The sequence below is a fragment of the Arabidopsis lyrata genome (assembly GCF_000004255.2).
Source record: "Arabidopsis lyrata subsp. lyrata unplaced genomic scaffold ARALYscaffold_3, whole genome shotgun sequence".
In the NCBI taxonomy this organism is placed as follows: Eukaryota; Viridiplantae; Streptophyta; class Magnoliopsida; order Brassicales; family Brassicaceae; genus Arabidopsis; species Arabidopsis lyrata.
In genome coordinates, this window is record NW_003302553.1 from 6782887 (window position 1) to 6917750 (window position 134864).

The following is a 134864-nucleotide window of genomic DNA, read 5'->3' on the forward strand; positions in this document are numbered from 1 at the left end:
CGGAGGACTCCATATCTCTGTTGATCTCAACTCTTCGTTTTATTCAACGGCCAGGATTCACGTTCGCTTTCCCTATCCTCATTTTCCTCAACGTTTTTGTTATGAAACATGAAAATTGAAAATTACTAAATTAGGTATATTAGTAATGATTAGAAGTGATAATAATAAGAGATACTACTAATTGCAGGAAACGGTAGAGATAGAGGCAAGAGTGAATGGAAGCAATGGAGGATTAAAATCAGCTGTGATTGAGATTAGAAGAGAAACAAATGGAGAAATCATAGCCACAGGAAGATTGTGGATGGCTCCACTTAGCCTCAAAGTCATGCACAATGTTTCTACTCTTAGTAAGCTTTGATTTTTTCTTAAATTAAATGATTCAATTTTCCAAAGTCAAAAACAACACAAATCCCCATTCTGAAAATTTGATTTTCTTCAATCAAATATCTTACACACATGGCTTTTTCTTTTTTTCTTGTAGTAAATAAACACACCCTTTAATTAACATCATCCTCTACATCCTAAGAAAATCCAAATCCATGATATATAATAATCTAATTACATACAAATATATAGATTTTATAACACACGATTTTGTGATCAACCAATTGATCTAGTTTAATATTTTAATAACTTCCTCTTCTTCTTCTTTCATACCATTAACCTTATCATTCCTCACCTGATCCACCGTAGGACCATACGACCAGCTACACAAAACGTAGTAGATGACATTAACGAAGCTCAAGATCGCTAAAACCCAATAGTAATAGTCGTAGTGACCCTTGTTGATGTTATCTTCAATCCAGCTAACGTTGCCCTTCTTTGAGCTATTCTTGACCGCATTGAGGATCACGCTAGCCAATATATTAGCCACTGCCATTCCTAGACCGAACAGCGAAGCTGCGATGCTCGACATGCTTTTAGGAAACTCAGTATAGAAAAACTCGGTCTGTCCTATCCCGGTTAAGGCCTCTGCTAAACCGTGTAGCACATACTGCGGTACAAGCCACATTGCTGAGATGTTAACTGTTGTGTTGGCATCGTTTGCGAGTCCTTGGCTTATCGCGGTTTTCCTTCTGTAATGCTCAACAGTTGCGGAAACCGCCATTGCTAAGAATGATATGAATAACCCTAATCCCATTCGAATCTTGACATTGACCCTAACCGGCCTGCCTCGGATCTTTGAAGCTAAAGGGAGGATTGCGCGGTCGTACAGAACAACCCATGAGATTAAGGCTATGATTGTGAACATACCGAACGATCCAGCAGGGATTTGGAAGGTCGAATCACTGCTTAAACGTCTGTCCATTGATTTAGCTTGAAGCAACTGAAACGAGTTCTGGCTAACGTTTATCGACATCATTATCCCCGTGGACCATACCGGTATCACTTTGACTAAGGCCTTGAGTTCCTCGACTTGGTCTGTTGTGCAGAGCCTCCATGGGTTTAAGGCCAAACCATCAGAACCAAGGTCTTCCTCGCGGTTGCTTATGGCACAAGCTTTGTTTAGAAACCTAAGAAATTGCAAGAAAGTGTCAATATAAAAAAAAAAAAAAAACTAACCAAGAACTACATATATGAAACAGATTTCAATTTACCTCAATTTTTCACTTGGAGCTTTGAGTTCAGAATCTTTCAAACGATAATAACAATCTCTGGAGTCATGATGATCCGGCAAAGTTAAGTTCCGGTTCACGTAAGCTGCAGCAACCACTTGAGCTAAACCAGTGAACAGACTCTTGCTCACATTGCGTTTAACGTAGAGAGGAGACGCAAAAACAAACAAGAAACCAGCAAACAGCATGAGAATCGCGGGTATTCCAAACCCGATTTTCCATCCTAGATGATCTTGAATGTAAACAATGACAGTGAAAGCAATCAAGACCGCAACCGATGAAGAAGCATAGTACCAACCGAAGAAGCTCTCAAGAACTCTCTCGTTCTTAGGATTCTCTTTGTTGTCCAATTGATCAGCACCAAAGGCTAAAGAACATGGCCTGATTCCGCCTGATCCAATCGATATAAGTGCAAATGCGGAATACAAAAGAGCCAATTGGGAAGATGTCGCGGAACTGCAGCTGGTTCCGGCTGTTGCTACACACGGTGATGGCTTCACTTGCGGTAACATTGCAGTTAGCCATAGAACCACCATGCCCTGAAACGTTTTTGATTCAGACAATTTATTATAACAGTGTAGTAGGTTAGATTTTGTCTTTATATATATATATATATATATATATAATAAAAATGTAGTTTTCAGTTCATTCGTAAAATCTGTAGATGTCTTCCAAAAAAAGTACTTCCAAGAACAAGAATCTAAGTATTTGTTCAGAATCTACACGTACGTCAATTGTCACAATCATACGAAAACATTATTTTCTTACGGAAAGTGATTGATACTCGAGATGAATGATTGATTGCTAGAAGATTTCAAAATCAATAGATGTCACCATGTATATGATAAGATTTTTTTCAAATGGGTGAAATAATAAGTTTGATCAAGAATGGGACAAGTAGTACAAAAACATGGGTCACCCATCGATATTGCTTTCATGTCTAACACTTATATCTTGGCCAAAAACTAATGTCAAATCCTTAAATGGTGGCAAAATGTAGGTCCACGTCAGCTTGACCCATATATTTGGACACATAAATAATGAAACTGTAAGTCTATAACCAACAAAAAGTAATAAGAAATGGGTGATATTTTTTTTATATACATAGAGTGTGGTCACTCACAATCACAAGTTGCCAAAGAAAGCCCACAAGGCCATAACCACAAGGAAAGCAACAAGAGTTTTTTTCATAGAATAAATTAAAATTTTAATAATAATGATATCAAATACTTTATGATTATTTAAGACCTGTTATTATAAATCACATGGACATTTCAGAACACCTGGCTTCGAATTTAATTTTACCGACTTTTATATTTTTATGGACACAAATATTATAAAAATCAAAGGGGTTTAGTTTTCCATTCATTGGACAGCAATTTCAGGGAAGCACATGCAACATGTGAAATTTTGACTCTTAATGGAAAAAGGCTTCTAAAAAGCTTAATCATATCAACTCTTAAATTAGAAATATCACTGTAGATGATTATCATTACATATTATAGTACTTAAAGCAGAAATATACAGCTATCAATGATTCAGCAAACGAACGGAAAAAAATTCTAAAATTTTAGTTAAAAAACCCTTGAAATTTACCAAACCAATTTTTTCTAACTATTTTGAGAATATAAATAATTAAAAAATTACATACGAAAACCTCGTACCATTTAATTCGAGGCCCTTAATTCTATGACTTGGTTAGATTTCATAGAATTCTCTTTTTGTTGTCGACGCAAGTAAAGTCAAGTCCCAATTATCGAAAACTGTCAAACCGGAATTTAACTCCAATTATCAATGCAAGTAAGTAAGGTCCAATGATCGAAAGCCAATTATCGATGCAAGTGAGTAAAATACACACAAATCAGTCTAAACCGATTTCCTATTTTAACAAAAACTCAACCTTTATTGACAGTAAACCAACCATTTCCAAACCAAAGACTAACTGGTTGTTAAACAATGGTAAGTGTCAAAGAACTAGCTGAATTAAAGAGAGTTGAAACTGAACCGGATTAAACCGGGAAAAAGAAGAAGCGTAAACCGGTTTTAAGTGAATTTGAGGGGACGGAAATTACCAGGAGACTGGAGAGAGAAGCAATGGCAATGGTGAGAAAGCGACCCAAATATGAATCTGAGAGAAAAGCTCCAACGAGAGGCATGAAATTAGTAGCAGCAACCCACATGAACAAGACAGTTTGTCCTTTAACAAGTCCCAATCTGTAATCACTCATCAGATAAAGAATCATGTTCTGCAACAATCCATAGCTCGCCACTTTCTCGAACCCCTCGTTTGCTTCACCGAGTAACAACAAGAAGAGAGAAATTAGTATCAAGATTTGGGTTTTTTTTTTGTCTGAGAAGTGAAAGAGAGTGTTTGTTACCAATGATGAAGGGCATAGTGAGAAGACCACCCTTTGTTCTTCTTCTTCTAATGGGTTGTTGTTGAAGAATCTCCTTTGACTCTGTTTGATCCGGAGGGTTCTCCATTGTTGTTACCTTTCTGCTTCCAGAGAGAGAGAGAGAGAGAGAGGAAGAGAGAAGAAGAGAAAATCTTTGTCTTTGTGAGAGTTTTGAGTTAATGCGATCTTATTTTCAGTTCAGACAGCGAGGAATCTCTGTTTTCTGCGACGAGTGAGCAATAATAAATGGGTGCTATTTAAATATACATTTTTTTTTTCTCAAGGCAAAATTTTAAGTTATCAATTTATCATAATGGTTTCTATAGAGTGAAGTTTATCCTATTTGGCACACGACAATTTTCATTCTTAGTTAGAAACTTATTAGAAATTCTTAAAGGATGTATTGAATAATGAATTTAGTGTGATTTGAGTTTTATTGAGTTTTGAGATGTTTTTGGTGAATTAGGAAATTTATTATTAATATTCTCTCAAATCTCACCTAAAACTATGAGATTTGTATTTTTGTATTTTTAAGTGATAAATTTTCTGAAATCTCACCTAAAGTCATTCAAATGATCTCAAATCTACTACTTAAAATGTTTTCAATAACAGTAGATTTGATTATACATTTTAAAATCACTAATTCAATAACACGGTTTTCAAAACTTTCTAAAATTCATGTTTGAATAGTATAAAATTTATCATTTTAATAGAAATCACTCAAGATCATTTATTCAATACATCCCTCTAGTAGTAAGTAGGAAAAAAAAGTTAGATAAAACGTCATCTTCCTAATCTTAGCTAAATACAAGTTGAAACATAAATGCCAGAAATATTTTATTTTCTTAAAAGAAAATATCTATAAATAAATGAAAATTAACTTATATAGATATTTTAAAATTAACAAAACAGTACATTGTACATCAAACTTCCAATGTTCCATCATCCATGTTACTTACGTCAAACATAAAAAGTCTGGTGTTATTAACTTACTAGATGTTTCGCGTGGGTTATTGTATACATTTTTTCTTTATGTAAAACAAACAAAAATATATATATTGTAAGCAAAACAACAATAATAACGCATAAATAAAAATAACAGATGAATGAGATAGTGAACATATCAATATATAGACTTAAGACTTTCACTTAATATTTTTGAGATTACAACTTGGTTCAATATATGTTTCACTTGCCTTCTTCCAAAGCATTACTAAATTTCAACGACCAAAAGATAACCATCTGAAAAATAACATTCATTGTATATAGTAGATTAATTTAATTCGTGAGAATAGTCATTGTATTCGTGAGATAAATGACTATTCTATACAATTCAACGTCTACCTCCACCATCAACTCTCTTGGAATATTGCCCTTCACTTGAGACTTATGTTGTTTATTTAATCTCTCTGCAAGAATATCAAAATTATTTGAGTCAACCCAAATTTAGGTTAATATAAATTGAATATAATGAATGTTTTCGGCAAAAAAAACCTACAATAATGCATTTTCTCTACTCTCTTTTTTTTAAAGACATTTAAAGTAGCACAAACGATTGACCGTGCATAGGATTTCTTGGTTTCATGTCACCTCCTCTTCACAATCTCTTACAAAAGTGACAAAAATATATATATTGAAACAACATTTGTTGAATTAGAGGAAAAAATGTTATACAATTTACCAATAATAGAAAACTTGGAATATCATTGTTTGTGAGATGTGTGTATTAATATTTATAGGGATTTTTTTTTAATAAAATTATAATTACGTTAGATAACTATTTAACTTCCACAATCATGTTTGTTTTTGATAAAACTTTCACAATCATGTTTGAATGTCATTTATGAGTAAATTTAATTGTATTTATATCATAAATTTTTATGTTACATTCCAAAGAATTCATTGTGAAGAAATCATTTTGTAGTAAATGATTTCATCTTCTTTATATTACAAGCTAATTGGAAATGGAATATCAAATTTTTTTTAATATATATAGAAAAATCTTACACTACAAAATTTGAATTAAATAAATTTTTTAATGCTCCTTATGTCATTATATGTTGAATCAATAAAACTAAATATAATGATGAGTATACTAAAAAATTGTATTACAATTTACAATTTTTTTGGAGATAAGAGAGAGTTAAAGAAAATTAATTTGATAATTATATTACAAAAACTTATTTTGTTAAAACAATGCAAACTTTTAAAAATAAAATAAATATACATGAATATGTAAGATATAATCAAACATTCAAAGTAAAAAAAATGAAGATAGTTTCTTTACCTTGATTCTCTTATTGCGCGATGGTCGGAATTAATATTTTCGAATCTCCATCAATAAGGTAATTTTATTATAGCCATCAAAATTATAATATACATATGTAATTTTAAATTAAAAAAATATTATTAAAAAAACAAAGAAAGAAGGAAGAAATACATAAAAACAAAGAAGAAATAAAATTGAAAAAAATGTAAGATATATATCAAACAAAATATATAATCAAACTTTTACAATGATATTTTAATTGAGTTTTCAAATCATGCAAGAACATAAACAAAACAAAGAGAATATTTAGGATTTGAGATATGGTGGAGGAGGATGTGAGAATGGTTATTTATAGGAAAATAAGTGATGGAAGTTACATTTCAAAACTAATTAGATTATAGGAGTTACAATTATAATTATAGTGTGTTTAAATTGTTGACAAAAAAAAGTGTGTTTAAATGACAATGAATAGAGAAAAAAATAGTCAATTCACAATTATGTTATTTCAGTTACAATTGAGTAGTAAAGTGTAGATTTAAATGTATATGACTAAATGTATTAGATTTTAAGTTTAATTGAAAACAAATATTATAATTTTAATAATGCCAAGTGGACCAATCAAGAGAGAGTAAAACCTTACTTTTATATGTATGATTTTTAAAATAAATACAATTTTTATTTATTTCCATTTCAAATTAGTTAAATACATATGTTAAGGATACAATTCTTTAAAATCGGTCACACTCAGAAAGCATAACTATTCTATAAAATTTTCAATGAAATATTTGTTGGAAGTTGATTTTTTTTTTCCAAAACGGACGAAAAAAATGTAACATGTGGAAGAATAGTCGATCATAAGAATTTATTTCACCCAAACAAAGATATTTTTGCGTCGACGCCTCACAAAGACAGTCAAAGATCCCTTCGCCATTGTTCTCCATCAATTGAATCCCTTGAGAGACTCGATATATACATAAATACTTTTCGATATTATATTTTCTACAGATGTCTTCTAATCAGACTTAAAAATTAAAAAGTTTATGATAGCTTCAACTATATCATTATCCTGTAACCAAACATGTAAGTAGCTTTCACAAATCACATCCCATTATCGCAAAGGAACGGATCAAAAATCATAACAAAAGTTTACAAATAATTGAGAATGGAAACATCCCATGAGGTTAACAGCTTTTGTTTTGGCTGTCGTCTCTCTTCCTCTTTTCTTGACAAATTGAAACTTTTTGTAATTAAATTCTTTTATATCGTTTTACAGTAAAAAAAAGGATTCATTAAAGTAAGTGCAATCATATTTAAAGTTTTAGATTCGCTTCTCCATATCACACGAATAATAAGTCAACATCTCCAAAGAGTCGACCCAAAGAATATAATAAAAATATTAGCTTACGACATTTTACCACTACCATGTAACAATTGACTTCACATATAATTTTACGTTTAACTTGTATAATTTTCTCCGTATCTAAGAAGTTTCGGACTTTATGATGTATTGTAACCCTTGTTCAAAAACGCGGCCTCCACGGCCGCATAATCGGCGACTAGGCGCTCGGCGGTCAGGCGCCGCCGCGATTTCGTCAATTCGGCTAACAAATCGGAAAATGTTAGAAATTTTTATTTTTAGTGAAAATAAAGGTATAAATCAGTTTTTAAAGTATTGATCTATCATATTTGGGTAAAAATCACTAAAAAAATATAAGAGAAAACGATAATAATCATGAGAAAAAAAAAACGGCTGAGATTAGGGTTTGAAGTCGCAGAGAATGATGAAGAAGACGAGGGCATTTTTGTCATTTCACTAAACCAGAAGAAAAAAAAAGAGCCAAAACAAACATATACAGGGTTTGAACCAAGGTTCGTTAGGATTCCTACACGCAACAAGCCACTGGACCCAGTCATTCTTTAAGTTATGTGCCAATATTTAGTTTATATACATATATGTCGATAAAAATACTGAAAATTAATCCCCGATTTAATTCTGATTTCCGATTAATCGCTAGGCCTGTACTCACCGCCTGACTAACGCCTAGCGATATTTTGAACAAGGATTGTAACTTTGACTAAATTAGATTTTTTTTCCCCTGTGAATTTCGACTTTAAGACCAAACCCATTTTTCTCCAAATGCTTCTCGAATCTAATCGTTTATACTAAGTAAATCCTAATAATGAATGCAGAAATAACAAACGTTCATCAAAATTGTTATCCACAAAAACAATACTGCTAGATTTGAAATATGAAATAGTGAAATGTTATAGCATACAACTAAAATTAAGCCTTTTAACAAAAAAAAAAAGAGCTACTAAAATAAATACTACAGTATAAAATGATCATTGATATATTTCCAAGAAAATTGATTATTGATATTTTTTACTACAGTATCAGCTAAAAATGTTACAGATTCATTTTCTACAGAAATTAAATTAGATTATTTAATTACCACAAAATGATTGAACTACAGATTATAAGCTAAGTAATTACGTTTCCAAGTTAATTATACTATACAAGTATTTATAACTTCTGCCATACCATACGTACCAAAACTGAGAATGATATATGCAACCAAATTTGCATTAAAAAGTTACGTATAAACTTAAGGACGGTGTCTGATGGCAGAAGACTCGGTAGTAGAAACCAAAAATGAAATTTCATTATCCAAAAATATATTTGTGGTTATTAACAAAAAAAAATAAAAAAATTGTGGTCTTTGTTGCATCCACATGAACCACTTAAATACCAAATACCTGATATTTTTTATATAAAAATCGAAATGAATCAATACTCAACATTAGATTATCATGCTATTAAAAAAAATACAATATAAAAAATCTCGTAAAATACTTCCTTAAATATAAAATTAGAATTATTTAAAAACAAAAAGTGAAGAAAAGCCACAATGATGAGAGTGACATGGTCATTTGCCTTGCACGTGGGTGTTTGGATACTCTGCAATCTCCTTTTTGACAAACTTATTAATCCACTACTCATTATGTCATTTCATTTTTATTTTTCAATTTGTGATCATCACAACTAGTTAGTGTCTGATACTTAAGTTACTTAGCCTCGTCGTAACTTAACCCCTCTTTTTTTTTTTTTTTTTTTTGATTAAATGAAGTTACTTAAACCTCTTTAGAAATACAAACTCAGTCACGAATTAGTTAAACAGAGTTCAAAAAGTCCGAGCAAATCGTGTTAGATCCAATTAAATTGATGGGACACTTTAAAGAAACGAAACTAAAAACCCCATAACACTGTCGATAAAGCAAAAAGCATATGGTAACATATTTTGTTTTTACTATTTACATTTCGGCGTTTATGAAGGAGGCTTGTGAAATAATACTACAGTCGAAAGAAATGGTCACTATGATAACACTATGCATAGAATTTGGTGAGAAACATTACAGAATCTTTTTTTTTTTCTTTTGAATTCGGTTTTCGATAATGGTGTGAAAGAGTGAATGTAGATTGTGGACGAAGATAATTCTGGGACACTTCCAAAAGAAGAAGACTGTAGAAAATGAATTGTCTCTGAAACATTATTATTCAAACATTGCTTGACTTACACGCCACCTCCTCAATTTTCCTCCATTTCTTACTTCAAGAAGGAAAGGTCTATTGAGGTATGTGTCAGGTTTCAGACTTATTTTTTCTTCTCAAATTCAAAAAAATATATTATTTTGTCAGACTCATTTTTCTCACCTACTCTGCTTTCTTATTCAATGTTTTCTCTATTTTTTTTACACACAAGCTACTTACCCTTGTCTTCTTCTTGTTGTGTTTATTAAAAATTTAGAAGTTGGGGCTTTTGTTACTTTGCTATTTTAGTGGTTGTTATGGAAACTGTTGGATATTAAGGTCAAGACTGTAATTTGGAGAAATTAATGTCGAAACTATTTGTTTTTTTTTTTTTTTTTGAAAAGTACTATTTGAGTTTTTTTCACATACTGTAGTTACAAGTATCACGTTTTAATAACTCACTGACCATCAATCCATTATGTCATTTAACACAAAAAGATGCGAGGTTATAAGCTATATACGAAAATGATTTAAACTAATAAGTTGATTAAAAAAAGGAAAAAGGTATATCCTAGTAATCAGTTGAATTCACAAGTGAACGATAAGTATTTTACTAATTATTAAATCATCTTGGGTTCAAATTATTAGATGTTTTAGCAATTTCACACGTATACAAAAAGAGAGAAGTATTTGTTAAAAGAAAGATATATGTATATACAAATCTATATTTATATTAATGTGTATTGAAATAAAGTAATACCTACACCTAAAAGTAGAAAACATAAATCTTTGTTGAATTTGTTTGTTCTTTAAACATCTAAAGAGAATGCTAGATATAGGAAGAAGTTTAGTCATTAGTATAGTTGCATCTAAAATATTACTACTAGATATCAAAATTTGAGACAATGCTAAAATTATGTTTGTTTGCGTATGATTTTTAAATAGATTACAACATAACAGATACTCCTTGCTTTAACCAAAAAATGTTTTAAAAACAATGAAGCCAGCGAGGCGTATTATTTCACTTGCAAATATGCACAAAGAGGAAAATTACGAACATGCCTTTTATCTATCTAAAATCCATGAACATGCCTTTGATATTTCAACTCCCCTTTCTTTTCAAAAGTCAAATCAATCTATTACCCTAAATCTAAAAAATCTTGTCACATTTTTCTGCACCTTCTATTTTATCCTCGGAATCAATAATCGTCAAATCAAACGTTAAATCATCATATAGCTAGAAACAAGAAATATTATTTAAATTGCTCATATAATTTGATTTATCAAACTATTTTGGTGAAAATACATTGCCAATACAAAAAAAAAAAAAAACTATTCAATATAGGTATCTTTTTTAACAACAAATATAAGTCACTTTATGAAGAAAATAATTAAAATGGTAGACTTCCATTTTATCAACTTGAAAGAGGTGCTTGTCTTGTAAAGTCCCCCATTGTTGTAAGGATTACACAAAGGAATGTCCCTCGTAATCATGAAATGAGCTGTGTTACATCACTCTCTGGATTTTCCCTTCTTTTTCTTTAATCATACATACGTCACTTCAAATACTCCATTAATAGTATAACATTTTCTTCGCCTTATTTTCTTCCTAGAACAATAAATCATGCATCATTATTTCAGGTACATGCACTCTGTAAGTAATTGTAAACATGTAATTACAAGAAAGAAAGAAAGAAGATATGTCTAATGAAAATCAATGTGAAGTCTCTCTCAACCAACATAATATGATGATTGCTATTAATTAATGTTGCTCATCATTAAAGATATTACGATGGACTACAACATTTAAAGATATTTATATGGCAAAGCTATGTGTCTAAATTTTGTAGGTTTTGAGTGTTAGAAATTAGGAGGAGTTGGTGGAATGAATTATGGAGTACTATAGGATCAAATTGGAATATTGCTAGATTAGTGAAAATCTTATAGAGGTGGTTTGTTTATTTTGATGAAAAATGAACCAAAATTAGAGGGAACAAAGTGGAGATGGGAAAGCAATAAAGGGAGGGAGAGGACAATGAAGTGAGGATAACCATTACCTTCCATTTCTCTCTTTGCCCACGTTACCTTTCTTATCCCCTTTAATCATCAATAGTGTTTTTTTTTTTTTTCATTTCGCAAATATTATAGTATAATAACACAAAAAAAAATACAACTTTTATAGTATTATTATTGTTTCAAAATCAAATTCATCACTTACCAGATGTTTTAATAAGAAAAGGTTACTCATTTGAATCCAATGAGATTAATTTTCCAAATTGTTTATAGTATTTTATTAAATGTAACAATTTTATTTTTTGGAAGGGAATACAAATAATAAGTGGAGATTTTGTAACTTACAACAAGAAGATTTAATATTTTCTTTATTACATGTACAAACAAGAAAAAGAAGATAGAAGGACTTAGGATGACATTTGTGATGCGAATTCTCAAGCAAGTTCTTCGGACCACTCGTGTAATGTAGGAGTCTTGACTCCTATATTCTTCATGTCAAGAATATTCGCTGATCCAAAGGAAGTTACGACAATGTTAGTTCCCTTTTCGCAGAATGACCAAAGAACAAAACAAATATTCAAGATTCCAACAACGGTTAATAAACCACAAAGACAAACACCAAGAGTAAAAGATGGGTTTTTACCAGTATGGATCTCTGGTGTTGCAGCAGCTGTAGCATCTGTAATAACAGTCACATTTGGATAATCCAGCTCCACTGCATCAAAAACCGTATGCCGGATACAATTTGGCGTTTGAACACCTGAAAAATCAAAGGGTTACAGAATCTGAGAGAACCGTATAGAAACAATAAAGAGTCCAATAAAAGTATAGTCTCAAGACTCTTAACATAACTCACCAGCAATGACTAAATTGGTAACCCCAGAAGTTTGCAAGAAGGAATGAAGATTGGTACTAAAAAAGGCGCTAAAACGAGTTTTCACAATCTTATAATCTTCTTCTTCCTTGATGATCAATCCATCAACTAATTCTGCTCCTACAGTGCCTTTAACAGTTGGTCCGACTTGATCAGAATTGTAGTGATGACGCCTGAATATCTCAACATCTCTTCCTCGAGGATCATGTTCCCTAACAACCTAAATCGATGCAAAAAAAAAAAAAACACATTTTCAATTAAAACTACCACACACTGAATCAAGATTAGTTCCTTCTCATATGATTCAAATATTACCTTCAAAACTCAAGCCAGTAACTTTAGAGAAATAAACTTTGATTTGTACAACACTTGACTTGGAAACTAAAGATCTCACATTTTAGATTCTGAAAACAGAACTTGCAAGATTTACGAGATCAAGTTCGAATTTTTATAACACAACCTATCAATTTCAGATTTCTAAGTTCTTTCAACACAGAAATGCACAAGTCCATCCATATATATATATATATATATACATGAAAAAGGATAAGAGATATAGAGGAGAATTACCCAAATTACGAGAATACCATGCTGCCTCGCGAGTTCAACGACTCTAATAACATTAGGAACTATAGATTTTCCTCCTTTCACTCGAATCATTGAACTTTCCTCTATGAAATCCTTCTGTGAACAAAACGAAAACAAATTCAGACTCTAAAATATCAGAGAACAAACAAAATCAACACAGAGAGAGATAGAGAGAGACCTGCATATCGATAACGAGTAGAGCCGTGTTCCTCCATCTCTCCGCCATGGTTCCGACACAAAGACGATGAAAGATTTTCGAGCACAGATATGCTTCAATAACTAATTTACAGTTATCACTTAGCGAATCTCGGCGGCCCATAGCTTGTAGTCTCCGGCCCAATAATAAAGAAAGTACAATCCGGTTTGCTTAACATTTTGCCGATTTTAAGATAATCTAAACCGACTGGTACTGAAGGAACAAGAGTTACAAAGACAAACGTTGCCTACTTTAACCTCTGCTGAATCACAACCGAACAAGACACATATCGATAAGCCACAGTAGAAAACAATCTCCTGTATTAACAAACTTTAGTTTTAACTTGTAAGAGAAAAGAAGAAAATAAACTAAGGAAAAAAAAAACTCTTCTTTTGCAGGAATCACACAATCTCCTATGACCCGGGCTTGGATATCTCAAGGTATACCATTTGAGTATACCCATTGAACACTGACTTATCAAGCCGACCTAAACCGATTCGTTGGAACAAACGGTGCTTGCCATCGGCTACTATCGGTGGAGTCGCACGTGCAGGGTCATATCTCGATTGATGGGTTAATGAAGGTCCTGCAACTGGAGGTAGCTCCCAATAGACGTCGAGAATCGATTCAACGTAGCGACTGTTTTGAAAATGTTGATTGTATGAGATCGGCGTGTTGGTGTGGTTGAAATCGTCTCTCATTTCTCCTTTAACTCCCCACCATGTTTCACCTGGTCCGCACAGTTCCTCTGTATCAACTGCTTTTTCCCAGAACTTCTTCCTCTTTGATCTCATCCTAGCTTCATCGCTGTCTTTGAAACAGCTGTGTCCACCTCCTGGAGAAAAACAAATCGATCCATATGAGAAACAATCCAATTCCAAACCCATGTAACTATAGTGTGATCTCTTTAGAACTAGCACCTCTTATATATGACTGATCACATATCTGTCTCAGGGAATAGTGATCCCCGGTTCCTGTATCATAATTATCCTCGAAAATGAGATGCCGGAAACCAGCTTTCAGTGCCTGCTTTAGCCTGCTCGTTTAAAAATATGTAAAAGAAAATCAGTAAATTCTTCGCACATTCAATACCAGGAAGGAGATGAGAAATGAAAAACTACCTTTTGAGTTCATTCTGATGGTCATCGAAGAAGACAATAACACGGCTGAGATCTGTTATTCCGTGTTTTCTCAACACACTCTTCCAATCAACACTTCCAAAATCAACAAAATCTTTGCCAGCAAAGTATGTGCAGTTTCCATCTACATAGGCAGGTCCCTTTCTCAAATACTTCTCAGGGTGCCTGGGAGTAAGTGAGATCATAGGTGTATCTGGCATCGCCTGCCGCAGAACCCAAGTGGAGTGTCCCTTAAAAGCACCACTCTCAATCATCAGATCTGGCTTTAGCCAACGGGCCATGAACCATAACCCAAAGCTGTGATCAAAACCCATTCCATACATGTTGTTCTTAATCGGCCGTGTTTCATAAATCGGCACAAACTCTTCTAGACCCTTGAGTAAATCTTTGGATGTCCACTCAACTTCTTTTCCATGTTTCGATCTGCCTTTTGCCAAAGAAAAAAATTAAATACTTCCATAGCACAACAAATCAATTTGTTTATAAACAAGTGCCATAAAACTCATCTTCCTGTTGCTTTAATGGAAAAATTGAGAACAACAACATTGCTATCTCAGAGTATAAAACTCGTAATCAAAGTGAGCTAGAGCAATTTATGGTTCTTATCCATTGATTTGTCTACACACAGCACAACCACTACTATCCAGAGATTAACCAGTGGAAGCTACAAGCCTTGAATTCAATGATACTAAAACCTCATCTGAAACAGATTTATAGAACAATTTCTAAATTGACCTAAATACTATCAACAAAAATGGAAACCTAGATCAAATCTAACCAAAGCATTTGAGTAAAATCCACAAGGAATCACTAGAGATTGTCGAGTGATTACGCCTCTCAAGGATACACAAAAACCAAATCACAATGCTGAACACAAAACAAATAAAGGCTTAAAAGAAAAAGAGTTGTCGAGTGCTTACACCAAGGAACACCTAGGGCACCAAAATCCGATTCAAGCCCATCAAGACCGAAAAACCCGATCCGAGCAGCGGGATCGAAGCGGGAGATACAAACAAAGCTGTGAGAATGGAAAGCAACGGAGATGAGGAAGAGAAGGACGAGGAAGAGGAGAGCGAGAATGAGACAAGGCCACCACTGATGGCCGATCCGAGAAAGGAAATTGGAAGCAAGGAGGTAGATGTGTGGCCGTTTGGTTTTAGATTCGTCGGTTCCGGATTCGCCGGAAGCAGATAGATCGGCGTCGGAGTGAGGACGACGAGAGGAAAGAGCCCGATCTAACATCGTCGTTGGAGTTTTCGGTGACTGAGAGTGCCAGAGTGATTGCCCATTGTTCATTCCTCTCTCCATTAATATCCTTTCTTAATCTTTTTTTCGAGTTTAATCAATTTTTGTAATCTATAAAGTGTTTCCTCACCTGAAAGACAAAAATTATAGAAAACCAAAACCGGCTAGACCAAACCGGTTAGATGAAATTGGTTTGAATTATTGAATTAAAGACCAAACCGGCTTGTGCCTTCGAGAGCAAACAAAAGCCCAACAAATGTTTAGCCTAATGTGTCGTCTTCAACCTTAAAACGCTGGGATCCGTATATTCCCCAAACCCTAAAAGTTATTCCATCTGTATCAATGGAAAGGAAGAGGAAGACAACGAAGAAAAAGAAGAAGAAGTCGCCGACGCAGGAATGGACATTACATCCGTCACTTCCCGATGATTTGCTATTGATCATCGTGGCACGCGTGCCAAGATTATACTTTCCGACTCTCTCACTCGTGTCCAAGAGTTTTCGATCTCTCCTGGCTTCACCAGAGCTTTACAAGGTCAGGTCACTGATATAGGAATTAGAGTATGGAGAAATGAAGAAATGATGTAAGAAGACTGGCACGTGTGGCACGTGAGGAGTAGTGAGCTGCAGTACACGTGGAAAGAAAAGATTGGATCAAGTGGGCTAAAGCCCTTTAAAAGAGACATCGTTCTCTTCTTCTTCATTATGCAAAAACCAGAGAAATTATTTTTAGTTGTAATCTTCTTCTTCTTCTTAGTTTGTGTTGAAACTATGGTGTTGTACTCATCTAGATCGAGATCTCTCCGTTAGATCTTTGTCATTTGAGATATCGGCTCGCGTTTTATGAACGTTAGTCCGATTTGGTTCCGGTTACGATTTGAATTGAAGTATTGGTGTTTTTCTTTATCAAAGGTATCAGAGCTGTGTCATCCTCGGATTCGTATCAATGGCGGCAACACGATCTCCGATGTTTGTCACGGAAATGGTGGTTCGTGAAACCATGGCGAAGACTCGATCGCAAGCAGTGGTTACAGAAGAAACGATTGGATCGAGGATTCAGGCGTTAGAAGATTTGGTGAAGGAACGAAATCAGAAGATTGATAGAAATATTTTGGATATGCTCGAGGCTATGAATCTGTTGACGAACAAGGGATATTCGTCTCATGTACAAGATCTTCGCAATTCGTCTCGTGTATCACCAGCACCTGCCAATTCTCCATCAGATCCAGCACATGGACATCGTTCAGGTATCTCTAATTCTTATGTGAGAGTTACAAGGTTGGCGAAGTTAGATTGTCCTCGATTTGGTGGCGATAGAGTAAAGGAATGGCTCTTTAAGATTGAACAATTTTTCTTGGTTGATCGAACACCGGATGAATTGAAAATAGGTTTAGTATCTGGCCTATTTGATGATCTGGCTGCTACTTGGCATCAATGGCTGGTACAATCAGTTCTGTGGAAGCATGTTATGCACGATTGGATGACATACAAAATGTTGTTGCAAGGTAGATTTAAGGAGCTGGAGGTTGATCCAATTGTTGAGTTGAAACAATTACAGGAAACAGATGGAATTAGAGATTATCATGAAAAATTTGAGCTGATCAAATCTCGTGTGAATCTATCTGAAGCATACTTGGTTAGTATTTACTTAGCAGGGCTCAGAACAGATACTCAAGTGAATGTTAAAATGTTTCAGCCACAAACAGTGAGCCAGTGTTTCATGCTTGGAAGATTGTATGAGCAAGCACATCCTAGAAGCAACACTGATACCAGAGGGATTAGTGAACCGAAAGCAGCGAAGGATACAAAAGTGGTAGAAATTGAGGTTGAGACAAAATCGATTGAAACGATGGCACATGAAGCGATTTTGAAGGAAGACTTGATTCCCCAATTTCAGGTACCGGTTTCTAACTTGGAATCTAGCCTTCGATTTCACAATGCATCACCGGTTGTTTGTGAGGATTCCCACTCTGTTGTTGTTGGCTGTACTGACTTGTTTAATCATCAAGAAACGATATTGCAAGCTTTATACACCACCAAAGCAAGGGATGTGTCGCTTCAGAAATCAACAAGTGTCCCTAACAGTCAAGTTGCACACCAACTGTTCGAGAAAATGCCTCTCAGAGAACAAAGTAAAAAGAGGCATATTAAGTGTTTCAAGTGTTGGAGATTCAAATTCAAACTAAGGAAACAACAGAGAGGCAAGCCACGAATAGCACACAAACTGATTTACAGAGGGGGTGTGATGTACAAATATTTTGCTTCAAGTGTCAAAGTTGTAGTGATAAAGAAGAAGAACAAGTTCTGTAAGACTTGGTCTACGCTCAAAGATGGCTGTTTTAAGAAAACCAGGCCACAAATAGAGGATGTGATGGGTGAAGATCGCAAGAAACAACACGGAGATAGTGAGCATGATACAAAAGTCTTTGAAACTTTAAAAGACCTACAACAGTTTACACTTGGTGAAGTGATGTTCCAAATAAAGCACAAGTGGAGAGATGATCAATTTTCTGTGGAGAAGACTATAAAAATAGGCAGGAACTTTCACTACAAAAATAGGTTAATCCAAGGTGAATTAGTGAAGATGGGAGAACTATCTAAGCTCAGATTGAAGAAACATCACATGTCACAGTACTTATGGAAGAGTTGGTGTTCTACAGTGCTTTATGGATATTTTCTTTGGGAACACAGTGACAACGGGACGCAGCTCTTATGCAGCAGGAGATTGGTTGTTTACAAGCTTGGAAGTGAGGCCAAGAATGCTGTAGCGGTGTCTCAGCGTGTGTATTGGACTGTTGCACTGGATTTTGCGAAAGTAGAACCAAAGCTTGAAGTCACACAAAGCCAAACCTTTGACCCTGGGATTGGACTTGAATCACAAGAGACTCTAAGAAGAACTATGGAGGTAACGGCATGGGAGTTCTCTTTGTTTCGCATTGACAATTTCCAAACACTGAACCTTGTGGTCAAGGTTCTTTGAAGAGGGGAGATTTGATATAGGAATTAGAGTATGGAGAAATGAAGAAATGATGTAAGAAGACTGGCACGTGTGGCACGTGAGGAGTAGTGAGCTGCAGTACACGTGGAAAGAAAAGATTGGATCAAGTGGGCTAAAGCCCTTTAAAAGAGACATCGTTCTCTTCTTCTTCATTATGCAAAAACCAGAGAAATTATTTTTAGTTGTAATCTTCTTCTTCTTCTTAGTTTGTGTTGAAACTATGGTGTTGTACTCATCTAGATCGAGATCTCTCCGTTAGATCTTTGTCATTTGAGATATCGGCTCGCGTTTTATGAACGTTAGTCCGATTTGGTTCCGGTTACGATTTGAATTGAAGTATTGGTGTTTTTTCTTTATCACCTACCAAAAATTACACCGAGAGTTGTCTCTATGTTTGCTTAACATTGAAATCTCATCTTAACATTAAACCAAAAAAAAAAAAACATTTAAATCTCATAAGAACCAAGGCTGGTTCACCCTCTGCCTGAAACCTGATCAAAACCTAACCAATGACACAAGTATGAAGAAGAAGAAGAAGAAGTCAAGTGGGTATGTTTTGGCTAGAGTCCCAATTCCCGATTCTCCTTGTGTGCACTTCTCGGGTCTTGTAGCGGTTGGTTCTAATATCTACAACATTGGCGAATCCATAAATTTTTCGCTCTCCTCTAGCGTCTCTGTTCTGGATTGCCGGTCTCACACGTGGCGCGAGGCTCCAAGCTTGCCGGTGAAGCTAATTTCACTCTCTGCTAGCGTCTTTGATAGAAAGATATATGTCGCAGGGGCCGCAGGGCGGTACAACGATGTCCGTTCCGATAATTTGAAGACCTCGTTGGAAGTGTTCGACACAAAAACACAAACTTGGGATCCTGAGCCCATCCCTTGCAGTGAGATAAAAGACAGCTTTAATTGCAGAAGCATATGGATTGACGGAAAGTTCCATGTGGCGACTCACAAAGATTTGTTTGCTTACAAATCCAAGGAAGGTAGATGGGACACGGTTGAACCACGACAGGCGATGCATCATTATTTGTATTCAGATTCTTATTGCAAGATAGACAATGTTCTCTACTCTGCTTCTGATGGAGCGTTCAGATGGTATGACACTGACATAAGTATGTGGAGAAATTTGGTAGGACTTCCCAAGTTATTACATCTTGGTTATCGTGTTAGATTGGCTGACTATGGCGGAAAGCTAGCTGTTTTGTGGGAAGAGGAGCTGCCTTATTATTCTGGGACTTCTCTCCGCTATGAGAAGATGATTTGGTGTGCGGAGATTTCGCTTGAAAGGCGCAAAAGTTGGGAAATTTGGGGGAAAGTTGAGTGGGTTGATCATATGCTTACAGTCCCTAGAACTTATGAACTCGTGAGTGTTCTTACTACTACTGTTTGATATGTGAGTCACAAAGGCTTGAACGTGTGTTGCTATAATCTTGGTTTATATCTCTCTGTTTATTTATAGTCATATGGAAAAAGCTTCCCATTGAAATTGTTTTTTTTTTTTTTTTTGAAAAAGGATTGTTCTTAAACTTTAATGTTCTCTCTTGTGACCTTTTTTATCGACATGTCTCAACTGCACTAAGTATTTCACTGTATTTTGCTCTCATAGTGTAGAACAACTATGGGGAAACAACTCTTCTCAATGACTTTGATGACAATCATGATTTTCTCGACAATGGAATTCCAAAGCTCTGCCTCGATCGTCAATAGACTTGATGTCTCTTCTACTTGATGCGTCATGTAATATTCACTATTATTGCCCCCAAGTCTTTCAGATGTTTGGATCTTTTTAATTGGACCGTTACCATTTCGAGCAACTTGTCAATTTCATGGACGTATATAAATGTGTTGAATCGTTTGTCACGTTATCTGTGTGGCGCCCGCAACACAACGTTGGAGATTTTTTTTGGTCAAATAAATATGCGATTAATAATCTTAGGAGTCTCCACACATTCACAGAGAAACCGTAACCCGGCTAGAGAGTTACAGAACCGGACTTGTTCCGATGTCTCGTCTCCGGTTTTGTACAAGAACACCTTCTTCTTCGTACGTTCTTCAGGTTCCATCTCCAAATTATCGTTGTATCCAGTGAATGTTACGACGAGATCGTTCTTTTTAGTATACGCCACGAATTCGACTTGATAATCGTAGATACGATCTTGTGCAGAGATGAAATTCGACATTGAAAGGCTTATAATCTTATTCCATGACCCGGTTTTCTCCATAACCGAAATCCGAATCTCCTTCTTGCACGTTTCATACTCTGTAATACAGAGTTTTTGACTTCTAACGCCTAGCCATGAACACGTCACGCCTCGGTTGAAAACCGGGAGAGGGAATTTCCGGTATTCATGGGTTGAGATATTAAAGCGTATGATAAACCGGTCAGCATTAGACCGGTACGCAATCCAATAGAGGTATTGGTCCAAAAATGTACCTCTTCTGTCTCTGTAATGCCAATCAGGATAAGCTATCCGTAGGCTCTCTCTCCATGAACCGGTTCTAAATTCGAAAACGTGCGCTGTGGAAACATCAAGCCGGTCGATAAACGTTACGAGTTTGTAATCATCGTGAACCGGATCATAACCGAAACCAAGAATGTTCGAATCTTGGTATATACCGGGATTTGGTACGATCTTGAATTGCTTCGAAAACGGATTCCAAACCATGAAAGTGTGATTCTTTAAGGTGACACATAACGTCCCATCACAATGAAGCACACATGTTGATTCATCGATCATTGACTGATCCAAAGGGAAATCGAGCTTATGAGGGTTTGTCATAACCGGATGCTTGTCTTCTACGTCAAGCATGTAAAAGTTCTTGTCGTAAAACGACACGAACTTTGCCGGAGAAATGTCTCGGTACGTTTCTGCGAATCCACGGTCGTTGATAAGATCTCTCCATGTCTTGCAGACGCATCTGAATCGAGCAAGATCCTTCATCGATAGCCTCACTAATATCTCAATGGCTAATTCTTCCGGGAGAAATTTCGACATTTTTTGTGTGGTTGAAGATGTTTTGTTCGCCCGTGGTTCCTTTCCTTATAGATGAAGATGCGTATAGCTCAAAAAAGGGTAGGAGACAAAAAAAAGGTTTTGTCTTTTTTTTTTTTGGTAGGCAAAAGGTTTTGTCTTTTGATCAATTAAAGATGAAAAAAAGTTTGGTGGATTTGCAAATTTGCATTAAAATTTATAAAGAGAACATTTCTACACCGCATTTGCGTGTTCCGGCATCCTAACTTCATCTTTCACTCTACACCAATTAATTTATTTATGCTAACATATTTTAATGCAATACTTGACACGTAATTGAAGATTAATCAACCATTTTATTTGTTTACCAAATTTGCATCACACCTAATCGGCGTGTTCCGTCATCGCTAACTTCTATTACTTTCATAAATTTTTGCAAAATTATAAATGGGTCATATAGTACTATATATATATATATATATATATATATAAAGTCATACGAAAACTTGATAAAACAATTGTTAAATCCATAAGCAGTTTGTAAATAAAAAAACAATAGTAAAAATCTAAAAATCAAATAATTTATTTCAATTCTATTATTCAAAACAAAGTCTTCGATTTTGTATTTAAAGTCAAGCAAATAGAAAAAGAAATAACAATGGAATCAATCAAAAAGAAAATTTTGTACATTTTTTGTTTTGTGAATATAATTTTACATTCATACAAGACGGAAAAAAAAGAAGAGAAAATTTTGTTTTTGTTTAGGATTTTTTTTGTAAACCAAAATTTTACTAAAAAATTCATTAAAAACCCCTTAATTAATATTTTATTAACTTAAAAGTTTTTAACCTATAGAATATAGTAAAAGAAAAGCCCAACAAAAAATGAATTAATAACAAAACCTAGAAAATTTTGTGTTTTTTTACATAAAATGCCTAAAATGTTTTTCCTAAAATATGTGCATCTATTTGGATATCTTAAACCATTACTTGGGTAGCTTGTGTTGTGGACTGGGCTTGGGTGCAGCCGTAAATCACATCATCGAACCCTTCCCTCCACTGGGTAAATAATTCTCTTTGTCTCTGCATTGCATTTAATGTTCCGATGGAGAAATAATTCTCAGATATCGACTTTGTTCCCTTAATCAATCTGTGAAGCTGTGGTCCGAATCTCTCTATGGTTGCTTTGGCTGGTTACTCTTCTAGGGAATGTTGATTGGGATGAGGTCGAACTCAAGTTGCGGAGCTGAGGAGAGTTATCTTCCTGAGCTCGGACTATCTAGCATTCGTTGGCCTATCTATTCTTCTTTCGGTGTATGGTCTTGCAATCATCATGTTTGCGAAAGCTTATGATCCATAGATGAATCTGTACCTTGTGTTGATGTTATTTTTCGGTAACTTTTTCTATTCTCTAGTGTTTTACTATTACGTCTTGTACGCCCGAAGCACACCCTTAGCTCGGATCCCTCCCCGTCGGAAGAATCTCTACGGATTGGTTAGAGGTGTGGGGAGAGGGGATCACTCGTTATCTTCACAATCTTGGACGGTCATGTCAAAAACCAGCCTAAATGGATGTTGGCTTCCTTCGTTGGCTTGATCTTCGTTCATACTACCCATGCCTTAGTAGCGTTTAAGATTATTGAAGAATTTGATATCTCATCGAGATTTCTTCAGTCTTGCTACGCCTTCGTATTCTCGGATCTTCATCAGTTCAAACGTCTTGCCAACCAGCGATGAGCCATTACACCTATGCTTATCATTCTATTCGCGCTTAGGTCGTTTCTTATTGATGGTGTTATGCCCCCTCTGGAAGACAACGCTACCCATGTAACACACCAACCTCCTGTCCCGATAATGATCGGCATGACGTCGTATCAAGTGGTTGAGGACAGGGAGCTCGAGGTGGATGGGGACAGTGCAACTGAGTACTATTCAACTGAGAAAAATCCAATTGAAGTTGCACTAAGTTTACTTGTATAGTAGGTTTTTCATGAGTTTTTCTTTTGTAAAACACTATTTTAGTGGTCGTTTATTGGTTACTCTTTGGACCTATCTTGAATTTTATGTTCAGAATGCGCACATGATAATGATGACAAAGTTATATTCAGAAAAGATGTTTTGCATGTGGAGCAGAATAAAGACTTGGATTCAATTGATAATGAGAATTTTGTAGAAGATATAATACCAATTTAGTCCATATATCTTGTTTATTTACCAAAAGATGATCAAAGAAGAGAAAGGATCATCTTAGGACCAACGGATTCGATGATGATGATGGTGATGAACGAAGATGATGATGATGAGAGAAGATAGAGAGAAAGAGAGAAAGGAGAAGATAATTTGTGATTGATCGATTCTCGCTAATGGCAAAAGGTTTATATAATGTGATTGCTGAACCGAATAAACAAACCTAAATACATAACTAAACCATATATTAACCAAAGATTATTAAACCAAGCTCTTAATCTTGTCACAATGATGAGTTAGCTTGGAATTTCCTCGTCACTAAGTACTCCGACAATAACCCAGGAGATTATGGGGCCGGTTGGAAGGAGTTGTAGATGCTTTAGAAAACCAATTTTAATTTTCATAGCTATATCAGCTGTTGTTCAATATATATGGAACAATAGATGATATACACACTATATTAATATGATTATTTTGTAGATACAGATATATATATATATATATTTTTATATATATATATAATAATTTTTAACTAATATGTAGTTTATATGTGTATAAAATATTAGATATTATATCATTATTTATTTTAAATTAAAAAAAATTCTTACAAAAATATTTAATTTTAAATAATAAATGCATAAAGCTACAGCATACAACTAATATTTGCCAATCATGTTTTTGTTTTTTAAATTCATAGCTAAAATCTTACTGTCACAGCCAAAACATCTATAAGACAAAAGCTACGTGAATTAGTTAGAACGGAGTTTGGTTTGACAGATAAGGATTTGCTTGTGATGTCTCTTAGCAGCATAAACCCGGGAAATGGTCAACTTCTTCTCCTTGAATCTGTAGCCTTGGCACTGGAGAGAGAACAAGAACAAGAGCAAGTAGCTAAAAGTAATCAGCAGTTCAAAATCATCAACTCCTTTTGTGTGTTTTCTTATTTCCCTTGTTAAGGGTCGTATGAGTGGATCTTTAGACAAACCCCGCATGTTCTATATACATCCGTTGAAGAAGCCTGAAATGAAGGTCGTACTTTATTCTTTTTAATTGTTATACATTCCAAGTCTCTAAAATTGGCACCATATAAGCAGTAAAAATGATTCTATAAGATATTAATCACATGGTGAAAACTTCAGAGAAGTAGAATGTGTAATAATTCTCCAATTAAGAGCTTTAATTTGATTATATCCCACTTTTAATTCCTACAACAGAGATATTCACAAGCTATGCAATATTTTGAGATCTAAAAAGTGCAAACAAAATAAATAAAAAAGGCTCGCTTCAAATAAACACCTTAGGCCATCTCCAACGGGTATGTTTTGCATCGTCTCTCTTTATTAAAATAAAGAAAAAAATAGTAATCTGTTTTGGGAACCAATTCGTAGTCGAATATATTACATGTGATTCATTAGATGGTGAAAAAAGAGTAGGTGTCGAGAGACGACGAGTGAATCATCGAAGATAACAAGGGAAATGTAGTGAACAACATAATTATTTTCTAAACTTTGGACTAAGAATGCAAATGATTAAAATAAAATCTCTTCAAATTCGAATGATTATATTTATATTAAAAATACGCATTGATAAAAAAAAATTGAATTAAAATCCCGCGCAACGCGCGGGTACATAATCTAGTAGGAAAAAGAGGAGAGAAGGAGAGAGTCGTCGCTCTTTTGGGAGACTTTAAGAAACGTTTCTCACAGATGTCCTACTATAATTAGTCTAACTAAAATATTTATTAATAAAATATGACTTTATTTATGTTCACATTTAAAAGTTGTGTTCACACATATATGAGAAACTGAAATAGAGAGACGAACGTTGGTGATGCTCTTAGGAATGACGCTTACACTAAATTATACTTTGGTTTCTTTTTTTTCAATACTTTGGTGATATTTCAATGGCTAATTCTTCCGGGATAAATTTAGACATTTTTGTGTGGTTGAAGATGTTTTGTTTGCCGGTGATTCCTTTCCTTATATAAGAAGATGCGATGGTATGGCTCAAAAATAATATAGGAGCCAAAAAAACAAGTTTTGTTATTGATGAATTAAAGATAAAAACAAGTTTTGTGGATTTGCAAATTTGCATTAAAATTTATAAAAGAGAACATTTCTGCACCTCATTCGCGTGTCCCGCCATTATACTAACTTCATCTTTCACGATCACTCTACACAGAGTGATTTATTTTTTACTAACAAATTTTAATGCCATATTTGACACGTATTTGAAGAAGACTAATCAACCATTTTATTTATTTACCAAATTTGCAATACACCGAATAGGCGTGTTCTCCGTCATCACTAACTTCGATTACTTTCATAAATTTATTTATTCCCAATTTTATGTTCAAGGAAAAGACTTTCCATTTAAGTGTGCTTGAATGCGTATGTTAAACTTAGGGAACAAGGAATTTGTGGAAAGTCTTAGGTGTGCATCTGAAATCGTACGCTTGTAATCACCAAGTCTCTATTCTTGGAGATGCAATAAGAGATCTCCCAAAGGTTTGTAACCCTTCTAGTTAATGGTTTGATTACAAACCTTTGATAGATCTCTTATGCATCTCCAAAAATAAGACATTAGTAAAGCGGATTCTGTGTTTCTATTTCGATTAAATTGTAAGAATATTTTATTTTATGTGGCCTATATGTCTTTCGGTTTAATTATAAAGTTCAAGTTTATATTAAAGTTAAAGATTCTAATATTAAAGACGATACCGTGATGGATCGGTTTCGATTAAAGAATTAGAATTCGGGTGTATTGATAACCCTCTTCCCTTGCCTTAATTATATTTTATAAGTAATATATATACATGTATATGTTATGTTCATGCATTATTAAAGTGGTGGTTATTACGAACCAATACAACCCTTGGTAGATGCTATATACATGTATATATATGTGTGGTGTTAAACACGTCAAAGGTTACGTTTTTGTTCTCCTCACGAGAGAAACAGAAACAGAACAATAACTAGACACAAAAACATCAAAAGGGTTAGTGATCTTCTCCATCAAAGATCACGTGAAAGGAACAAGGTCAAAGGGGAGAAGAAATCAACTGGTGAATTGATTCCATTACAAGCCTAATTAAGCAATGGATCAAGGTTAGTCTTTCTTCTTCTACAAGAAAGTGTGTGGTTGAATTAAATTGAATCTAGATGATCTTGGGAATTAGATTTCATGGTAGAAATCATAAAAGTTTAATTTAATATTTGGTATCAGAGCTCTTTCTAGATTTGTTTAATTTACCATAAGTTTAAACGTACGGCACCATGAACGAATGTTTTAAAGGTTCATTATAATTCTGGAATTTTGTTGATCAAGATATACTCGTGTTTAAATGTGCATTCATGATCGTTAGAATGTTTTAATTATTTGACACATAAAAGAACGAATGGAATCTGGGTCATTATTGATAATTATGCTTTCGGTTTTATGGCACATGAATATGCACCGGTTCATGATTGTATCTGTGTGCATGATGATTCACGTAGAACCATATTCAAAAGTCAAAGTCTCTGTTATGTCTTGTTGATGGTTACTGCATATATGAAAAGTCACGATTGTAAAATATTGAAAATATGCAGTACCGTAGAAAGTATTATTGTTTGATTGCATAATAATGTTATGTATATACACGTTATATCGTGTATCTAAAATGCTTCCGCTGCATTTTATTAAAGGGTAATTGTGTTATGAAATACTAACATAATATAAATTTTTTTTTTATACCCATTAGAATTTTAGTGTTTATATTGTATATAACTTGTTAGTCACCAAAGTGGCCTTGTTATATTACATATATGGACATTAAAAATAAAATTTAAAGATTTATAATTGATCATGATTAAAGAGTTGCTAAAAAAAAATGACATTAAAGTTTTGATTGATCAATTATCTTATTATCTATATCCTTGGAGATAATCCAAAGGTGGATCATTGGAGATAGTTAATGATACGAAAAGAATTAATCATTTCCAATATAGTCAATAATATGTATATCCAAAGGTAACATGTTAATTTGATTATATGTGTGATCTGATTAATTATAAAAAGTATAATATTTAGCATCGCTAAAAGTGCTAGTATTTAAGTATTGCCCAAAGGTTGCTTGAATATATGCTTTGAAATTTATTTATGGCCTTAGAATCTGTATAAAAGTGTCAAAGCACTAATAGGGAAGCATGTTGAAATGTTTGCAGCTTCATCAAATTTGTTTGCATCTGCTAACTCTGTCGTGAAGTTTAATGGGCTGAATTATGAGGAGTGGTCTGAACAGATCCGGTTCACACTGGGTGTAATGACATTGGACCATGCAATCCTCACGGATGAGGAACCCTCAGCCATTACAGAAGAGAGCTCTGAAACTGAAAAGTCTCGCTATGAGTCTTGGGAGCGATCTAACAGGTTGAGTTTGAATCTCATGAGGATGACGATGGCGGAAAGTGTTAAGCCATCTATGCCTAAGACAGAGAAAGCGAGGGAATTCATTAAGAAAATTAAGGAGTGTTCACAATCGGATTTGGCTGACAAGTCGATTGTAGGAGGGCTCATGAGTGAGCTTACTACGAAAAAGTTTGACTGGTCTCAGCCAATCCATGATCATGTGACACACATGTCTAACTTGGCATCCAAGTTAACGACCTTGGGAATGGAAGTTAATGAGCTTTTTTTGGTTCAATTCATCATGAACTCTCTACCTCTTGAGTTTAGCCAGTTCCAGGTGAATTACAACACCATTAAGGATAAATGGAACTATCAGGAGTTAAAGGCTATGTTGGTTCAAGAGGAGGGGAGATTAAAGAAGATGAAGGATCAAGTTGCTCATCTCGTGGGTCTTGGAAGTGCCAGCAGCAGAAAGGGAAAACCAAGTATTAAGGATAAGAAGATGGACAAGACTTTTGTGAAAGGGCCTGAAAGTCAAATCCATAAGGAAAGGAAGTGTTTCTTTTGCAAGAAAATGGGACACTTCAAGAAAGATTGTCCGAAGAGAAAGGCTTGGTTCGATAAGAAAGGTACGCAACATATTTATGTTTGCTCTGAATTGAATCTTATCGAAGTGCCTAATAATACTTGGTGGTTAGATTCTGGTGCGACTACTCATGTGTCTCATATTGAACAGGGATTCAGTTCGATTCAGCCCATAAGAGGGGCTGATCAATACTTGTTCATGGGAAACAGAATGAAGGCAAGAATCGAAGGCATTGGGACTTATAGGTTGATCTTGGACACTGGTTGTCATGTAGATCTTGAAGGGTGTCTCTATGTACCTAAATGTTCTAGAAATCTTGTTTCCGTAAGTAGATTGGACAATTTAGGTTTTGTTTTTAAGATTGGACATGGTGTTTTCTCATTGTACCGAAATGATTACCTTTATGGAAGTGGTACTTTGTTTGATTCACTTTATCGGTTTAATCTTGATGCAAAATTTTCTGAATCCTTGTTTAATATTGAAAGTCAAGGCATTAAGCGTAGTGCATCTAATGAAAGTTCAGCTTTCTTGTGGCATCAAAGATTAGGTCACATTTCCAAAGAAAGGATTATGAGGTTGGTAAAGAATGACATTCTTCCTCAGTTGGATTTTAGTGATCTAAATGTGTGTATAGACTGTATTAAAGGAAAACAGACTAAACACATTGTAAAGAAACCAGCCACAAGAAGTACTCAACTTCTTGAGTTAATACACACCGATATATGTGGCCCATTCGATGCTCCGTCTTGGAGTGGTGAAAAATACTTCATCACCTTTATTGATGATCACTCACGTTATGGATTTACTTATCTACTACATGAAAAGTCTAAATCGGTGAATATCTTAGAGGTGTTCATTGATGAGGTTGAAAGGCAATTAGATAGAAAAGTAAAAGTAGTGAGATCTGATAGAGGTGGTGAGTTTTATGGTAAATTCACTGAAAGTGGACAATGTCCAGGTCCATTTGCAAAGCTACTTGAGAGTAGAGGCATTTGTGCTCAATATACAATGCCTGGTACTCCTCAGCAGAATGGTGTAGCTGAGAGGCGGAATCGTACATTAATGGATATGGTTAGGAGCATGTTAAGTAATAGTTCTTTACCACTTTCATTGTGGATATATGCATTAAAGACTGCAACGTATGTCTTAAACCGGGTTCCTAGTAAGGCAGTTCCTAAGACTCCTTTTGAACTGTGGACGGGAAGGAAACCTAGTTTAAGACATTTACGTGTTTGGGGATGTCCAGCAGAAGTAAAGCCATATAACCCACATGAAAAGAAACTTGATTCTAGGACTGTCAGTGGATTCTTCATTGGCTATCCTGAAAAATCAAAGGGGTATACATTTTATTGCCCTAACCATAGTACGAGAATAGTTGAAACGGGGAATGCTAGGTTCATTGAGAATGGTCAAACTAGTGGGAGTGGTGAACCAAGAAAGGTGGACATTCAAGAAATTCAGGTTGAAGTTTCTTCACCTGATGTTCCATCTAAGGTTGTTGTTCCTATTGTTTCAGTACAGTCAAATGACACAATAGAACAACATGATGATGTACCAACCCCACTAGATGAAGGGACAATTAATGAACCTGTCACTATTCAAGAAGAGAATCATAGTGTACCACAAGAACCATTAAGGCGATCTGGAAGGGAAAGAAGATCTGCTATTTCAAATGATTATGTGGTTTATGCTATTAAAAGTGAATGTGACATAAGCCTTGATGAAGACCCGATCACATTCCGAAAAGCCATGGAAAGTGACAATTCTGAAAAATGGTCAATTGCCGCAAAAGAAGAAATAAAATCTATGGGTGATAACAATGTTTGGGACTTAGTAGAGTTGCCTAACGGTTTCAAGACCGTTGGTTCTAAATGGGTCTTTAAGACTAAGCGCGACTCGAAAGGTAACATTGAAAGATACAAGGCTCGCCTTGTTGCTAAGGGTTTCACCCAAAAGGATGGTATTGACTATAAAGAGACCTTCTCTCCAGTTTCAAAGAAGGATTCTCTTAGAATTGTTTTGGGTTTGGTGGCTCATTATGATCTTGAGCTTCACCAAATGGATGTGAAAACCGCCTTTCTAAATGGAGAGCTTGAGGAGGAAGTATATATGGACCAACCTGAAGGGTTTGTGGCCACAGGAAATGAACATTTGGTGTGTAAGCTGAAAAAGTCGATATATGGACTAAAACAAGCTTCTCGACAATGGTATTTAAAGTTTAATGATACCATTACGACATATGGATTTGTAGAGGTCATTGTTGATCGATGCATCTACATTAAGGTCAGTGGGAGCAAGTTTGTAATTTTAGTCCTATATGTTGATGATATTTTGCTTGCTGCTAATGACATGGGTATGTTACATGATATTAAGAAATATCTCTCTAAGAACTTTGAAATGAAAGATATGGGTGAGGCATCTTATGTGATCGGAATAGAAATTATTCGAGATAGATCACAAGGATTGTTAAGTTTGTCTCAGAAAGGATACATCAAAAAGATCTTAGAGAGATATAGAATGGATGAATGCTCTGCTGGAAAAGCACCAATTCAGAAAGGGGCCAAGTTCAGTAAAATGCAATGTCCAAGAAATGAATTGGAGCGTAAGGAAATGGAAAGAATTCCCTATGCATCAGTGGTTGGGAGTTTGAACTATGTTCAGACATGTACTCGACCAGATATAAGCTTTGCGGTTGGTATGTTGGGTCGATATCAAAGTAATCCCGGAATGGATCACTGGAAAGCTGCAAAGAAAGTTCTCAGGTACTTGCAAGGCACCAAAGAGCTCATGCTTACATACAGGAGATCCGATAACCTTGAGGTTATTGGATATTCAGATTCAGACTATGCTGGATGCGTCGATAGCAGGAAATCGACGTTTGGCTACTTGTTCCTATTAGCTGGGGGAGCAGTATCTTGGAAAAGTGGGAAGCAGTCTGTCATTGCTACTTCCACTATGGAGGCCGAATTTGTGGCATGCTTTGAGGCCACAATTCACGCATTGTGGTTGCGGAACTTTATCTCAGGACTTCGGATTGTCGACTCCATAGAGAAGCCGCTGAGAATTTATTGTGATAATTCCGCAGCTGTATTCTTCTCTAAGAATGACAAGTACTCGAAGGGTGCTAAACACATGGAGTTAAAGTACTTGTCCGTAAAAGAAGAAGTGCAGAAACGTAGAGTTTCATTTGAGCATATTAGGACGGACATGATGGTTGCGGATCCGTTAACTAAAGGTCTACCACCCAAGGCGTTCATTGGCCATGTAGAGCGTATGGGGATTATAGACAAAGCCTTGCTATATTGATTGTAGTATGCTCGTTTTATGTATGATACTATGAATTCACTTAAAGTAACGTTTCTGGATTTATTAAGTATGTTATAGTTAAAGTATGTGTATACACTTAAGGTTTATGGATAACATATAGTTATTTTGAGAATTAAGGTTTCTCTCATTGTAAGGAAATTATAAAGTTAGAATTGGTTTGTGATACATGGAAGGGAGCATGTCGTTCAATGATGTGTAACCGCCATGATTCAATCAATTTTAATTTTAATTTAAGCAATTAAAGATCTAATAAATTTGATGTTAAAGCGCGCATTAAAGTAATTAAACCATTAACTTGACACAAAGGCCAAGTGGGAGAATGTAAGAATATTTTATTCTATGTGGCCTATATGTCTTTCGGTTTAATTATAAAGTTCAAGTTTATATTAAAGTTAAAGATTCTAATATTAAAGACGATACCGTGATGGATCGGTTTCGATTAAAGAATTAGAATTCGGGTGTATTGATAACCCTCTTCCCTTGCCTTAATTATATTTTATAAGTAATATATATACATGTATATGTTATGTTCATGCATTATTAAAGTGGTGGTTATTACGAACCAATACAACCCTTGGTAGATGCTATATACATGTATATATATGTGTGGTGTTAAACACGTCAAAGGTTACGTTTTTGTTCTCCTCACGAGAGAAACAGAAACAGAACAATAACTAGACACAAAAACATCAAAAGAGTTAGTGATCTTCTCCATCAAAGATCACGTGAAAGGAACAAGGTCAAAGGGGAGAAGAAATCAACTGGTGAATTGATTCCATTACAAGCCTAATTAAGCAATGGATCAAGGTTAGTCTTTCTTCTTCTACAAGAAAGTGTGTGGTTGAATTAAATTGAATCTAGATGATCTTGGGAATTAGATTTCATGGTAGAAATCATAAAAGTTTAATTTAATATAAATCATCTAACACCTTGACAAAGATGTCTCCACACACAATATTCACATCAATTTCAAAGAATGCAACGTGCAAAACGTCCTTGTAAATATTGTGTGTGGAGGACCTCCCTGCCAAGGTTTTAGGACGATTTATGTAACATAAGGCTACGGTTCAAATGACCAACATGAAAAAGCCAAAAGAAAAAGTGAAGGAGTTTGTAACAAAAGGCTCCGATGGAAGGGATTTTATAAGGTGAGAAGATTTTAGGGTTTTGAGTTTGAAAAATTTAATTATTAGTTTTCTAAAAAGTGAATTAGAAAATCAAAAAGAGATCCGTAGGGAGAGGAAGAAAATATTTTTTTCGAAATTTGCGGAGATCAATATTTTCCTTTCCGATTCTGTGATTTGATCTTGCTTTGTTTTTTTTGTTTTAACTTCTCCGAAATTTTTGGTTAGTCAGCGAACCAAGAAGACTCGAGTTTTCAGAAAACCAATTAAAGTCGAGTTTCTACTTTCTATTCAAGCGTAAAAAAATAAAATACTCAAAATACTATTAACGACCAATACTCAACCAGCAAAGTGGTAGTGGCTCTTCATGATGAAGAAGTCTCACCAGGGTTCGAGTAACGATATTGGTACCCGGAAAGAAGGAAAAGTGTTTCCTCTTTGCTTACATCGAGTGTCGGGTGGAAGATGTATGACAGATGAGTTTAGGTGTAACTCCGTCATGGGTTGGCCAGACTCAAAATACTATTAACTTGTGTATTTATTAAAACCAAACTTTATGAGTAATTAATTATTTGCTTAGGCGAAAGAGAGAGAGAGGCTTTGTGTGGTCGGTCGTCATTGACCATGTCTCTTGCAATTTCTTTATCAAAAAGTCTCTCTCCATTGATTATCCTCTACGGTTTCTTGGTTTGGTTTGGGTTCATTCGTGTATGAAAACTGAGGCGTGTCAAGGCTATGGAGAATTTATGGAATCGTTGTTCCTCTTCTCATCAAACTCCTCTTGCCTTCAAAGGCAATCAGAAGCAGGTTTGTTGATTAATTTTCTAGATTCTTTGTTGTAGGCTTGTAGCGTAGAGAAAATCTCAATCTTTGACCTTTTTACATGTTGCTATACTTTGGATCTTCTTTTACTTGCTGTGGACACTTGATTTCTCAAATGCTTGGTAGATTGGACAGGCTCATAGAGAAGTGTTCACACACTTTGTGTCACTTCCATTAGCCATATACCCTGAGTTGAAGAAAAATATTGAGGCTTTTCAGAACTCTGTATTGGGTAACAATGATAAGAATCCATTGACGTTTCAGACTACTTTAGCTGGTAAAATCACAAACCAAATTAAGAAAATAATATTTTTAGTATAAAACTTGTTTCAATGACATGGTTCTTTTTATATTGGACAGAAATGGGAATCGAAAAATCCATCTTTGTTTCGCCCAAAACTTTCCATTTGACTGTGGTTATGTTGAAGTTAGAGAACAATGAATCTGTGGTTAAAGCTCAGAATATCCTTAAGGTATGATTGATTCCTCTTTATCAAGAGATATAACATACTTCTTCTTCTTCTAGAATTGCTTTGATGATTGAGGTGTTGTGTTTTTTCTGAAAAGCAGAGTATTTGTTCTAATGTGAGGCAAGCTTTGAAGGACCGACCTGTCTTCATAAGACTCAGGGGATTGGTAATTGCTACATTTCTAGTGGCTTGAAACATAATCTTTGAACCAATCTCAATGGTTTGCTTTGTATATTTTTCTCTTGTTTAAGGATTGTATGAATGGATCTTTAGACAAAACCCGTGTTCTCTATGTTCCTGTTGAAGAAGTTGGGCATGAAGGTCGCCTGCTAAATGCTTGTCGTATCCTAATTTCTATAAGAGCTTATATTTCCTTGTGTGCCTTGGTTTTAAGATGGACTTGGTATTTAATATGTGGAGACCAAACACATGACTTTAACTCTCTAGTTCAGATGTTATCATTGATGCATTTGAGAATGCTGGATTTGCTGGTAAAGACGCAAAGTCACGCTTGAAGGTGTAATGCTTTAAACTCTCCTTATGTTTTACTCTTTCCCTTTTGAGTATTCCATTGTATTAGAAAGTGCAAAATCACTTTGCCACTAGGACAAAGACAAAGATTGATATAACAATGTCTCAGCTTCTCCTTCATGCTTGTTCCTTATCTGCAGCTACACGCCACAGTAATGAATGCAAGCTACAGAAAAGATAAAAGCAAAAAGATGGATACTTTTGATGCTCGAGAGATACACAAAGAGTTTGAGAACAAGGATTGGGGAACATATCTAATCAGAGAAGCTCATATCTCACAACGCTATAAGTATGACCCTAATGGCTACTTCCATTGCTGTGCTTCACTACCTTTTCCACATAAGTGACAGTGAAAACGATCAAATATATCTCCTCCACAAGCTATAGCATAGCTAGTGATGAGCAAGACGACCAAGCTAATAGAGCAACCAAAGTGTGGCAGTTCTGCTTTGTGTTTTTTTCCCACTTGTTAAGGATCGTATGAGAAGAAATTCAGACAAATTAAACCGCATGCTCTATGCACCACTTTATTTTATTTTATTATTACACATTTCAAGTCTCTAAAGTTTGCACCCTGTGAGCAATAAAAATGATTCCAATATATTAATCACAGGGTGCAAATTTCCGAGACATGAGAGGTATAATAATAATTAATTATTTGTTAGATCTATGATTGCATCTCCAATTATGAGTAAGAGTTGTTCCTGCAACATAAAGATTCATAATAAATCTGTGAGACACCATCCATAATAATTTTCATTCAATTGAAGAGGTTAGTGGTCATAATGCCAAATCTAGATAGTTCAAGAAGCTAACCAGCTCTTTCAAGACGAATACCTTTCATCTTTTTCTTCTTCTCATAGTTAGTCACCTGTGGCATAAAAGGAAAAGTCAAAAAGGAACTCTGGAGTGAATTAATTTAGTATGCAATTAAACAAAGCATTTACTAGATAAGGGTTTGATTATACACCTCAAAGTCATAGGAGGATTAATTTCTGTAAACATAACTTAAAGAAAGTGGCTATGTATAACTTTTTCTTGAAACCTTCTTCTACAAACGCCTTCGATTTTCTTTAGGTAAGATGAAAAGGCTAAAGTTCAAATGAACAACATGAAAAAAGCCAAAAGAAAATCCAAGGCGTGTGCAAAAGAAGGTTACAAAAGGCTCAGAAATATTTCATCTGAACCATATAACCTTGTTAACACACGTAAAGAACAATGAAGCAGTAATGGGATACACGTCCATTTGACGGCTGTGATGCAAGGGATTTTATAAGGCAAGAAACTTTAGGGTTTTGATTTTGAAAAACTTAATTAGTTTTCTAAAAATTGATCTAGGAAATCAAAAAAATCCGAAAGGAGGGGAAGTAAATATTTGTTTCGAAATTTGTGGAGATATTTCCCTTTTCAGTACTCTGATATTTCTCTCTTTTGGTGTTTTTTTTTTTTTTTTCTAACTTCTCCAAAATATTGGGCCTATAACGAAGACTCGAGTTTGAGAACAAGGATTGGGGAACATATCTAATCAGAGAAGCTCATATCTCACAACGCTATAAATATGACCCGAATGGTTACTTCCATTGCTGCCTTTTCCACATAAGTGACATTGACAACGATCAGATATATCTCCTCCACGTGTATTGTCCTGGAAAAATTGATGTCTAAACTTTGGTCAGTGTGGTATGTCATTACGTAACTGGTTTTATATATGTGTATGTGTCACAGCAATTGGTAACTATCAATTGTGTAACTTGTGTGTATGTAAGATAAGTTGTGGACAGTAATATTTTTCTCTTATACTAATTTTCTCTATCAATCAGTAAGTTTTGTTTATAACAACGAAACAGTAGAGGAGAGAAGCAGTTTGTATAATAAATTCAGGTAGACGTCCTTCTGCTAGAGTTGACAATATTTCAGGGTCCTAATAGTTAATTTTGAAAGTATATGGTAAAAATATATAATTTATTGGAAGTTATGGGTTTAGTAGTATATAATCGTAAATAGTGGCAGAAGAAAAAGATCTTACGGCTGATCGATCACCGGAGAAGGAGAGGAAGATGTTAGCTTACAGGACTCTGTTTAGGTTCGTTTTCTCTTGAAAGAAAAATTGATACTTTCTTCTAAATTCTATTATCAATTATCAATTTCAACAATACCCGAATTTTAAAATTCTTCCTTTCGAGGGTTGGATTAGAAAACTCGTGTAAAGTGTTTGATTTTGTCTTACTTGTGTTTATATCTCATGTTGTTTCTATTGGTAATTTTGTAGGATTGATCGTGTGTTTGGGGTTACGAGTAGATGTTTTCTATCGAAAACGGTAAGTTCAATAATTTGTTGTCTCATTGGCATTTGTTACTCTAGTTTTTGGCAAGTGTAAGTGATTTTGAGATTGTTTTTCGTAGAATTTGGATTTGATGTTTTGTGGCTACATTACTTCACGTTGCAGGAATCTTTTAGTATCTTGAGCTTTAGGGGAAGTGAGAACAGTGCCATGGATGGATTCAAGAAGCAGAAGATGGTAAATTTAATGTGGAGACCAATTTCCACTCAATCCTCTTCAATTCTTGCTGGTTAGTATCTTTACCTAAGCAGTTTAATCGTATGATCCATCCCGGTTTTGAAAGTTTCCACCTTCTGTGGCTTTCTCATGATGAGACAGAAGCTGGAAATGAAGTCCAAGAAGTAGCTCAGTGTAGCAAATCAAGTGATGTTTCTGAGGAAGTTATTAAAGGAGGAGTGAATGAGACGGCCTCAGTTGTTTCAGCTGGAAAGCATTCCGTTTCTCTTGAGGTCCTTTTTCCTTCTGTTACTTGAAGTTTCTTGTAGCCTCTTGTTTCAACTACTTTAACTGACTTTTGTGTAACTGGTTTCAGGTTGGGGCTTCTTTGATTAAGTTCATTAGAGGGAAAGAGTAAGAGCTCTAGTTTTTTAATCTTATACTTCAAGGTTTACTTACGTACTAATGGGTTTGCATTCTTTGCAAAAGAGGAACTACGCAGATGAAACTTGAAGAGGAAATGGGAGTGAAGATCATTCTTCCATCATCAAGGAACGAAGATCATATCAGTAAGATTTTTGGAACCAACTGTAATGTTTAGTTTGATGTCTGAGCCCTTAATCCTAGCTGGCTGACTAGCTACCATTTTAAAACTGATTTTGGTTCAAGAAATCTTGTTTTCTTGTGTCCTTTCTTCTTTGCAGGCATTGAAGGTGGTTCAGTGGAATGTGTAACTAAAGCTTCAGAAAGAATAGCGACCATTATCGATGAGGTTCCTTATTATTTCCCTTTGATTTTTAGTATCACGGCTTTTTCTCTTCCTTTTCCTTTTCCTTCTTGTTCTACTTATTTCATTCTGATTGTGCGCTTTGGAATTCATATTCTAGGTTGTAAGGAGTCCGAGTCTCGACTACTCACACTTTGTATCACTTCCATTAGCCATACACCCTGAGTTAGTGGACAAGCTAGTGAATTTTCAGAACTCTATTCTCGGAAACCATAGCATAGCTAGGGATAAGCAAGACGACCAAGCTAATAGAGAAACCACAAGTGTGGCAGTTGATCTAAAAGCTAATAGTGAAACAAACAAGGTCAATGTGGATATCAAGAGTATACCAATTGTCAGTTACCCGCCTAAGGCCAAATCAAAGTCATCTACTTTATTGGGTAAAAAAAATAATTAAGTCGTTTGATCTGAGAAAGAAGATTAAGTGTTCTCTCTGATATGCTCTGTAAATTTTGTATACATTGACAGACTTGGGAATTGAAAAGTCCATCTTTATTAAGCCAAGTACTTTCCACTTGACTGTGGTTATGCTTAAGTTATGGAACAAAGATCGTGTCAATGCAGCGGGTGATGTTCTGAAGGTAATTTCTTTCTGAAGAGAGGTCATTCATTTATTAGGAATGCTTAATGAATTTGAGTTTTCTCTATTCTACAATCCAGAGTATATCTCCTAGTGTGATGGATGCTTTGGATAAGAAACCAGTATTCATTAGACTTAAGGGCTTGGTAAGATGATACATCCCTAGCTTTAGTCTTACAATTCATTTATGTACTTGGTCAGCTTATGTCTATTCACTCATCTGTCATGTTGCTTATTTGCTATATTCTTAAGGATTGTATGAGAGGACCATTAGCCAAGACTCGTGTGCTCTATGCTCCTGTTGAAGAAATTGGTGATGAAGGCCGGCTTTTACGTGCTTGTCGTATCCTAATTTTTAGTACGAATGTTATCTATAGTAGTGGCATGGTTTAGACCGTTAAATTAAGAGTTTAGTGTAAATGCTTTCGATTTTCTTAACACCAAGTTCAGAAGTTATTACTGATGCATTTGTGAAAGCTGGGCTTGTTCTCGAGAAAGATGCAAAGCAAAGCTTGAAGGTAAGAGCTTTCTTGTATGGAGAGATTGTTGCAGTCACTTTACATTTAGCCAAAAGCTCTGAACTAATGGAATTGAAAGTAGTGAATCGTGCTTCTGTTTCATACTTCTTTTTCTTTCTTTGCAGCTGCATGTGACCGTGATGAATGCTAGGCACAGGAAAAGGAGGTGATTGATTCCCAACTCCAGATTTATGTTTAGATTTAGAAAAAAATGTTACAAAACTCTGATTATCTGAAAACCCTTTTGGTCTCAGAAAGAACAATAAGAAGAAGATGGAGACGTTTGATGCAAGAGAGATACACAAACAGTTTGGAAACGAAGACTGGGGAGAATATCTGATCCGAGAAGCTCATCTCTCACAGCGTTTTGTGTTCGACCAGAACGGTTATTACCGTTGCTGTGCTTCCATACCATTTCCAGGAGAACACACAGCCTGAGAAGAATCATCTAACCACCGGTCACAGTCTCAAATCTCAAGCTTCTTCATTGGTTTTGGTCTCATAGTATGAGTACCTTCAACTTTGAGAAGAGAACCAAATAAAATTGCAATGTTGTACCGGTTATGACCGTCATCTTGTGTTAACCAAATAATTGTCTTCGGTTTGGTTTTTTCTTGGTCTTTGTTCAATAAACCGAGCGAAAAACGTTCTTGTACTCGTTTTACAGAGGAATAAAAAGGTTCTTAGCAAAATACATTACATTGAATATTTTAGTAGAAAAATGGTTATTTACAGCTTTATTAGAGGCTATTGATTGATTTAGTAATGAACTAATAATGCAAGTCAACAGATCCAAAATTGGAAAGAAAGATTATTGGCCATGGAGGCAGGACAACGAAAATCAAGCTTATTAAACTCTTTAAGATTCGTATAATTCCACCGGCCTAACCAAATCTCTAAGCAATTGCTGTTTTATGTATTATAATATAGTTCATCTATCTATATATTTAAGCTTAATAAACGAGAATCTAATACATAAACGTATATAACAATTAATTAATGATCCGATCCAAACGACCCTTGGCGTATTTGGTAAGGTAGCAGTGATGTGCTTATTAACCAACGATGTAGTGAGTTTCTAGAATTAGTAACCATAAGAGTTTTAAAAAGTGCAAAACGTAAACTATCAACACATGTCATTCCAATTAACATGACATACACTATGGAAAAGATCGCAACTCATCGACCGGGCCTTGTAGCCTAGTGGTAAAGAGGTCACAGTTGTGACTTCTGCCACCAAGGTTCGAGGCACGGCCACTGACAGATTTACATAGGGGAATTGCCAGTCTCATGGGATTAGTCCTTGGACCTAGAAAACCTTTGGGAGACCCGCGGTTATTCAAAAAAAAAAAAAAAAGATCGCAACTCATATATCTAACTTGTAATTTAATCGATCTAACAACTTTTTATTCCTTATTTTATTTCCAAAATATTTATTTCCATTGATCATATTTTATAAGTATAAAAATTAAAATTTTAGAGGGACATGAAAACTGATATATTATGTAAATCTCAAGTTTTTTAATGCTAAAGAAAAATGTTATTACCATTGCAACTATTCATGGCAACAACCGTATATCACGGCATATAATACAAAAACAAGAAGAAGCTCATATTCAAATTTCATACGTTCAAACCAATAACTTGATTGCTAAACAACAAATCTAGATAGCATTGGATTCATCAGTAAGAGTTAAAATTGTACAGCATTGTGAATCATAAATGTTGTACAAGATTGTGAAATAACAAATAATATTTGTACATTCATCAAAAAAAAAAGGATTGTAGATCAATGAATATGATGGAGAATGTTCATAGAAGAGGTAAATAAAGGAGGGACCCAAACTAACATTGTTGAAATGGAATATAATCATAAATGAGTCACATCTTCAAAATCTGATCAAATCACTTGAAAAAAGAAGAAGAAGAAGATCATGTCACATGCAACCAGTAACCACAATCATATTTTGGCCGGTCTATCACCATACACATTGTTTACAGCTCACACTTGTCCCTCCTTATTTTTGTTCACATCCATTTGTTTTCTTCTCTCTCTACTCTAATATCATCTTTATGTTTATCCCTTTTTGAATTTTGAAGCTACTCTGTCCTTTGGGTCCACCCTCCACCACCTCTAATTTCAATCACGTTAAACCGGCCATATTACTTTAAACCGACCTTTTCTACTAATATGAAAATCCGATCCAAAATTTTGACTACTTTATAAGACATACCGCCGCTATACCATGATATTGTCAAAGAAAAAGTTCCTAACCAAAAAATCCATCACTAGCCAGTCTTAAATAAAACAACAACCCACTAAAAACTTCAAATAATTTGTTGATACTGCATTGAACATTTTACTTATCTTGGGTAGTAGTATAGTACTATAGTTAATTTGTAGTTCAAATAATGAGAACATCGGGAAGACTAGCCGCTATTGGATTATGAATGCGTATATAAGATGAATACATTATACATTATAATAAAATGTATATATAGTACACATACACTAAAATGTATTACTAGATAATAATTTGTGTTAGTACTCAAAGAAATAGAGTTTTCTTACGTAAATGTCATCTATTTTAGTCTTTTCAGGCACCTTCCTAACTCAAATCACGAATAGATATATAGATATGTATCAAAGTGGAAACTCATGAAATCATTTATTAATTCGTGTCCAACCCACCATAAAAACTCATTAAATAGTAATTTTATAAATTTTAAATTATGCATGGATATATGAACAAAGGCTCCTATATAAAGAGAAGAGCATGCAAAAGGTCTTATCATCTTCTTCACTAAGCAAAAAAACCTTCAAAACATTTCCTTCTTCTTTCTTCTTCATCTACTACAATGGCTGGAGTTGCCTTTGGTTCTTTTGATGATTCCTTCAGCTTGGCTTCGCTTAGAGCTTACCTTGCTGAGTTCATCTCCACTTTGCTCTTTGTTTTTGCTGGTGTTGGCTCTGCCATTGCCTACGGTTCGTAAATTTGTAGTGAAATAACTCTAAATAATTTTCGTAATTTGTAACAATTAATGGATCCAATACTTAATGAACGTGTCACATTTATGTATATAGCGAAGCTGACGTCGGACGCTGCCCTTGATACGCCGGGACTAGTGGCCATCGCGGTTTGCCATGGTTTTGCCCTCTTTGTGGCGGTTGCAATCGGAGCCAACATTTCCGGTGGCCATGTGAATCCAGCCGTCACTTTCGGTCTTGCAGTCGGTGGTCAAATCACAGTCATCACCGGAGTTTTCTACTGGATCGCTCAGCTTCTCGGCTCCACCGCCGCTTGTTTCCTCCTTAAATACGTCACCGGTGGATTGGTATGTCCTCATCACCATTCCTTTCTTACACGTAAAATAAAATCATAGTATAAGCAGTCTACAAAACAACAAAAAGAAAATAATACAGAATATAGGGTATTTAAAGACAATCTTAATCGATTGAAACTAGGTTACAAAATAAGATAGTAGTTTACAAGGTCCAACAAAATATATTCTCTATGATTTCATCGTATATATTATTCCGTATGTTATGTTAGCGTTGATACGGAGGGAGTAGTAGACACATGATTTGTTTTTTATTGGACAAAAGGGCTTGATTTGTTTAAAAGTGAAGTTATAGAATAGTATAGGTTTTTGTCTATTTCAAATGAAAAAATTATTAGAGTTTTCGCAGGTTCCATTTACACTAGTAGCCAATTCTAGTGACGCAGTTTGATTATTAGAAACTAATGATCAAACGCTAAAACCATTGAAAACGCAGGCGGTTCCAACCCACAGCGTTGGGGCTGGACTAGGAGCGTTAGAAGGAGTAGTGATGGAGATCATTATCACCTTCGCTTTGGTCTACACCGTCTACGCCACCGCCGCTGATCCCAAGAAGGGTTCTCTCGGAACCATCGCTCCTCTCGCCATCGGTCTTATCGTTGGTGCCAACATTCTCGCCGCTGGTCCATTCTCCGGTGGATCCATGAACCCAGCACGTTCCTTTGGACCAGCTGTTGCAGCCGGAGACTTCTCTGGTCACTGGGTCTATTGGGTGGGACCACTCATCGGTGGTGGACTTGCTGGACTTATCTACGGAAATGTCTTCATGGGTTCTTCCGAACATGCTCCTCTTGCTTCTGCTGATTTCTAAGCAAACAAGTGATGATTCTTGATTCATGTTTCTGTGTTTGGTTACTTTGTCTCGATCTTTCTTGTTTTGTTTGGACTTTAATCCGGTTTCGTTGTCATTTTTATCCAATTTGTATGAATATTATTTAATGGATGGCTGTTTATTTGTTTATAAATTAATCATTTTATATAATCATATAGTTTTACCTAAATAGGTAGTTGTATGGCTAATTATCGATCCACATATTAAAAAAATCGAGCGTTACAGTTTTATGATATAGTAACAATAATGACAATGGATGGTTTCACGTAGAAGTTTCGAGATCATCGTCATTAGGTATATTCTTAGGGATGTTCCATTCATGAGCTTTCCACTCTGGCAATTGTTGTATGACAACCTATGCAATAGTTTATTAATATCAATTAGTCACATGTATAGAAAAAATTGTACATTATATAATAGAGATCAGAGAGGTTATATATTACCAATCCGGTAGAATCTGGATTTCCCACGTTGGTTTGACAAGCTAGTCTCCAATTTTTTGGTTTCTGTGAAAACATTACTTATTTTAACTATACCATAACAAAATGATACAAGATTACTAATACTATAGTATAAATTATAAGATAAGAATATATGTACCCTTTTGAGTTTCTCCTTTTCAATATCAGTTCGTGGATTTAGAAGCTCCTTTCCATTTACAATCTGAAAAGAAATATCCATCAATATTCCATGATCAGGAATAAATTAAGTTGTATCTGAATCTGATAAACCATCAAATGAATTTTGAATTAAAGCTTATTGATTAATAATTAAAGAATTGCTATAAGATATGTATACCTCGACCATGCAAGTAGCGCAAGTTCCTACTCCTGCGCAGTTTGACAAAGGCTTACTCTGCGAAATTAATGACACGTGAAAATGATACTCTAAACTAATTAGATTATGAGCAATAATCAAATCGAGGGAGAGAAAATATCATACATAAGGACCATAGAGTTCGATGTTAGAATCCAACATTATGTCTCTTAGTTTCTGTCCACCACACGCTCTTCTCCAATGCACGTCCGGTGTCCCGTCCGGCAACAACACCGACTAATAATCAACATTATCCCCAATTAATTAAATTTTATATTATCAATTAAAATCCATTCAAAATTCACCACAAAATATATTTAAACAGCACAACGAATGATTTAAAAGAGTGTAGATAATTTGTCAAGAGTAAAGATCACTTACATGGACGAACGCAAAATCGACAGCAGGAGGTTCGTCGGGCTCATCTGCGGCTGGAGGCTGGCTAGCTGGTGCGGTGCTTATGGCTCGGACGGTTTTGGTTCCGGCGGCATTGTGTTTTGAGCGCAAGAAGTATGACTTAGGATTACTAAGTTTGGTTTTGTGGCTAAAGCTATGATTTGGAGGTAGAGAAGCTACTAAGCCTGAACCATTCAACTGTACACTTCCCATAGTCTTGCTCTGATCTTTTTTAAAAACAATAAAATATAAAACAGAACCAAAAAAAAAAAAAAGGTTGGTCTTTAATTGAGATAATGTTTTATATGCCATAAGGTTTCTGTGGAGGCGAGTGGTGCCTCTTTTATCTCTTATCCAATATATGCGCCGGTTTAGTCAATTGACTAACCAACCGTTTTTCCGATATATAGCTAATAGCTTCTACGTAAAACAAGAATACATATGGCCATGAATGGTTGTGCCTTTTAAAGGAGCTTTTAGATTATAATTTTTGGTTTTTGGATATCAGATTCTAGTTTTCGGTTTTAGCAAATATCAAGGAAATAAAAAGTAAATAAATAGCAAAAAATGTCACTTCACAAGAATTTGTTTATGAAAAATGAAAAACTCAAATAAGATGGTTTTTAGATTGTCATTGAAATTCGTTAAAATCGTCCTAACCTAGATTCACTGTTTTTCATAAACAAAAAAAAAATCCATTACAAAAAACTATTAAACATTCAAGCCCATGACTCATTTTTAATTATTTTTTTTATTTTCTCGTTTATAGGTTTTTTGAATTTTCAGTTTAAAATCTAGAAACTAAATCAAACTGAATTTTGTTATTTTTGATTTGATATAAATTAATATCGGTTTTTTTCTTTGATTTTTTTTTTGTCTATTTAGTGTGTTTTTCTTTTATAAAAGCTTAAATCGTTTCATTTGCATGTACGTAATTTAGTTCGACTCAATAAACATGTACAAAGATTGGACAAGTTAATAATAAGTGTATGCATTTTGCAGTTTTTTATAGAGTTGTTGTCCTTCCATCCTTAGGGCATATGATATTGTGAAATACATGTTTTATTTGTTTTAATTAGATGATATGTTTTCACAAGGACATCAAATTTATTTTAAAGTATATTGAAATGATTTCAAGTTATCTCCTTGTGACTACTCTATGAACGGAATTGTTGAAAGAGTTTTGTGTCATCATTCATGTAAAATATTTCAACACAATTTCAAAATGTTTTAGAATATCATTTTTAAGAAAGGGCTTGACAAGAAAAGATAGAAGTTTTTTTCTTGTTAATACTGATGAAAGGGCTTGACAAGAAAAAAGCTACTATATTTTTAAGAGTGATGTTGATGGAATAATGAAGAGTGCTTCCGGAATTGATCAAATTTTCTCTGAGTCGAAGATTCCTGAGTATGAATTCAATCCGTGTGGGTACTCGATGAATGGCATCAAAGGGAGCTCCATTACACTATTCATGTTACTCCGGAGCATGCATTCAACTTCGTAAGCTTTGAAGCCTATCGTTGTGAATTCAAGGCAATAGAAGATTTCAATCAAGTCGTGAAAAAGTTGTAGATTGCTTCGGACCCTCACAATTCATAGTCACTATGCATTTAATCTCGAACTCCAACATAGATACCGTGAATCTAGAAGTTGATGGCTATATTTGCAGTTTTAAAGATGTCAAGGCGTAAGTGGGGAACCATGATATATATAAATATGAATATACTATCATATTGAAAGGCTTATTATTGTGATCAGAAGAAAACCCGTTATACCCAATTTTTTATTCTGTCGTGAATAAATATAAATTACTATCAATACTATTTATTTATATTTTAATTTTTTTTCTTGATGACTTTTCTTTCATCTATTTTTTCCAATTATTTACTTGTTTTTCATACTATGGTTCATCTAAATTCTGAAGTTATAATACTCCCTCCGTTTCATATTACTTGTCGTTCTAGGTTATTTCACACAAATTAAGAAAACGATTAAAGTTATTGTTTTACCCCTAATTAATATATTATTTTGTTTGATATATGTAATTAATAAGCTAAAAAGTATGGTTAAAACTGGAAAATCTGTCATAAATTTGCATTGTAAATATAAAACGGCAAGTAATATGAAACAAAATTTTAACTCTAAAACGACAAGTAAAACGAAACGGAGGGAGTAATTTTTAACTTTCTCAATTTATCATCTTCAGTTTTTGTTTTCACATATTTTTCATTTATCCCATCTATCTCTTCCATGCCCTTAAAGTTTTGTATATTTCTTTGTTTCCGTATTATTTTTTTTATTTATTATTTATTATTATTACTTTTGTGTCATTTTGTTTTTCTACTATTGTCTTTGTCTCTTTGATTGTTTATTGAAAAATGCTTTGCGTGTTCTGATTTTCTAGTTATGACTTTTATTCTGTGATAGTTTAAAACGTTCTAAACCTATTGTTTTCATCTTTGGTATAATTTGCTCTTTTTTTCAGTTGCATTGAGATTAACTTATATTTATTAGTTCGAAAATGACAATTAAAATCACCCAAAAAATAAAATGAAAACACACTTAAAATCTCAAAATGTTTATTTTAATTCTAGATTAAATTTCACTTTCAGTTATTTTATGCTTATGATAGAAAGGAATTCTAAAATTCACTCTTCTTATCTCAAACTCGGCCAAACTCGCTCGATTGGATCTGCAGGATTGACAACACTCTGAACATCCAAGACATATAGATTGGAAATTTGCTCTCCTCTACCAATCATCAGCCCCTTGATAGGATCCTGTATAATGCAGGAAGCTATATCAAATGTTACTCTATATCCAAGATCTTTAGTCAACTGACTGATGCTCAGAAGATTCAGCCTAAAGTCAGGAATATAAAGCACATTATTCAGTATTAGAAACTCATTCAGTTTAACTGTTCCAATACCAGTGATCTTAACTCCAAAACCAGTTGGTAATGTCACTGAATTATTCAAAGTTTCAGATAAACTCAGAAATAAAGCTTTATCATGACAGACATGATATGTTGCTCCACTATCAATAATCCATGATTCAGAAGACAAGACATTACCTGTCGCTCTCAAAACTCCAACAAAACCAATAGTAGAAGAAGAGAAAGATATACCAGGTAATGCGGTGATCATTGCACCAGAAGAAGATGCAGTAGTAGGGGATGCAGTCTGAAGCTGAGAATTAAAGTAGGCAACAACACCATTGATCTGATCTTTAGTAAGAACTCTTGTAAGTCCAGTAAGTAAATCATTAGTAGCAGTCTCTGTCATTGCCAATTGAGCCACTACAGGTTTAACAGGAGCTGTGTGGTTGACATTCACAGTTTTATCTGCTTGATTCTTGTTCTTGTGCTTGAACCCCATCGGATACCCATGTATCTTGTAGCATTTATCAACTATGTGTCCTGTATAACCACAGTGAGAACATATAACCTTTTGTGGTTTAACATATGTAGCATTAACTGAAGCTTGAACTGATTCAGGTGCAGAAACATGAAAAGCCACTGCATTAGAAGGAATTGGTGTAAAACTTCTCTGACTGTGATCCTGATCCAACAAATTGTAAATCTTAGCTAGGGAAGGAACATGCTTCTTCATTATGATTTGGCTTCTAATGATTGCATAAGATTCATTCAAGCCAGCCAAAAACTTAATAACACGAGCATTATCTCCTCTTTTATCCATAGTTTTACAACATTCACAATTTTTGCACAACTTGACACAATCAGAAGCATCCAATTCATTCCACAAAGTTCTCAGAGTAGTATAATATGTTGCAAGATCCATAGTACCCTGTTGAAGTGACCAAATCTGTTGAGACAACTGATATGATCGCGGAAGATTAATAATGTGATAACGAGTCAATAGATCATTCCATATCTCTGAGGCATCATTAAAACGAAGAATGCTTTTGTAAATTTGCTTTGACACTGAGTTTAATAACCAAGATTTCACCATGCTGTTACAACGAGACCAAATCCTGAACATAGAATCTGATTCAAGAGGTCGCGGAACAAATCCATCAATGAAAACTAGCTTGTTCTTCGCATCTAAAGCTATCTTAATCGCAATTTGCCAATCATCATAATTTGTTCCATCAAACACTTCAGAGACAATAGAAATACCAGGATTATCACTATTAGTTAAGTGATACGGAGAATGTATGCTATCATGCGATACAGTCACCGGAGTTGAATTGTGATTCCGATTAACATGAGAACCTTCGGAAGAAGAAGAACCATCGCGATTAACCGATCTGCGAGCTGAAACAGGAACGCGGACCGTGCGACGAGTGATTTTGCGAGCTGGAGCCATCGGAAAACAAGATTTCACGACGGAGATGAAGAAAATGTGATCGATACAACAATTCCGGCGAACAAAACGCAGAAATTGATCGAAATCAACGAGATAAGAAGAAAGCTAGGTCAAGATCGGATGGATTTTGAAGATCCATCGCTCTGCTACCATGTTAGAGAAGAAAGTTTGTTACAACGATGAAGAACAAATCGTTATTCTCATTAATGATTCTGCATCGATTACATGTTTTACTTATAGTGTAAAACAGAACGACCGGTTTACTCCGGTTTACAATAACAGAAATCAATTTTACTAAACCATATCAAACCATACTCTAATAGGTTTTATTCAGTGTTGACTCTTTTCATTCCTCTTGCTTCACTTACGTCTTGCTGGTTTTTATTGCTTTAATTTCTTTTCTATTCATCTTCTTGTTTCCAAATATCACTTTTAAATGTTGTCTATTTTGGGAAATGATAAGATGAATAAAGTCTATACAAAAAAGGTTTATTTCGGCAACTAACATAGCTAATAGATTTATTTACAATAGAAAACTATTCGTATTGATTTTAATCTTTTATATTTTATGCAATTATCATCAAGTGCACTTAATATAGAGAATATACTAATCTTGATTTACAAGTAAAATCGGGAATTCTGTCAAGATATTCTACGGCTAAAAGCAGTCAATACGTGTGAAAGACATCCGCCCATTTTCTAAGATCCCTAATCCAAATTTTGTTCTTTTAGTGAAAATATATATGTGTGATCTTTTTGTTCGTTAATGAAGAATTCTCTTTCTTGCCATATCATTATTGTTAATATCCTACCAAAAAAAAATATCCTATAAAAGAAACCAATTAAAATCGTAATTTGAATTACCTATTAAGCACAAACCAATTAAATTTTTATCTCGCTTATCAGAAAATATAACAGGCCACAAGAAGGTTTTGCAATTTTTTTTTTTTTTTGGATTGTTTTTTTTTTTCAATTTCTGATATAGATTTCAGTTTTTGGTTTTTATCTACAATTATGTTTTTTTAAAAAGTCTTTTAAGTTTTCTGTTTTAATTTTTAAATTTTATCGTCTACAAAAATATATAATAAAATTTTAATATAATAATAATAAATTAAAAAATCAATAGATTTTAAGGAAATCAAAAATAGAATTTGGTTTTTGGATTCTGTAAAGAAAATGGTAAAATCATCTCAATTTTCCATTTATTAAGAAACTATTTTATCATGTCTACCAAAAAAAAAAAGAAACTATTTTATCATAAAGCTTATAAATTAGTTTTTGCAAAATCGAAAACCAAAAACACTTCAGATCAATCTGCAGCCATTCAAGATTTCTCTACTCCTCCTAAATTTACAATAAATTTTATTTCATATATAATTTAGCCTTTTTCACTTGAAGAGTTAAATCAACGGAAAAAAAAAGAAGAAGATGCTGAGAAAAAACAAAAAAATGAAAAGAGAAGATTTAATGGCGGTGCCTGTGAAGCTTCCGTACGAATTGGAGGAAGATATACTCTCTCGGCTTCCACCTCTCTCTCTTGCTCGTTTCAGATCAGTTTGCAAACTATGGAATGATCTTTTCAACGAAAATAGGTTCATCAACGACCACTTTGGCCGCGCCCGGCCTCAATTCATCTTACTGGACAATTCCAATATTTATTCGATAGAAATCATCGATTTAGACGGCATTGATCCAACCATAGAATTGCGTGAGCTAGCCTCCTCTGGTATTCCTTACCGGGAATTAGATTTGGATCACACAACCATCACTACTTGCGATGGGTTCTTGTTTTGTAACTTTTTTGTTTCGGCTAAGGGGACAGCACTTTGGAATCCGTGGTTGAGACAGGTTAAATGGATCGAGTACGAGGATAAAGAGTTCTATGTTTTTGGCTTAGGATACGATAATACTATACCGAAAAAGTATTACAGGATCTTTGGGTATTTTGTGCGTCATCGTCAAGTCCAGAGAGATTACCACCAGAGAGTTGCCATTTACGAGTGTGTGTCTCAAGCGTTTAAGTATATTGATACACCTGACGAGGACTGGCCCATAAAGCAAGCTACACGAGGAAATGTGTCCTTGAACGGAAATCTCTATTGGGTTGCTTGTAATCCCAACACTCATGAGTATTACATCCAAAGCTTTGATTTCTCGAGGGATATAGTCAAAGCTTTTTGTCTCACTCCGTGTAGGAAGAACCGATCTCGCGATGTACTTTTCCTCTCAGTTTTTAAGGGAGATGGGTTTTCCTTGTTAAAGCAATGTTATGTGACAAGGAGCGTCGAGATTTGGGTTACGAAGAAGAAGATTGATACTAGTAACAACGGTGGAGAGGATATTGTGTGGATTAACTTAATGATTTTGCCAACAACTAACTTGCCAAGCTTAATTAATAAGTTTTATGGCATTAGTTATTTCATCTATGACAAGACCACCCTTATCATGTGTTGTTGTGACGATGAAAATAGAGCCACTTGCATCTATATTGTTAGGGGAGATTTGTTCAAGAAGATTCAAATCAATTCTGGGGTTTTCCAGTGTTGTCACTGTGTTTATGCTCCCAATTTGATCCCGCTCCTCTAGAGTTCAGATTGGGTGACCTGATGCAGCGTATCACTCATACCACCATCTAGAAGCTTCTTTCACACGTTTCTCTTTTGTCGGTTTTATAGATTTTCTTTTTATTAGTTATTTTCCTTTTTCTAAGATGAGCTCTAGGATTTCCAAGCTTAATTTAGGGCTAGCGGTTTTGCCCTCATTCTCATTTTGAGCGTTTAAATTTGCCACTTTGTAAAGACAGCTTTTAATTTAATAAACTTATCGAGAATTCATTCTCAAACCTAAATCTTCGAACTCTTGTTTTCTCTTGAAGAAATCTTGAGCTCTAAGCTACAAGTTTTGCTCACGATCCGTTGATAGTTGAGAACTCTTGTATATCCCGCTGCAACAGCTATAGTTCTAATGTGTTATCACATTTTCTTGAATTTTTCGTTTCTGTTTGTTTTATTAGAAATCTAAATCTGATTTTGTAAGATTTAAGTTAGTGTGATAAAAAACAAAAACAAAAATAAATAAATATATACAGGTCAAGTAATTTGATTTATCTAGGGTTTGTAACATAGTGCAAATTAACTACTACATCTATACTAGTATTTTTGTAACACTTTGGTGATGGGTAGATAAAAATGCTTCTGGGATAATCGGATATCCGATCCGTTTTTTAAATTCCTTCACAAAAAAATACTTGGATTAGGTTAAATAAAACCCAACTCATACACCGGATATTCTATATTTAATAATTTAGATATTTAGAAGATTTGATTAAGATTTAGAATTATGATTCTCTTATCATCTTTGTTTGATTTGTTTTTAACTGTTTTGAATCATCATATAATACATAAGTAAAAAAAAAAATCAATTTTTTTTTCTGCATATATTGTGATTCAAAATTTTAAAAACGGACATTTATTATTTAATTGACAAAAATGTGTGTTCAACGTTTTACACCGATTAAAATATTTAGACAATGATTCAGAATCATATCATAAATAAGATTAACACTAATAAAATAAATGAGTTTTTTGGCGGGACGGGTTTGGCGGAACGGGTTTTTGAATCAACAATAATAAAAAGATTAAAATATCATTAATCCGCCGCATCAATACGGATTAAATCCTTAATTTTTTTAATACCACCAATATTAGACATATTAAATCAGTCTCATTTAGAAAATATTGTATAAAACCAAAAATTGTCCCGTGCTATAATGTTACTTAATAATAATTGTAAACTATAAAATATAAATATCTTAAAAATTATAAAATTTGCAAACTTTTATATATAATAAATAATCGTTAAATTTTAAAAATTACTACTTTTAGAAAACAAATCACGGTACGGGTTAAGAAGTTACAGGGCGGGTTATATTTCAGAACTAAGTTATATGGTGGACGAGTTTGAATCAATATTTATAAAATTTTAAAATATCATTAACATGCCGCTTTAATACAGATTAAATCTTCACTTTATTAAAATATAAATGTCTTAGAGAATGATATGATTTGTAAGCGTTTATATATAATAAATAATCATTAAATTTTAAAATAAAAATAAACCACGGGACGGGTTAAGAAATTACGGAACGAGTTATATTTTGGAAAGGGTTTATATGGCGGACAAATAAGAATCAATATTTATAAATATCATTAACATGCCGCTTTAATACGGGTTAAATCCTCAATTTATTAACAATTGTCTCGTGGATTCGTGGTATACCGTTACTTAATATGAATTGTAAACTATAAAATATAAATAAATATTTTATAAAAAGATACAATTTACAAAATATTTTTATACTAACTTTAAAAATAAATCATCTCGCGGTGTACCGCGGGTTAAAATCTAGATCTTAGTTTATAAGATTGGGAAAGACTCTAAAAAATGGTTTCCTTAAATTTAAGAAAAACTATCCAAAAAACCAATTTATTAAAAGCCACAAATAATCAATTTAATTATCAATGGGCCTTTCATAAGCTTAAAAGCCCTAGACGGGAGTTGTCGTTTCTTTTTCGGACAGGGAGAGTCTGACTTTTAGATCATCTTGTTTCATATTATTTATGATATATCTAAAGAATAAAGCTGTTGTCTTTTTCTACTCTTATCAGAAAATTAAGGAGTGGTTATTGGATCATTGATTTGAATAGAATTAGAAATCTTTATAACATTTGGAAATTCACACATAATCCACTGATTTTAAAATCAAACAATGTGGATTTGAAAATCAAATGATTTTAGAGTCAAATAAATAGATTTGAAAATCATAAAAAAGAGATTATAAAATTAAAACATGAAATTTTTTATGATAAACAAAATAACCTATCATGTTCTCATCTATGAACTCTGAATTGAATCACTCCACATGTCACATGTTTGATGCTCTTGTTTCTCTCGACTGATTGTTCTCTCCACACATATGGGAAGATATCAAAGAAGTCCATAATTTGGAAAAAACCGTTCGTTACGATGCGGTTAAAGTGATTCACCAATTAGGAATGAAAGAAGTCTTTGTTAATATGTCCACTAATGAACGTCATCGTTGGATTAAGCGTAACATTATAGAATGCTAGATTAATTTTTTTTTTTCTAGTATTGTTGGTTTTTTTAGATTTTTTCCTCTACTCTTGTTTGGTTTCGAAAACTTCCCTTTGTTTTCTAGTATTTTTGATTTTTATTATATGATAAAATATACTTTTATATGAAGGTGTTTTATGATCTTTGGTATTAGCAGTTTTTTTTTGTGATCGATATGCTTGAAAGTATTATACGAAGATGTTTCGTGATTTTTGTATTAGCAGTTTTTTTTTTCTTTTTGATATTCAAAACATTGCTCTACGTCATACTTGCATTATGGAAGATAAAAACTACTAATATTCTTTCAAATCCACCCAAATAATTAGGTGGAACCCAAAGATTTCAATCTCTCTGTTTATAACTAAAACAGATTTTCAAATCCATTCAAATCCAATAGGATTTCAATCTCTCTGTTTATAACTAAAACAGATTTTCAAATCCATTCAAATCTAATATGAAATCAAATCCATACTCAAATCTTCAATATTGAATAAGGGGTGATTTTAACTAGTATTTGTAAATCATAGAACCAATAACATATGATTTTTATAAAAAATTTAAAATCAATGATTGAATAACTCATGATTTTACTTGGATTTCCAATTCCATTCAAATCAATTATCCAATAAACCCCCTAAATATAGTTCCTCTTCTCCTCATATATATATATATATATATATATATATATATATATATATATATATATACTTAGTTATCAGAAAGAAATAAAAGACAATCAGTTTGTTCTCGGTTAAAATTGATGCGGTGAAAAGTGAAAACATCGAATATGGTTTGCTCTAAAAAAAGCTGAAATGAAATAAAAAAAAATTATTTTGGCAACAAAGGAAAAGCTGGAAAAAAATTAAAGCACAATTATCCCACGATCTCTAGCAATCGGAACTTGTGAAAATAATCGAAATTATACTATATATATATATATATAATTCAGCTTCTTTTTTTTTTCTTAATAAAGAATAATTCAGCTTTTGCTTATGTTCGGTTATAGGAGAATTAAAGTAATTTTAAATGCACAAATAGATTTAAGAAGGGGGAGAATTAAATGCACAAATATCAAAACCATATCCTTATATGCACATATTAAACCAGATCCTTGAACGCAGATATATTCTAATCCTAAAAGGAATTGTATTAAACCAAAGGAATATATAAAACCAAACCCTTAAACGCATTAAACCTAACCCTAAATCAATTCTGACTCTTCTCTCTCTCTCTCGCTCGCTTCTCGTATCCGATATAATAACCAAATTCTTGACTCGTTTTTGACTCAGCGGCATACGATGACTACCGAATTCGAGGGAGTCGAAAAACGTCTTGAGATTGTCTTCCGGAAAGAAGAAGATAGTCTTAGAGAGGTGCTCACAGAAGAAGTTTGGCACGACATTCTCCGATCTATAGACTGTTGGATCGTAGATAAGCTGTTGACGGCTTCCGTTGATTCATACTTGTTATCAGCGTCTAGCCTTTTTGTGTTCGACGACCGGCTCATCATCAAGACCTGCGGTGAAATAAAACTCTTTCAAGCTATTACAAAGATTCTTGGTCTCTCAAAACGAACACCAGTTGGTGTAAAGTTTACACGCGGCACCTACTTCTGGCCGGAAAGACAACCTGAGCCCCACGGAAACTTCCCGTCAGAGGTATCAGAACTGAGGAGAAACTTTTTGGAATTGGACGACACGGTGACTGCTGAGTTTGGTACGGACGAGAAACACAAGTTTCATATCTTTGCGGCAGCCGCATCCGGCTCCTCTGTTTCTGATGGTGTAACCGTCGAGATTCTTATGACGGGGATTGAAAAATCGAAAGCGTCAGTCTTCTTCAAAGATAGTGGTATACCTGGAAGCATGACTTCCGCTTCTGGGATCGACCAGATCTTCCCGGAGTCCAGTATCTGCGATCACGAGTTTCCTACTTGCGGTTACTCCATGAACGGGGTTGTTGGAAGCAACTCTGTTTACACCATCCATGTGACACCAGAAGAGGGCTTTAGTTTTGCAAGTTTTGAGGTGTGTGGTTGTGAAACACATTCTTTGGAGAAGCTTGTTCAAAACGTCCTATCATGCTTTAACCCATCTACATTTACAGCGGTTTTACACACACGCTCCAAACTGGAATTGCTCGATTTGAATATCGAAGGTCGCATATGTAAGGAGAAAGATTGTAAAAATCTAGGCTCGTATGGAACCATGACTTACTTAAGTTTTTAGGTCATGATTTTCTATATCGTTTACAAATTATAAATCTTTAGTTTTGGTTATTCTATTTAGTTTGGTTTTTTTGGTTAACTCTATGTGTGTTTTGAGGTTCTTCTCACACTGATGTAACAAACACAATAACAAAAATATTCCGACTCTTCTCGCTCTATCAAACGTTTTGCTAGCCCAAGTAGCATTCTTTGTGTACAAGCCACTTGACATTTGAATTTACATATATCGAAATCAACGAGATAAGAAGAAAGCTAGGTCAAGATCGGATGGATTTTGAAGATCCATCGCTCTGCTACCATGTTAGAGAAGAAAGTTTGTTACAACGATGAAGAACAAATCGTTATTCTCATTAATGATTCTGCATCGATTACATGTTTTACTTATAGTGTAAAACAGAACGACCGGTTTACTCCGGTTTACAATAACAGAAATCAATTTTACTAAACCATATCAAACCATACTCTAATAGGTTTTATTCAGTGTTGACTCTTTTCATTCCTCTTGCTTCACTTACGTCTTGCTGGTTTTTATTGCTTTAATTTCTTTTCTATTCATCTTCTTGTTTCCAAATATCACTTTTAAATGTTGTCTATTTTGGGAAATGATAAGATGAATAAAGTTTATACAAAAAAGGTTTATTTCGGCAACTAACATAGCTAATAGATTTATTTACAATAGAAAACTATTCGTATTGATTTTAATCTTTTATATTTTATGCAATTATCATCAAGTGCACTTAATATAGAGAATATACTAATCTTGATTTACAAGTAAAATCGGGAATTCTGTCAAGATATTCTACGGCTAAAAGCAGTCAATACGTGTGAAAGACATCCGCCCATTTTCTAAGATCCCTAATCCAAATTTTGTTCTTTTAGTGAAAATATATATGTGTGATCTTTTTGTTCGTTAATGAAGAATTCTCTTTCTTGCCATATCATTATTATTGTTAATATCCTACCAAAAAAAAATATCCTATAAAAGAAACCAATTAAAATCGTAATTTGAATTACCTATTAAGCACAAACCAATTAAATTTTTATCTCGCTTATCAGAAAATATAACAGGCCACAAGAAGGTTTTGCAATTTTTTTTTTTTTTTGGATTGTTTTTTTTTTTCAATTTCTGATATAGATTTCAGTTTTTGGTTTTTATCTACAATTATGTTTTTTTAAAAAAGTCTTTTAAGTTTTCTGTTTTAATTTTTAAAATTTATCGTCTACAAAAATATATAATAAAATTTTAATATAATAATAATAAATTAAAAAATCAATAGATTTTAAGGAAATCAAAAATAGAATTTGGTTTTTGGATTCTGTAAAGAAAATGGTAAAATCATCTCAATTTTCCATTTATTAAGAAACTATTTTATCATGTCTACCAAAAAAAAAAAGAAACTATTTTATCATAAAGCTTATAAATTAGTTTTTGCAAAATCGAAAACCAAAAACACTTCAGATCAATCTGCAGCCATTCAAGATTTCTCTACTCCTCCTAAATTTACAATAAATTTTATTTCATATATAATTTAGCCTTTTTCACTTGAAGAGTTAAATCAACGGAAAAAAAAAGAAGAAGATGCTGAGAAAAAACAAAAAAATGAAAAGAGAAGATTTAATGGCGGTGCCTGTGAAGCTTCCGTACGAATTGGAGGAAGATATACTCTCTCGGCTTCCACCTCTCTCTCTTGCTCGTTTCAGATCAGTTTGCAAACTATGGAATGATCTTTTCAACGAAAATAGGTTCATCAACGACCACTTTGGCCGCGCCCGGCCTCAATTCATCTTACTGGACAATTCCAATATTTATTCGATAGAAATCATCGATTTAGACGGCATTGATCCAACCATAGAATTGCGTGAGCTAGCCTCCTCTGGTATTCCTTACCGGGAATTAGATTTGGATCACACAACCATCACTACTTGCGATGGGTTCTTGTTTTGTAACTTTTTTGTTTCGGCTAAGGGGACAGCACTTTGGAATCCGTGGTTGAGACAGGTTAAATGGATCGAGTACGAGGATAAAGAGTTCTATGTTTTTGGCTTAGGATACGATAATACTATACCGAAAAAGTATTACAGGATCTTTGGGTATTTTGTGCGTCATCGTCAAGTCCAGAGAGATTACCACCAGAGAGTTGCCATTTACGAGTGTGTGTCTCAAGCGTTTAAGTATATTGATACACCTGACGAGGACTGGCCCATAAAGCAAGCTACACGAGGAAATGTGTCCTTGAACGGAAATCTCTATTGGGTTGCTTGTAATCCCAACACTCATGAGTATTACATCCAAAGCTTTGATTTCTCGAGGGATATAGTCAAAGCTTTTTGTCTCACTCCGTGTAGGAAGAACCGATCTCGCGATGTACTTTTCCTCTCAGTTTTTAAGGGAGATGGGTTTTCCTTGTTAAAGCAATGTTATGTGACAAGGAGCGTCGAGATTTGGGTTACGAAGAAGAAGATTGATACTAGTAACAACGGTGGAGAGGATATTGTGTGGATTAACTTAATGATTTTGCCAACAACTAACTTGCCAAGCTTAATTAATAAGTTTTATGGCATTAGTTATTTCATCTATGACAAGACCACCCTTATCATGTGTTGTTGTGACGATGAAAATAGAGCCACTTGCATCTATATTGTTAGGGGAGATTTGTTCAAGAAGATTCAAATCAATTCTGGGGTTTTCCAGTGTTGTCACTGTGTTTATGCTCCCAATTTGATCCCGCTCCTCTAGAGTTCAGATTGGGTGACCTGATGCAGCGTATCACTCATACCACCATCTAGAAGCTTCTTTCACACGTTTCTCTTTTGTCGGTTTTATAGATTTTCTTTTTATTAGTTATTTTCCTTTTTTCTAAGATGAGCTCTAGGATTTCCAAGCTTAATTTAGGGCTAGCGGTTTTGCCCTCATTCTCATTTTGAGCGTTTAACTTTGCCACTTTGTAAAGACAGCTTTTAATTTAATAAACTTATCGAGAATTCATTCTCAAACCTAAATCTTCGAACTCTTGTTTTCTCTTGAAGAAATCTTGAGCTCTAAGCTACAAGTTTTGCTCACGATCCGTTGATAGTTGAGAACTCTAGTATAGCCCGCTGCAACAGCTAGCATTGTAGTTCTAATGTTATCACATTTTCTTGAATTTTTCGTTTCTTTTTATTTTATTAGAAGTCTAAATCTCATTTTGTAAGGTTTAAGTCAGTTTGGTAAAAAAAAAAATCTGCAACGAGCTGAGTAGAACTCTAGGCCACGAATGGATTGAATTTTTAAATAGGTTCTTAGCTTTTGGTATTAGCTTTTCCTATAAACAAGATCGACAGAGATAAACAGAATCTGGGAAAAGATAAATTCTTCATTCAAGTCAAAATGTGATACATGATTAAGCTTAAATAATACAAAGTAAACTAAACCAAAGATACTAACCAAACTAAACCAACTACATATATACACTCTAATATTTGGTTTTGGATTTTGAGTTTTTAAATTGGTTCAAATCTGAAGGAAGTTTTTGAAGTTTATTAGTTGATATATGATTACTTTTGGATTAAGAGTTAATGTGGTAGCCTTTAAAATCGATTAATATATATTCTTAGTATGGAAAACGAAAAGAAAAAATATTGGCACAATGACGTCATGAGAAACAGCCGGCAGGATGATTTGGTTACAAAGACTATCAGAAGAAGCTTGATCGGAGGTAATACGGCTCAACACGGAGAAGAAACGCACCAAGGCGGACATATAATTTTTAGGATTTGTTTGTTATATGTGTATTTATAAAAATATTTAGGTCACGTAATTTGATTTATCTAGGGTCTGTAACATATTGTTTGTCATTATTTTTTTGTGAGTTATTCATTGATGTTATTTTTGTACAATATACTAGATTTTAACCCGCGGTACACCGCGGAATGATTTAATTTAGTATAAAAAATATTTTGTAAATTGTATCTCCTTATAACATATTTATTTATATTATAGTTTACAATTGTTATTAAGTAACGGTATACCACGAGTCCACGAGAATATTTATAAAAAACTGAGGATTTAACCCGTATTAAAGCGGTATATAAATATTGATTCAAATTCGTCCGCCATATAAATCATTTCCGAAATATAACCCGTTCCGTAATTTCTTAACCCGTCCTGTGATTTGTATTAAAAAAATAAGGATTAAATCCGTATTGAAGCGGCGGATTAATGATATTTTAATCTTTTTATTATTGTTGATTCAAAAACCCGTCCCGCCAAACCCATCCCGGCAAAAAACTCATTTATTTTATTAATGTTCTTATTTATGATATGATTCTGAATCATTGTCTAAATATTTTAATCGATGTAGAACGTTGAACACACATTTTCGTCAATTGGATAATATATGTCCGTTTTTAAAATTTCGAATCACAGTATATGCAGAAAAAAATTGATTTTTTTTTTTACTTTATGTATTATATGATGATTCAAAACAGTTAAAAACAAATCAAACAAAGATGATAGGAGAATCATAATTATAAATCTTAATCAAATCTTCTAAAAATCTAAATTATTAAATATGGAATATCCGGTGTATGAGTTGGGTTAAATATAACCCGACCCAACAAATTTTTTGTGAAGGAATTTTTAAAATGGGTCGGATATCCGATATACCCAAAAGCTTTTTTACCCACCCATCGCAAAAAGTGCTGCGATTATACTAGTATATATATATATATGAACTAAAGTGAGAGCTCCGTTTGCAAATTCACTACTACTTTAGTGTATAAGATTGGTAAAACCTCTAAAAACTAGTTTCCTTAAAATACAAAAATCCCTTTAAACAGAGATACCATTTTGAGCATGTCATGAGAGCAATTACATCAGAGGAGCAGACTAGAAGATTACAAATAGACATATTTCAAATTGTTATCTCAAACATACTAAATTTATTTCAAACACTTAAGAATATATATATATATATATATATATATATATATATATATATATATATATATGAACTAAAGTGAGAGCTCCGTTTGCAAATTCACTACTACTTTAGTGTATAAGATTGGTAAAACCTCTAAAAACTAGTTTCCTTAAAATACAAAAATCCCTTTAAACAGAGATACCATTTTGAGCATGTCATGAGAGCAATTACATCAGAGGATCAGACTAGAAGATTACAAATAGACATATTTCAAATTGTTATCTCAAACATACTAATTATTTATTTCAAACACTTAAGAACAATAGACATATTTCTCGAGTTCAATTGACATAGTGCGGGTAAACTACCTCGTGTGTAATTTATAAATATATTTAGGTCACGTAATTTGATTTATCTAGGGTTTGTAACATATTGCTTATCATTTAATTTTCTATTCACCAAGCTCTTTAGATAAAGCAAGTACTTTAATTCTTCTTCTGATTTTTTCTCGTTCAATAAGAGAAGAGCTGAGGGATTGGATAATATCGATCGATTAGCCTAAGAAAAATCTCAAGAGGAATACTCGCACCCTTAACCCTACCAACACCGTTGCCTATGTCCAGGTTTCAATTTCTTGTTTAGATACAATAATGTTGTTTACTTGTGAATTCCAGAAGAACAGAGATAAACTTTTTTTTTTTTTTTTTTGACAGCGATAAAGTTTTTTTTTTTTTTTTTTTTGATAAAATTCAATCAAGGGAAAATTTAAAACTTGTTTTCTCTGCTTAGTATTATCTAACTTACAAGAAAATAGAATATAGTTTTTCTTCTTCTCCTATATTTATAATAATTCATATATAGATAATTTAGCTAAACGGAAAAGAGAGGAAGAGATGCTGAGAAAAAATAAAAAACGAGAAGACGTAATGGCGCCGCCTATGACGCTTCCGTGCGAATTGGAGGAAGAAATACTCTCTCGGCTTCCACCTTTATCTCTTGCTCGATTCAGATCCGTTTGCAAACAGTGGAATGCTATTTGCAATGAGAATAGGTTCATCAATAACCACTTCGCTCGCGCTCGTCCTCAGTTCATCTTCATAACCAATTCCAATATTTATTCGATAGAGATTATCAGTCTCGACGGGGTTGATCCAACGATTAAGTTGCGAGAGCTACCCTCCTCTCGTACCGCTTACCGTGAATTGTATTTGGATTACATAACCATCACTACTTGCGATGGTCTCTTGTTTTGTAACTATTCGGATTATCCCAAGGTTACAGCACTCTGGAATCCGTGGTTGAAACAAGTTAAATGGATCGAGTGCAATGATAAATATTTTGATGTCTCTGGCGTGGGATACGATAATACTAGACCCGAAAAGGTTTACAAGATCTTAGGGTCTTTTATATCTGGTTGTAAAGTCGAGAGAGTTGCGATCTACGAGTGTGCCTCTCACGCGTTCAAGTCTATTGATTCATCTAACGAGCAATGCCCCTTAAGCCAAGTTAAACGATTCAGTGTGTCCTTGAACGGAAATCTCTATTGGCGTACTCGTATTCCCCACACTTTAGACTTTTACATCCGAAGCTTTGATTTCTCGAGGGATATATTCAAACACTTTTGTCTCCTTCCGTGCCGCGAGAATCATTTTCGCGATGTACTTGTTCTCGGAGTTTACAAGGGAGATAGGTTGTCCTTGTTAAAGCAATGTTATGTGACAAGGAGCGTTGAGATTTGGGTTACGAAGAAGAAGATTGATAGTAACAACAATGGAACAGACGAAGTTGTGTGGATTAAGTTGTTGACTTTGCCAACAAATAACTTGCCAAACTTATATAATAAGTGTTATGGCATTAGTTACTTCATCTATGACAAGACCACCCTAATCATGTGTTGTGGTGAAGATGATGGTGGAACGCGGGCTTTCATCTACATATTGTCAGGAGAGATTTGTTCAAGAAGATTCCAATTGATTCTGGGGTTTTCCGGTGTTGTCACTGTCTTTATGCTCCGAATTTTATCCCGGTTCCTTTAGATTCAGATTGCAAGTCTAATAATTTTATCTCATTTTCTTGAACCTTGTTCATGTCTCTGTTTTCTTAGGTTTAATATTCAGTTTGTGTAAGATTTCTTCATGATAAATATAGACTTACGATCTCCAACATTGCTGATCAACACATTTTCACTTTGAACTTAACCAAAAGGTTTGTAACCATTGAGTCAATTTTACAAATATTATACGTAAGAAATGTAAAAGTTGTGAACAATAAGGTGCTTTTAGTGTGTCATATGATTAAAGATCAGCGTAGGTCACCTACTTTATCTAAGAAGGATATTCACATCAATTATCACAATTTCTTGAATCTGTATACTATATTCCTATGGATACTATATCTCCAACGTTGCTGTAGGAAATTTCCTCTATAGGTTTTGTCTATCAACCTGTCTCAGAGTCCTCCCAGCTCTCATCTATATGGGTGATTTATGGGCCGAAAGTGTAATATAAAGGCCCATGGGCTAAATTGACATTTTCATATATAAAAAAATCGATCGAGAGAGAGGACTCTGAGAAAAAAACGGGAAGAAGCTTGAGCTTGTCACTAGCTTAGAGGAAAATGTTAACTTCATCAATGCCTCATCGTCATGTACCTCAAAACCTAAGCCTTTTCGGATTTTCTCCTCTCAAGTCTTCTTCTTTCGCGCTTTTTCTCAGACCCTTTTCTCTCTACCCACCAATCTTCGCTTCTTCTTCTCCGAGTCCGAGTCGTCGTCCTCCTCGCACCGCCGGTTACCGTCGCAGTGACCCTTCTCATCCTCCAAGACGCAAGTGGAGTAGTTTAGAAGAGCAGAAGAGAAAAGGTAGGTCTCCGATGGAGAAAGAGAAAGCTAGTAGTTTTAATCATTCTTCTGATTCTTTCGAGTTTAATAAGAGAAGAGCTGAGGGATTGGATAAGATTGATAAGCCTAAGAAGAATCTCAAGAGGAATACTCGCACCCTTAATCCTACCAACACCATTGCCTATGTCCAGGTTTCAATTTCTATCTACTCCAATCTTTGAATTTCAATCTTAAAATGTAAAAGATAATGCATAATTTTGAACTATTCATCTGCATTGTTAGATCCTTGGGACTGGAATGGATACACAGGATACATCACCTTCTGTATTACTCTTCTTTGATAAACAAAGATTCATCTTTAATGCTGGAGAGGTAAGTTTTCTGCAGTTTTAGTATAAAGTGTGTAGCTTTTTGTTAGTGGCTCTAGTCTTATTGGTTAAAGAATTGAATTGCAGGGGTTGCAACGTTTTTGTACAGAACATAAAATTAAGTTATCAAAGGTATGATTAAACTTGGTCTTTTGGACATACTACTAATTGTGTTTCTTTTCTTTGTGTGATGAGGCGAGTTTGAAATGTTATGATCTGTTTACTCTTTTCAGGTAGATCATATCTTTTTGTCTCGCGTGTGCTCAGAGACAGCGGGTGGGCTTCCAGGTTTGTTTTCTTGATCCATGATGCATCAGCTTCTATGAGTTTGTTGCTAGATTATTGAACGGTGATAAGTTTTCTTCTTTTAAATGCTTTAGGTCTTCTACTGACTCTAGCTGGTATCGGTGAAGAAGGACTATCCGTGAGTGTTCTTCTCATATGATCTCTTTGTATGTTTCCTGTCTGCTTTTCCTGAGGTTATGCTTGCCATTCTGACAATTAGTAAATGACTGGAATTGCTGAACTTCTAAAGTCTCTTTTGTTGCAAAGGTAAACGTGTGGGGTCCTTCGGATCTTAAGTATTTAGTTGATGCTATGAGGTCATTTATCCCTCGTGCTGCAATGGTTCATACAAGAAGTTTTGGTCCATCATTGAATGCATCTGACTCCACGCCTCAGAGTGGCTTAAGTAAACCCAAAGATGATGCCTATGTTCTTGTGGATGACGAAGTTGTGAAAATCTCCGCCATTCTCTTAGAACCAAGTCACTTAGAGGAATCCGGCAGCAAACCTGGTGAAACGGCAGTTATATATGTATGTGAATTACCTGAAATCAAAGGAAAGTTTGACCCAAAGAAGGCCATGGCTCTTGGACTGAGAGCTGGTCCAAAATACAGTTATCTTCAATCTGGACAGTCAGTCAAGTCAGATTTTAAAGATATTACGGTATGTCTCAAAGAGCAATCATTGGGAATATCCACAACCCAGTATCAGTTTCTATACAAGCAGACTAATACTGTTCACGCTTGATCATAGGTTCATCCGAGTGATGTCATGGGACCTTCAGTTCCTGGTCCTGTTGTTTTGCTTGTGGACTGTCCAACAAAGTCACATGCCGAGGAACTGCTATCTATACCGTCTATGAAAAGTTATTATTCATGTCTTGACAATTCAACAGATGGAGCTAAGCTTGTTAATTGTATTATTCATCTAAGTCCAGCTTCTGTAACAAATAGTTCTACTTACCAAAGCTGGATGAAGAGATTCCATTCTGCCCAGCACATTCTCGCTGGACATGAAGCGTGAGTCTTCTCAACCATGGTTCTTTCTCATAAAAGAACTGTTGAATTTATTTGTCTAATATGTAGTTTTGGTGTTTGTCCAGGAAGAATATGGAGTTTCCAATCCTGAGAGCCAGTTCTAGAATCACAGCCAGACTTAACTATTTATGCCCACAGTTCTTCCCTGCGCCTGGATTTTGGTCTCCTCAACATGTTAATAACTCAATAAACTCCACTTCTTTGAGCAAGGTTACAAATGCTTTTCTGATATTATCTTATTGAGTTGAATCTGGCTGTGTTCATTTAGTCAAGCTGTGTTCTTTTCTTCTCTTGTTAGTGCTTCGATTCGAATCTTGGTGAAAGCATTTCCGCTGAAAATCTCCTCAAGGTATTGAATGTTGCTTCAGTGTATTGCTTCCTCCATATGAAACTTGCTTCCTTTAGCTCTTAAGTCTCCCTCTCACTCATTGTTATATTGTGCGCAGTTCACTTTGCGTCCACATAGTAATCTTGGGGTAGACAGAACTTGTATCCCTAGTCGATTGACATCCTTACGAGTGATGGATGAGCTTCTTTCAGAAATTCCTGAGATCAGCAGTAAGACCGAAGAAATCAAGCGGTTATGGAATGGACAACACAACAAGATGATGATCGAAGAGCCATGGCTGGGTGAAAGCACTGTTCCAAGCTGTCTTGAAAACATTAGAAGAGATGACATGGAGATAGTTCTTTTGGGCACTGGTTCCTCCCAACCCTCAAAATACCGAAATGTCACCGCAATTTACGTCGACCTATTCTCTAGAGGCAGTATTCTCTTGGATTGTGGGGAAGGTACCTTAGGCCAGCTTAAACGAAGATATGGTTTAGAAGGAGCTGATGAAGCAGTCAGAAACTTGAGATGTATATGGATCTCTCACATCCATGCTGATCACCATACGGGTCTTGCAAGAATCCTTGCTCGCAGACGTGAGCTTCTGAAAGGAGTGGCTCATGAGCCAGCAATTGTGGTTGGACCGAGACCGCTTAAGAACTTTCTCGATGCATATCAAAGACTCGAGGATTTAGATATGGAGTTTCTTGATTGCAGGAACACCACAACAACTTCTTGGGCTTCTCAAGAAACCACCCGCCCTGAGAAAAATACCAATAGCGGTAATGCAGAGGGTTCTTTGTTCAGTAAAGGAAGTCCAATGCAGAGTATTTATAAAAGATCAAGTACCCCACTGACTGACAATTCTTCAGCTTTACCATTCTTGAAGAAACTGAAAAATGTCCTAGGCGAAATGGGTTTGGAGGATTTGATTAGCTTTCCTGTTGTGCATTGCCCTCAAGCCTTTGGGTTTGTTGTAAAAGCAGCGAAAAGAAAAAACATTGCCGGAGATGAGATTCCTGGGTGGAAAATGGTTTACTCAGGTGACACAAGGCCTTGTCCTGAGATGGTTGAAGCTTCAAAAGGAGCAACTGTTCTTATACATGAGGTTTGTGAGTTTTTCTATATAAGCAAAAATTGTCTAAAACATTTACATCTTTCACATTCTAAAGATCTATCATTTTTTTCTAACTTTAACAGGCGACATTTGAGGATGCGTTGGTAGAAGAAGCTGTGGCTAAGAATCATAGCACAACTAAAGAAGCAATCAACGTTGGATCTTCAGCAGGTGTATACCGAACAGTACTGACCCATTTTAGCCAGAGATACCCAAAGATCCCGGTTATTGACGAGTCGCATATGCACAATACATGCATTGCCTTTGATATGATGAGTGTAAACATGGCGGATCTACATGTCCTTCCAAAGATTTTACCTTACTTCAAAACTCTATTCAGAAACCAAGTGGTTGAAGAAGAAGAAGAAGAGACTGATAATGATAGCTTAATGAGTGACAAAGTCCCAAGCTTTTTCATCAATTAGTTACTTTAGAATGCTCTGTTTTGTCCCCTGTTTTTTACTGTGTTGTATTGTCTTTAGAATATATCAATTTAATTGATTTTTCCTGTGATTGTGACAGAGGAAATAAATAGAATTCATGTGCATAAACTAATGTGTATTTTTATAAAATAAAATTAAAAATTGAAACTTTGGGAAAAAAAAGGAAAGACACCGAAGAACACAGAACCATTCCTCTTTATTGACCGCTTCCTTCCTTCTCTGTCACCTACGAACGAATCGGTGAGTTTTTTTCTCCTCAATTTCTCCGACCTCTGCTCATTTCTCTGAGGTTATTGATTCGATTCTGATTGACTCATGGTTTTGTTGTCTCAAGTGTCTAATTTTACCTCTGCGTTGATTGGTTTGTAGGGGAAATCTGGATCCCGATTGTGATCTTTAGAGTGGTGAATTTGAGCTGAAATTGGAGCTTAAAGGATCGGTTTTTTGACTGATCTGATAGTTGTGAGGATCGGTCTTTCATAAAGTTGTTGTCTTTGAAGCTTTTTTTGAGGGGCGAGGAGGAAAAGTTTTGTGTTTTGGAATTAGGGTTATTTGATTTGGAATTCGACATGGATACGAGCAGGAGAGCTGTGGAATCGTATTGGAGGTCGCGGATGATAGATGGGGTTACGTCTGATGAGGACAAAGTAGCGCCTGTGTACAAATTGGAAGAGATCTGTGACCTCCTTCGTTCTTCTCATGTCAGCATCGTCAAGGAGTTTTCTGAATTCATTTTGAAACGTCTTGATAACAAAAGCCCCATTGTTAAGCAGAAGGTATTTTCGATTATGATTCGTTTTCTGTTTTGATTGTGTTCGCATGGATAAGTTAGCATGAAGATTTTGATTGAAATGTTGCATGTAGGTGTCTGTTTTTTGAGAATGGATCGAAGAAAAAGCTTTGTGTGTTTGATTATAGCCTAGAGTTTATAGGGAAACGTAGAATTGATAACTAATCCAATCTAATTGTGGCTAAAAGCTTTGTAGGAACTGGTTATGCTGATTCTGGTTATTATATGTACACAGGCTCTTAGGTTGATAAAGTATGCTGTGGGAAAGTCTGGATCAGAGTTTAGACGAGAAATGCAAAGGAACTCGGTTGCAGTGCGCAATCTCTTCCATTACAAGGGGCATCCAGATCCTTTGAAAGGGGATGCACTTAATAAGGCTGTACGGGAAACTGCTCATGAAACAATATCTGCTATATTCTCGGAAGAGAACGGTGCTAAACCAGCTGCTCCTGAAAGCATCAACAGACGCATTGAAGGATTCGGGAATACTAACTTTCAGGTGCCCTCAAATGATAATAAATCGTTCCTGAGTGAGGTGGTGGGTATTGGAAGTGCATCTATAAAGCAAGGAATCAGTAATTTTGCTCAAGGCCATTTGCCAAAGAAGAATGAGAATGGAAGCAGCAGCTACAGAGGTCCAAATCTCCACAGATCATTAACTATGGAAAATGAGAACTTCAGTAGATATGATCCAGTTAAGCTGGCGAAGGATGGTAACTACGGAATGTCTAAGAACACTACTGGTGGATCTTGGGGCCATGCTTCCGGAGAAGCAAGTGAAAGTTCTGCTTCAGTTCGTGTTGAGAGCAAAACTCGTGAGGAAAAGCTGCTGGAAACCATTGTTACGTCTGGCGGTGTACGCCTGCAGCCAACTCGTGATGCTCTTCATGTTTTCATTTTAGAGGCTGTAAAAATGGACGCTGTTGCTTTAAGCATTGCTCTTGACGAGAAGCTCCAGTCTCCAATGTGGCAGGTATGTTTATGATAATTTCCTAGTCACCTCCTTGTGAAACTGTTTGATGCTAATGTACCTTTTTCTTGATTATATCATTTGTACTTTCTTTTCCCTGGCTTGTTTCTTCTGTAGCGTTAATTTTTTTCCCCACTTTTGTTCTTTGAAAGAAACTTTTATTTCTGTTTGGCAGGTTCGGATGAAAGCTTTATGTGTCCTTGAGGCCATTTTGAGGAAGAAGGAAGATGATAATTTTTCAATTGTACATACCTATTTTAGTGAAAACATGGATGCCATACAGCGATGCTCAGAGTCTCCGCAATCTTCCCTTCGAGAAAAGGCTAACAAGGTAAGCTTCTGCTTGTTATAACCATTCACAAATCTCTTTTTTGGCATTATGCTTATTTGTTGGTTAACTCAAGATATCGCCGTTGTGTAGGTTCTGAGCCTTCTAAATGGTGGACAGTCAAGTGGGTTGATGAGCAGCTCAGATAATACTGTGAAGCGAGAGGCTGCTGTAGATTTACCTGACTTGATCGACACCGGTGATTCAGATTATATAAAAGAAGATACTTTGAACAATCTGAATGCTATAGATACTGGCAGTACTGTGACGAAAGCAGCTCCATTGATGGATGATGATTGGTTTGGGGATAGCTCTGACACTATACTGAGTAGCAGCGAGAAGAAAAATGATGATGACCCCTTTGCAGATGTATCATTTCATCCGAATGAAGAAAAAGTAAGTGCAGATGACCTGTTCTCTGGAATGACTGTCGGGGAAAAGTCCGCTGCTGCTGCTGGTAATCATGTGCCTGAGCTATTTGATATGTTTGGGTCAACTGCAAAACTTGAAGCAGAGCCAAAAGATTCAAAAAACATAAATGATTTGATGGCAAGTTTCTCCATTGACGAAAACAATTCAAATCAGAAAAGCTCGTCTTCAAGCACCCTTCCAGAGGATTTATTTGCAATGCCGAGCACCACCAGCCACCAAGCACCGGAAAATCCTGTTGGAGGCATTCTTGGCTCACAAAATCCTGGGTTTATCCAAAACACAATGCTTCCTGGGGGTGTTATGCCCTTCAATTTTCCTCCAGGGATGATGATGAATCCAGCTTTTGCATCCCAACCTTTGAATTACGCTGCCATAGCAAGCTTGTTAGCTCAGCAGCAGCAGTACCTTGGTAATATGTCCAACTTCCAGCAGTTTGGCAACCTGAACGCTCAGGGTAGTGGAAATGTTCTTTCTATGGGTACTAGTGGAGGGAATCAGTCAGCATTCCCTGATATATTCCAGCCAAATTTTGGTAATCAGGCTCCAACCTCAACAATGAATGGTTCGAAAAAAGAAGATACCAGAGCCTTCGATTTCATCTCTGTAAGTTTTGAAATCTTGCTCCTGATCTTTGATTTTTTATTTTGGTCAACTTGCCATTTGTTGTTGTACGTGCAACATCAAATCTCGCATGTAATACCTAGCTCAATTAAAACCACCTAAACATAGCCAGACTAGATCTACTTTTGTGGCATAGATACATAACCTTTGTTTGATTTACATACACTGATGGAGCAACGACATATATGTTTGTGTGATGTAGGATCATCTTGCATCAACCCGCGACACAAAGAGAGTATCTTGATGCTTGCTTACAAAATTCCGCCTTCCGGTATTAAATGTTATTTCATGAGATGTGGAGACAAGGGTGCAGGAAGCTAAAACGTTTATTTATGAGAGCTGTATAGACTTAAGGAGAAAATGAAGATAGCTTTATAATTCATCCGGAAAAAGTTAAGAATAATCATATGGTAAGCTTTTTGCTTCTTTTATCTGTTTCCTCGTTTGTCTTTGGTTTTTCTCTTCTTTGGAGTCCATTGTTCTTGGCATGAACATATAGTTGTAGAGTTGCTTTTGTTTCACATACTTGTTACTAGATGTGTTTATTTCGTTCTTTTGCTATATAATATCTGAAGAGACTTGTGTCTGTGTAACGAAAGTAGACAAGAAAGGAAAAAAAGAGTCGTTTACATTTCTTCTTGGAGTAGCATATAATAATACTCTAATGAAGCATATGATCAATATAGTTCAAGTCAAGTCCAGTTCTTTTTGTTTTCCTTAATTTAGAAAATTTTGTTGATGGAAAAAACGAAATCCAGGGATAATTTTGTTTACTCGTAATGTCCAGTTTTTTTAATTGTAGAATTTATGAGCTCACAATAAAATAAGGTAAATATAATCTAAGTAGCTGCAGTGAGCTTTTTATTTTTTCCTCACACGGTAGACTTTGTCCAATTCTCAGCATTTCTTGTTATACTCGTTTACTCGATTAAATTGGCGTTACTTATTAAAGCTTAGGATACATCCTTTGGTCAAGTGTTTGCATTTGTATAGATATTTTCATACGATAAGAAAGACAAAAAAAAACACTATTAATTTCTCTGTTTAGGTGAACTATTCAGAGTTTGATTAATGAGAAAGAGAAAAAAATGATTCCTTTTTATTTTTTAACTGAAGGTTATTTATTTTATTTTTTTCTTCACCTGAAGGTTAATAAGAGTGCATCTTTATGTACTTTCCACCAACGGTAAAGATAGAAAAAAGACTAAAAAATGGTGAAAGTTACTTTTCTTATCTTTTAAAAGATTGGTAACGGGAAAATGATCCTCAAAATTTAAATCCAATGTATAAGATTTTTGAGGTTCCCATACTGTGTAAATATAAAAATAAATAATAATAAAAATACCTCAACGGGCAGATTGATAGTGACATACGGAAGTAACTTTAGACTCTCGAAGTCTCTCTCAAATAGGAAACGAAGGAGACATTGAGATGATTATTAGAAAGTTATAAACGATCTCTTATGTGAATCTTTTCTTTTCGTAACTTTTTCTTTTCTGTGAATCTTTTATGTTTTATCGGAAAATCCACTCCAAATTTTATTTCGTTATGTTCGAATAAAGTTTGGTTAAAGAATTATCAATATAGTCAAATTTATTATATATCTAAGAATAGTTGCGGATTACTCTTTTTGGATATTTATAAAAGCTTCATGATAATTGAAAGATGGGTAGGCTAAATGTCACTTAAAATGGCGCGTCTAATTTCATTAGTCAAATTAAGTATTTATTTTCTTTGATAGTTTGACACATTTCCACCAAATTAATTAGCCTCAGAAATAAGAAATAGTTAACAGATAGTATGTTTGTTGACAAAAATTAAAAGAATAGTGCATACCAAAAAAAAAAAAAAAAAAAAAGAATAGTCTACAAAGAACAATCTAAATAATCTAAAAGCAAGAACACAATAATAATATGCAGTTATAAAATCAAAATCACAATTTACTTATGTGTGTATGCAATTTTTGACAAAAAAAAAATGTGTGTATGCAATTTTTTTTCTTTCTAATTTGGTATGATTGTAAGTTTTGAACATAATATGAAAAGAATTTTACGGTTATAATCACTACTATTTATTCGAACATCCAATTACCAGAAAAAAACGTGTTATGTTTTTATACTAAAAGAATTTTTATTATTTATAAAAAAAACCTCGAAAATGAAGCTCTCATTAGCAGTCTATAAATACATGTCTCACATCCACACAAAAAGAAGAAGTAAGTATCAAACGAGTACAAAAAATGACGTCACTCAACAGCTCTTCATCACCAACACCATCGTCATCTGACCAATCTGATGCAACTACTACAACAAGCACCGGCTTGTCTGAAGAAGAAGCTCCACCGAGAAACAACAACACAAGAAAGAGAAGAAGAGATTCTTCTGCTGCTTCATCTTCATCTTCTTTAAAGCAACATCCTGTTTACAGAGGTGTACGGATGAGAAGTTGGGGCAAATGGGTCTCCGAGATCCGACAGCCTCGTAAGAAAACTCGTATTTGGCTCGGCACTTTCGCCACCGCTGACATGGCTGCTCGTGCTCACGACGTCGCTGCTCTTACCATCAAAGGCTCCTCCGCCGTCATTAATTTCCCTGAGCTTGCTTCTCTCTTCCCTCGTCCGGCGTCGTCTTCGCCGCATGATATCCAAGCAGCCGCCGCAGAAGCCGCCGCCATGGTGGTCGAAGAAAAAATGTCGGATACAGAGGCGACGCCGGAGGAACCACCGTCGTCGGAATCTTCTTACGTGGCGGCGGAGTCAGGGGAGGAGGAGAGGTTGGAGGAGATTGTGGAGCTGCCTAACATTGAAGAAGGGAGTTATGACGAGAGTGTGACGTCACGCGCTGATCTGGCTTATTCTGAGCCGTTCGATTGTTGGGTGTATCCTCCGGCTATGGATTTTTATGAAGAAATATCGGAGTTTAATTTCGTGGAATTATGGAGCTTTAATCATTAATTAAGTTGTCATCTGTTTTTTTTGTACGGATTGTTTCATACGTAGTACTTGTAGTAGTAAGTTGTAACATAGGCTAGTTTTTTTGTTTTTTTTTTGGGTAAATTCATAGGCTAGTTAGTATACAATTATTGTAAAATATACTTATTATATTTCTGTATTATGTATATGTGTAATATAGCATACAATTATTGTAAGTTTGGAAATTTGAAACAATCGTTACGCAATGTTTTTTGTACTAGTGAATTAACAAACATATGAGTCTGATTGGTAACTAAAAGCTGTACAAATTTTTTAGTTGTAAGCTTTACCAGAATAGTGCAAAGCTATATGAAAGAGCTGTACAAGAAAACTGTACAAAAAAAGTTGAGAGTAAAACTGTTTGTAAATATAACGTTTTTGATAAAGTTTTTGTGATTGGTAACTGTCAAAGCTGTTGTTTTACTCTTCTTAACGTATACATCCTTAAAGAGTCAATGGTCATTCTTTGTTTCTTCTCACCAGTCAATGACCCTCTTCTTCTCCAATGCTGACCTGACTTACTATATATAATTGATCTCAAAATGTTATAAGTTTACATTATTATAAAAGTATTTTCCAATCTACAAGTTTTGTCTTGTAGATAATTACAGAAGCAAGAAATTTATATTATTGTTAGGTAACTGTGAGAGTTTAGGTTGGAACATAATTTTTAATGACAATTAAATACGATAACGCATTATGGAACACGCTAAAATAATTCCAATGAGGTACACCGTCCAGTCTTTTTTACTAATTTAATATTTTGGCTTATTATATCTTATCTTTTTTTTAACAACATTACACTTATGTTCGTAGAAAATGACTTCTGCTGTTAAAAAGTTTTACAGCAACCAACATAAAATCACAGTGGATAAAAATTGAATTCCTTTATTTCGACCAACAGAATATAACGGTCCAAGTACTTTTGTTTTGTTTTTGGTCACGGGTTCATCCATATAATTATTCATACTAAATTCCATTATAGGTTTGTTTTTATCAAACTAATAAAACGATTGCCAACAAAAAAGAAAGAGATCAATAATTCAAACAAAAAAAAAGCATTTGGCTTTTTTTCATAAAAGGTGGAATTACAGTTCAAATTCCATATTCACATCTCTTTATTTTGAAACTGTTACGTGGTATTAGTCTTCTTAATTAAACACGAGTTTCGTTGTGTTTATTTTGGCTTAAATGTAGTATTATTTAATTGAATATGAGTAGAATGATGGGTGGTGTGGGAACGAGCAACCATATTAAGAGTCAGATATTGCCGTTGTGGACCTCTTTTGTTGTTGTCAATTTCTTTTGACGAATTCAATTTTTTTTACCGTTGTATAAGAAGATTAATAATTTTGGACACTTTATATGCGAAAGAAATATGAGAAAACTATTTTAAATATATTTATATCTCTAGTGTAAATGAATGATTGTTACCATTAAAATAACAGTGAAGTGAATTAATTGTATAGAACAACTATATATGCATGTAAGAATTTTAAATAATAAAATAGAAAATCGGTTGGGTATTTTGATTTTTTAGTATACATGAATCATGATGATGAGTCGGGTGGGTTCAATAATAGAGACTAAGCCAGTAAGGTGGCCAATTACCAATAAGGAGGTTAAAGTAAATGATTTGGTAAACGGGTTAACTAAAAATAAAATAAAATTTGGTAATACGTAAATATCATTTAGTTGTCAAATCTTGCAAGTCAAATGTTATCTGCTCTGTAATAATAATCAAATAGTTTTTATGTATATCGACCAACCTAAGGACTCTTGATTCTCGATTCTCATCAATTTGCAATTCCACCTAAAAACCTAACCAAAAAATCATTCATTAGCATGTGCCATTTTTCAATGTCTCCAAAATTTTTTATAAGAAATAATAATAATCCCCATGCTTTACATAAGTTCATGTCACATGCCAGAAAAATTCATAAACTTTTTATTCAAGATATGTGAATAATTTAAAATTGACCATTGCTTCAACATGGATAAAAGGGGAGTTACTATATTGAAGCACAAAGAATTATCTAACATTACTAAGATTACATAGGAAAGATAAAAGATCAAGCTCATTGCCTCTATAATGGGTTTTGATGTTTACACCTCCTAAGCTCATCTTATGAACTGTTTTTTGCGGTAGTCATGTCCAATTTCAGCACCGTCTCTTCGAGCTCAAGCCGTTTGATCTTCCTTAGTTCAAGGATGCTCGGTGGCATTGGTTTAATGGAGCCATAGAGCTCAACAAGAGTGAAGAATTCTTGTTTCGAAAGACTTTTCTTTTGAACCAGTTTCTCTACCACCTCGTCCATGAGCGTCCTGTTTCTTCCAAGAATCTGGTGTATGCGTTTGTAAAATATATTAACAAAACCAATATAAAGAGTTGCTATAATATAGATGTAGTTGCTTTAGAAGTCTCCTTTACCTCTTTAGCACGCTCGTAACACATGTTCAATATCCGCAGTGCCTCCAGATCAATATCCTGCAAATCCAAGTATCAGACGATGATATTTGTATCTGAAAATTGAAGTGAAGACAATTCAAGATATGGCCTTACGTTTATTCGATCAGCTACCCAGAAGTTATTCAAGCCATGATGCTTATCAGAAAGACCACCTAGAACCAATGATCGAGCAGCTGATCTTGCGTTATCTGATGTTTCAGCCCATATCGTGCTTAACTAAAACAAATCATTAGCAAAGACTGGTAACTAAAAAACACTACTGGAGAAAAGTAAAATCATAGAACATGTCTAGATGGATTTTCTGATGCTGTGTCATGGTTAAAGGAGATCATATCTCTCACCTGATCCTCACCGTACCATAGTTCATCTGCAGCACGAGGTGCTAACTGAACAGTAATGTGATCCAAGATGGATTGTCGGCTGCATATAGTAGACCACCAGAGGACATAGATTAACGTAAAGAACCCGTGTGATCGTGAAAGTATATCTGTATGATTATAGCCACAAACCTAAGCATGCCTTCCTTAAATTTGATATGATCCATCTTCACCCGGACATAACCCAATTCTCTACCAGCTCTAGGGTTGATTGTCAGCTGGTCAAAGTCATCGAAATGTCAAGGTGCGGTAAAACAGAAAGTTGAAGCTTCAATGTATGAAGGGAAATTTTTTTTTAAGAAACCTACAAATTCTATATTCTTAAGATCAGGAAAGTTCACTGCTACAACAGCCATAGCAGCTTCATTGATAGCAACTTGTCGCCATATCTTCAAGCTCCTGTCTTTTCTATCTAACATTCCTCTTTCTTCTATTTGTGCAGCTTGAAGCAAATCATCTGTTGTTAACTGCATTAGAGTTACAGAAAATATATGATTTCTCAGTCTTTTACTTGCTGGAATCGAAAATAGACTTCTCAACTTAATATTAGCCTAAGCCACTTCTTCTTGAGCACAATATCCAAGCACTTAATCCAATTCAATCACACCATATTACCAGATGCTACAAGATCCTAACATTTGAAACCAAACTAATCCAAAAACAAGAGCAGATATGACTAATTCGGACTAAAAATATTGATCCCACCTCTGTTCTTCCATCACGCATCATATTAATTGCTGCGATCTCAACGATATTAGCAAGCTCTGCTCCAACCATGCCATCTGTCATGCTAGCAACTGCCATATAGTCTAAATCTTCAGCCATCGGCTTCTTACGAGCATGAACCTAAACAGCAAAACCAAAACAATATAGCTTTGGACCGAGGACAAAACTCTACTTTACCGAAGAAATTTTGCAAATTTACAAGTTTAAGAATACATAAACACAGATACCACGCCGTTACCTGCAGAATTTCCATCCGTCCAATAAGACCAGGTTTAGGGATAAAAATTTTGCGGTCGAACCTTCCAGGCCTCACAAGCGCAGGATCGAGAATGTCTGGTCTGTTTGTGGAAGCAATGGTGATGACCTCTCCTCTTCCTTCAAAACCATCTAAAGAAACAAGGAGCTGGGACACGAAAATATAAATAAAGTTATCATCCCGTTATATAACGAAGAAAACTACTACAAAATCTGAAATATCTGGAACCTGATTAAGAGTGGCATCCCTTTCTTGTCCTCCAGAACCCTTTATTAACCCACGCTCCCTTCCAACAGCATCTAATTCATCAATGAAGACCACAGATGGAGCCTGCAGAGAGACACTTAAAATTAACATCCAGTAATAGACTAAATCCTCACTATAACAATGAGAATCAACAGAAAAGCAGCCAAGAGGTATTGCTTTAATATCTAATAGATGCACGCTCAACACAGGTATATAAAGTTACTAGACTTACATTCTCTCTAGCTTCTTGGTACAATGCTCGGACACGAGATGCACCAACACCAACATATATCTCCACAAACTGCGAAGCAGAGATAGAGAAGAAATTGACTCCTGCTTCACCAGCTACAGCTTTTGCCAGTAAAGTTTTTCCGACCCCAGGAGGCCCACATAAAAGAATACCACCTGAAGGAAAACAAAATTAAAGAGATGATCAAACAGCAGAATTTCATAGGCCTTATAACTTGATACCAAATACTTGGTGATATAGGGAAAAGCAGAAGTTTTCACAACATTCAACCTGGAATCTTGACCCCTCTCCTGCGGTACATCTCTCCATGCGTAAAAAACTTAACGATTTCTTCAAGTTCAAGACGAATCTTCCCAAGTCCAGCAACATCTGTAAATTTCACATCCACACCTCTCTCAAGATACTCAGGTAGCCTCTTATTTGATGCTCTTCTCACACGTGCGCCTGACTTCATGAACTGCATCGCCATCTGTAAGTATGGATTTTTCTCACCTGTCCCTTCCTCAAGCTCCTCATCCTCTTCCTCAATTCCCTCCATCTCCCTTTCTAACTCCCTCATTTTCTTCCTCTCATCTGCTTCCGCCTTCTCAATCTTCAACCTGTCTTCATAATCCTTCTTTTGCTTCCTATAGTTGAGCACCACCACACGATAAAATATATAAAAGAACACCAATCCAAGAGCTGTAGCCACATTAGGATCCTGAGCCATTCTTGCCCACATATCCGCCATATCTCGATAATTTCTCCTCGCCTCACGCAAAGACTCCTCATATTTCTTCTTCCTAACAGCCTTCCTTTTCTTCCTCTCCTGTTGTTTCTTCTGCGCCTTCATAGTCTTTTCCATCATCGCTCTTTCCTCTTTCATCCTCTCAATCTCCTCCTTCCTCTGCCTCTTGAAATCCTCCCTCATTTTCTTCAACTCCGCAGCACGTTTCGACTCCTTCTTTGGCTTAACCCATGTTAACATATAAGCAGGCACTTTCCACAAAAACCCTAGATAAGGAGACGGCACAGGAGGTCTCTTAACCGGAGGAGTATAAGCATTAACACATTGTCCATCAATCCCTAACTCATCCCATTCTTCCCAAAACCTCTTATTACCCTCTAGAGAAGGCAACACAGTCCTCAGTACTCTAGAATCCTCCAAAACTACTAACACAGGCTCTGCTTTTTGCCTCAAACTTAAATTAGGAGGCTTTATCACATGCTTGAGCTTACCTTGAGCTTTTAAGCTCAAAATGTCAGTATAAGGTATACGATTCGAAACTACAGGTAAATCTTTGGACCAAGCTTTAAGCTGTTCAATTGTCAAAGCCTCCTGAGGTTTCTTCTGAGTTCTCTTTCTTTCCGATACCTTCGCCGCCGCAAACGACGGTTGGGCTAGAGAAGCGGAGATTACAGTGAGAGTGATGGGTATTGCAAGAAGATTGACTTGGCTTGTCTTGACTTTTTCGTTCTCATCACCATCATCATGAACATCAGCTGAATTGTTTTGGCATGAGATTGAAGGGTAATTTCTGGGTAATCTCTGACGATTTTCCGGTGAAAGGAATTGGGAAGGTGGTGACGAATGTAGAGGGAAACGACAAGCCATGATGTAATTGGATTGAAGTAGAAATAAATTTCACTTACATGACGAAATGAATTGCAATAAACCAAGCGAGTGGAGATAGATTGATCGCCATTAAAACGCAGAAACGAGCTTCGTGTAGTAGTCTAGCTTCATTTCCCAGCAGGCTAAGGGATAGAAGAAACAGAACACAGAACAGTGGTAAAATAAAAAAGGCTTTTCAAGCCCAATAACAGAAACTCAGGCCCATTTAACTCTATTCGCTTGAGATACTGAAAACCCCCGAGTGGCAACGGCGTACTTGGGAGCTGGAGGGGCTGAAAGTGAGTCACAGATTAGTTCGTAGAGTTCTTGAGATGGACTTTGAGTTAAATGTCAAGATTGACTTTTTCAAGTGGACTCGTGCAACAACAAGTATGTTTGAACATGATTCCTCCTCCTACTTGGCCTTAATACGTTGCCTTGAAGAAGCTAAGCACTACAGTGAAATACGTACAACGATACAAGACATGCTTAATAACGAGTTCGCTATATTTAGCACACCTGAGCTCTCTGATCTTATGAAACTCTTGGGCCGAGCTAAGATGGTGATCGATGCTTTGTCGGTTTTATACGTGATGAAACACCGCGCTTGCAAACCCGACACGAGCACTTACAACTCTGTAAATGCTGATGCAACAAGGACTGCACGAGAAAGTCCTTGATATTTACGCTGACTTGTGTAAGGAAGTTGACTGTTTTCCAGACACGGTTACTTACTCTGCGCTTATATCCACATATGACCAATTAGGTCGTCATGTTTCTGCGATTAGGTTGGTTTTTGAGATGAAGGATAAGTGTTTGCAGCCTACAGAGGAAATATACTTCATCTTGTTAGGAATCTATTTTAGGGTAGGGAAGTATAAGAAAGCTTCAAATCTTTTTGAGGAGATATGGAAACAAGGCGGTTTCTCGCCAACGGTTTATACGTGCAGGCAACTGATGGTGCCATTTGGTAATACAGGGAGGGAAAAAGAAACATATAGTTTGTATAAAGACATGCTTAGAGATGGATTTACTCCTGATCCTAACTTCTTAATCAATCTATTTGAGTCCAAACCACATATTTCTTGGTTTGATAAGATGGTTCTTGTAAAACAAATAGAGTGGAGAGACCTCTGTTGCTTCTCGAGGAGATGGATGAAAAAGGTTGTCCGCGTATTTCCGCCTCGTAAACGCTCTTAGAAACGTGAGAAGGTATGAAAGCAACAAATGAGATACTCGATTTCAACTTAAAGACAATTTTAGGAATCAATGCAAGTATACTACTCGAGTTTATGCGGTTATGTTCAAACATTTTGAAAATTTCAGGAATTTATTATATAGTAGCATCCACTATGTTAGGTTGCTCTTTATAAGTAGAAATTACTTCTACATTTCTAGCCTTGTTTCTTGGTTTGTTTTGCTAAAACACTAGTATAATCGTTAACAAACATAATGACACTTTTATAATTTGATAATTTTGCTTCTTCTCTTTATTTTTTTCTCGTATGAACTTTTTGATTATCACTCACCTACCTCTTGGATGTTCTCATACAAATATCTTTCACAGCTTCCATTTTTTTTTCCTTCTAAATATGGCCGAAGAAAAACATATTGTGCCTCCTTTGTGGGTTTTAAAGAACACATTTGCCTTCCATGGCAATACTTCGGAAGCAATTTGATGTTTGTAGACTCTTGTCCTTAGCAACTTTGAAATTGTTCTACAGTAATACGAAAGACATCTAACCGGGCCTTGTGGCCTAGTGGTAAAAGGGTCACATCTGTGACTTCCGCCACCAGGGTTCGAGGCACGGCCACTGGCAGGTTTACATAGGGGAATTGCCAGTCTCGTGAGATTAGTCCTTGGGCCTAGGAAGCCTTTGGGAGACCCGCGGTTATTCAAAAAAAAAAAAAAAAAAAAAAAACGAAAGACATCAAAATTTCTTAACGACGGTTCGATTCATCTTAGCAACCAGATCCAAGATTTATTCGGTAAGCATCGATTCCAAGATATATTCCCTATTTAGAATCTTATGAGATACCTAAAAAATTGGTTGATTGCGATAAGTTATTGCTATGTGGCATGGTGAAAGTAGCTGCGGTACGGTTTGGAACCTGTGGCTGAGACATAGTACATGGATCGACCAGGGTTTAAACCACACTCATATGGACTCCTTTGGCTTAGGATACAAATCATACAACAATAAGGGGAGTTACAAGATCGTTGCTAATTCTGGTCGGAAGGAAAACCCCACCAAGAGCTTGTTGACAAATGACAATCCATGAATTTGCCTCTGATGCGTGGGAAGACCACAAGTCGGTATCTAGTGATAATATCATTGAATGGAAATTTGAATTGGGCTACTTGTTAGGACAAGACTATGACTCATATTTTGTCGCGGGTGCTGTTGAATATTTTAAGGGTTTTTAAATTTTTTGTCGTGTATATGGAAATTGGTCAACAAAATTCAAAACTTTGGAATTCGAAAACATCGATTGAAACAAACAATTCCAAAAACCATCCATAACGTAAATGATTATTGTAATGATGAAAAACATCAGACGACATCGGAAACAAAAAGAGTACGAGAGGGTAAAACAGTAATTATTGTTTTAGCGGTCGCGTGAGAGACTGAGAACGTCGAGAAAAGAAGAAGCGGCGAGAAGGAGAAACGCGATCAAAGCAAAAACGACGGAGACAGCGAGATGGTCACAGAAGAAACCAAGAGATTTGCAGAAATTTGGAAGAGGCATGTGCCTGATTCCTGTTCTGTTCATATTCGTCACTCCTAAAGCAGCTGATCCACCACTCACCATTGCGTATCCTATTATCTGATCTGCAACGAAGCAAAACCATGCTTGTGTTCTTGTCGGAATCACCGGGAATTTTCTCATTAGTCTTGTTCCACTTATAATTAGTTGGATCAACGAGTAAAGAACCGTCGCCGATGAAACCACCACTAGATATCTGCTTAAAGTATCAAATGCCTCGTGAAATTGTATAACACTTATTATTCACTCATGATCTTATACTTACGATGATTTATGAAACTGACTTACATAAGAGAATCTGAGAGAGACCAAACGGCGTGGAGCTGAAACTCGAAACCGTAGAGAGTGGTCATGCTAGTCTCACGGGCTGTCACCATCAACGAGACAGCCACAGCGGATACGGCCATGCACATGGCTCTTAGCACAACCATTGCCACGTCATTACGTCTCCCGCCTCCGTGACCGTTATCCTCGCCGTAAGTGGTGGTTGTGTTGACCACGTCGCGGATATCAAGCTTCGTTTCTTCAATCACAACGGTCGAGTTTTGTTTCTGCTCTGCTGCTTTCGCCATTGTGAGTTTGTAACGTAATTTTACACGCCAGCCAAAGACGGGATATATAAACACAACATGCTAGGCACGTGGCTAGTCATTGTGGAGGTTCTAAAACACAGCCCGTGAGGCTTCTCAGGTCCATGTAATCAGTGTCTTTCACGCATTGGTAATGGTGGTTCTTTTTGCACGAGGCATGACCAGTGACCACAGTCTGCTCAAATATAAACAAACAATAAAATAGCTAAAAGAGGAGATTTTCATAATCAGATTTACTGAATTTCGGCTGTCGTCAAAATACAAAAGACAATTTGAAACACCTCTTACAATTTTTAATTTTCACTAAGATTTACTTTGCCACTCTCCTCAAAAACTTCAAACTATGTGTATATCATTCGTGAAATGCCAATTGAAGTGGCTTTTAAACACCGAACATCAAGTCAAAGAACTTTGAGACCATTGACTTTGACGGAGAGGCCATAGCGCCACCACTTGGTTGAGGGGAGAAAGCGCTGCCATTTTGCAAGTACTGAGGACGAGACAAGGGTCGAGCAGTGTCTCTAGTGGATGATGGTGGAGGTAAAGGCACGAATCCTTGGTTGTTGAGTCTCTCGTTTAAAGCTTGCTTCTGTATAGGGTCTACTGGCTTCACTCCTACTATAACCACTCCGTTTATCATCATCCCGGCTTTGTTCAGCGCCTTATGTGCATCAGACCGGTTCTGTATCAAATACATAGACCATTGTTCAGTTCCATTATTTTTTCATAAAGAAGATATGATTAGATTATCATGTAGATGACTTGTCTAGAAGAACTATGAATGCTTATCATCATGCAGCAAACATGTTTGAAAGGAAGAAGAGTAACCTGGTAGAGGATGTGCATCCAGTTGGCATTCCTTGGACCAGGAACATGTTTCAAGACCATACCACACTTTTCAAATTCCCGTAGTACCAAATTTGTATCACCTGGAGAAAATCTGAAAGCAGTTATTATGATCAGTTCTTAAGATTGAAAAGATGGGAGACAAACACAAGATCAGGCAACTAATAACACTACCAGATATTATCCATGTAAAGAGTCAGAATTCACAATGCCCAAAAGTAAAATCACAATCAAAGGCCGATATTTGAGCATCATTATTAGCATAATTTAAGTACTTGGTGCACCTAGAATTCCATAGACACATTATGAACAGTTCTTCAAGATCGAAAACATGGAAGACAGACACAAGATAAGGCACCTAATAACACTACCAACTACCAATATACCATGGACCTAGAATTTCAGAGACACAAGAATGTTGACAAATCAAGAACATTTGCAACAGTAAGTAACACTACAGATAAACAGAGGAGAGAGAGCAATAAAGCTTAAATGGCCTTACCCATAGACAGTGACCCATTCTTCCTCATCAAGGTTTCCTGTAGGTATAATCTGCCTCTGAACCTCTGGCCTAGCAACTTCTCTTGGCGGCGGAAGAGTGACCAATGCACCTGGCTGAACCACCCCTTCTACAGGAGAACCCTTCCCTTTATCATCCTGCTCGGTACTACTACCTGCCTTTGACTGCGACCACCAACTCGGACTCCCTGAAATTTGCTGACTCTGTTGTGCATTCAGTAGAGAAAAAGACGGGCTTGCTTCCAACTTTCCTTTACCGGGAGTTACAATATTCTTTCCAGAACTCTGGAAAGGCATTCTTCTGTCAGATTTAGCATCTGGAGAAGCAGAGTAGTCTGCAATGCCAGACTCAGGGGAGAAATCCGACCGGTCATCTAAAGTATACATTGGAGGTGGTGGAAGATCCGATCCTCCGAAATTTTCACGCCATAGTGCAGATACCGCAGCTGCCTGTCCTGGACTCGAGAATTTCCCTCTACGTGCTGAAACAGGAGAAGCTAAATCTTGAAATAGCAAAGATTGCCTCCCTGATTTAGGAGTCCTGTGAGCTGCAGCACTCATTTCTACTCAACACAGTTTTATTATCTCCCTGCAAAGACAAAAAATCATACATTATTGAGCAAAAAATACATAAGAAAGCTCAAAAAACATCAATTTCCACTTGGGCAATATCAAGATTTCATAGTTAAAGCAACCCTCGTCTCGAAATAGATGAATCTTGATATTTAAATCACTAATCTAAGCTCAGCTAAGGGTTTTCAGAGGAGTAATCGAAAGAAAATTGAGAAAAAAGTTGAACAAAATCTCAAGTTACCGACTGGGTTTTAAACGAGAACACAAATCATCGAAGGCACTACACAAATAAGAGTAATCACACTATCTAAGAGATCGATGGAGAGAGAGATATAGAGCAAACCTGAAGATGCAAATGGAGGTGTTTCAATTTCAGCTTTAGTAATCCCGGAAAAGCTCAGGTCGGAGCTCAATGGCGCGGAGGGAAGGTAAGCGAAACCCTAGAAACTAAAGATTCTGAAATCGCAAAATTCAAGCGCCTCACGAGAAATGACGAAACTACCCTCGCGTTTGCACAATGTGTTAGAATTGGGCCTATTTGGAACGTTGTTGGCCCAGAAGGTTTTTTCAACAGATAAAGGGGCAACCATCAAAATTCTCAATCCAACATGGTGGGAAATTAAATTGTTGTAAGCTAAAGGGATAAGTAGTGACTTAGTGTTAATTATTTTTGGTCAACAATAAGCAGATTTAATTTAAGTGGTGAAACGTCGATACTATAAACACAAATATCTAGCATACTTACCAACTATGTTGCATGGAAACGGAAACGGAAACGTGGAAGCGAAACGTTTCGGAAACGGGAAACGATTTTTTTCTAAAATTAGGGATTGGAAACGCTTTGGAAACGTATACACATACATATATATAATATATGTATATATATATAACATTAACATAAAACTATAAAAATGGATTAATTAAACAATACAAATCCAAAACATCAATATTAAATAGGTTAACTAAAATTCTAAAAGATAAAGATTAAAAGATTCAAGTTCAAATATTTAATTTAGACCAACATTTTCATTCTCATTTTTATTAGTTTCATCATAAATCATATAAAGATGCCTCCAAATCTAGTTTGTCGATAGAAAGATCTTAAAACTCAGAGTCTTCCAAAATTAGTTATATGTATTATAAATCTTAATATTTTTAACTTTTATTTATTAAGTTTCCAAAGTCAATAAAAAGAATTTGTCGCGTTTCCATTTTGGAAACGTGAGTTTCCATCGTGTTTCCAAACATAGATTTTTACGAAACGTGTTTCCGTGACGTTTTTCGTGTTTCCGAAGAGTTTCCGTTTCCGAAACGGGAAACGGACCTCGAAAAGAGTTTCCATGCAACATAGCTTACCAATCATCTTATCCTTTAAATAATTAATAGAGATTTTGAGAATGTTTTCACGAATATTTTTCTAAAATAAGAAGAAATACTTAAGTATGAATACGACGTTGTTTTCAGAGTGTAAGAAAAAAATTACTGATTTAATGGTTATATATAAAAGTCGTTATGATGGTGTAGAAGAAAATTGCCGCGTTTGTTAATGGTTACATAAAACATCGTTTTGTGGATGTAAAAGAAAATTGCCGCGCTTTTTATCCAACGGTTATACGAAAAAACAATTGCGTTGTAGATACACTATAGATTAATTTCTTTCGTTATAATTTGAGTGTTTATGTTATATGATTTCAGTAGCATAATTAATTACTAAATATCTAATTTGATACTTCATTTGTGTTCTTTCTCTAAGTCTCCTTGAGATTTTGAGAACCCTAAACTTTGGAATCAACTGGCTTTTTTTTTTGTCCTTATGCAAAGTTCAAATCTATTCTAAAACGCGATTTTCTTAGAACGCCAAACGCGGTCTTGTGTTGTCTCTCGTCCACCCAAAAAATCTGGGGCACAACTACTGTCACAAAACTCACACGCTCGTCGCGTGAGAAAAAGTTAGGCTTTTGAAATACTTTAGCGGCGCGCGATTACTTAGGCGACATTACACACACAGCCTCCGAGGAACAAACATCGATTGTCTCGTCAATTTGGTCATCATCATCAGATGGAGAATCTACTGGCGAATTGTGTCCAGAAAAACCTCAACCATTTTATGTTCACCAATGCCATCTTCCTTTGCGAACGTCTTCTCGCCCAATTTCCCTCTGAGGTATCTACGATTTCGATTCTTCCATATTCAACTCCATTTCGATTGTCAAATCTTAGCTTCGTCTCTTTCGATCACATCATTTTTAAGATGAGGATTGATTTTGTTGCTCTTGTGGTCTGATGACTCTGATCCGATCTTCTAGCTGTCTTTTTTTTTTTTTTTTGTGTGATTTTTTGAGGTTTTTGTGAATAGAGAATCCTCGATTTATACGGAGTTCAATTCTGGGCTTTGTTTTTAAGGATCAAACTCTATTTCGATTTAGTTGGACTCGAGAGGGTTTAAATTATGATTTCTCGGGAAGATGCAATTCAATTTGACTGAAATGTTTTTGATTTTGGGATTTTCTTCCAAACCTGGAATTTCTAGGTCGCATTTCAATAGATGTTTGAGTCAATTGAGATTTTGTCTGATGTATTGCTTCGAATTTCAAATCCCTTAAATTTTTGTTTTGGTCCTGTGATTCTGGTGATCAACTACTTTCATTATGCAGGTGAACCTGCAATTGTTAGCTAGGTGTTACTTGAGTAACAGTCAAGCTTATAGTGCATATTATATCCTCAAAGGTACTCTACATTCTTCTGCACTGTGTTATATGTGAACATTTCATATATTGTTACATCTGTTTGGAAAAACTAAACTTGTTTTACATTGTGAATTGAAGGTTCAAAAATGCCTCAGTCTCGGTATTTATTTGCATTCTCATGCTTTAAGTTGGATCTTCTTGGAGAGGCTGAAGCTGCATTGTTGCCCAGTGAAGATTATGTTGAAGAAGTATATGGCGTTGCTTTTTACTTCCTTTATTAAAATTCTCCATATTTATGGAATTTGTACACATCTTTTATCAAGCTAGTCTTTTGGGAGTGAAAACTGGCAGGTGCTGACTAGTGAATACTGTGTTTTTAACATGCAGGTTCCTGGTGGTGCAGCTGGGCATTATCTTCTTGGTCTTATATATAGGTGATGGTTATTTACTTTGCAAGGTCTATATGAGATATTGTTGTCTCTTGCATGCTTTAGTTTAGTCGTGGTGTACTTATGTTGTAACAAGCTTACTAGTTTGCTGCATATGTTCCATTTTCTAAGGCTGATGGTATTGCTTTACCGTCTGATGTGTGTTACTCTCTGTTACATGACTGCAGACATTCTGGGAGGAAGAACAGTTCAATACAACAGTTTAGGATGGCATTGTCATTTGATCCATTGTGTTGGGAAGCATATGGAGAACTTTGTAGTTTAGGTAAGTTACAGCTCGTTATGAGTTATGTATTTATCAGTTTATGTTTCGGTTATTCCAGCTGGGAATCTAGGCAACAAATTTATTTTTCTGCAATGGCGTTCTGCGATTACCTTTTCAGGTGCCGCTGAAGAAGCCTCAACAGTTTTCGGGAATGTTGCTTCCCAGCGTCTTCAGATAACTTGTGTAGAACAAAGAATAAACTTCTCAGAAGGAGCAACCGTAAACCAGCTTACAGATTCTGATAAGGCTTCAAAAGATACAAGTTTATGGCAAACAGAACACTTTCCAGGAGAGAACCAAGAAGATCTGAAAATAAAGCAGCAGCCTGGAGCAGATATTCCGCCAGATACTGACAGGCAACTTAATACAAATGGATGGGACTTGAACACACCTTCTCCAGTGCTTTCGCAGGTGATATAATTAGGTCGAGCTAGTATGAGAACATATTAGTTACTGTTTCTAGCTTAAAATCCTCAGTTGTTGAATATCTATTATCTTCTTGAAAAGCTATATTTCTTTCATAAGGTAATGAGAAGTTTGTAAGCTGCTTTCCTATCTCTAAGTATCTTTATCGTTCAGGTAATGGATGCTCCATCGCCTCTGCTTCATAAGAATATGCGTCGTCCAGCAGTGGAAGGATCTTTGATGTCTGTACATGGAGTGCGTGCGCGTCGAAGAAACTTTTTTAGTGAAGAATTGTCAGCAGAGGTTATATATCTACAATGGGCTTTGAGTAATTTCTTCATTGTTTTCTTTGCATAAGAGCTTTCTTATTAATGCATATGCGAACAGTGATCATCTATCATTGCAGATATTTTAAATTTTTAACATAGAGCTTCTCCACCTTGTTTCTATCTTCTAGCTTTATGCTGGACCATCTAAAGCTACTTGATTTATTGGTCTTCTTTTATTTTCCTTATTTTCTTGAAGGCTCTAGAAGAATCTGGGCGTCGCCGTAGTGCTAGAATAGCAGCAAGGAAAAAGATTCCTATGTCGCAGTCATTTGGAAAAGATTCCCATTGGTTACATCTTTCACCTTCTGAGACAAACTGTGCACCTTCTCTTTCCTCCGTGATTGGAAAATGCAGAACCCAAAGCAGCAAGGAAGGTGATGTTTTTCTATCATATTTTTCTTTTTTGTCTCCCAAACCGGGCTATAGAGCCTCAACTGGTTATAGTTTTTGAAATCCCTTCTGAGGTAAAAGTTAGATCTCTAGTTAAAATTCATGATGTAAATATGTAGGTGGCCTAAGTATTTTACATGACAATAAGACTTGAACATATATGTGCAGCGGTTCCTGATACTTTTACCTTAAATGATCCAGCAACGACATCAGGCCAGTCTGTAAGTGACATTGGAAGCTCTGTTGATGATGAGGAAAAGTCAACTCCTAGTGAATCTTCCCCGGATCGTTTCAGCCTCATTTCTGGAATTTCAGAAGTGCTAAACCTTCTGAAAATTCTTGGAGATGGCCATAGGCATTTACATATGTACAACTGTCAGGTACTTTACTAAGACAATGTGTGTATTGGGTTTATCCTCTTCAACTTGCATTCTCTCCCTATTAGGTAAAATATCGATGTTGAAGTCTATAATGACAAAAATGGATACTACTGCAGGAAGCTTTGTTGGCATATCAAAAGCTATCTCAGAAACAATACGATACACACTGGGTTCTCTTGCAAGTAATATGAATGGCTTTTTTCTGTGCTTCTGTTTCATTGGAATTTTAAGCCAGCTTGAAATGATCATCTTAGTTCATTGACGTTATTTTCTAATTCCATTTGGTTGTTTTTGACACTGAAACTAAAAACCATGGATACGTTTTGACATAGGTTGGAAAAGCATATTTTGAGCTACAAGACTACTTCAACGCTGACTCTGTCTTTACTCTTGCTCATCAAAAGTATCCTTATGCTTTGGAAGGAATGGATACGTACTCCACTGTTCTTTATGTGAGCTGTTGTCACTATTTGCAAATTTTCCTGTTATTCATTATGAATCCCCGAACTAATCTTGAACATGATGTTGACTCTGAACATTATCCTGTTGTGATATCAGCATATAGAACTTGATTTTAGATTGACTTGCAAAGGTTTCCATGTTATTGTTATACTTTTAGTGATTTGTGTCTTTGTTTTTGTAGCACCTGAAAGAAGAGATGAGGTTGGGCTATCTGGCTCAGGAGCTGATTTCTGTTGATCGCCTGTCTCCAGAATCCTGGTATCATTCTTAGAATCTTCATTAGCAATATGCTCTTCCGACTTCGTTTCGCAAAACCTACATGATCAACCACATATGTCTGTGTCGAGACTTTAACACCCACAGGCTTTAACCACAAACCGTCAATAGAAACCAGCTTTTAGAACTAGCAGATTTCAAAATCTGAAACTGCAGAGTTTTTCTCTTTGCTTGGATTTTTTTTCTGTAATGACTGGTAGCAATACGAATTGCAGGTGTGCTGTTGGGAACTGTTACAGTTTGCGTAAGGATCATGATACTGCTCTCAAAATGTTTCAGAGAGCTATCCAACTGAATGAAAGATTCACATATGCGCATACCCTTTGTGGTCACGAGTACAATTCTTTTCGATGCATCTCTTTGTTTGTCTTAATCTGCATATAACCAAATATGTAGATTAATAACATACCGGTGTCACCTTGGCTGCACAGGTTTGCCGCATTGGAAGAATTTGAGGATGCAGAGAGATGCTACCGGAAGGCTCTGGGCATAGATACAAGACACTATAATGCATGGTACGGTCTTGGAATGACCTATCTTCATCGGGAGAAATTCGAGTTTGCGCAGCATCAATTTCAACTGGCTCTCCAAATAAATCCAAGATCTTCAGTCATCATGTGTTACTATGGAATTGCTTTGCATGAGTCAAAGGTTGGTAGCTGAAATACGCTCTTCACTTCAACAATTACTTATATCATATATTACTCTTCATGACTTTGTGATGTTCTTATTTAGCTGTGAAATTAAGCTTTCCAGAAAGTTATAGTCCAGAGATAATTTCTTAAGGTTGAGATAATATTTTGCAGAGGAACGATGAGGCGTTAATGATGATGGAGAAGGCTGTACTCACTGATGTGAAGAATCCGCTCCCGAAGTACTACAAAGCTACCATATTAAACAGCCTCGGTGATTATCACAAAGCCGTTAAAGTCTTAGAAGAGCTCAAAGAATGTGCTCCTCAAGAGAGCAGTGTCCATGCGTTGCTTGGCAAAATATACAATCAGCTAAAGCAATACGACAAAGCCGTGTTACATTTCGGTATTGCTTTGGATTTAAGCCCTTCTCCATCTGATGCTGTCAAGATAAAGGTTAATATCCTTTCACCTTTATTGCTTCACAAGCATCAACCATGGTCACATTTTGCATTTAGGAGTTGAGATTAGTTAATCTGAGATCGAATAATGGATAATTAATCAATCAAAATATTATGTTTCTCACGATAAATCCTTGAAAACCTAATAGAAATATCTTCAATGTGATTACAGACTTACATGGAGAGGTTGATACTACCAGACGAACTGGCGACGGAGGAGAATTTGTAGATTCATTGACCATTGTGCAGGTAATCAACCAAATTATGTTTCTCATATAAGCCAAAGTCATCTATAATTTTCTCATCTTAAGATGAGTGTTATGGATTAACCCTAAAACAAAACTTTGCAAATATCACTTATTGATTATATAAAATTAGAGGGTAATTACAGAAATTTGTATAGAGTTGGGTTGAATTTGCATTTCTTCTAAACTTGGAACTTCTTTATTTTTTTTTCTCTTTGCATAAATTTGTGGCACTCATTGCACCAATGGTAACTATCTGGTGAAAGATTTAAACTTTTAAGGCAAACTAAAAAAGCTAAGTAAAAAGAAAAAAGGTTTAGCCACAGTGGCAATAATATAGTGTTTTTATTCATTCCTTTTCAAAAAAATAAAACTTTTAAATAAAAAGAGGTAGTTGTAAAGCGTATATACCATCATACTAGAAGGCCAAGTCATCTTATAAAACCCCCACTAGTTAATTTTGTATGTATGTCAATTTCTTTTATATAGAAAAGCACGACCTAATATCCATATATAGATGTATATAATACATAGTGCAATCTAAAGTACAACTAAAGTTGATAAAAGAATTCAAATTTTCTTCTTCTTTTCCATTATTTGGGTTATTGATCCTAAAGCTATTTAACAAGAGAAAAATATTAAAATGTTTGTGTAATGTTCCACGTTTAAGTACTTCTTTTTGTTGAATAGTCTTACTCTTTCTCTCCTCTTTATAAATACCACACACATTGATCCTTAGTCCATAACCAAATATCAAAGCCACCAAAAAAAAAAAACACAAGAGTCTCATTATCTCTCTAATTCCAAAGATGGAGAAGAATGTATCAATAAGCAAGAAGCTAGGGAACATTGTACGTTTTGTCTTGTACATGATACACAAAGGCATTTCAAAGCAAAAGCTCCTTGCCGACTTTAATGCCACTCTCAAACGCGGCAAGAATCTCATGCTCCACAACCGCCGCCGTTTCCCAGCCACCGCCTCCGCTGTTGCGTCCCATCCGCAGAAAGAGTACGAGTTTAGTTGCAGCGACACTCCCAACTACATATTCCCCTTTAACATGGCCGCCTTCAAGAAGAAGAGCCACCACAACAGTCTTTTCTCGTGTGGTCACGCGCCACCGACCCTTGACGACGACACTTCCGTCTCCAGAGCCGTCCTAGAGCTTCTCAACAGCGGCGGAGATCATGATCAGGGAAGTAACACCCCAGCTTTGTCAGTCGAGGCCTTGACGGCGTTATCTCCTTACTTGCCGGTGTTTGGACGGAGTACTCCGTCAGTGAGGCCCTTACGGGTAACGGACTCACCGTTTCCGTTACGGGAAGATGGTGACGTGTCTAACGGATACGTGGACAAAGCAGCGGATGAGTTTATAAAGAAGTTTTACAAGAACTTGAATCAGCAAAAGAAGATGATCGAGTCCTCACCTAATTAAATCTCCTCTCTTTTTTTGGCGGCCTTTTTACTTTCTCTCTATCCCTCTTCCTAAATATTTCCTCTATTTTTGGCTGATTTAGTTCCGAAGTTGTAATAATATTCTTGGTTGGGCCTTGGAGGGTGGGGATTATTTTCTCATTTCTTGATAAAACTAGATTATCATGAATAAAATATTATTCGGGTGGCCATTTTCTATATTTAATCAGAGGTTATGGCCATTTTCTAAAATTTGTAGCGACAGTTACGGAAGTCGCTGCGACTCCAAAATCAACAGTAGCGTCATGCTCTCCACATCCTTGAGACCCAAGCAACTTATATCTATATGTATTTTGCTCGGTCGCTGTCGCTATCGCTGCGACGAGTAAAAGAACACGGCCTTATAGTTGAAGAATTGGAAAGTATGGTACTTTATCGTGAACAAAATTAGTTGACATGATTTAGACGAACTAGATTTTCGACTTAAACGCATCATAATCGAATTATCGTAACATGATTTATGCAACAAAAAGAAATGTGATTATATTCTCGTAATAATATAATCGTGCATGTATGTACCTTTGTCGATGACAGCTTGGTGACATACTGACATGGCTAATGGAGACGTGGACAAAAATATCATTTTCAGAATCCAACGCTCCTTTGTTGAAGCATGATTTGGACAAAGGAGATTTTTCCGCAAAATAATGGAATCATGAGATTTTCTCAAAATAATTACATGTTTTTTCTGTCAAGCGAAAACTTATATTAAGCGAGAGTCTGAAAGATACATGGATAGAGCCTCTTTAGCAAGAGTATCAGCTAATACATTTGATATTAAATCGTTATTTTGTGTTAAAATACATTGGAAATGTGATTTAACCAAAGTTTTGAAAACAAAGATTAATTACACGCATAGATTTTAGTCATTTTACAATGCATAATAATGATTTCTATTTCTAAACCACAAAAACCGAATTTGATGCACAAAAATGTTGAGCGTGAGGACGTGGATTGGAAGTCCAACACCCGTAAAGAGGAACATGTATGTACATGTCAAAGACCTCCAAATGATTGTGTCCCATCTTAAAAATTTCGGCTATAAATGTATTATATTTTGTTCTTGTAAGCCTTGATTTGGCTGGTTTGTTCTACGACCAAATATGTATTTTTTATTTTTTTTACCAAACTTGTATTGACCATTTTTGAGTTTTCACCTCGACGTAAGTGCATGGCGTTTGGGACAGATGGCTCTCCGGTGGGCCACATCTGCCTGAGAACAACAGCGGGTCTGATGGTGAACACTCTGTTGTGGCGCGTCAAGTGTGGCAGCTCGTCTGGGTTGATCTCGATGGTCTTTTCTGGAAGCAACAGTGGTGTTGATTCTGTAGATATTATGGCTACCGGTGGTGGCTTTTCCCGTCTCCATTTGTCTTCATCAATCGTTTTCTTGACTCGGTGTTTTTGCTAATAAGCCCTGTTTTTGTTCTGTCTTGCCATTGATGTTGCCTTGAGTCATAGGTCTTGCGTTGCATTGCGTTTTTGCTATGGTTGCTTTTTCACTATGCTCTAGAGGAGTTAGTCAGACCAATGGTGTCCAGTGTGGTGTTGAGTTAAAAAATCTAGCTCTGTACAATGCGACTTCAGGAATAAACTTGGTAGGGTGAGCTCACACTGTTCGCTTTCTTTGGTTTGTGAGGTTTCATTCAGTGAGAGCTCATGGAATCATTCGACGAGCCGTTGACGGCACAGTCTTGGTCTTCTGGTGAAAGGCTTCTAATGTCTTGTATCTTGGTAATTGGTTTCTATTTCATTTGCTCTTCGTCTCAAGCATCAGAGCCGGGAAGAACAACAAAATCGTCATCACTTCATCATACTCCATTAGCTTTTTCGCTTATGTTTGAGTGAATGGACTAAAAATATTCTATGAATTATGCTTCCATGTTTTTGTTTTTTTTTGCCATATGACCATTTGTATAGATGTATAATCTTTCGATTGTAAACCTAAATCGTTTTCATTTTTCAATGAAATATTTACATTCTTACCAAAAAAAAATATATGTATTTACCTAACTTAATATATTTATAATCTCTAGTGATTGTTGGAAATCGTTATTCACTTACTTATTTATATGATTATTACATACAAAGATAAGAGATATGTATACTTGTAACAATATAATCGTGCATATATATATATATAAAACAAGAAGAAAAAACTCGGGTGCAAACGTCGTAAAGCAGTAAAGGGCCAATGCAAGCAAGAGCTTCGGGGACATATTATCACTCATTTCGGGTCCTAGTATTGATCCACCATCTCGCTTCATCATTCGTTATGTGTTTCAGGCTACGGCTCATTCTATCTGGAGAGAACGCAATGGTAGAAGGCATGGTGGGATTCCACACAACCCATGCCACCTTGTTAAGGCTATAGACCGAGTAGTGCGTAATCGACTATGCACCTTGCACCATCACGGCTCCATCAAGCAAAGGGAGGGGTTCCATATTTGGCTACCAACAAGATGATTTCATTAAGATTTCATTCTAACTACTTTGGGTTATTTTAGATTCTTACAAACTTTTCTCAACACAATTCAGCTTAAGGTTGCATATATTGTAAACAAAGTTTTTTGAATAAATTTTACATTCATTCAAAAAAAAAAAAAAAAAAGAGCAAGCTGTTTGGCTCTTTCCTTAAAGCAAAATAAAAGAAAAAGTTACTTTTTCTCCTTTTATTTTCAACTTTTTTCTTTACTTTTCTTTTTCCATTTTAAATGTTTAATATTTCAACTCCGAGATATGAAACTCTCTACTTTGTGTTTAGTTTGAACTCTTTTAGTCATAAAACAACAAACTCGGCCACAATCAACAAAAAGCCAAGGAGACAAATAAAAACTTCTTTTTATGAGTGAAAGTGACTTTTTTACTTCATTCTCTTTTGATTTTCAAAACTAAAGAAAAAGAATGGAAAGCAAATTTGTGCATGTTCCTTCCCTTAGTCGATATGTAAAAGTGATTAGATAGACATTATCGTATTTATAAGTAATACATCTCTGAAAATTTGCTATTATCAGCTAATCCAACAATTATTTAAATGTTTTATAACTTGCCAAGCGATATATATATATATAGACGTGTAGTGGTTTAGCTTAGGTATTGATATTTTGTTGGGTAAAAAAATTTATTTGAGGTTTCGAAAGATAAATATAGTGACGTCATTTCAAATGATATAAAAGTTTGACTCCATCATATACTTCTAACCAGTTTAACAAAAAAATCGACTGTTTTATGGCTGTGTCGGATATCAAAAGTTCTCATAGCAAAAAAGGAAATGCATGACACAAATATAATATTTGAAATATTGATTTTTGATCTCATGTAACATGACCGATTATAAAGCTAACATATTAACATCACTTTATTTATTAAAAATTTATAATGGATGCAATTATGTGATTTAGGTTTTCTCGAAGAACATCTAGATGGTATACGCTTTTGTGAGGTGAGTTCCCTTTTAGGTTAGATTTAAGGGAGTGTAAATGACTTGCTCCAAATGATTTGTATGTCCTATTGGAACAGTAGTTGACTAATAATATTTCAGCAAAATAATTCAAATTTGGTAATTATTTCTGTTCATGAAAAAGTTCAAATTTTGTTGGTCTGCTCTATGAGAGTTGCGATTTAACCTTTTTCCGGTATATATAATTAAGATAATTTTATGTAAAACTTTTGTTTTATAAAGACTCAACTAAGCCTTTGCATCTTCTTTGGGCTTCACAATTTTATTTCTTTGACCCATTTGCTTCAAGCCCCCAAATCAAAACTTTGCTGAGTTCTTCAAAAGCACATTTATTTCTTATATATCTGCTTAATCTGTAAATAAATTTGCTCATGTATGAATCACACATCACCATCACCATCCCATGTCACATTTATATTAATTCTTATTACATCAGTGTAGGAAAATGAAGAAAAAGAATATCTAAAGTTTAACGCCTAGATGACGAATCTGTGACATTATGATTTTCAAGTATCGACGTGTTTCATTAAAGCGAAAACTAAAAAAGTCCAAGAAAAAGTAGTTAATGTTGGTGTTGGGTCCGTGAACGGTCGACGAGGCCAAATAGATTAATTTCAAACACTTTTGACCTTTGAGCCATACAAGTTTGGTTTATTTTGTTCAACGCCAGACACGTTGCCAGGATATGAGTTGGTGAGTGCAAATCCCATCATACCAACTTATATAAAATTATATCATCATTCATCAATGATTTTCCATATTCTATCGTTTAGAAATAAAATCTAATATCATTAAGTATCAATTATTAAAAGATAATGCAAAAAAAGAAAAGAAAAAACACAATCCCCTAGTGTTTATAATGAAAGAAGCAATATGTATACTATATAGTATAAGATATATCTATAGTTAGCTTTGTTCCTCAATATCAATATTGTTTATAATATCAAATTTTGAAAATATTATAATTATTCGGTAAACATATTATCCAAATTTTTTTAACTCATATATCCAATTTTTTGAATATTATTATTTTAACGTGGATAATTATATGTGTAATTATTAGATTGATTAAATATTCAGGATTAATTTTTAAATAAAAATTTTAAAGCTACAGTAGTTTCATTGTAGAATTTCTTTTTCTTCTTTAAAATTCTGACCTTTTGTCAAAATATTACTTAAAATTTGTCTCTACTAGTATAATAAAATATATTGCTTTATCGATTACTGAATGAAATCTATTTAATTATATAAATTTCCCTGAAAAAAATTAACGAATTTTTGCTTTTACGTATTATGTTATAACTTATAAGTACATTTAGTTGGTTATCTATTCTACATATTATAAAGTTATTTTCCTTTAGATGATCATATTAAACAAGCTGGTCACCAAATCCATCTTATGTAGTGGCATAACAGAACCAAACTGGTCACCAAATACAGTCGTTTCACCTTTCTCTTGATCCATATATGTATATAAATGTTTGGTGTCAAAAAATAAAATAATATATATATATATAGTGAAACAGTTCTGTATATGTATATAGTAAAATAATATTTTCTAAAATAGTGAAACAGTTCTGTATATGTATATATATATATATATATATACATATACAGAACTGTTTCACTATTTTAGAAAATATTTCACCATATATATGTGGATATACTATAAAGTTTTAGTGATATATATTGGGCAAACTATATAAGGTTATGATTTATTTAAGACCAGACAAATTATTCATTGAGAAATTGTTAAAAATGCCCCTTTTTCAATACCCCTTTTCAAAAATGCTCCCTTTGAGAGTCAATTTTTAAGTCTGCCCTATTTTAATTTTTAATGACCATTTTACCTTTATTTGAAACAAAATTAGGTCCACAAAATACAAAATATTTTTTGGCGGGAAAAGTGATCCCGCAAATTTTTGGCGGAAAACGTGATCCCGCAATTTTCCCGCCAAAATTTTTTTTCGGTAAAAGTGATTCCGCAATTTTTTTGGCGGGAAAAATTTACAAGTTATTTTAAAGGTTTTACAGAGTTTTTACAAGTGTTTTGTAAGGTTTTACATTGTATTTTAAAAGGTTTTACAAGGTATTTATAAGGTTTTACAAGTTATTTTATAACTTGTAAAACCTTATAACTTGTAAAACCTTATAAAATAGCTTGTAAAATCTTATAATATCTTATAAATACCTTATAAATACGTTGTAAAACCTTTTAAAATACATTGTAAAACCTTATAAATATCCTGTAAAACCCTTTAAAATACCTTGTAAATTTTTCCTGCCAAAAATTTAACGCCAAAAAAATTGCGGAATCACTTTTCCCAGAAAAAAAAAATTTTTGCGGGAAAAATTTTTACGGGAAAATTTTACAAGGTATTTTAAAGGTTTTACAAGTTTTTACAAAATCAAATTTGTAATTTTGATGTGTGCACATTCTCATGTTTTCCTTATATATTTGTGATATCTTTTATTAAAAGAAGAGTAATTTAGTCATTTTGTACATAAAAAGGGGTATTTTTAAAAATGGACAGCCAAATGAGGCATTTTTGAAAAAGGGTATTGAAAAAGGCATTTTTGTGAGTCTCCCTTATTCATTAGACCCATTATTATTCAAATTTTTTGGATATTCGTAACGGATTAAGCAAATTAAATAGTAAAATACAGAATCTTTTCAATTCTTTACGCCAATCCTTTTCTTCAGAAAATAATATTGGAATTTAATTAGTTTAAGAAATTTTATTATCGAGCGAGTAATATAGCTTATAGGGCATGAAGCCATAAACAAAATTCTTCAACATGAATAATTGAATGCAGACCCGAATTCAAGTTCCACTTGTCTGGGGTCGGGCAATTAACACAAAACATCGAATGTCTTAGATAGAGATCAAAGTCGAACGGATCCATTTTTTAATACTCAAAAACGAAAGTTCTTCACTTTTTTTTTTTTTTTTTTTTTTTTTTTTGTCGGCCAAATATTTCATTAGATTTAAAAAGAAGTACAAATGATACAGTCCAGATACTAACCAGGTAAAACATATAACAATATATAGTTAGTTAATCCAAGATACAACCATAGGGGAATTATTAATTCTAGCTTGACGGGCTAATGTATCCGCTAAGTTGTTGGCTTTCCTATTGATATATTTGAATTTATAAGAATCATGAGCCAACGTTATGATATCTTGCACATAGCCTTGTATTTCTTGGGGACTCTCTGCTTTAGCTTGCTGTGAGACATTCATCTCCAAGTGACCATATAGGGAGATAGAGTCTCCACAAAATGTCACATTTCGGTAATTGAGTCGCTTCAGTTGTATTAGAGCTTCTCTGAGGGCTAAAGCTTCAGCCTCTAGGACTGAATTGGTGGCCTCCATCGATGCACTACCCTTAAGAATATATGTTAAAAGCACAAGAACAAAAAGTGAAATTTTTATACCACACATGTTAAAAGTTATTATTTTAAAATAATAGTTATTGTTGTCGCTGATTGTTTACTATTTTAAAGAAAATAGTATGTATATAGTTTAAACTTTAAGTCAGTCCTTTAAGGAAATCCCTTATATAGTATCCAAACAAAAATTCCCTACTTCGCTAGATTTGGTAATATAATTTTCTTTAACAAAACCGAGTTAATTAGTACACATGTCCTTGCTCTCACCCACTCAGCCCGTATATTCCTCACGCTTTCTTTTTGTTTTCCAAATTTTTTTCCTCGGCTACCAAATCAAAATGCATAAATAAACAAACCCTTCTCTTCTTGGCCAATTCCCCAAATCCTCCCCAAAAAAAATGGAGACGTTATCGAGAAGCCTAAGTAGGAGCTTAGGAGAGTTGTTAGCGAGTAATAGTAATAACCATTTCTCAAGGAGAAGCGGTTCAACGATCGATGATCACGACGAGGAAGCTCTTAAATGGGCTGCTCTCGAGAAACTTCCAACCTTCGCTCGTCTTCGTACCACTATCATTCACCCTAATGATGATCTCGTCGATGTTACCAAGCTCGGTGTCGATGATCGACAGAAGTTCATCGATTCTATCTTTAAAGTCACAGAGGAAGATAACGAGAAGTTCTTGAAAAAGTTTAGGAATCGAATCGACAGGTTTTTATTCTAGATTTTAGTACTAGTGTTTTTTCATAAATATCATCTTAGGATATATTCTGATATAAATTTCTTGTTTTTGGAATTTTTACTTTTATTTTTTAATGTGATGTTTGTAACATTTATGGCAGGGTGCGGATAAAGTTACCGACAGTGGAAGTGAGATTCGAGAAAGTAACGGTAGAGGCGAATTGTCACATAGGAAAAAGAGCTCTTCCCACATTACCTAACGCTGCTTTAAACATTGCAGAGAGAGGTCTTCGTTTGCTTGGTTTTAACTTTACAGAAACCACTAAAGTCACTATCCTTAGAGACGTCTCCGGTGTTATCAAACCTTCAAGGTAATTAATTAGAAACTTGAAAATCACATCATTTCGATGTTGATTATAATGTATGGTTTTCGTTGCAGAATGACACTTTTATTAGGTCCACCATCATCAGGGAAAACAACTCTTTTATTAGCGTTAGCTGGAAAACTAGACCCAAGTTTAAAGGTTAAATAATACACATGATTGATTACAACAAATTCTAGAAGAAAAAAAGAGAGTTAAAATAAAAGTTATGAATGAAAAATGGACAGGTGACAGGGAGAGTAACATACAATGGGCATGGATTGGAAGAGTTTGTGCCACAGAAAACATCAGCATACATAAGCCAAAACGATGTTCATGTTGGAGTCATGACTGTTCAAGAAACTCTTGATTTTTCTGCTAGATGTCAAGGAGTTGGCACTAGATACGGTAATTATCATTTTTCTTATGTGAGTTACAACTGAATTTATCAAGTTAAGAGAAGTTTAGTTGGGATATGTTATAGATTTGTTAAGTGAGTTGGTGAGGAGAGAGAAGGACGCAGGGATCTTGCCGGAACCGGAAGTGGATCTCTTCATGAAGTCCATCGCAGCTGGAAATGTTAAGAGCAGTCTCATCACAGACTACACTCTCAGAGTAATGATTTCACTTTAACCTATAGTGCGATTTTGTCGAAAATAGTATTTATAGATTTAATATGTCAAATAATATTAGCTAGTGTGAACGTGTAAAGTTCCAATATAATTATTAATTAATCACTTAGCAAAGGAAATGACATTCTTATAATTATAAGTGGTAGGTTAACAGTTTTTTTTTTTTTTTATCATATAATTTTACAAGTTCTTCACTAAGAAATTTGAAACCTTCAACCATTAAGAAAAAGCTATATAGGAAATTTGGGTTAAAGAGTTCAGGTATATGTATTTTTGTGAAATGATATGGTATTTTTTTTGCCAAAATATTTATGATTGACTACCAAGTAGAGAGTACATTAGTAAAGAAAAAGAAAAAACTAACTTAAAAGATAGATGCATGCATTGAAAACTAAAAATAAAATCATGCAACAGAAAGAAAACAATCAGAGAGATATAAAAAATATTTTCATCTAAAAAATCCAACTCACGTAATTGGTGGACCCTACATTTACCCACTCCCAACTTTTCACCTAAAAGTCCGATCTTTTCAATTTTCACTGAACAAACCCAATAGTTCCGAAATTTGACAATTAGTCAATTTAGTTTGGCAGAAATTTGGGGTAATTATTGGATTCTTTTTCCTCAGATATTAGGGCTTGACATATGCAAAGATACTGTGGTCGGAGATGAGATGATTAGAGGAATCTCGGGTGGTCAAAAGAAAAGAGTAACAACAGGTTTAACTTTCTCTGTTCATCAACCAATCCTATCCATGTTAACTCCATGAACCGCGAGTCACACGATTACAACTTTTTACATTAAAACAAAAACAGGAGAGATGATAGTGGGACCAACAAAGACATTGTTCATGGACGAGATATCGACAGGTCTAGACAGTTCAACAACGTTCCAAATAGTGAAATGCCTTCAAGAGATTGTCCGGTTCACGGACGCAACGGTTCTCATGTCCTTATTACAACCAGCTCCTGAAACGTTCGAACTTTTTGATGACATCATTCTATTGTCTGAAGGTCAAATCGTGTACCAAGGTCCACGGGATCATGTTCTTACCTTCTTTGAAACATGCGGTTTCAAGTGTCCCGACCGCAAAGGCACCGCAGATTTCTTGCAAGAGGTATGCCTAATCTTATTTTGTTCATTCTTACAAAAAATTTATCACTTTACCAAGAATTGATAGTTTAGTATATGCAACAAATAAATATGGACCCATATAATATGGTGATCAATTATTTGCAAAAATTATCAATAACAAAACGTAAATAAGTTTTTTTTTTTTTTTTTTTTTTTTTAAACGCAAATAAGTTGGTTTGTTTATATGTTTTTTTGGCATGTGTTTCTTACAAATAACATTATTTTTTACATTTTTACTGGATACGTAAATTTACGATTACAAATTTTCAGCTTTGCAAATTATTACTTTTATATGGTGGTTTTTCCAAAATGACCCACATTTTAATACTTAATATGATAGAAGAAAATCAATCTGATTCACTTGCCTTGGTAAACAGGTAACTTCAAGGAAAGACCAAGAACAGTATTGGGCAGAGACAGCAAAACCATACAGTTACATTTCTGTCTCCGAATTCTCCAAACGATTCAGGACCTTCCATGTCGGAGCCAATCTTGAAAAAGATCTATCAGTCCCTTACGACAGATTCAAATCACACCCTGCTTCTCTCGTCTTCAACAAACACTCTGTTCCAAAATCTCAACTCTTCAAGGTCTGTTGGGACAGAGAGTTGCTTCTCATGAAACGTAACGCTTTCTTCTACGTTACCAAGACTGTTCAAATTATCATTATGGCTTTGATTGCGTCGACCGTGTACCTGAGAACGGAGATGGGTACAAAGGACGAGAGTGATGGAGCCGTCTACATTGGTGCGTTGATGTTCTCCATGATCGTTAACATGTTTAATGGATTCGCGGAGCTTGCTTTGATGATTCAGAGACTTCCCGTGTTCTACAAGCAACGAGACCTTTTGTTTCATCCTCCTTGGACCTTCACTCTCCCAACATTTCTTCTGGGAATTCCTATCTCCATCTTCGAATCCGTTGTTTGGGTCAGCATTACTTATTACATGATCGGATTTGCTCCAGAACTCAGCAGGTGAAGATGATTCTTGAATCTCCAACGTGTTAACATTGTGCATATAAATAATTTTTAAGACTTAGTACGAGTGATGTTATCTCAATTGGTTATTTGAGATGCAAAATATCAAAAGGGACTTGAATGTTGTTTCCATTAATCAATGCTAGTTATGAAAAAATTAATCTTTTTTTCTTGGGCAGGTTCTTGAAGCATTTGTTGGTGATATTTCTGACACAGCAAATGGCTGGTGGTATATTTCGATTCATTGCGGCAACTTGCAGATCGATGATTCTTGCTAATACGGGAGGATCTCTAGTTATCCTCCTCCTCTTCTTGCTTGGAGGGTTCATTGTTCCTAGAGGTTATATCTCAATAACTATAAAACTGATTTCTTAAAATTTGAAGGTTTTATAATATAAAATCAAAATTGTGTTTTGATGATGTATGGCTAATAGGTGAGATTCCTAAATGGTGGAAATGGGCTTACTGGGTTTCACCAATGGCTTACACTTACGATGCTTTAACTGTCAATGAAATGCTTGCTCCTAGATGGATGAATCAACGGGTAAACTCCTACAGATATTTCTGCTTACAGTTTTAAAATGTCTCATAGAAATTCTTATATCTTGATCAAATGGTTAACTAAGCAACGCTCTTTTACTTTCCTTGTAGTCTTCTGATAACTCGACGAGGCTAGGGTTGGCTGTTCTTGAGATTTTCGATATTTTCACGGATCCAAACTGGTATTGGATCGGGGTAGGAGGCATTCTCGGGTTTACGATTCTCTTCAACATCCTCGTTACCCTCGCTCTGACATTCCTAAACCGTAAGTACACTTGTATTGAATGATTGTTTTGATCCTTTTTTATTATTAGAATCATATATCTACAATAACTTGAGACCCAAATGTAGTATATAAAGAACATGGGAAATTAAATTCACTATGGAAGAACATGAACGTTGAAATTTATTTTTGTTCCTTCTTAATCAAACAATGTCACTTTTTATTGATATGCCAGCACTTGAGAAACAGCAAGCCGTTGTTTCAAAAGAAAATGCAGAGGAAAACAGAGCAAAAAACAGAGCAGAGAATGGCTTAAAGAGTAAGAGTATTAGCGTGAAAAGAGGAATGGTTCTACCTTTTACACCTCTCACAATGTCTTTTGACAATGTAAACTACTACGTCGACATGCCTAAGGTAACACCAAATCCCAAATCCTTGTTGACATTAAAACCATAATGATGTATAACCAAAAAAAAACAGGAAATGAAGGAACAAGGAGTTTCCAAGGATAAGCTTCAGCTGCTAAGGGAAGTGACAGGGGTCTTTAGGCCAGGTGTACTAACAGCTTTGATGGGAGTTAGTGGAGCTGGTAAGACCACTTTAATGGATGTTTTAGCGGGCAGAAAAACCGGTGGATACATCGAAGGAGACATCAGAATCTCCGGTTTCCCTAAAAGACAAGAAACCTTTGCAAGAATCTCTGGTTATTGTGAACAGAATGATATCCACTCACCGCAAGTCACTATCAAAGAGTCTCTCATCTACTCTGCTTTCCTACGTCTCCCAAAAGAAGTCACTAAAGTTGAGAAAATGGTAACACTTCTTGAACTTCACACCATTTATAATATGATCTCAAGTCATAGACTAATGCATACACCAAATTTTGCAGAGATTTGTGGATGAAGTGATGGAGCTAGTAGAGCTAGAGAGTCTAAAAGATGCGGTGGTGGGGCTTCCAGGGATCACAGGGTTATCAACAGAACAGAGGAAGAGACTTACAATTGCAGTGGAATTAGTGGCGAATCCATCTATAATCTTCATGGATGAGCCAACCTCTGGTCTTGACGCAAGGGCTGCAGCGATTGTGATGAGGACGGTGAGGAACACTGTTGACACAGGAAGAACTGTGGTCTGCACAATCCACCAACCTAGCATTGATATCTTTGAAACTTTTGATGAACTTCTTCTTATGAAGAGAGGAGGACAAGTTATTTACGCTGGTCCTTTAGGTCGAAACTCTCACAAGATTATCAAATATTTCCAGGTCAGATTCTACATTTAGTTTGTCAAGATTTTGATATTAAAATGTAAGAACTTTCATGATCAGTACTCTATTGAGAAACCGCAGGCGATTCATGGAGTTCCAAATATTAAAGAGAAGTATAATCCGGCGACATGGATGTTAGAAGTGAGCTCAATGGCTGCAGAAGCCAAGCTTGAGATAGATTTTGCTGATCATTACAAAACATCATCCTTATATCAGTAAGTTAAACCTAATCTTCAAAGCTAAGATCATTCCAAACATTTTTACTCAATTAGAATTGTTCTTGGCGTAGACAAAACAAGAATCTTGTTAAGGAACTAAGCACACCACCACAAGGAGCAAGCGATCTCTACTTCTCAACGCGGTTCTCACAATCATTGTTAGGACAATTCAAATCTTGTTTATGGAAGCAGTGGATAACTTACTGGAGAACTCCTGACTACAATCTAGCCAGATTTTTCTTTACGTTAGCTGCAGCTGTCATGCTCGGATCAATTTTCTGGAAAGTTGGCACAAAAAGGTTTGTTCAATGACTTGAATCAAATACAGGCCTGAAATCTATTATCACAGTTCATACTTACATAAACTCTATACAATTGTTTTTCAACAATAGGGAAAGTGCTAATGATCTTACAAAGGTTATTGGAGCAATGTATGCTGCGGTCTTATTCGTGGGCATAAATAATTCCTCATCTGTCCAACCGCTAATAGCCGTGGAACGAACTGTATTCTATAGAGAAAGAGCTGCTGAAATGTACTCTGCTTTACCTTATGCCCTAGCACAGGTGAGATCAAACTAGAAACGTTTTAGTTACTTGACAAACAAGAAACCTTGATGGATAGTAACTGAAGTAGTCTTTAACTAAAAAAATTCGATGGCTTCAGGTGGTATGTGAAATACCGTATGTACTGATCCAGACGACATATTATACACTAATAATATACGCAATGCTCTGTTTCGAATGGACAGTGGCCAAATTCTTTTGGTTTTACTTCGTATCATTCGTCTCCTTCCTCTACTTCACATACTATGGGATGATGACAGTTGCCCTCACCCCGAACCAGCAAGTCGCAGCCGTTTTTGCAGGAGCTTTCTACGGACTCTTCAACCTCTTTTCTGGTTTTGTCATCCCTAGACCGGTTAGTTTTGGTTGCTTTTCTGGCAAGAAAGCTTTAAACCCTAAGTGTTTTTTCTTTTGATTTTATCATAAGCTGGTTTTACTTTACTCCTGCAGAGAATTCCGAAATGGTGGATATGGTATTACTGGATCTGTCCGGTGGCTTGGACTGTGTACGGATTGATTGTTTCGCAGTACGGTGACGTGGAGGATACGATTAAAGTTCCGGGTATGGCAAATGATCCGACGATAAAGTGGTACATTGAAAACCACTATGGCTACGATGCAGATTTCATCGTCCCGATTGCTACCGTGTTAGTGGGCTTTACCCTCTTTTTTGCTTTTATGTTTGCTTTCGGCATAAGAACGCTCAACTTCCAACAACGATAGAGTGTAGTTGCGGGACATGTTTACTTAATTGATTGTAAGTAAAGTGTACAACACAAATAGACTCTGGGGAGATTTTACAGGGACGACTATATAATTATAATTTATGTAAGATCTATAATTCATGTATATCCTAACAGTTACTATATCCGTTTTGTACACTATCTTAAAACTTTTTATAGATCTAAAATAAACATAAGTTTTTTTAAAAGATCAAATTGTGAAAACGATGCGAGGAAAAAAACACACAGGCCGGCCCAACATATACAGAACCCTTGGACAAAAATATTGTTTTGACCTTTTATGTATTTTGTTTTGGCTTTTTATGTATTTTCTTTTAGCAAAATAAAAATTCATTACGCATCAAATCCATTTTATGAATGCGCATATATATCCATTTATGAAATCTAAACTACTTAACTACATTAAGAATACACACACACAAATTTGCCGGAGCTTTCTACGGACTTCTCACCCTCCTCTTTCCGGTCTTATCATCCATAGACGGTCAGTTTTGGTTACTTATGTTGCAAGAAATCTCCGACTTATGGGTACGACCCGAATTTTATTGGCCCAAATCAAATCCTATTTTTCTAGTGGGTTTTGACTCTTGCTTTCATGTTTGGTGTTTGCCTTCCTCGTAAAACTCCAACATAGCTTAGAGGATTTAGAAGTCAAATGCGTTTGTTTTATTTTTGTGGAGTATACTTCTTCTAAGAACGTGAAATCATGAAGCCATTTGAGTAAAAAATAATAAAAGGACAAAGTTATGAAAGCTTGTTCAAATCTCAATCACATTTCCTACTAAATAAAGAACTACTACTAATTAACATTGTGTATGATATGCTTGTGATATTATCCAATCTCTTTAAATATAAACCACTTGTTGTCTCATCTCTTATTCAAAACGTGTATCTTGTAAGAACACGTGCTTCTTCTAATATAGATAGATCGCGTAAACAAGTGGATTGAAATAAAAGCTGTAGTTTATTGCGTTTTTGGGACAGATTTACGCTAAATAATATTATCCTCACATCTTTAAATTCAATTATTTCATTATCTTAGAACTGAAATTTGTCGGTAACATTGTATCTATAAAAATATATTATCCTACACAAAGAAAGAAGCGATAGTATAAATTAGTTCTTTGTCATAAACGATAATTTCCAGGTAAGATTAAGGATAAAACAAAAAGCTTAGAATAGCAATTTAAAACACGAATTCAACGTACGATCCACCACAATCCTCGTCGTCTTTCAAACACAAAATTCCGAAATTAACCTTACCTTCTTCTTTCCTTAAGAAATCAAAACCAAGTCCTCATCTTTTTTTTTTCTATGGTCGCAATTATCTCTATCTAAAATCTTCTTGTGTATACGCTAATCTTATTTTCACGAAGCATTTATTACCAAAAGGTTCTCTCTTTTTTTGTTTGTTTGTGTTTTGTGTGAATGACTCGTCGGTGTTCGCATTGTAGTAACAATGGGCACAATTCACGCACGTGTCCAACGCGTGGTGGTGGCACGTGCGGTGGAAGTGGCGGAGGTGGTGGAGGTTCTTGTTCCTCCTCCACCGTGAAGTTATTCGGCGTAAGGTTAACGGATGGGTCGATTATTAAAAAGAGTGCGAGTATGGGTAATCTCTCGGCATTGGCTGTTGCGGCGGCGGCGGCGACGCACCACCGTTTATCTCCGTCGTCTCCTCTGGCGACGTCAAATCTTAATGATTCGCCGTTATCGGATCATGCCCGATACTCTAATTTGCATCATAACGAAGGGTATCTATCTGATGATCCTGCTCATGGTTCTGGGTCTAGTCACCGTCGTGGAGAGAGGAAGAGAGGTAAAGGAATCGACTTTACATTTTAAATCTTTCAATTTTTGTAATCGATTGTTGGTAATGTGAGAATCTTGGTTCGTCTGATTGCAAATTGATAGCAAAGTTTTGAACTTTGAAATTGTAATTTGCTCTAAAGGTTTTAGCTTTGAAGTTGCTTGCGGTTATTGTAGAAATTGAATGGTTTTATGTCTAACTAGTTAGTGGAATTATTGGGAACAATTTGTTTAGATTCTTAAGTTGGTCTTCATTGGTTACTAAAGTCATTTCATTTGTTAATCATATTGTTGAATTTTAGTTTATGGACATATGTGTATGAAGATGAAAGGTTTTGGGGTTCTTGAATGTGATATGGTTTATTTGTACATTGGGGTTTCAGGTGTTCCTTGGACTGAGGAGGAACACAGGCTATTCTTAGTAGGTCTTCAGAAACTCGGGAAAGGAGATTGGCGCGGTATTTCGAGAAACTATGTAACTTCAAGAACTCCTACACAAGTGGCTAGTCATGCTCAGAAGTATTTCATTCGCCATACTAGTTCCAGCCGCAGGAAAAGACGGTCTAGCCTATTCGACATGGTTACCGATGAGATGGTTAGTATCTTTTCTTCATGATTTTTGTTATTCTGTGGGAATGTTTGGAAACTTGTATTGAATGTCTCCTCTGTTTTGCTGCCTTTAGGTTACCGATTCATCGCCAACGGAAGACCAGAGTCATCAGACCTTAAACCGTTTCTCTCCAAGCAAGGAACCTGAAAACAAAATCTACCTTCCTTCACTTGAGCTCTCACTAAATAATACCACGGAATCTGAAGTGGTCGTAGCCACGGCGCCACCACAGGAAAAAACTGAAGAAACTATAGAACCATCAAATGGGGTTTCACCAATGGTAGTCCCGGGCGGCTTCTTTCCACCTTGTTTTCCAATCACTTACACAATTTGGCTACCTGCGACTTCCACTTCACTTCATGGTACAGAACATGCCTTAGAAGCTGAGACTTCTTCTCAGCAGCATCAGGTCCTAAAACCAAAACCTGGATTTGCTAAAGAACGTGTGAACATGGACGAGCTGGTCGGTATGTCTCAGCTTAGCATAGGAATGGCGACAAGACACGAAAGTGAAACTTCCCCTTCCCCTCTATCTTTGAAACTAGAGCCCTCAAGGCCATCAGCGTTTCACTCAAACGGCTCGGTTACTGGCGCAGATTTGAGTAAAGGCAACAGCGCGATTCAGGCGATCTGAAAAGTCCTTGTTATTGTGTTAAAGAATGAAGAAGGAAGACCCTGACCGGATTAAATCAAAGGATGTTCCTGGTTTAGGACGAAACAATCCAAGCCATAAGCCATTAGAGAGAATCAGAGAACAAGTACTTACAATGAAAAAACAGAGCAAACTGTAACAATAGACTTACCAAACAGTCAAACGCATTTCTCAGCATCGCGTCATACTTACATAAGCTAAGCGTAATTTACAATTTTACTCTTCATTTTAATGTTTTAAGGCATATAATTTAGAGAATCGACAATAAGAAATGTTACAAAACATAAACTTGTTGCTACCGTTCGACCAATTTTACTGTTAAATGTTCGACAAGAACATTAAAATGGATATAAGCAGAAAAGAAAGGGAAAAAGAGAGAAGAGTATTTGTTCTTTGTTGTGAAGCTGCTTTCAGCAATGGCAGCACAAATCAAATCAGGAGACGAGAGAGAATCAATGCTGCGTTGGGAATCATTTCTAAGAAAATGAATAGGGACCCTAAAGTCGAATTTTGTAAATGATTGCAATTTCTGCACCCACAAGTACCTAAAAATATTCCAAATGAGCCACTCTCTAATGCCAAAAATGTGTCAACATTTCTCCAAATGTGTGTGAATTCACACTATCTTTCATCTCTTTTTATTATGTTCCTTTCTTGTGCTTCAATCTACCGTCTCTTTCGTTTCTTAGACGACTAGTACGGCTTTTATATCAGGATTATTCTTGTAATTATCTTACGTTTTGGAACATATATCAATCTTGGTTGTGTCACCATTTATGATTTATATTTTATATCGTTAGAAGCGTTTGCAGTGGTCAATTGTACCTAGCGCTATCGAATTACAGTCTTTTATGCATGGCCGCACATCGACTAGTGCGGTTGATACATTTAAAACAAATACTTTTTGATACATAGAAATATGTTTTAAGCAAATTTTGTCCAGAGAAAAATGTGTTTAGTTCTTTAACAATTGAGAAAACTAGTTGAAGTTAGTTAGATGAAAAAAATAGAAGAATGAGTTTGGATTACATTTCCTAATGAGAGAGCTAGTAGTTCTAATCAATTTTCCTAAACTTAAAATTATAGAATTTTATGTGACCACAAATGCATGGTTAAAGACGACAGTATTTAGCGAACCGTGTCACAAGAAAGAGATATCTATCACTAGAGTAAAACCTATGTTTACAATGAATTAAGCCTTTATAAATGATGGTATACATGGTACGATTCTAAATTTTGGTTTAACTAACCTAAGAGCATCTCCAATGGTGAGAACCCTTCAAGGGTTCTCACCATTTTTTAAGTTTAATTTTTGCTTTTATCAAATTTAAGAACTTGAATTGGAGTCTTTAAATTTTGTCTTCTCCAATGGTGGAGTTCTTAAGGAAAAATTTCAATTTTGTAAAACAATACATATATGTTTTTGTTTACAATACATGTTTGATTTACTCGGTACAAGACATTGAAAATGTACAATCAATCAAGAGAGTACTAGAAACATTACAACCAATGAACACCATTGCGCAGAGACATTAAAGTAGTTGCACAAGCTTGACGTTACACCATTGCCCACTCCACCGAAAAGCCTTCTAATTCTAAATGTTGAGTTAAGACCAGCATTACGCCTTGCTATGACAAGGCCTTTTACGATTGATAAACGTCTCTTGTTCTCAGGCACTTCCTGTTCAAACAAAGTAAATGGCAAGCCTATGATAGGTTTCACAAAGAAGATGAAAGATAGCTTGATACCATTCCCACAAGAAAAAGAAATTACAATCTAGGCAAACTATAATCCCATCAAAAACAATGAAAACGTATCACCACATATATTAATACAAAAAGGAACAAAGTCACAAACGTATCACCACTAGGATATATCAATTGATACAACAAAAACATTCAATTCATGACATTTTACATTGTAATTATTCAAAAACCTGACTTGGGCAATAAAAGATTACACAATGTAAGAAGAACATGAAACGGATCTATCTACTGCAACAATTCAATTCACCACCACAAAACTAGCAAAATATACTCATTAGGAATGATAATTCAGAAAATTTTCATAATTTACATAAGGTTAAGCTTCTGGATTTCCTGGGGGAAAGGACTAGATTCATACCATTAGAAACAAACTGGAGCTTCCTTCATCGATTACTCTCTGATTCGGAAGTTATGGATCTACGATTTGCTTAATCTCCCATTACCGATGGTGAGCAGCGTCTCTAGAGATGACGAATCCGGCCGAACACACACTCGTACACCATAATTTCTTCCTTAAATCTATCATCAATCGCCAAAATCGTCGGACAAAATCTCGTGTTAGCCATCGCCGCTCTCGACAAAAGAGAGAAAGAGAGATTGTCGGGAAAAATAAATGGAAGAAGCATGTTTTTTTATTTGTTAAAAATCGTCTACCACTTAAAAAGTGACACGTGTGCGTCTCTCTTGATTTCCTAAAACCTTCTGCAGAGAACCAGCTCTTTCCTCAATTATGTTTTCAGATTTAATTTTAATCAATTTTTAATCAGTTTTAAGCAGAGAGACTTAGAAGAGAGCTCCCATTGGAGCTGTTCTAAGTCCTACGAATTGTGGAATGGAGGATAAAATGTTTTTGGAGACTAAACAATGATTATAGTAGGTATTAAATGGAATTCTATTGAAAATTTTCTCTAACTCTAAAGGTAAAGGCATGGTGGTCTTTTAGGGAATATAAGGGACTTAGACATCTAATCTAATATCTTGGGTACCCACCACCGTGATCTGAGTAAGCTACCTAGGATATCTTAGAGTTCTAACTTCACTCAAATTGTACTAAAATTTCCTAAGAAGTTATAAAACAATGCCAAACTGATCCGATCTTTCAATATGTTTCACTCTAACAAATGGTCAAACAAGTCCTTTATGATGGTTTCCTTGTCACCAGTTTGTTTGTCAAATAGTAATTAAATTTGTTCGCCGTGGTTGTGCAGCCTCATCTGTAACAACCCCTGTTCTAAAAATCCCCGCCTAGCCCCGATTACTCTCCGCTTAATCGCTAGGCCCACCCTATCCGTCTCGATTAATGACTAATCCCCTAAAAAATCAGTAATCCGATTATTCTCCGCCTAATCCGATTACTTTCCGCCTAATCTTATATATCCCGATTATTTTTTAGATTGCAAGTATAAAAAAAATTGGATATTAACATGTTATGTCGGAAGATGGTTCCCTATATGATTTAATGTAAACTCTAGTCTATATTTTTATTTTACTTTTATGATTATGAGTAGTCGTTATCGGCTGATTTATTTGTTGTTTAATATAATTGTATAGGATTATAGCTTTTTCGGATTGGGGGGAATCATGTTCATAATATCGCAGAGGTGTAATTATTCATGAAAGTGATGGAGGATAAAAATATATTTGTTTAGCATATACTTTATTTAACTGGTGATAGATGACTGAAGTTACGTCTTTCAAATAATTGGATATTATTGAATTTCTATTAATTGTTGAGAAGAATGTTTTGATTGAGTAATCAGCACAATTAAAAGAAAAATCTGCTTATGTGTCGACATTTGAACTTTTAAGGAGTCCTCTTCAATCACGAACCAGTCAACATTGTGCCTTTTACGAAATACTTAGTTCAAATTAGGTGCTAATAGCTACTTGTAATAACTTTAGTAGCACAAATTCTCGCATCATGTATATCCAACAAAAAATCTTAATAAAACTTTCCGAAGAATATCTATCATTTAAAAAAAAAAAAGCACATCTATTAATCTTCCAATTACATGAACTAATAGAACAAGCTAGCCTTCTAAAGCATCACGAGACTGATTTTGTCTTGAATATGGGTATACGTTATATTATTAATCTAGTCTATTGTACAGCAATTTCCTAATAGTATATCAAAACTAAATCTCAACATATTTTTTCCCAATAAGTTAACTATTCTTTATACCAGAAATGATAAATAAGAGTTCATAATAATTAAGACTAGATAGCCTTATAGCTTATAGATAAACAAAAGAAAGGGTAATTCTTTTTTTTATATATATATGAATATTTGTCAAAGCTAACACATTCCAAACAAATGTACATAAATGTCATAAATTTCATCCGTTTTTATGAAAGTCTTATTTTATTTTATTTTGTTTTAATTTCTTTTATTTATTTTTGATTAAAAAAATCTTATCTTTTATAATAAAAAATGAAAACATAAAAACATTTGATTAGATATTATCACTTGTGGTTTATGGTGTTAAACCTCACAAGTTTTTGCATGGTTTTTGTTTCTTCTAATTGTTTTTGGTAAAAAGTATTTGTTGTTAGAGGGGAAGGTTGGTGGAATTAAGGAGAATAATCGAGATGAGACAGCAAGCAATAATAAAACTTATATTCTAAACCCACTTCCACCGAAAATATGTAGTAGACAAGTCCTTTATGTGAGATTGGTTTGGTGTGGGCGGAGGAATAAATAAAGCTAAAATTTGTATATGATCAATCTCTCTCTCTTCTGTAATTCGATCTCACGATGCTTGTCTGAGAGAGAAAGAGATAGAGAAAGGAACAAATTATGCTGTAATGATAGAAAGATCTTTTATGTCTTTGTGTCAATCATTTAGATCACACTTGTTAATGTGCTCTGCTTTTGGTTCAGTTTTTCCATTTTAGATACTTGTTCCTTGTTTCCAATAACAGAAATTTATGGTTTATTTTTTACTCGTTAGATATATCTATCTTATTCTTTTTTTTGATAGGATATCTATCTTATTCTCTCCTTTGTTTTTTGTTTCCTACTTTTTTTTTGTTACAAAATAGAAGTAGGAAACACACGCATCCGCACGAGTACTAGCCTTTCCTAGGCACACAACACCATCTCACCTCCACACATAAATGGAAGAAATTTGGAAAAGATTTGAAACTAATTTTTCATTTTTTGTTGCAGCGGTCAAAGAGAAAGAAAACACATCAAATAGAAATCTATCTATTTCTGGTCTTGATCATCATACTAACCTTGACTATGTTTTTAACTAAAAAATTGTTTAATGTTTACCACAAGATACAATCCTTAAGTAATTGGATTCCGGACCCCAAAATAAAAAACTTCAGTTTTAATATTGCTTGCTGTTGTGAAATAAAAGTTTTCTTCTCTACCACATAAAAGATAAAGCAATAATAGTGTTTGTTATAGTGCTAGATTCCAACATTTTTTTCTTCCAAAAGTACAACATTTTTTTGCCCATTTCGTAAATTCATATGTACATAGTTTGAATGTTGTGGGTGAAATTGGTACTATTAAATTCAGGAGATCACAACCTTAAGAATAACAAAACAAAGAAAAAAAAAGATAGTCATATTATAGGAAACTTTGTGAAAACATGTATTTAATATTCAGTAATTAATCAAGACAGAAATGGTCTGTTCAGAATATATTTTCTTGAACTGTATACTTTTTTCAATCTAGAACTTTTCTTTTTCACTTTCAGGAAAATTCTTGTCCACATACATTTTATTAGTATATATTTCCCCCCATTTCCAAAGGTGTGTTTCGTATAGTAACAACGTTTAGCTTTTAGGTTCTTTTTTTCTTTTCTTTGAACACCCGTTTTTAGGGTTCTACATTCGAAATTTACCTGTTTCTATGATGTACGTATTTAAATAATACTATTAGTCGTGTTCGCCATTCATGAGATCCTTTGATTACTTTATTAATTTTGGGCAATAGATCAATCATCCACAGTAGTTTAACTTTTTCATAAAGGACCCTACTATTAATTAAACAACCTACATTGAGGATTCTTTAATATATACTGAAATCTCTTATTCAAAACTTTAACAGAAATTAACATTATGTTTAAAAAAAAATAGAAAATATTATTATAGAGAAAAACTAATTATCAACACACGATCATTTTACTACACCTACCATTTGTTTTTTTTTTATATAGAGAAGTTACAGAAATTATACTGATTACTGATGAGAATGCATCTATGTGTCATCGAAATAAGCTGATAATAACGAATACACGTCTTCTTTTTATTTCTTGAGAATACAGCATGCATGCCCTTACGCAGGTTCCCATCATTTTACATATATTCTCTTCTCTTTTCTACTTTCTCTTTTTTGATGTAATATTAATTTTTTTTTTTGTTTATTCTATATTTCCCTATATATATCTCAGATGTCCAACGTTTCAGTATTGCATTGCCTCTCGAACTACCTAAGATAAAACGAGTTATCACTTTGATTTTTCGCACTTATTGTTAATCTATTCTCAAAATTTTGAACAAAAATGCAGAGGCAAGTGGCACTCATTAAGCAGTCCCTCTTTGATCAGGTCTTTTAGTTTGTTTCTTAGTATTTTCGTAATATATATGAATTTCTTCATATAAAATAGAAAATGACTAATATGGGAAAATGCATGCAGGGATATCTCGACGAACAATTCATGGAGCTAGAAGAGCTCCAAGATGATGCAAACCCTAATTTTGTTGAAGAAGTTTCCGCATTGTACTTCAAAGATTCAGCTCGATTAATCAATAACATTGACCAAGCTTTGTGAGTAATTGATATATATATATTGGTTTCTACTTTTGCATATCCATATCTTTTTTCAGTTTTCTAATCATTTTAACAATGCAGGGAAAGAGGATCATTTGATTTTAATCGGCTGGATAGTTACATGCATCAGTTTAAGGGAAGCAGCACGAGGTAAATTTCCTACCTTAGTTTTGACTATTCTATAAACTTTCAAGAAATAATTTTACTTACAAAATTGAAAAGAATAAGTACTTAAAATGTTTTTAAGATAAAAGAGTGTAACACCGAGTACATTAAAAGTACTTCTACGATCTCATTCATGATTCAATGACAGAATCTACTTAACTAGAAAGAATTAGATTTTAGGAACGTAGTTAGCAATGCTATATATAGTGACATAATGTTGCATTTTCTTTTTTTGTAGCATTGGGGCAAGTAAAGTGAAAGCTGAATGCACTACGTTCAGGGAATACTGCAGAGCTGGAAATGCTGAAGGGTACATTCGTCTTTACACTTACACCTTTCATGCTTCTCAATTTTTAACAGAATATAAAGTAACGGGGTCAAAATGAAAATAAGTAATAGTAAGGGGTTAAACTTGCGGTTATCCACTAAACCTTAAACTTGTACTTTATTAGATTTTCGACTCCCTAATTAGTTTTCTTGGCTGTTGCGACGAGCGCAGATGCTTGAGGACTTTCCAGCAACTGAAGAAAGAACACTCAACGTTGAGAAAGAAGCTTGAACATTATTTCCAGGCAAGACAATAATCAATTATGCTTAATGATTTACATAATTAGTATGTGATTAGAAGTTAAAAAACCATTAATCACTTTTCTTACATAGTAGTATACTAGTATATATTCTTTTCTTACAGAGTACTTATTTGCTGAAGTTAATTTTTGTAATGAACAGTTGGCAAGGCAGGCGGGGCCTAAGGAGACAGCACGTAGGCCCAAGTGAGGGAGAGAGACAGATAAATGAGGAGGAATCGTCGTCGAATTTTGCAGAAATCTATATAATAAATAGTTCCTCTTTATTTTTAATATATTTCGATGTACGTTATAAAGAAGATCTTGCCTTTTTATATTATGTATGTTAATAAACGGTCCAAATTTCTCTATGTTTTTTTCTTCCTTTATTGGTCAAATTTTTTTCCTTAAGAGTTTTATATTTACGATTACCTCATTCGTAACATTTTGGCTTCATATAATAACGGAATACAGAAAGAGTGGACCAGAAAAACTTCATTTATATATCGATTCTATGATGAATGCATTACCTTATTTACGATATATATTTTTTTTTTTCTAAATGCATTACCTTATTCGGTTTGTTCCAGAAACCGTGGTTCAAAACCTAAATATTCTTACCTATTTTATATCATTATGTTACTATTTTTCTCTACTAGTACTGATTATATATATATATATATATATATATATATATATATATATAAAATACAAGGCTTGCACACTATTCTTAGCTAAAAGTCTAAAATAATAAACATTATCATAATAATACTTTTCCATTTAATTACTCTTACATGCCCATTTTTCATACGATGTGATATTCTAAACGACTATATTTTAGACCTTATATATTCATTAAAAAGAACTCCCCAATGCAAAGAAATAAATCAAATGTTTGTTTGCGGATAAAATAAAACATTACTATCTTTCAAAGGCCTAGCATTTATTAAAATTTATTTCAAGTTCTTCCACGTAAAGTCTACACTAAAGTAACGCTGATTCGTAGAGCTAGAGAGTAGAGAGACTGAGAGAGCAATAAATATCTCTTCCGAAAGAAAAATAAAAACAGAACAGCCTAATATTAGAAAGATATTTACATAAACTAAAGTATAAAATGCTCTTCTATTTCTTTTTTTTTTTTGATAAACTATAAGATGTTTAATATACATATGAATGAATTAATTGTTCAATTATTATCCAAAGCGACGTGAAACCACTCTCATTTATTAGCCTAGCTATATCTCACAACGCCCATCTTCCTTACTTTAAAAACACAGACCAGATCCTATTTATGGCATCCATGTGCACCATTATAAGGTAACTTTATTTAATAAAATTACCTATAATATCGAATTATGCAAAAAAAACAGGCTGGTTCAATATTTTTCCACGAATCAAAAATGGTTGGAGAAATATTGAATAAGAGAGAGAGAGAGATAAAGTTCAGACTTCAGAGTTGATACAACATTGAAGTAAACTAAACTCCAAACCTCTTTATCTATGTATATATATATATAAACCTAAGTACATATAATCTTCACCATTCACACATACCAAAGCAAAAACATGGATCGTTGCACGTCTTCGTTTTTGCTTCTCACGTTGGTCTCTGCCTTGTCCATTCTCCAAATCTCCTTTGCTCAACTTGTTCCAGCAATCATGACATTTGGTGACTCTGTAGTTGATGTCGGCAACAACAACTATCTTCCGACCCTTTTCAGAGCTGATTATCCTCCTTATGGCCGTGATTTTGCTAACCACAAAGCCACCGGCCGTTTCTGCAACGGCAAATTAGCGACTGATATCACCGGTAAAAGCTTTTACTTGTAACTCAAGTTATCTTTTTAAGTTGTTTATAACTAAAGTCTCATGTGTTTGTGTTTTTTTCTCTGTTACAGCTGAGACTCTAGGCTTCACTAAGTACCCACCAGCTTATCTAAGTCCTGAAGCTTCTGGTAAGAATCTTCTCATTGGTGCTAATTTCGCTTCTGCAGCTTCAGGTTATGATGACAAAGCTGCTCTTATCAATGTAAGTGACTGTTCTTTGTTCTGATACATTTCTTCTTTGATCTGTTTCTTTTTTTGTTTTCTGATTTTGGTTCTCTTTTTGGCAGCACGCGATCCCGTTGTATCAGCAAGTAGAGTATTTCAAGGAATACAAAAGCAAGCTCATAAAAATTGCAGGAAGCAAAAAAGCTGATTCGATCATAAAGGGAGCAATCTGTCTCTTAAGTGCAGGAAGCAGTGATTTTGTTCAAAACTACTATGTGAATCCTCTGCTTTACAAAGTTTACACTGTTGATGCGTACGGATCTTTCCTTATCGATAACTTCTCTACATTTATCAAGGTATAACATTTTCCTTGGTTATCCTCTGTTTTCAATATTGAAGACTACAAGAAAGATGAGTTTTGATTGAATGTTGCAGCAAGTGTATGGGATTGGAGCAAGGAAGATTGGTGTGACTTCTCTGCCGCCAACGGGATGTCTTCCAGCTGCAAGAACTCTTTTCGGTTTCCATGAAAAAGGCTGTGTTTCAAGACTCAACACAGATGCCCAAAATTTTAACAAGAAGCTTAACGCAGCTGCTTCAAAGCTACAGAAGCAATATTCCGGTCTTAAGATTGTTGTCTTCGACATCTTCACTCCACTCTATGAACTTGTTCAGAACCCTTCCAAATCCGGTAAGTCCCCAAAATAGACTGATATATAGTTTAGTTATAGCATTTATTGTTGTTGATGTGCTTTCGATAATCCATGACACATTCATCTTTTTGTCAAACAGGATTCACGGAAGCAACCAAAGGATGTTGTGGAACAGGAACAGTCGAGACAACTTCACTCTTGTGCAATCCGAAATCGTTAGGGACTTGCTCCAATGCTACTCAGTATGTGTTCTGGGACAGTGTTCATCCTTCTGAAGCTGCCAATGAGATTCTTGCCACGGCGCTAATTGGACAAGGATTTTCTCTCCTCGGTTGATCTATTATCTTATATTTTCTTTTCAAATCGTTGTTTTTATCATATCTTGAGTTATACATTTGTTTCTATTTGAATTATGTATCAAACCATCACTATTTTACTAAAACTGTATTGAAACTTACACCAAGAAAACCAAAAGTTAAGAACCTTCAGTATCAGACACAATACACAATCCCTGTGTGATCTAAAGATCTACATATAATATTTCTATGAGCAAAAACTATTGAAGGGTTAAAATGAACAGAGTAGAATTCTAAGCAGTAAGAATACTCAAGCCACAGCAACAGGTCCAATCTCTAAGCAGCTTCAATCATTGCAATTTGTTTTCCTGATTTCTCTGCCTTATCTTTTGGTGACAACGACAACATCGCTATCAAAGTTGAGCTTGCTTCTTCATTAAAGACCTCATCAGATGTTGTTGCTTTTGAGCATGTTGCAGCCTCTAAAGTTCGGTTACCATCACCCTTAAAGACCAGCTTTTGTTTAGCTTCACTCTTGGCAACGGGATAAGCCTGCAGAATAACATCAACTTAGAGATTAGAATTTTCAACTGAGAAAACATTTCGAACCAATTCAACATAAAAAATCATGGAGATAATGAAAGATTCAGCACTAATGAAGGCATACCGGGTGTTTGTAGACCAGGTGCAATGATCTTTTCTCCTTGAGAGGACCTTTCCCAGCTGGAACCTGAGTTATAATAATAGGAAGTGTGAGTGATATTTAATGCAAAAGACAGGTTTTAGATATGTTTAAAGATACAGAGAAATGTTACATCGTTGGTGATGTTTTGGTGGCCAGACATTTGTGGTAACTGAGTGCCCATATAGTAATAAGATGCCCCGACATGGAATGGCTGCAAGTAACCATATGAGCTAGGCACATATGAGAGGACTGGTTGAGCAGGTGAAGGGACAAGAGGAGCTTGCGTGTAATGGCGTGGTTGTGCATGAAAATATTGCTGCAACCTCTTGAGTCGATCCTCTTTGCGCTCGGCAACTCGAACAACTAATAACTTACCATCAACTGAAAACCCTGTAAGTGGAAACAGTATGAGTGGTCCAGATTTAATCAGTATATATCAGATTGGTCTGGAGCACAGATAAGGTATTTCGTTATAGTATATACCATTGAGATATCTTTTAGCCTGTTTGGACTCTTCACGGTTAGAGAAGCACACAAAGCCGAATCCTTTACTTCTGCCATTCTCATGACGCATCACCTTAGCTGAGACTATTTGCCCGTACCTTCCAAATATTTCTCGCAGTGTTGTATCATTCATTGATTCACTCAGGTTCTTCACGTACAGATTGGACCACCTCATGTTAGACTTGGCAATAAAGTTGTCCCTGTATTTATGTTTCAGCATCTCCCTCCTTTCATCTCTCTTGAGTGCTTTTCCAACAAACAAAGTCTTCGACCCTGCAGATTGTAAAAGGGAAGTTCTAAAATAAGGAACCCTGGCTAATGACGATAAATACTAAGTACTAAGTTCAGAAAAAGAAGTTATATTACCAACTTGTCGTCCATGGAGAGAGTCCACAGCCTTCTTAGCATTTTCTGGATGGCAGAAGTTGACAAATCCGAAACCTCTAGATCTTCCCATTCCATCCCTCATAACCACAACACTAGAGACTGTTCCATACTGAGAAAACAGTCTATGTAGAATGTCCTCAGTAATATTTTCGATAAGATTCTTCACATAAACGTTTGTGAATCCTTTATTCCCTGCCATAGCAACTCTTTCATTCTTGTTGATAAACTTGGCTACAAACCTAACGAAAGAAACACACCAAGTAAATAAACAACTATTTCATCATTAACCTTCAATGAATAAGAATCATGCTTACACTTACAGTTTCTTGCCATCAACCATAGAGCCATGAAGAGCAGAGCGAGCAGTTACAGCAGATTGCTCTGTCTCAAACTGAACAAAGCCAAAACCTTTGCTTTGTCCATTCTCTTCAACGACTTTGCAAGAAAGTATGACACCAAAGGGGTTAAACATTCGCTCTAAGCCACTGCTAGTAATCGAGATGTCTAGATTCTTGACGTATAGATTTCCAAACCCAGTACGACGACGGTACGAAAGATCCCTCTGAGACCACATTATTCGCATAGCCTTTCCCTTCAAATCAGTGTGGTTTAAGCGAGCCATCGCATTCGATGCTAATCCAGAGAAAAAACAACAATAAGAAACATTAAAGAAACGATTTCTCAGAAGCGATTAATCAAAATCGCAAGAACTAACTCGATTAATCTTCTGAACATGGAAACGAATTCAAGAAAGGAAATTTCTAGGGTTTATATGTAAACAAGAACATGAAAGAGTGCGAAATCAAAAACCCTAAACAATGAAATAAAAATCGGAGATTTTAGAACGAAGAAACGAAAAAAGTCGAAGTCTTTGTTTACCGCTGAAAGGTGAATCAAAGTTGATGTAAGCGTAACACAAGGATTTTCCGGTGACAGAGTTACGGCAAAGATGAACGGAGAGTACCGGAACAGTCAAGGAGAATCTGTGGATGAGATCTTGCTCCGTCACGTCTGGACTAAGATCACCGACGTAAAGCGAAGCGAACATTGAAGAATGCTGGTGGTTTTCTAGCGCCTGCGTTTCCGATTTCACGAGCGCCATTGTTGTTCTCACGAATCCGTATCTCTCTCTGTCTCTAGAGTCAATGAGAAAGAACGAATTTTTTTCTGAGAAAGTGATGAAGAAACTCTGCAGAGGAAAAAGAGAGTAAATGGAGAAGAAGAGAGCAAAAGCAGAGAGGTCTGTTTTTTTGTCTTGGAGTGTGTATATATATAGATATATGTGTATGTATGCATCGTTCTGTTATAACCGTAATCATAGCACACACAGAGACGACGGTACGATATTTGGTACGGAACTACACGCGCCGCGAGTACGTCTCAGAATTAAACTCGCGTTATTTTGTTCATAACTAAAATGTAAGATTATTATCCAAAATAGGATAATGATTTAAATCAAGAGTTTTTCATTCCTCCCATAATTAGCATTATATAAATTATATTTTAAAAACTCAGCATTATATAAAATAATATTTTAAAAACTCAAGCATCATATGATTTTTTCAAAAAGGATTTGAATATTATTATAACCATTAATTAAAATTATATTTAAAAAAAAAAGAACAAAAGAACGAAAACAGAAATCTGGTATTGGGCCCATTGCCAAATAATTTGGTCTACGGGGATAATCCTAAGTGGAAGAGAGCCCATTCCCAAATAATTTTGGGCTTATTACCTTTTTAGGTTACTATAAGGCCGGTAGTCTATTTTGGGTATGTTAATATGTAGTTTCTATAAGGCCCATAACGAAATTGCATGGTATTAAGTTTTACTATACATGCATGAACAGGAATACTGCTACGCTTACCTACCTGACCATTATTTTATTTTTTTTTGGACAAAACCTTCCTGACCATTCATGCAACAACTTACTCAAACAATTATATTTTGCTTTTGAGTTTCTCTAAAGATGAATAGAACAAGGGAGCAGTGCCGGCCTTGACTACAAGCGGGGCAAGCTACAGCTTGCGGTCGATAATTGTTCATATATTAATTCGGCCACATTTTTCCCAAAAAGTCATTGGTTCTGTTGGTTAAAGTGTGTTGGGAACACAGAAAAGGTCCATGGTTCGACTCTTACGAGAGAATAAATTTTTAAAACAAACTTTTTTCCAATGAATCAATAATTAGCTAACCAAAAAAAAAATTCTTGCTTGCAGCCCCAAAAATCTCCAGGACGGCTCTGCAAGGGAGACACCACTCACCAGATAAGGTAGTTTCATCCACTTTTGTGGTTGAAAAGTGGTTAGAAAAAGTTGCATTTGCCATGTCAATTAAAATGATACTATTATTGATATTTATATATCTCTCACACAGACAATTTAATGGATTCTAAAAATATTGCAATTCTCATAAATCTTCACATCAACAGTACATATAAGATAAGGGCACGGGGAAGAGCGGTGGATTTAATGGATTCTAAAAATCTTGCAAGTTATCTCGCATTGTAGGGTTTTGGTTATGGTTCTAATTTTGTCGACATAAATGAATAAATGATAATCTTAAAGTAGGCATTTTGTAAAAGAATTCCTATTGTTTACTTGCCACTATAGTCATTTGTTTGATTTATGTTCAAAATCATATTACCTAGCTACCAAATTCACTCAAACAAAAATATTTCTCTTTGAAACAATCGAAGATTTGACAACATTAGTTTATTTTATATTTTTATCCTTAAATAATCATTAGATTTATTTCCTTTTTTTTTTCCTTTTTTTTATAATCTTCTCTTTTTCTTTCTACATTATTCTATAGTTGTCAGGAGCGGATCTACATATAGTAAGTAGGGGGCAGTTGCCACCAGGCCCGGCCCGCCACCCATTTCTAAGAAACATGGGTATTGAGCCTCCAGAAATTTTAAGCTTTTTAGTATCAAATTTAGGCCTCAAAAATATTTGTTATTGCAAATAATAGGCCTCATTTTTAAAAAAAATTTCAGATTTAGTCTCAATTGTTAAATTTTATCTATTTGTTTTTGCAAAAATAGGCCCCAATTTCTTAAAATTTTAAGATTTGATATATAGAACAATTTAGAAACCAAATTGAACAGTTGAGATAAAATTTAGAAAAATTATTATATTATTTAATATATTAAATTTTGCTATTATTTGATATATAAAATTTTGCCCCCAGTAAAATAAATAGCTAGATCCGCCACTGATTGTTGTCGGGAAAACTTTACAAACTATCAACCAAATATTTATATTTTCTTCAAAAACAATAATAATGTTTCCTTTTCCTCATTTTTCTGTTCAACCATTCACACGTTGTTTTTCCTAATTATGACTATGCATAATGCTTTCTCTAGATCAAAAACTCCATATCTCTAGAGCCTGATCTGTACTGAACTTGTAGTTACTAGTTAGTGTTTTTTTTTTCTTTTTCTTTTTTTTGTCTATACATAACTTGTCATAGACGAGAGACCATTATACTAGTATGTTAAATATACAGTACCAGAGACCATTTATTCTTAACGTGGTTTCCTTTTGATAATCGAGGGCAATTCACTACCATTATGCCACACTAAAATGCGAGGGGCGGAAAAAGATAAAGCATATCTTTATTATGTATAATGAAAATCTTTATTCTCAGAAAGAAAGAAGAGAAAAAAACATGAGTTGGCATTTCTTTATCCTGTATAATGATAATATCTTTATTATGTATAATGATAATATCTTCCCCATCAACTACAATAGATCGTCGACCTGTGCTCACTTTCATCATCCATTAAGTCATCAATTTAAAATTCATCGTGAATCACGAGAAGATATATAATATCACAAGAAATACGTTCCATGTATTTTCTGCTGGTCAATAAATACCCATGCAATTTTCCACAAATAGATCCAGCACCAATCATTACTTTCTTCTCAGGTCATTTCTCTTCACACCTCTCTCCACTTCTCTTGTATGATTATAGTTTGTATAGGATTTGGTTATACATTATATATTTTTTTTGATAAAGGATTTGGTTACATTTTTATTGCAGGTAAGGTAATACGTAAGATTTATTAAACGCAAGCAAAAGAGATGGCCCAAAAGCTAGAAGCAAAGGGTGGTGAGACAGGAGATGTATGGGATGATGGTGCGTACGAAAATGTTAGAAAGGTATATGTAGGGCAAGGCCAGTATGGTATAGCCTTCGTCAAGTTTGAGTATTTCAATGGTTCTCAAGTGGTTGTTGGAGATGAACATGGAAAAAAGACAGAGCTAGGAGTTGAAGAGGTACTAAAACTTTCAATGATTTATATGTTGTGATTGGTCTTTTGTTTGTTGGTTTCACTTTCCGCATTGAAAACTGTTTGATTTCTTTGCAGTTTGAGATTGATGCGGATGACTACATCGTATACGTGGAAGGTTACCGTGAGAAAGTTAATGATATGACCTCAGAAATTATCACGTTTCTTTCTATCAAGACTTTTAAAGGAAAAACCTCTCATCCTATCGAAAAAAGACCTGGGGTTAAGTTTGTGCTACACGGTGGAAAAATCGTTGGGTTTCACGGACGTTCCACCGTCTACACTCTCTCGGGGCCTATGTTTCTTTGCCGTCCACTCCCAAATTACTTGGAAAGTGGATAAAGGTAGTAATCTCTTAGACCAACACAAAAAAGATTTTTTTTATGGCAAACATCTATATGTTTAAGTAATTTTATTTTTGTTACCACCGCAAATCACTAAATCACGTACAGTATGAGAAATATTAAAATGAAGAATTAAAAAAAAAAAGGAAAAAAGGAATTCAGATAAATGACAGTTTTTCACATTATATTTTAATTAATTTTTTTTTGTTTACTAATCAGGATAGAAATCCTTTTAAAAAATAGCTAACACATATTATTAATTAATTATAAGGTGGAGCAAAAAGGAGAAGGTCCAGGGCTAAGATGCTCACATGGCATAGCACAGGTAGGTAACAAGATTTACTCCTTTGGTGGTGAGTTCACACCAAATCAGCCAATCGACAAACACCTTTACGTCTTTGACCTCGAGACCCGGACTTGGTCCATCTCTCCAGCCACCGGAGACGTTCCACACCTCTCTTGCTTAGGTGTCCGTATGGTGTCAGTAGGATCGACCCTCTACGTCTTTGGAGGCCGAGACGCTTCACGCCAATACAACGGTTTCTACTCATTTGACACGACCACACACGTGTGGAAACTGCTAACTCCGGTCGAAGAAGGACCCACTCCTCGTAGTTTCCACTCGATGGCAGCCGATGAAGAAAACGTTTACGTTTTCGGTGGAGTGAGTGCTACGGCAAGGCTCAAGACACTAGACTCTTACAACATCGTTGATAAGAAGTGGTTTCATTGTTCGACTCCCTTAGAGTCCCTTACCGCAAGAGGAGGAGCAGGGCTCGAAGTGGTGCAAGGGAAGGTATGGGTTGTGTATGGATTTAACGGATGTGAAGTAGATGATGTTTATTACTACGATCCTGTTCAAGACAAGTGGGCTCAAGTGGAAACATTCGGTGTGAGACCTTCCGAAAGGAGTGTATTCGCTAGTGCGGCTGTTGGGAAACACATTGTGCTGTTTGGAGGTGAGATTGCGATGGACCCGCTAGCTCATGTGGGTCCGGGTCAATTGACCGATGGTACTTTCGCGTTGGATACAGAGACGTTGCAATGGGAGAGGCTGGATAAGCTTGGTGAAGAGGAGGAGACTCCGAGTAGCAGAGGATGGACAGCGTCCACGACTGGGACCATTGATGGTAAGAAAGGACTTGTGATGCATGGTGGTAAAGCTCCAACCAATGACCGGTTTGATGATCTCTTCTTTTACGGAATCGACTCTGTCTGAATTCTGATTAAGCGCGATTTGATCATGACCGTTTGTGTTTGTGTGTGTGTGTGATGCAATAAGGGAGGGGTCGTGATACCACCATATGATCCTTCTCAGCTTGTTCATTTATTATTATTATTTTAATATGTGAAGTGTTTTTGCTGACGTGTCGGACTCTCGGCTCTTGTTGAGTCATTGATTTTACGTAATTACTTAATTACCCTTAATGAAATCTAATTAATTTTGGAAAAATTAAATTGAATTTCGGAATTAACCAGGAAAAATAATTTTGGAAACAATAAACATGATAATTAACCAAAAAAAAAGGAACAACGAAGTACCAGTTAGGAAGCTTTAATTGAATTCATCGTGTTCTTCGTCGTGTGAATATAATTCTTCTAAACGAAGGCAAAACTTGAAATCCTAACATAAAGCATATATTCATAGCAATAACAGAGATCTAATAATTTAGTGATAAAATTTCACCTGTTGATCTGTCGAAGCAGAATAGTCAAGCTTCTCATAGTATCTTGCCCATGTTATGTCTTTAAGACGTCAATACTATCCTGCACCCTATAATTCTAACCAATGAAAAGAACAAATATTTATTACCTTGGATACAGAGTTGACGAAGAAACCTTGGATAAAAACTCGACGAAGAAACTTGTAAGTGTTAATGTATGATGAAGCTTCCATGAACGTGAATTCGTGATCATAATGAAGAAACGTGTGAATGGAGACGGTTGATGGTTTTTTTTTTTTTTTTTTTTTTTTTTTCTTTTTTACCTTTTGTGTAAACAGATCTGTTTCATAATTTATCGGAAAAGGAATTATACAAAAAAAAAAAAAATCAGAAAAGGAAAATATTTATTATAATATTGATATATTTAAGATGATAATGTCAAATATCCGAAAATTATTAATCGGAGCATTAATATAAACATAAAAGAATACTATTCTAACCTTACTCAAATTAATAAGATTTAGATAACCGAAATTAATCGTAAACGGTAATTAATTGTTAAACTAATTAAAATAAAGATCAAACGTACCGGAATAGATGAAATTTTTGGTATGATCGTCGTGTTCGTCGTCAAAAAAAATAATATGTAGATCAATGAAAGAGAACCCACCAATTTAGAAACGGTTATCACGCCATCGTATTGTTCGTCGGATGATTATAAGTCTCTAATCTGGAGATTGACTTGAACCCTGACAAAAACATATATTCATAGCATAAAATCGTAAATAGAAGGTAGAAGACCACCTATTAATCGGTTGTAACCTTGTGCAAACTCGATTTAATTTTGACGAATGCTTGTGCCAACTCGATTTAATTTTGACGAATGAAATGTTGGTGTGGTGTCAAAACTTTCTTGGGGAGACTCGAAGATGAGAGAGCTGAAGTCAGAGATAGGCAGAGAGGTTTACATGTGAATTAGGTATGGAGTGCTAACGTGAACATAAACGTGAACGGCGGTGATTTTTGCACATAATAGCAATTAGATCGAGTTTTGGAAAAAAATATGGATCAGCGTGACATGACGCATATGGATACCATGCATGTCTATCTATTGTAAATCAAAAATTATATTATTGTTCCGCCTTATTTTTGAAACAGAAAGGAATTTTCTCTTAAATTTTAATATATTTTATAAGATAGTATCAGATATAGTAGTAAATCTAAAATAGTTGTTATTATTCCATATTTTTACCGAAAAAAGTAAATATTATTTTAAATAAACATGGATAACAATGAATAAATGGCAGTTTTACAAATATTTATTATTATGATAGTGATTTGCTTATTAAAATATGTAAATTTTCTTTTCTTTTTTTGTATTTATAGTCGAAAAATTTAGAAACTCTAAATCATGCACCGCCTCCTATTCAATATAAATACCTTGCTCATGGTATTCAATTTCAGATCATAACTAACCCTTGTTTTTTTGTTCTTTTTTTTTCAAACTTTTTTTTGCTTCTACCTAATTTTTCTTTTTCTTTTTATTGTAGGGTGGATGTATGGAGGGGACGATGTGAACTGGTGTATGGAAAATTTGGACCTAATTCAATGAATAAACAGGTGATCTTATAATTTATATGTACAAATTTGATTTTTTTTTTTTTGTATTTATGGTTTCACTATTTTCACCACTAATCAATTTTTATAATCAAAAAGTTTGGTTTCAACTTTTGAGAAGGTAATCATCGATGGTTTGGTATGTTTCTTTTTGTTGTAAAAAGATGAGGTACCTCCCGATTTTGTTGAGGTACATGTTCTTATTATTTTCAAATATGTCTTTTCTCAGAAGAAACACTCAACTTTTGATAACACAGTTGCCACAAAGTCAGAAAGATGACTTATTTCAGGGATGAATCTTCAGAGGAGGCTAATTTTTGTCGTTAATACAATTTAAGTATTCCTCTCTTTAGATTAGGGATAACAAACTTGGCTGTTAAATTCAGGAATTACTCTTCGTTGCCAATCTCTCTCCCCAAACTAAAATATTACATATATGGAAGTAGTAACTTAAAGTTTTTGGTATCGAGGTCATTCTAAGGCACTGAGATTCGGACTTTGGTATGTATAGGATTCGTTTTCCATGCACTAAGATTTAATTATTGTTTAATTTATTGGTTTTTAGGTTTCTTTCCATGCTCTGATGCGTTTTCGGGTGTGCCAATGGAAGCTTGCATCACTCTTTACTCCAAGCGTAAGTATGCTCTGCATTAGCTTCTTCTGTTCCATTGGTTATTATGGGTTTTGACTTTTGAGAAATATACAACAATTTAAAACCAGGTTTTGTTGTTGATTAGTTCGGTTTGTATACCATATTTTGCTAAATACATATGACCATAAATAAGACCAAAGGAGCTGGGTTAGCTCCTTTGCCAGCTATATATATCCCAGAATTTTTTTTTGTTTGTTAATAGAGAGAACCCACCAATTTTGTAGTGTTGATTGTGACATCGAATTGTTTGTCGGATGAATATAAGTCTCTAATCCGGAGACTGAAGTTGAACCCTAACAAAAACATATATTCATAGCATAAAATTCATAAATAAAAGGTAGAGCATCACATAGCTTTTTCTTCAAAGCCAACACATCTCTCTTTGTAGCCGAATTACTCTCCAGTTTGGTATATACTCAAATTTTCCAATGACTTCCTTCTCGAACCTGGGGCGTTTTTGCTTTGCCGGATATTTTTAGGATATGGCTCTTATGTATCTCTTGTGAGTCACTTGATATGTTGTTTAGGTAAAACTTTTGGTTTGAAAGAGAATGATCAACGACAAGCATAATCGGTTATTTGTTATATATGTGGCCATGTTCATATTGCTTTCTCCACAAGCAATTTTCCAGTTTTGTAGCATTCGATATTTAAATTTAAAAGCTTCAATACGTTGTATACATGTGTATGTATGTACATATATGAATTATTCTCAGTTGCACATAGTGGTTTCTAATGGATAAATACTTGCTCTCTGTAACCCTCTCATTTTTAGTACCTATCTTCAGTGTTTACTTTGCTAAGAGCTTCTTGATAGGCATACATCTTTGCAATCTCAGATCAATATACTACAAATACATATACGATACAGTTAAGAATGATATTTCTCTTACAACTTTTTATATGGGTTTTATAAACAAGAGATCAACTGAAGGGTTACGCAGCGACCAATGGCGAAGGTAGAGACAAAGATACTACAATAGGGACGATAAATATGACACGATATATACAAAGGAGATGCCTGTTTCTATACCATTGAAATTTTACGTACATAACTACTTCAAAGAGCAAGATGACTTACTTGATAGGTAAGAGATATGGTAAGAGATTATATTTTTCAATTATTTGTTTCCAACTACGAAAAACTCCAGTGACATACAATCTAAAAGCATGAATATGTCATAAAATCAAGAATACAACAAAAACCAGGAAGATGGGCCCAAATTAAAGTCCGAAACTGGACATGGGGAACCCACAGACAGTGGCGGTCGGAGCGTTACAAATATGAAAGAAACGAGGAAGCGTGAATATGTCATAAAACCAAGAGTACTACAAAACCAAGAAGATGTGCTCAAAGAACGAAACTGGACGTGGGAACCCACAGACAGTGGCGGTCGTGGCATTACAAATATGAAACAAACGAGTAAGCATGAATATGTCATAAAATCAAGAGTACGACAAAACAAAGAAGATGGGCCTAAAGACCGAAACTGGACGTGGGGAGCCCACGGACAGTGGCGGTCGGGGCGTTGCTAATATGAAAGAAACGAGTAAGCATGAATATGTCATAAAATCAAGAGTACGACAAAACAAAGAAGATGGGCCTAAAGACCGAGACTGGACGTGGGAATCCATAGACAGTGGCGGTCGGGGCGTTGCTAATATATTGTTGGTTTAAATATATAGATTTTTTATATTTAATTCTATTATATATATCAAGATATAAACACTAATAATTGTTTGTGATTCAAAAACACTATTAATTGTTGATTACTAATAATATATATCAAAAGTTATAGCGTTTTACCATAATTCTATATTAATGTCGTTATAAAAATTAGACTCTCGACAAAATTAATTCAATAAATATCCCTAACTTGATAACCCTAAATATTAATTATTAATTCTGGTCTCAATCAACATACAACCCCGCGCTGGGCGCGGGGACCTCCCCTAGTTATTATTATTTTAATATGTTTTTGTGTCTATATGTTTGTTTTACGTTTCGTGTTGTATCCAATAAATTGTTTATTTTCTTATAAGTAAACGCCAGATATAAAAAAATCCAAACTAGAAGGGAGAGTCATATAGCTTACAATTAAATAAATACGGATGGATGTGTTGAAAACGCGTTTACGCATGATTCATACAATATACGAGAGCAGTTGATGAGGAGAGAGGGGTCTACAAGGATCAATACTCAACTATCAGTTTATAAAAAAAAAATGAAAGAATAAGTAGGAACCTTTAATATATACTTTTATAATTATCCTATCATTGATTTGGTAGTGAACCTGATATTGCTTGTCGAAAAATTTGATTGTGTGGTGACCCACATCTGATAAAAACTGGGGCCTTCGTTCCATGCACACTATCTTATTTTGGTAGTGTTGTCGGTAAATAATGTATTTTCTTACACTAGAAAAATGTCTCAAATCCCAAACTAATTCTCAAACAGATAAGTTTTACGGGATCCCAGACTAATTCTCAAACTTCTACCATGTAACAAACATAAGAATGTAGTGTCAAAATATGCATGCCCTAATTCACCAGGAATAGTTTAGAGATATGTTGTAAAATAATACGTTTTTGAAACTTAATATGGAAAATAGTACACATATTATTCATAATTAAAGAATTAGTCGGGTCTACACTGTGCGTGAGATACACGATTTCTGTGATAGCAAATAAAGTGGGGTATGGAGCGTGCGGTGGAAATAACGAGAGAGGACTTCCTTCATTTTACAAGGAAAAGGGAAGCCTCTAGGCGAGCTGATGTATTTGAGATGTGGGTGATAGGAACAAATTGAGCTTAATGGGCTTAGAATAGTGAGAATTGGGCCTTAAACATGATTACACATTATCTCAAAAATTAAGTAATTCACGAATCATCAATGGCGGAGACGGAGCAAAGAGAAACGACAACATTAATGAGAAGTTAATGTCTACGAAATTAGTTACTAGGTTGGTGAGGAAAATGATATAATAGTCAGATTTTCTTTAGATATTTTTCGAAAGTAGCTATTTTTAGGCGAAAAAATTATTTTGGGGTTTTTGATGAAAAAGTCATTATAAGATTAAAAGCAGAAGATGATTTTCAGTTTCGAAAGAGTTTCTTTATTCCTGAGGACATTCAGCTCAGAGAATAAAGCATGGAAGGTAGAATTCAGATCAGAAACTAAGTTGTTAATTGCCTCTTAATGTTTCATAGTGTACTTCGGTAGAAACTGATTCTAAATTGAATTTCATTTGCAGTGGATGATACTGTTGTCGTACAGGCTGGAAGATGGATTTTGTTCAGCACAGGTGAATGGGAGTTCAAGATGGATTTTTATTTGCAGGGGAGGGCGTTGTGGTTGATGGGTTAAAAACTTTCAGGGATTTAGAGCTGAAA

General features: G+C 35.1%; 27 protein-coding genes, 1 long non-coding RNA gene and 1 pseudogene across 35 annotated transcripts in view; 19 read left to right on the top strand and 10 right to left on the bottom strand.

Annotated features, from left to right (window-relative positions):
- The window catches only part of LOC9319050, an 839-nt gene extending 382 nt beyond the window's left edge, over window positions 1-457 (top strand). Inside the window, exons 2-3 of the mRNA XM_002882938.2 lie at window positions 1-61; window positions 188-457. The exon at window positions 1-61 is cut by the window's left edge and continues 80 nt beyond it. Of these exons, the coding sequence (XP_002882984.1) occupies window positions 1-61; window positions 188-358 (232 nt within the window). The 3' untranslated portion in view covers window positions 359-457. The remainder of the gene's footprint in view (window positions 62-187) is intronic.
- A 10-nt stretch (window positions 458-467) lies between these two features.
- LOC9319051 (protein NRT1/ PTR FAMILY 1.1) lies at window positions 468-4324 on the bottom strand. Its single transcript, XM_002885081.2, has 4 exons — window positions 3995-4324; window positions 3689-3906; window positions 1599-2155; window positions 468-1514 (listed from the first exon to the last, which is right to left on the bottom strand). The coding sequence occupies exons 1-4, from the start codon at window positions 4098-4100 to the stop codon at window positions 614-616; spliced, it is 1782 nt and encodes a 593-aa protein (XP_002885127.1). The 5' UTR covers window positions 4101-4324; the 3' UTR covers window positions 468-613.
- A 7762-nt stretch (window positions 4325-12086) lies between these two features.
- LOC9321194 (probable inactive nicotinamidase At3g16190) lies at window positions 12087-13552 on the bottom strand. Its single transcript, XM_002885082.2, has 5 exons — window positions 13464-13552; window positions 13268-13381; window positions 12680-12917; window positions 12467-12583; window positions 12087-12331 (listed from the first exon to the last, which is right to left on the bottom strand). The coding sequence occupies exons 1-5, from the start codon at window positions 13509-13511 to the stop codon at window positions 12258-12260; spliced, it is 591 nt and encodes a 196-aa protein (XP_002885128.1). The 5' UTR covers window positions 13512-13552; the 3' UTR covers window positions 12087-12257.
- Window positions 13553-13657: 105 nt separating this feature from the next.
- LOC9321195 lies at window positions 13658-15995 on the bottom strand. The gene is made up of 4 exons (XM_002885083.2): window positions 15541-15995; window positions 14603-15047; window positions 14402-14517; window positions 13658-14316 (listed from the first exon to the last, which is right to left on the bottom strand). Exons 1-4 carry the CDS (start codon window positions 15926-15928, stop codon window positions 13895-13897), a joined length of 1371 nt encoding a protein of 456 aa, XP_002885129.1. The 5' UTR covers window positions 15929-15995; the 3' UTR covers window positions 13658-13894.
- A 3265-nt stretch (window positions 15996-19260) lies between these two features.
- Window positions 19261-20454, top strand: LOC9321196 (F-box/kelch-repeat protein At5g51250). Its single transcript, XM_021030813.1, has one exon. The coding sequence runs from the start codon at window positions 19383-19385 to the stop codon at window positions 20250-20252; it is 870 nt and encodes a 289-aa protein (XP_020886472.1). The 5' UTR covers window positions 19261-19382; the 3' UTR covers window positions 20253-20454.
- On the bottom strand, window positions 20311-22235 carry LOC9319052 (putative F-box protein At3g16210). The gene has a single exon (XM_002885084.2). It carries the CDS (start codon window positions 21856-21858, stop codon window positions 20770-20772), a length of 1089 nt encoding a protein of 362 aa, XP_002885130.1. The 5' UTR covers window positions 21859-22235; the 3' UTR covers window positions 20311-20769.
- An 11804-nt stretch (window positions 22236-34039) lies between these two features.
- On the top strand, window positions 34040-37073 carry LOC9321197 (activating signal cointegrator 1 complex subunit 1). Of its 5 annotated transcripts, none has more exons than XM_021031662.1 (8): window positions 34040-34253; window positions 34404-34545; window positions 34629-34741; window positions 34836-34904; window positions 34990-35080; window positions 35191-35255; window positions 35410-35508; window positions 36776-37073. In XM_021031662.1, the coding sequence occupies exons 1-8, from the start codon at window positions 34182-34184 to the stop codon at window positions 36932-36934; spliced, it is 810 nt and encodes a 269-aa protein (XP_020887321.1). In that variant the 5' UTR covers window positions 34040-34181; the 3' UTR covers window positions 36935-37073. The 5 variants fall into 5 exon arrangements, with proteins under 5 accessions (XP_020887321.1, XP_020887319.1, XP_020887320.1 ...); XM_021031660.1 differs by having other exon boundaries at window positions 34044-34253; window positions 34395-34545; window positions 36776-37072; XM_021031661.1 differs by having other exon boundaries at window positions 34051-34253; window positions 34395-34545; window positions 34839-34904; window positions 36776-37069.
- Window positions 37074-37174: 101 nt separating this feature from the next.
- Window positions 37175-40358, top strand: LOC9319053. 2 transcript variants are annotated; one of them, XM_021031659.1, is made up of 14 exons: window positions 37175-37352; window positions 37539-37587; window positions 37717-37836; window positions 37926-38060; window positions 38144-38181; window positions 38257-38336; window positions 38472-38539; window positions 38655-38934; window positions 39023-39135; window positions 39215-39280; window positions 39387-39477; window positions 39585-39652; window positions 39778-39818; window positions 39907-40358. In XM_021031659.1, the coding sequence occupies exons 1-14, from the start codon at window positions 37327-37329 to the stop codon at window positions 40088-40090; spliced, it is 1359 nt and encodes a 452-aa protein (XP_020887318.1). In that variant the 5' UTR covers window positions 37175-37326; the 3' UTR covers window positions 40091-40358. The 2 variants fall into 2 exon arrangements, with proteins under 2 accessions (XP_020887318.1, XP_020887317.1); XM_021031658.1 differs by having other exon boundaries at window positions 37179-37352; window positions 37717-37840; window positions 37930-38060.
- A 1990-nt stretch (window positions 40359-42348) lies between these two features.
- LOC9319054 (aquaporin TIP2-1) lies at window positions 42349-43963 on the top strand. Its single transcript, XM_021031788.1, has 3 exons — window positions 42349-42638; window positions 42738-42988; window positions 43431-43963. The coding sequence occupies exons 1-3, from the start codon at window positions 42512-42514 to the stop codon at window positions 43803-43805; spliced, it is 753 nt and encodes a 250-aa protein (XP_020887447.1). The 5' UTR covers window positions 42349-42511; the 3' UTR covers window positions 43806-43963.
- A 36-nt stretch (window positions 43964-43999) lies between these two features.
- On the bottom strand, window positions 44000-45348 carry LOC9319055 (photosynthetic NDH subunit of subcomplex B 3, chloroplastic). Its single transcript, XM_002885085.2, has 6 exons — window positions 45024-45348; window positions 44769-44879; window positions 44625-44681; window positions 44427-44489; window positions 44270-44332; window positions 44000-44181 (listed from the first exon to the last, which is right to left on the bottom strand). Exons 1-6 carry the CDS (start codon window positions 45249-45251, stop codon window positions 44089-44091), a joined length of 615 nt encoding a protein of 204 aa, XP_002885131.1. The 5' UTR covers window positions 45252-45348; the 3' UTR covers window positions 44000-44088.
- A 5176-nt stretch (window positions 45349-50524) lies between these two features.
- LOC9321198 (putative F-box protein At3g51171) lies at window positions 50525-52306 on the top strand. The gene has a single exon (XM_002882943.2). It carries the CDS (start codon window positions 50796-50798, stop codon window positions 51951-51953), a length of 1158 nt encoding a protein of 385 aa, XP_002882989.2. The 5' UTR covers window positions 50525-50795; the 3' UTR covers window positions 51954-52306.
- Window positions 52307-55798: 3492 nt separating this feature from the next.
- On the top strand, window positions 55799-56728 carry LOC9319056 (S-adenosylmethionine decarboxylase proenzyme). Its single transcript, XM_002882944.2, has one exon. It carries the CDS (start codon window positions 55799-55801, stop codon window positions 56726-56728), a length of 930 nt encoding a protein of 309 aa, XP_002882990.1.
- A 1307-nt stretch (window positions 56729-58035) lies between these two features.
- On the top strand, window positions 58036-59564 carry LOC9319057 (putative F-box protein At3g51171). The gene has a single exon (XM_002882945.2). It carries the CDS (start codon window positions 58307-58309, stop codon window positions 59462-59464), a length of 1158 nt encoding a protein of 385 aa, XP_002882991.2. The 5' UTR covers window positions 58036-58306; the 3' UTR covers window positions 59465-59564.
- A 2990-nt stretch (window positions 59565-62554) lies between these two features.
- Window positions 62555-64113, top strand: LOC9319058 (annotated as a pseudogene).
- An 80-nt stretch (window positions 64114-64193) lies between these two features.
- On the top strand, window positions 64194-68118 carry LOC9319059 (tRNAse Z TRZ4, mitochondrial). Its single transcript, XM_002882947.2, has 11 exons — window positions 64194-64658; window positions 64750-64839; window positions 64923-64967; window positions 65069-65123; window positions 65216-65259; window positions 65388-65783; window positions 65874-66139; window positions 66223-66367; window positions 66456-66506; window positions 66604-67596; window positions 67689-68118. The coding sequence occupies exons 1-11, from the start codon at window positions 64245-64247 to the stop codon at window positions 68028-68030; spliced, it is 2841 nt and encodes a 946-aa protein (XP_002882993.1). The 5' UTR covers window positions 64194-64244; the 3' UTR covers window positions 68031-68118.
- A 62-nt stretch (window positions 68119-68180) lies between these two features.
- On the top strand, window positions 68181-71823 carry LOC9319060 (VHS domain-containing protein At3g16270). Its single transcript, XM_002882948.2, has 6 exons — window positions 68181-68288; window positions 68418-68824; window positions 69074-69811; window positions 69984-70139; window positions 70230-71171; window positions 71392-71823. The coding sequence occupies exons 2-6, from the start codon at window positions 68618-68620 to the stop codon at window positions 71431-71433; spliced, it is 2085 nt and encodes a 694-aa protein (XP_002882994.1). The 5' UTR covers window positions 68181-68288; window positions 68418-68617; the 3' UTR covers window positions 71434-71823.
- A 1518-nt stretch (window positions 71824-73341) lies between these two features.
- LOC9319061 (ethylene-responsive transcription factor ERF036) lies at window positions 73342-74377 on the top strand. Its single transcript, XM_002882949.2, has one exon. The coding sequence runs from the start codon at window positions 73429-73431 to the stop codon at window positions 74140-74142; it is 714 nt and encodes a 237-aa protein (XP_002882995.1). The 5' UTR covers window positions 73342-73428; the 3' UTR covers window positions 74143-74377.
- Window positions 74378-76085: 1708 nt separating this feature from the next.
- On the bottom strand, window positions 76086-80247 carry LOC9319062 (probable inactive ATP-dependent zinc metalloprotease FTSHI 2, chloroplastic). Its single transcript, XM_021031781.1, has 11 exons — window positions 78756-80247; window positions 78468-78640; window positions 78218-78319; window positions 77972-78136; window positions 77713-77853; window positions 77316-77474; window positions 77140-77225; window positions 76972-77050; window positions 76724-76846; window positions 76592-76648; window positions 76086-76502 (listed from the first exon to the last, which is right to left on the bottom strand). The coding sequence occupies exons 1-11, from the start codon at window positions 80077-80079 to the stop codon at window positions 76287-76289; spliced, it is 2625 nt and encodes an 874-aa protein (XP_020887440.1). The 5' UTR covers window positions 80080-80247; the 3' UTR covers window positions 76086-76286.
- Window positions 80248-82534: 2287 nt separating this feature from the next.
- On the bottom strand, window positions 82535-83501 carry LOC9319064 (CASP-like protein 3A1). Its single transcript, XM_002885087.2, has 2 exons — window positions 83137-83501; window positions 82535-83044 (listed from the first exon to the last, which is right to left on the bottom strand). The coding sequence occupies exons 1-2, from the start codon at window positions 83418-83420 to the stop codon at window positions 82690-82692; spliced, it is 639 nt and encodes a 212-aa protein (XP_002885133.1). The 5' UTR covers window positions 83421-83501; the 3' UTR covers window positions 82535-82689.
- A 139-nt stretch (window positions 83502-83640) lies between these two features.
- Window positions 83641-85832, bottom strand: LOC9321200 (nuclear pore complex protein NUP35). The gene is made up of 4 exons (XM_021031782.1): window positions 85720-85832; window positions 84787-85392; window positions 84267-84378; window positions 83641-84120 (listed from the first exon to the last, which is right to left on the bottom strand). The coding sequence occupies exons 2-4, from the start codon at window positions 85362-85364 to the stop codon at window positions 83821-83823; spliced, it is 990 nt and encodes a 329-aa protein (XP_020887441.1). The 5' UTR covers window positions 85365-85392; window positions 85720-85832; the 3' UTR covers window positions 83641-83820.
- Window positions 85833-87225: 1393 nt separating this feature from the next.
- On the top strand, window positions 87226-95771 carry LOC9321201 (cell division cycle protein 27 homolog A). Of its 3 annotated transcripts, XM_021032966.1 has the most exons (17): window positions 87284-87540; window positions 88031-88103; window positions 88202-88311; window positions 88451-88497; window positions 88680-88777; window positions 88896-89188; window positions 89357-89485; window positions 89708-89885; window positions 90070-90281; window positions 90398-90463; window positions 90614-90733; window positions 90925-91001; window positions 91235-91354; window positions 91451-91670; window positions 91826-92107; window positions 92285-92361; window positions 94363-95771. In XM_021032966.1, the coding sequence occupies exons 1-16, from the start codon at window positions 87436-87438 to the stop codon at window positions 92339-92341; spliced, it is 2187 nt and encodes a 728-aa protein (XP_020888625.1). In that variant the 5' UTR covers window positions 87284-87435; the 3' UTR covers window positions 92342-92361; window positions 94363-95771. The 3 variants fall into 3 exon arrangements, with proteins under 3 accessions (XP_020888624.1, XP_020888626.1, XP_020888625.1); XM_021032965.1 differs by lacking the exon at window positions 94363-95771 and having other exon boundaries at window positions 87226-87540; window positions 92285-92559; XM_021032967.1 differs by lacking the exon at window positions 94363-95771 and having other exon boundaries at window positions 87226-87540; window positions 90103-90281; window positions 92285-92559.
- On the top strand, window positions 93084-94020 carry LOC9319065. Its single transcript, XM_021032969.1, has one exon. It carries the CDS (start codon window positions 93167-93169, stop codon window positions 93788-93790), a length of 624 nt encoding a protein of 207 aa, XP_020888628.1. The 5' UTR covers window positions 93084-93166; the 3' UTR covers window positions 93791-94020.
- Window positions 95772-100235: 4464 nt separating the features above from the next.
- On the top strand, window positions 100236-108129 carry LOC9321203 (ABC transporter G family member 29). The gene is made up of 19 exons (XM_002882954.2): window positions 100236-101391; window positions 101523-101732; window positions 101801-101885; window positions 101972-102131; window positions 102208-102338; window positions 102984-103074; window positions 103171-103472; window positions 103867-104465; window positions 104648-104808; window positions 104903-105012; window positions 105120-105273; window positions 105467-105645; window positions 105712-106044; window positions 106121-106495; window positions 106580-106713; window positions 106788-107015; window positions 107109-107280; window positions 107381-107635; window positions 107731-108129. The coding sequence occupies exons 1-19, from the start codon at window positions 101081-101083 to the stop codon at window positions 108001-108003; spliced, it is 4263 nt and encodes a 1420-aa protein (XP_002883000.1). The 5' UTR covers window positions 100236-101080; the 3' UTR covers window positions 108004-108129.
- A 990-nt stretch (window positions 108130-109119) lies between these two features.
- LOC9319067 (transcription factor MYBS3) lies at window positions 109120-111382 on the top strand. Its single transcript, XM_021033509.1, has 3 exons — window positions 109120-109842; window positions 110216-110427; window positions 110516-111382. Exons 1-3 carry the CDS (start codon window positions 109452-109454, stop codon window positions 111074-111076), a joined length of 1164 nt encoding a protein of 387 aa, XP_020889168.1. The 5' UTR covers window positions 109120-109451; the 3' UTR covers window positions 111077-111382.
- Window positions 111383-112448: 1066 nt separating this feature from the next.
- Window positions 112449-113477, bottom strand: LOC9319068. Its single transcript, XR_002333576.1, has 2 exons — window positions 113220-113477; window positions 112449-112775 (listed from the first exon to the last, which is right to left on the bottom strand). It is a non-coding gene; the product is annotated as an uncharacterized LOC9319068 (long non-coding RNA).
- Window positions 113478-117237: 3760 nt separating this feature from the next.
- LOC9321204 (histidine-containing phosphotransfer protein 4) lies at window positions 117238-118752 on the top strand. Its single transcript, XM_002882956.2, has 6 exons — window positions 117238-117423; window positions 117514-117644; window positions 117729-117797; window positions 118051-118122; window positions 118312-118384; window positions 118542-118752. Exons 1-6 carry the CDS (start codon window positions 117379-117381, stop codon window positions 118587-118589), a joined length of 438 nt encoding a protein of 145 aa, XP_002883002.2. The 5' UTR covers window positions 117238-117378; the 3' UTR covers window positions 118590-118752.
- A 950-nt stretch (window positions 118753-119702) lies between these two features.
- LOC9319069 (GDSL esterase/lipase APG) lies at window positions 119703-121521 on the top strand. The gene is made up of 5 exons (XM_021033524.1): window positions 119703-120188; window positions 120277-120407; window positions 120493-120726; window positions 120806-121061; window positions 121163-121521. The coding sequence occupies exons 1-5, from the start codon at window positions 119945-119947 to the stop codon at window positions 121357-121359; spliced, it is 1062 nt and encodes a 353-aa protein (XP_020889183.1). The 5' UTR covers window positions 119703-119944; the 3' UTR covers window positions 121360-121521.
- On the bottom strand, window positions 121489-124145 carry LOC9319070 (polyadenylate-binding protein 6). Its single transcript, XM_002885092.2, has 7 exons — window positions 123775-124145; window positions 123216-123528; window positions 122875-123134; window positions 122488-122781; window positions 122135-122394; window positions 121987-122049; window positions 121489-121871 (listed from the first exon to the last, which is right to left on the bottom strand). Exons 1-7 carry the CDS (start codon window positions 123995-123997, stop codon window positions 121656-121658), a joined length of 1629 nt encoding a protein of 542 aa, XP_002885138.1. The 5' UTR covers window positions 123998-124145; the 3' UTR covers window positions 121489-121655.
- Window positions 124146-126869: 2724 nt separating this feature from the next.
- Window positions 126870-128881, top strand: LOC9321205 (nitrile-specifier protein 1). Its single transcript, XM_021033481.1, is given in 4 exon segments — window positions 126870-127179; window positions 127272-127467; window positions 127470-127537; window positions 127809-128881. Coding segments are annotated over 4 exon segments (1407 nt in total). The 5' UTR covers window positions 126870-126984; the 3' UTR covers window positions 128757-128881.
- Window positions 128882-134864: the final 5983 nt, after the last annotated feature.

Coding starts and splice junctions, on each gene's coding strand:
- LOC9321194 (XM_002885082.2), bottom strand. CDS start 13,511: ATGGCGGAGAGATGGAGGAACACGGCTCTACTCGTTATCGATATGCAG. Junction 13,382..13,463: donor TACTCGTTATCGATATGCAG/GTCTCTCTCTAT, acceptor TTTTGTTCACAG/AAGGATTTCATAGAGGAAAG. Junction 12,584..12,679: donor TACCAATTTAGTCATTGCTG/GTGAGTTATGTT, acceptor TTGATTTTTCAG/GTGTTCAAACGCCAAATTGT.
- LOC9319059 (XM_002882947.2), top strand. CDS start 64,245: ATGTTAACTTCATCAATGCCTCATCGTCATGTACCTCAAAACCTAAGC. Junction 64,659..64,749: donor ACACCATTGCCTATGTCCAG/GTTTCAATTTCT, acceptor CTGCATTGTTAG/ATCCTTGGGACTGGAATGGA. Junction 65,124..65,215: donor GACAGCGGGTGGGCTTCCAG/GTTTGTTTTCTT, acceptor TAAATGCTTTAG/GTCTTCTACTGACTCTAGCT.
- LOC9319060 (XM_002882948.2), top strand. CDS start 68,618: ATGGATACGAGCAGGAGAGCTGTGGAATCGTATTGGAGGTCGCGGATG. Junction 69,812..69,983: donor TCCAGTCTCCAATGTGGCAG/GTATGTTTATGA, acceptor TCTGTTTGGCAG/GTTCGGATGAAAGCTTTATG. Junction 71,172..71,391: donor GAGCCTTCGATTTCATCTCT/GTAAGTTTTGAA, acceptor TGTGTGATGTAG/GATCATCTTGCATCAACCCG.
- LOC9319052 (XM_002885084.2), bottom strand. CDS start 21,858: ATGTCGAAATTTCTCCCGGAAGAATTAGCCATTGAGATATTAGTGAGG.
- LOC9321197 (XM_021031660.1), top strand. CDS start 34,182: ATGGAGAATTTATGGAATCGTTGTTCCTCTTCTCATCAAACTCCTCTT. Junction 34,254..34,394: donor TCAAAGGCAATCAGAAGCAG/GTTTGTTGATTA, acceptor AATGCTTGGTAG/ATTGGACAGGCTCATAGAGA. Junction 35,509..36,775: donor ACAAAGAGTTTGAGAACAAG/GATTGGGGAACA, acceptor TTTGAGAACAAG/GATTGGGGAACATATCTAAT.
- LOC9321200 (XM_021031782.1), bottom strand. CDS start 85,364: ATGAGTGCTGCAGCTCACAGGACTCCTAAATCAGGGAGGCAATCTTTG. Junction 84,379..84,786: donor GAATGGGTCACTGTCTATGG/GTAAGGCCATTT, acceptor AACTGCTTTCAG/ATTTTCTCCAGGTGATACAA. Junction 84,121..84,266: donor GGATGCACATCCTCTACCAG/GTTACTCTTCTT, acceptor TATTTGATACAG/AACCGGTCTGATGCACATAA.
- LOC9319064 (XM_002885087.2), bottom strand. CDS start 83,420: ATGGCGAAAGCAGCAGAGCAGAAACAAAACTCGACCGTTGTGATTGAA. Junction 83,045..83,136: donor TCTCTCTCAGATTCTCTTAT/GTAAGTCAGTTT, acceptor TACTTTAAGCAG/ATATCTAGTGGTGGTTTCAT.
- LOC9319057 (XM_002882945.2), top strand. CDS start 58,307: ATGCTGAGAAAAAACAAAAAAATGAAAAGAGAAGATTTAATGGCGGTG.
- LOC9321203 (XM_002882954.2), top strand. CDS start 101,081: ATGGAGACGTTATCGAGAAGCCTAAGTAGGAGCTTAGGAGAGTTGTTA. Junction 104,466..104,647: donor TTTGCTCCAGAACTCAGCAG/GTGAAGATGATT, acceptor TTTCTTGGGCAG/GTTCTTGAAGCATTTGTTGG. Junction 105,274..105,466: donor CGCTCTGACATTCCTAAACC/GTAAGTACACTT, acceptor TTGATATGCCAG/CACTTGAGAAACAGCAAGCC.
- LOC9319055 (XM_002885085.2), bottom strand. CDS start 45,251: ATGGGAAGTGTACAGTTGAATGGTTCAGGCTTAGTAGCTTCTCTACCT. Junction 44,490..44,624: donor GCGCTACTTGCATGGTCGAG/GTATACATATCT, acceptor ATTTCTTTTCAG/ATTGTAAATGGAAAGGAGCT. Junction 44,333..44,426: donor AAAAGGAGAAACTCAAAAGG/GTACATATATTC, acceptor ATGTTTTCACAG/AAACCAAAAAATTGGAGACT.
- LOC9319065 (XM_021032969.1), top strand. CDS start 93,167: ATGGAGAAGAATGTATCAATAAGCAAGAAGCTAGGGAACATTGTACGT.
- LOC9319054 (XM_021031788.1), top strand. CDS start 42,512: ATGGCTGGAGTTGCCTTTGGTTCTTTTGATGATTCCTTCAGCTTGGCT. Junction 42,639..42,737: donor TGGCTCTGCCATTGCCTACG/GTTCGTAAATTT, acceptor TTATGTATATAG/CGAAGCTGACGTCGGACGCT. Junction 42,989..43,430: donor AATACGTCACCGGTGGATTG/GTATGTCCTCAT, acceptor TTGAAAACGCAG/GCGGTTCCAACCCACAGCGT.
- LOC9319056 (XM_002882944.2), top strand. CDS start 55,799: ATGACTACCGAATTCGAGGGAGTCGAAAAACGTCTTGAGATTGTCTTC.
- LOC9319051 (XM_002885081.2), bottom strand. CDS start 4,100: ATGGAGAACCCTCCGGATCAAACAGAGTCAAAGGAGATTCTTCAACAA. Junction 2,156..3,688: donor CTTCTCTCTCCAGTCTCCTG/GTAATTTCCGTC, acceptor AAAACGTTTCAG/GGCATGGTGGTTCTATGGCT. Junction 1,515..1,598: donor GCTCCAAGTGAAAAATTGAG/GTAAATTGAAAT, acceptor GCAATTTCTTAG/GTTTCTAAACAAAGCTTGTG.
- LOC9321195 (XM_002885083.2), bottom strand. CDS start 15,928: ATGGAGAGAGGAATGAACAATGGGCAATCACTCTGGCACTCTCAGTCA. Junction 14,518..14,602: donor CATCAGAATGAACTCAAAAG/GTAGTTTTTCAT, acceptor TTAAACGAGCAG/GCTAAAGCAGGCACTGAAAG. Junction 14,317..14,401: donor TGATCAGTCATATATAAGAG/GTGCTAGTTCTA, acceptor GTTTTTCTCCAG/GAGGTGGACACAGCTGTTTC.
- LOC9319067 (XM_021033509.1), top strand. CDS start 109,452: ATGACTCGTCGGTGTTCGCATTGTAGTAACAATGGGCACAATTCACGC. Junction 109,843..110,215: donor TCGTGGAGAGAGGAAGAGAG/GTAAAGGAATCG, acceptor TTGGGGTTTCAG/GTGTTCCTTGGACTGAGGAG. Junction 110,428..110,515: donor ACATGGTTACCGATGAGATG/GTTAGTATCTTT, acceptor TGCTGCCTTTAG/GTTACCGATTCATCGCCAAC.
- LOC9319070 (XM_002885092.2), bottom strand. CDS start 123,997: ATGGCGCTCGTGAAATCGGAAACGCAGGCGCTAGAAAACCACCAGCAT. Junction 123,529..123,774: donor CTTTGATTCACCTTTCAGCG/GTAAACAAAGAC, acceptor TCTCTGGATTAG/CATCGAATGCGATGGCTCGC. Junction 122,782..122,874: donor TCTCCATGGACGACAAGTTG/GTAATATAACTT, acceptor TACAATCTGCAG/GGTCGAAGACTTTGTTTGTT.
- LOC9319053 (XM_021031659.1), top strand. CDS start 37,327: ATGTTAGCTTACAGGACTCTGTTTAG. Junction 37,588..37,716: donor GATGTTTTCTATCGAAAACG/GTAAGTTCAATA, acceptor TTCACGTTGCAG/GAATCTTTTAGTATCTTGAG. Junction 38,337..38,471: donor AAGGAACGAAGATCATATCA/GTAAGATTTTTG, acceptor TCTTCTTTGCAG/GCATTGAAGGTGGTTCAGTG.
- LOC9321198 (XM_002882943.2), top strand. CDS start 50,796: ATGCTGAGAAAAAACAAAAAAATGAAAAGAGAAGATTTAATGGCGGTG.
- LOC9319061 (XM_002882949.2), top strand. CDS start 73,429: ATGACGTCACTCAACAGCTCTTCATCACCAACACCATCGTCATCTGAC.
- LOC9321196 (XM_021030813.1), top strand. CDS start 19,383: ATGAAGAAGAAGAAGAAGAAGTCAAGTGGGTATGTTTTGGCTAGAGTC.
- LOC9321201 (XM_021032965.1), top strand. CDS start 87,436: ATGGAGAATCTACTGGCGAATTGTGTCCAGAAAAACCTCAACCATTTT. Junction 89,189..89,356: donor CTTCTCCAGTGCTTTCGCAG/GTGATATAATTA, acceptor TTTATCGTTCAG/GTAATGGATGCTCCATCGCC. Junction 91,002..91,234: donor CGCCTGTCTCCAGAATCCTG/GTATCATTCTTA, acceptor TACGAATTGCAG/GTGTGCTGTTGGGAACTGTT.
- LOC9319069 (XM_021033524.1), top strand. CDS start 119,945: ATGGATCGTTGCACGTCTTCGTTTTTGCTTCTCACGTTGGTCTCTGCC. Junction 120,189..120,276: donor ATTAGCGACTGATATCACCG/GTAAAAGCTTTT, acceptor TCTCTGTTACAG/CTGAGACTCTAGGCTTCACT. Junction 120,408..120,492: donor ACAAAGCTGCTCTTATCAAT/GTAAGTGACTGT, acceptor TCTTTTTGGCAG/CACGCGATCCCGTTGTATCA.
- LOC9321204 (XM_002882956.2), top strand. CDS start 117,379: ATGCAGAGGCAAGTGGCACTCATTAAGCAGTCCCTCTTTGATCAG. Junction 117,798..118,050: donor TTTAAGGGAAGCAGCACGAG/GTAAATTTCCTA, acceptor CTTTTTTTGTAG/CATTGGGGCAAGTAAAGTGA. Junction 118,385..118,541: donor AGCTTGAACATTATTTCCAG/GCAAGACAATAA, acceptor TGTAATGAACAG/TTGGCAAGGCAGGCGGGGCC.
- LOC9319062 (XM_021031781.1), bottom strand. CDS start 80,079: ATGGCTTGTCGTTTCCCTCTACATTCGTCACCACCTTCCCAATTCCTT. Junction 78,641..78,755: donor GAGAGGGGTCAAGATTCCAG/GTTGAATGTTGT, acceptor GTTTTCCTTCAG/GTGGTATTCTTTTATGTGGG. Junction 76,649..76,723: donor GGGTAGCTGATCGAATAAAC/GTAAGGCCATAT, acceptor TTGGATTTGCAG/GATATTGATCTGGAGGCACT.